The sequence below is a fragment of the Erythrolamprus reginae genome, chromosome 6, assembly GCF_031021105.1.
Source record: "Erythrolamprus reginae isolate rEryReg1 chromosome 6, rEryReg1.hap1, whole genome shotgun sequence".
In the NCBI taxonomy this organism is placed as follows: Eukaryota; Metazoa; Chordata; class Lepidosauria; order Squamata; family Dipsadidae; genus Erythrolamprus; species Erythrolamprus reginae.
Genome location: NC_091955.1, coordinates 59,924,679 through 60,068,857, shown reverse-complemented (window position 1 = coordinate 60,068,857; position 144,179 = coordinate 59,924,679). Strand labels below are relative to the sequence as shown.

Genomic DNA, 144,179 nt, shown 5'->3' with positions numbered 1-144,179 from the left:
TGTAGACCGTGTTGTTATTAACCATTTCCACAATAGCAACACCAAGATTGCATCTAATTCCAAAAGAAATGCAAAATCCTAGACCACTCATCATAGCAATAATATAGCGTTTAGGTAATCCACAGCAATAGCAATCAAATAAAGGTGTTTTGGTTGTTGCTTGCACAGGTCTTCCTTCTTCATTCAGCTCTATAGCATCTCTTTCACAGTTGGTTCCATCAATTTTTCTAAAGCCATGCGAAACAGAGGCAAGGTGTGTTCAGTGAAAAATATACTTTCGGAAGTTATTGATATGCACTTAAAATAACTAAACAATAAAGTGCTTTTATTACATTCCCATATTAACTATTCCTAATAAATTATGTTTAAATAACATGGAAAGAAAGAAGGAACCAGAGGGTTAATAAAGGACTCATTTGCAATCTGATGCTCTAAATTACTGAAAGTGTAATTCATTATTTCTGGATGGCCCATAGAAGATTGTGGAAAGCCAATATAGTGATAGCACTTTTTAACAGAGCCAGCATATTGCCCCCACAATCCGTGTTCTCATTATCCTTATAGAATAAAAGGCAATATAGAATCTAGCAAATCTATTATTTGGAAATACATGTTTGGTTTTCAGCTGTCTTAGGAACTTAGAATAGAATAGAATAGAATAGAATTTTTATTGGCCAAGTGTGATTGGACACACAAGGAATTTGTCTTGGTGCAGATGCTCTCAGCGTACATAAAATAAAATATACATTTGTCAAGAATCATGAGGTACAACACTTAATGATTGTCATAGGAGTCAAATAAGCAATGAAGAAGCAATATTAATAAAAATCTTAGGATATAAGCAACAAGTTACAGTCATACAGTCAACATGGGAGGAAATGGGTGAAAGGAATGATGAGAAAAACTAGTAGAATAGAAGTGCAGATTTAGTAGAATGTCTGACAGTGTTGAGGGAATTATTTGTTTAGTAGAGTGATGGCGTTCGGGGGGGAAAACTGTTCTTCTTAAATATAACTTTGATAAGGATTGTATTCTCTGTAACTTTCTTTATGTTAGTTAGATTTGGCTATTTTTAAACTGAAAATATGCTATATTGTCAGAAAACCTGACAGTTCTCAAATAGTTAAAATTCTAGAAAGAACTGTATTTCCTACATTAAGAATTACAGTAGTACTAGCATAGTGTTTCTCAACCTTGGCCATTGGAAGATATGTGGACTTCAACTCCCAGAATTCCCCAGCCAGCGTTACCTGCTGGGGAATTCTGGAAGTTGAAGTCCACATATCTTCCAATGGCCAAGGTTGAGAAACACTATACTAGAATGAAGGCAGAAAAATACTGAAAAATCTCCATTCCCATCCCACTCCTGAGGGAAGGATATTGCAAAATCCATTCTCACCCCACTCTGGGGCTGTTTCTCCAAACTACTCAATTGCGATATCACAGTGCAAACACCAGTTGTACTTGTGTTCTTACTTGTGTCCTTAGTCATGGGCTTTGTATAGAGATAACAGAAGTCAGATTAAACAGATTGTAGTGCCTGTTTCATACAGAGATTTTCTATTTTATGGAAAGAGTGTATTCCTTTAAAGCTTTTTATTACTAGTGAACAAAAACCTGTCAAAACATGTGAATTTGTATGCTGTTTTCTATTTATTCCAGGACAGTAAAATATATGAATCATTATATATTTTTACTTCTTTTACTTATATTACTTATGTTTAAAGTAAAATAAAATACAATACAACACCATCACCTTATTATTTTAATTCTTAAAATAATAAATATCACCTGAAACAATTATAAGTTTTTTATCGTCTTTACATCCAGAGAAATTGCTATAGGAGAACAAGTGGATATTCTTCCAAGCACAGTATTATATTCATGGTTATGTAATGTGAATCCACACAGCATCATAAATAAAATAACAGAATAACAGAGTTGGAAAGGACCTTGGAGGTCTTCTAGCCCAACCTCCTTCTCAAGCAGGAGACGGTATGTCATTTCCTACATGCCCAATCGCTTCTTAAAAGCCTCCAGTGATGGAGCACCCAAAACTTTTGCAGAGAAGCCATTCCACTGATTAATTGTTCTGTCAGGAAATTTCCTCTTATTTCTAGGTTGGTTCTCTCTCCTTGATTAATTTCTATCTTCTTTGTAGCAGCCCCTTAATTATTGGAACACAGTTATTAGGTAATCCCCTAGTCCTTCCCTTCATTAGACTATGTTTTGGCCTCCAATTGTTTCTGCACTCTTTCTAATTTCAACCTCTTTTTATATCCTAGCGACCATAACTGGGCGTAATATTCCAAATATGGTCTTACCATTAGAAACTTATCAGTACGCACATGACCTTGATTCTATCCCTCTGTTGTGCAGCCTAGGACTGTGTCAACCTTTTTGGCAGCTGGAGCACACTGCTGGCTCATATTTAAGTGATTGCTCACAGTTACTACTATTGAGCCAGGAACCAGATATTCTAGAACTACATTTCATTTTTCTTGCTTAAATGTGGAACCTTATTTTTTTCACCATTGAATTTCATTTTGTTTGATAGGGCCCAGTGTTCAAGTCTCTTGAAATCCTTTCAGATCCTGAGCCTATCTTCTGGAATTTTGGCTATTCCTGCCATTCCTGTTCCATCTGCAAATTTAATCTTCATCACACAAGGAAGTTCTCAGTTTTAGAGACCAAAAGTTCCAATTCTAATTGCCCTACTGGATATTTTTTCTACTGCTGTCTACTAGTCAATGTTTAAGTTCAATATGTCCTTTATGATACATTCAGTTCAAAAATAAAAGCATGAAGGGTTCAAAGAGGAAGGGTCAGAATAAAATAAGTAAATCCCAGTGTGTGTGTGTGTGTGTGTGTGTGTGTGTGTGTGTGTGTGTGTATTCATATATATATGAATGAAGGTCTTGGCATATTCGGGTTTCTTCCCATGTAGGATTCAGATATTTCTGGCGACATAAATCTGCACTTCTATTCTACTAGTTTTTCGCATCATTCCTATCATCCTTTTCCTCCCACATTTAGGACTGTATGAGTGTAACTTGTTGCTTGTATCCTAAGATTTTTATTAATATTGATTATTTCTTCATTGCTTATTTGACCCCTATGACAATCGTTAAGTGTTGTACCACATGATTCTTGACAAATGTATTTTTTCTTTTATGTACGCTGAGAGCATATGCACCAAGACAAATTCCTTGTGTGTCCAATCACGCTTGGCCAATAAAATTCTATTCTATTCTATTCTATTCTAATTCCTAATCCATCTGAAAAAGAGTGATGTGGAAAGGTAAAAGAATAGGCTGATAAGAACAAGAGAATATTTAAAACCTCTAAGGATATTCTTCAGATAAACAGAATCATTCTGGGGAAAAAACCCATGAGAAACGACATGGTTACTATTTCTTAATTTACATAGCAAAAAGGCTGCAAAACTGAATTTTGCTTAATTTAAAATTATATTAATTTTTTACTGAAACTCTGTCTCACTCAATTTGAAATATGAAGAGTCTTCTTTTAGAAATTCTTGCTGTCAAATAGTTCACTAGAAAATTTTATGTGATAGTGAATATTTTGCAATCTTTTTTTCTTTTTTAAATAAATGCCTTTCTTCTTCTTTTCAAAATCAGGTTTATGAGACAAAATTAAGTTTCCAAAGGTTCAGAAGGACTCTCAATATCTGGCTGGGATGACATACAGCATTGAGTATATTACTTTGACAGTTTCTGTTGATTGTTTCCTACTGTGATATAGAGATTTCTTCTCAACGTACCTGTCACATTATTTAACAGAGGCATAGAAATCACAGCTTCAACCCAGACAGCTTGCAATCTAGTCCATGTTCAAAAAAAGAAATGTTCTATATGTCTAATTTCAAGGTTCTTCTTGTGGGGATGCAGCTATGCCACATTCATTATTTAAAATTATTAGATCAAGTTTTAATTCTAGCAGTAAAATTAATCTGTTTAAATATAGTCCCAAAAGTAATTTTAGTAATTTAGGTCTGCATACACAGAGTTGAAGTTATGTTATTGGAATGCGATTCAAAAGGACATTTTATTTATAAAACTCCCACATATTTGAATATTTTTAATTTAAAAAGACAGCTACAGCTTGATCAATTTCTCATCAATATAGGGCAGTATCATTTATTTCATTTAATCATAATAATTATAAACCATTCCTACAATATAGTGCACTAACAAATAATATTGATATTTTGTAAATAATATTAAATAAATATTAGATGCATAGTTTTAAAATATTGCATGTCTGGTAGTTCATCACTCATTACAGAGTTTACTAAATATTTTTTGCAAAGGTAATCTTTGTGTTAGCTAGACCAATGCTTCTTATCGACTATATTTCTATTTTTACGTGCAAAAGTAAAAGAGTTCAGAGAAAAAGAAGCAAGATGAAGATTTTGGCAAGCTGTTTGGCATTACAGTATCAACATTGTAACAATCCACCAGGATTCAATGTAAATTGCAAAATGGATATACTCTATATGGAAAATAACTCACGTTTCCTATTTGAACGCAATTGAAATAGAATTTAGAAAATTATTCTGTGATAAAAAATCTTTCTATTTTTGGAAGAATGCCAAAAGGCTTGGGACTAATATATACACAACTGAAATTATTTGTTGATATTTGTAAATATATCTTCATTTAAATGAGACAATAACACTTAGAGATTGTTAATATTATCAATAACAGCAACGTAAAACTTCGGGGAAAATATCAGCATTGGGCTAATATGTAGGTGGGTTTTATATTTTCATGAATTGAAAATAATTTGTCCAGGAAAGGTAGAAAAACATTTATGCTTAGTGCTCAAATTAAAATTTAAAATGCTTCCCTCATTAAGCCTGCTTTGCCTCTTTGTGGCTTCACAATACGTCCATGTAGTTTTCTTGACCACATTACAGAAATGGTTTGCCATTACTTTCTTCTGGGAGAAGTGGTTATTGTTATGATTTCACAATATAAAAACTCTCATTCTGCTATTTTTCTGGAGATCTTTCACATAAACGGTTTAGCTTTTCGAAAATAGCCAAGTCAAATGAATGAATGAATGAATGTGTATATTACAGACAAAATAAGAGGATGAACTAGTTTGGTCCTGATAAAGAAAGCAAGCATGTATCTAAATAATTATTCTGGACAATACAAAAAAAACCCCATAGACAAGTTGTTTTCTGCAGTTAGTATCTGCAATTAGTACTATAACATAATTCTATGGATATTTATATAGAGAAATGCCTTTTTACCTTGAAAGATATTTAATTGTGGTTAAGGATATTTGATGGCAGTTTTGATTGTAGGGCAATTATATATACCAGTACATTGTAACAATAATTCATTACTCCTGTTCATGCTTTTGTAAAAGATTGAAAATGAACAGAAAATGTTTTGTATAGGACAGCACATCAGTGATAATGCTGCTTTCAGAAAACAAATAACATATAAACATGCCAATTAGACATTGTAGGCATTATTTTTTCCTTCTAAAAAGTTTACTGTTTGCTTAAAAGTTAGTTTCCATAGGAATGTAATAAAAGATTCTTTTTTAACATACAAGACTTATAACTTTTGCTATAACAATTTAACACAGTTCTTTTCTGAAATATATTATTTTATACTTTAAAATGTATTAGAATGATTAAGTAAAAAGTATATTTAAATTCTGACATAGAGTACAAAGATAAGCACATATTTGTGGATTAAAGTGTCGTTAATCACAATGAAGATGAAACACAATTGTTGTTCACACTCACAATAATCTAGCTAAAAATATTTCATGATTTTATTTGTACTAATTTAAAACTACAAAAATAATTTTGTTTTATCAATAACATTAAGGATAATGATTGTCCTTACTTTTAGCTAAGGTATATCCTTGTATATCCTGTTTTACTCATTTGTTCCTACATATTTAATTATGTATTTCACTTCATAATTTTACTATAATCTTCGTAGAAGTTATTAGTACATGAAATTGTTACCTTTGCAAGTGTCCTAGAGAGTCACTTACAGTATTCTTCACCTCTTCCTTTCCAGGCTTTAAAAGTCCCTCTTTTAATGACTTTAACACTTCAAAAGGCATCTTCTGTTCTTTCTTAGATAAATCCTTTTATGTAAAATAGACTTGTCATCATCATCAATTTTTTTTTCAATTCTAAGAGTCTCTTTTTTCCTGTTCTGTTCTTTTTTTCTTTCTTCTTCGAGGAGAGTGATCTGGCAAGTATATTAATCTTCCAAACAAAATAACCACACTGAAATTATCAGTAGATTCTCCCAAAGGTTGTCAATAATTCAGTGTGAATTGAAAATCTCTTTTGCATCTCTTGTTATTCTGCAGTCTTCAAAGGAATAGACCTGAAAGTAATACTGGTCCTGATGTTAAGCTTAGATGTCTGATTAAAGCACATTATAACATACTGCTCATCCTCTTTCTAGGCTTTCTTCACACATGTGCTCAGTGATGCTATAGTAACGAACACAATACTGTCTCTCTGGCCATTTGAGCTTCTCCCTAGCAAACTTTATTAAACATTTATGCATTCTCTCTCCCAATTTCAAACCATGGCTCTTGCTCCTATTTTGCTCTCAGTTTTCCTGCTGAACCCCAAATAACAATATTGTCTGATGCACAGAGAGACAGATAGACACACACACACACACACCTGATATCCCACTTGTGACTGATCTCGCTAATATCCCCCTAATACAGAATCATACTGTACAAATGGTATTGGATACAAATTAGGTCACACTGGAAGTTAGTGGAGAAGAAAGTAAGAAACTGATATTGAGTTACATCGAGATTTAAGTGCTTTCAAACTGAGTTGGCATAAACAGACTGTTCAATTCTCTCTCCTTTCTAAAACAACACAAACATACAGGCACACAGACACACACACACACACACAGATATCAGACCTTCTCATTTTATTTAAATAAGTGTAAGGATCTAATCATACCAGTTAACACATTCTTAATGAAATGTGACTTTTAGAATAGATATGTAGAAAATACAATGATTCAGATATTACAGTAATATTGTAGCAGAGGCTAAGCATTCTCTCTGCAGGAGTAATTATAGCTTATAGTTAGAATTTATATTTATTATTGTTGTGAAGTGGCAATTTGAAATGTATTACATATGGAGAAACTGAAAGCAGAAAATGAAGATATGTCAGGAAAAGTACTGACATGGTTAATAAACTAAATCTAGGACTCCATTTAATAAATTATTAGAAACTTTAAAGGAAGAGTATGATCCAGTAATACCATTGCAATCTCTTGTTTTCTTCTCCCAAACTATATTAGACCCGTCTGAACAGTTTAGTGTTTGAATGGGAGATCGCCATAGAAGCCCAGGCTGCAAATCTAAGCAAAGAAGAAGCCATCACACAAATCAATCTGTCCATCCATCTGGGTCAAGACATTGCACCAAAAGATGCAGTAAACAGTGACTTAATCCACCACTATGTAGTTTTGTCCTGATACAATTAACATGCAGGTTTGTATTGTGACACCATGGCACATAGTTTTTGGTTCCACACCGAAGGATTTAACATGTTCCTTATAACAAATTATAACAGACAATTGTAAAACTATTGCTGGAATACACTAAATTAGATACTTAAGAGTACAAGAAGTATGGAAAAAGGAATTGAAATGTCCAATCTCTAAAAACCAAGAGCAAACTATATGTGAATTAGTTAAACATTTGGATAGTATAGACAGTAGCAATTTACATTATCAGTTGCCTTTTTTCCTATTGTTATATAAATGTTAAGACTGATGTCACTAATATATCACTAATATAGGCACTAATTTAGGCAAGAAAAACAAAATGCACAGTTACAGTATATGTGGCAGTAGTAACTGTGAGAGGGATCTTGGAGTCCTAGTGGACAATCACTTAAATATGAACCAGCAGTGTGCTGCAGCTGCCAAAAAAGCCAACGCAGTTCTAAGGCTGCATAAACAGAGGGATAGAATCTAGACCACCTGAAACGTTAATACCACTTTATAATGCCTTGGTAAGGCCACACTTGGAATACTGCATTCAGTTTTGGTTGCCACGATGTAAAAAAGATATTGAGACTCTAGAAAGAGTGCACAGGAGCAAAGATGGTTGCCACAAAAAAGAGAGAGTCAAACCATTCTCCGAAGCACCTGAGGGTAGAACAAGAAGCAATGGATGGAAACTAATCAAGGAGAGAAGCAACTTAGAACTAAGGAGAAACAGTTAGAACAATTAATTAGTGGAATAACTTGCCTCCTGAAATTGTAAATGCTCCAACACTGTAAGTTTTTAAGAAGAGATCAACCATTTTTCTGAAGTGTAGGATTTCCTGCCTATGCAGGGGGTTGGACTAGTAGGCCTCCAAGGTCCCTTCCAATTCTATTATTCTATGCATATGCAATTAGTGTATGTTTAATATATACATTATAAGCTTTGGTGAGTGATTGCATTCCTATTTCTTTTCAAATAAAATAAAATATAAAATACAGTGATGCATAGGCATTAAAATATATATTATCATTAAATCCATGGTGTAAAAAACTAACTAAAATTGTAACTATATGATGATTTAAAAATTTCAGTTCTAGAGACTAAATAAATTTATTAGGATATAAAAAGAACTTTCTGACTACAAAAATTCTAATGCATTTGGTGTGTGATTTGTTAATAGTTTACTAAAATCTTTTGGAGAAAAATCTTTTGGAGAAAAAAAAACACACTCCTGACAATAGGAATAATAGGAGCATCTAATAAAAGAGGAAGTAGCAGGAAAAAAATCTACCTGTAGTAATCATCCTCTTGTATGAATTTAGCTTCAGTTTACTGAACTTTCAATCATAGGTGATTTAGAACTTCAAAACATAGGTGATATATATGTATGTTTGTATATACTGTACTGTATGTATGTATATATGTATGTATGTTATTACATCAGATTTATATAGCTGCCCATCTCACAAATGTGACTCTGGATAGCATTCAATAAAACAATCAATTAAAGCAATTAAAATAACAGTTAAAGATGTATATCAATAAAACTATAGGAGCATGGATGACTATCTTACACAGTGTAACCATCTCATAGACTTTCTATTTTCCTGAGATCTCCAAACCTGTCTGAAAAACCATGTTCTGAGCGATTTCCAAAATGCCTGTAGCATGTACCCTTACATTAAAAATGGTGCATGTACTAGATCAGACTATTATTAAAATACACACTAAAACTTTCTCCAAAAATGTATGCAGAGGGGGAAAATTACAATTAATTCAGTGTTTGAAAAAGGAATATTCAGCACTATAAAGGTAGCCTTCACTGGACCATTCTATAGATAGTATAGAGTTGTCAGTATTGGGAAAATAGGAGACAGGAAGGCTAGGTATATTTGCTGCCTTGAGCTGACCATTGGTTCTCCTCCTACCTCTCCGGTCGGTCGCAGTCGGTGTTAGTGGGGGGGTCAGAGGTCGACCTCAAGGTTACTCCCTTGTGGGGTGCCTCAGGGGTCGGTCCTCTCCCCCCTGCTATTCAATATCTACATGAAAGCACTGGGTGAGATCATCCAGAGGCATGGGGTGAAGTATCATCAGTACGCAGATGATACCCAGTTGTACATCTCCACCCCATGTCCAGTCAATGAAGCAGTGGAAGTGATGGGCCGGTGTCTGGAGGCTGTTGGGGTCTGGATGGGTGTCAACAGACTCAAACTCAACCCAGATAAGACGGAGTGGCTGTGGGTTCTGCCTCCCAAGGACAATTCCATCTGTCTATCCATAACCTTGGGGGGGAATTATTGACCCCCTCAGAGAGGGTCCGCAACTTGGGCGTCCTCCTCAATCCACAGCTCACATTAGAACAACATCTTTCAGCTGTGGCGAGGGAGACGTTTGCCCAGGTTCGCCTGGTGCACCAGTTGCGGCCCTATCTGGATCAGGACTCACTACTCACAGTCACTCATGCCCTCATCACCTCGAGATTCGACTACTGTAATGCTCTCTACTTGGGGCTACCTTTGAAAAGTGTTCGGAAACTTCAGATCGTGCAGAATGCAGCTGCGAGAGCAATCATGGGCTTCCCAAGGTATACCCATATTACACCAACACTCCGCAGCAGGTAGAGTGCTGTACTGCAGGCCACTGAAGCTGACTTGTAGATCTGAAGGTCAGCGGTTCAAATCTCATCACCGGCTCAAGGTTGACTCAGCCTTCCATCCTTCCGAGGTGGGTAAAATGAGGACCCGGATTGTGGGGGCAATATCCTGGCTCTGTTAAAAAGTGCTATTGCTAATATGTTGTAAGCCGCCCTGAGTCTAAGGAGAAGGGCGGCATAAAAAATTGAATAAATAAATAAATTGGTTGCCGAGCAATTTCCAGTCACAATTCAAAGTGTTGGTTTTGACCTATAAAGCCCTTCATGGCATCGGACCAGAATATCTCCGGGACCGCCTTCTGCCGCACGAATCCCAGCGACCGATTAGGTCCCACAGAGTTGGCCTTCTCCGGATCCCGTCGACTAAACAATGTTGTTTGGCGAGTCCTGGGGGAAGAGCCTTCTCTGTGGCGGCCCCAACCCTCTGGAACCAGCTCCCCCGAGATTAGAACTGCCTCCTTGCCTTTCGTAAACTCCTTAAAACCCACCTCTGCCGTCAGGCATGGGGGAACTGAGATAACTTCCCCAGGCCTATACTGTTTATGTATGGTATGTTGTGTGCATGTTTTTTAAATTATGGGATATGGGTTTTTAGTTTTAATTATTAGATTTGTATTATATATTGTTTCTATTACTGCTGTCAGCCGACCGGAGTCTACAGAAAGGGCGGCATACAAATTTAATTAATAATAATAATAATAATAATAATAATAATAATAATAATAATTCCCCTACCCTCTATCTGGATGAAACTATGAGAATAAGAACAATATTCAAACAAACAAGAACTTGTGACATAACACCCAAGGCTTAACAATTGTCATTAAGAAAGACAAAAAATATGTATAGTCAGCATTGCAGTACCTGGTGATAGAAAAATAGAAAAGAAAGAACTGGATAAAATCACAAAACACAAAGACCTGGCAAATTAAGAACAACAACTATGGTAATAAAAAAGATAGCACCAATGCTAATAGTTGTCTTGATTGCAATTCCAAAACACTTGAACCCCCTTTGACATTGAGAAAATCACCGTCAATTGCAAAAGGTAGCTTTACTTGGAATTGCTTACATATGCAATACCATTAAACAACATTAGTCTATCATAGTTCCATGGGAAGGACTTTTATCCATTTGACAGGTGGATAAAAATACCAAATTCAGTCCAACCATCTGACCTGTTGTGTGATCAACCATAATAAAAATAATGACACATTTTGTCTTAAGGAAAGGTAGTTATCAGTTTCTGTATATGTAGTATACAGCTCTTATTTTAGTTCAAAAAAAAATTCATACTCTGCAAGTAAATTCTCCTTTTAAAAGCAGAGTTTCTGTGGATTCTATTACATTCTTTATTTTACTTTAATCAAAAGCTATTTCTGAAACCTGCAACATATATTGAAATGAACCTAGAATCTTTAAAAAGCCAAAGCTCAGCTGATGTTTTTTTAAAGCAGTATTAACCTAGTAAATTCTGCATTTTCTGTGGTACAAGTTTGACGTCACATGGCAACAAAAAATATTTTCACATTTTAACCATCGCCCTCAATATAAATGCTGCTGCTAAATTTATTAACTTTCTTTGACACTGCAGATTTCAGAACCTAGGCAGCATCAGTGGTGTTGTAGACAATTTTTCCAATAGTTTCTAAAACCTGAATCCTTTTGAATTAGTGTCACTCAGCCCTTGGATTTATATTACCACCTTCTGGATTTTTTAAAATTTGCAGTCTCTGGATACTGATACACTATGGCTACCCAAATGCAAGGTATATTCTGATATTTGTTTATCTTGCATAAACAATTATTATTCTATAATAAAGAGAATTATTTCATTGCATTTGTCAATAAAAATATGTTATAATTTTTAATGGTTTAACAGTTTAATAAAAACTCTCTTTGAAGTGGGTTTATGAGTAAAACATATCCATCCATCCATCCATTTCTCTCTCCCTTTCCCTCTCCCTTCCCTCTGATCTATCTCTATCTATTTTTCAAAATCATGGCATAGTCTTCTCTGGCAGAGGGTGAATTAGAATATGTGTTTTATTACTCTTAGTCCATTAATTTTAACTGAACCACTGATTCTGTGCTTGTATGAGTATATTACATTGTTATGTTACATATAAGTTGCAATATTATGATATTACACATATTAATATATATGTTATATATTAATGTATACTCTATACAGAAAATGTAGATCAGGAGTTATTACTCTTTTGCTTGCTGGCAGAAGAATAAACATTTTTAGTAGGTTGCTGTTTACTAAGTGAATTCCACTAGTTGCTGAGACGGGTTAAGAAGAATTTAGTTGAGTTTGTTTATTTATTGTATTTATGCACTACCCAACACATAAAAAGGTAACTCTGAGCAGTATACAATCAAATATTATGAACAATATTTATAAAAATACTGTAAAATGAAAACATAACTATTTATTAAAATACAAACAAAAGATAGGGAGTGCATATATATTATACCCAATTCATTAAATCCCCTTTTCTGTCAAACTTATTAAGCTTGGTGAAAAAAAATCAAGTTTTAAGGGACTTCTAAAAGGACATCAAGGAAGGGAAACTGTCATATCTTGGGAGCAAACGATGCCCCATAGGGGGAGGGCTATAGCAGAAAATGCCTGTCTCCTGAGCCTTGCCAAACATTGTTCCTTAGCAGATGGGACCTAGAATATGCCTCTTTTAAGATGGGTGGGAATAATCAGGAAGAGACAATTATCAAAGTTGGCCCCATGTCATAAAGGATTTTAAAGTTCAAAACCAGCATTGTGAATCGGATCTGAAAGCAATTGGCAGCCAATGCAGCTTGCAGAGCTGAGGCATAATGCATGCCATTCCAGGCCACTCATTGGTTGTGTTTCTATTTTTTTCTTAACTGTCCAGTTTATAATAAATAATAATATTCTTCCTGATAGGAAGAAAACAGAAGGGATTATTCGGAGCATTGCTGAAGAGCCACTACAATAAAAGAGATTCCAGGCTGTTTACACAATATAAATAAAGAATAAAATACTCAAAGTAAGAATAAAGCAAATACAAAAAGAGGAGAAAAACAAAAAGCATATAAAAAGAAATAAAACAAAAGTAGAGACTGCAACATTCACATCAGGGGAAAGCCATCAAGAGCTTCCAAAGGCCAACAAGGAGGGAATCAATCTGATCCACATGGGGAGCCTGTTCCATGGAGAGTTGGCCTTGCTACAAAAAAACAGGATCTTGCCACAAAACTTTCAACATTTCCAGTAAATTGGCAATATATGATAGGGCTAATAAAAAAAATGAAAATCGGTGAGACAGTTACACCTCCCAGACAATCAAGTTTATTATAAAAGGCAACTTGACCCAATCATTTCAGATATTTAAAGGAGTTCCTCTGGGATGTCCAATGTTGCCCCTGCTCTTCATTTTAATGTTGGAAACACCACTAAACAAAATCTGGAATAACCCTGAAATTAAAGGAACTAAAGTTAGGAATGAGGAGTATAAACTATAGGCATTCACCAAGTCTTCAGAGAGGGGCGGCATACAAATCTAATAAATTATTATTATTATTATTAATTGGTATTCTTCCAGGAAGAACCTATGGAATCTGGACAGGAAATAATTAAAGATAGAGAAGAATATGGAGAGGCGGCAGGATTGAAAATTAATCAGCAGCAAACCAAATTTCTAACAAAAATATGACAACAAAACAAAAAGATGAATTTAAAAGAATATTAGGCCTGCAAACAACTAAAAAAAAAATATTGGGGTATAAAAATAACAAATAATTGCTCATCTATTAAAAAAGATAATAATGATAAATTAGCAAACCAAACAAAATTGGAATTAGAGAAATGGAAGAAACTACAATTATCATTATTAGGATGTACTGTATTGTAGCAATTAAGATGAGTATTCTATCAAAATTTCTGCATTTGTTCCAAATGATTCCTATTAAATTAGATATGAAATTTTTCAATGATATGAATAAAAATATAACTAAATTTATCTGGCAAAATTAAAAAAAACCAAGAATTAAATTAACCAGTTTTCTGGATAACAAGAGGAGAGGCGGCCTCCCTGACTGGAAAATATACTACAAAACAGCATCCCTGACATGGGATCTCATGATCTCCAGATCTCCCATGATCTCCAGATGGGATGGCATGCTTATATGTGGAACGATGGAATTAAATTATAATCAAATTTCAATCAACATTTAATTAGAAATTCTTTTCTAAAAATATGATACAAAATCAAAAAGAAAAATTATCTGAAAATTCCTAGATGGTTCTCAATCATGGAAGCCATAATGTATCCAAATTTAATAGATACAATCAAAACATGAAACCAAAATCTGATATACTAGACCCATCAGGAAAATTAAAAAGTAGAGAACAATTGGCAGAACAAAATATAAAAATTAATTGGGGCCCCTACTTACAAATAAAATCAAGATACAAAAAGGATATTGAAGGAACAAGTATAGACACTAATATACAGCAACTAGATAAAATTCTGACAGGCCCAGAAGAAAAATAATATCGAAATTATATAAATACCTACTAGATTTTGATAAAATGGAAGAAATTGTCAAAGATCCTGTGATAGCCTGGGCCAAAAACGTAGGACATAATATATATCTGGCTGATTGGGAGAGGACCTGGAATACAAACTATAAAATAACAAAATCCATAGCATAAGAAGAAAATTATTATAAAATGTTTTATAGATGGCATTTAGCTCCATCAAGTTTGATTTAAAAATATTCAAACTCTAATTCAGCTTGCTGGAAATGTAAAAAAGAGTTAGGCACCTTCTGGTGGACACGCCAGAAGCGAAGGGTTACTGGAAAAAAGTTCATAAATGGTTGCAAGAAATCATGGAAAGAGTAATGGAATTTACTCTTGTAAATTACTCTTGAATTCTTCTTGTTGGGAATGAGAAAAAATTACCCCCAAAACATACAATACCTAACAATATACATTATAATGACAGCGAGAATAGCATACGCTCAATATTGGAATAATAATTACATTATACCGGAAAAATGTAATAATGGACAAAATCTATAAGTGTGCTGAAATGAATAGGCTGACCATTGAATTCAAAGGACAAAATAATTCGGAATATCACGAAATATGGACTATATGGTAAAACTGGACTAAGAAAAAAAGAAAGGACTGTGAAACAATGTGACACGAATGATGAAAATATGGAACTTTGTAAATACATGAAATACTGTATATTATCAAGTAGTAATAATCTATGAAAACGGGTGTGGATCTGTGTTAAAATATTGTGATGTTTAAAAATGAAAAACAATAAAAAAAAATTAACTGGCATCACAAACAGCTGGCTATGAAATAAAATTTATTTTCTATTTATTAATTTAATTTACTAACAAGGTTCATATGTTGTTTTCAATTAGAACTTCAAAGCCAATTGTGTAAATTTATTTTCCATCTAATCACGATCCATTCTCATTTGAAAAACCAAATATATGGAAAAAACACAAAACCTTTATTCCAATAAAGCAGTATCATTGACTATTTGAAAACTACAGTTATTCATTCACAGTACAAAATGGTAGGAATTTCTTATAACCATCACTGTACATTTTACATATTTTAAGTGTCAACAGTTTTAAAATTTGATATCAATATATTTGTTTCAAAGAACAGCAAAGGCTCAATAAATCAAAATAGAATTTCATGTTCCAATATTTATCTTATACAAACCACAATGACACTAGAGTAATATCACTTTACACATGAAAATTTGAGCGCTGTACATTTTAAAACATAGAAATTAATGCTTAAATAAAGGCTGAACAGTTAACCATCAAATAATTTCAGTCCCAAGTCCTCTTTCTCGCTCTCTATATAAACACACATATAAGGAACTTGTATATTTTTAAGAAGTTGATTGAAATCCAAGAATGTTTAGGAGTAACCCTAGACTAATAATTCCTATCTATTATATGTAATGGTTTTCAGTTCAGGATAACAAATCACACAATGAAAGAATCTTTATATATTACACAAACAAAAGCTTAATATTTGTAGGATTGCTAAATGTGTTTTGAAAATTATTTTTTAAAAATCTTGTACTGCACAAATTCATCAATATTTAGAAAATATACACAAAGTCAAATTGGAAGTATGTCATTGGAGTATTATTTTATTGTAGTTATCTACCTTTTGTTGGTTACAATAGACTGATGTAGCTATAACATGAATAAGCAATATTTTTTATATGGATCATCCCTATGGACAACAATAAGCCTGTTGTCACATATCACTGTATAGAAATCAAATATCAGAAGCCTTTATTAAAGTATATATGTTATTTAGAAGATTTATTTCACTATAGTAAGATCAAAATATTGGGTGTACTTTAAAAGAAGCTTGTTTACCCAACTCAAATTCAGGTACATATTGTGTTTAAAATAAAACATAAGATTGCTACAGAAGGAAGAAAAAAATTGAATTTTATAATTTTAAGTTCAGAAAAACATGAGAATTGAAATGTTTACTTAAATATTTTATCTGTTACTCTCTTAAATTTTGTTACTCTTTAATTTTTCTGAGCAAGTTTGGCATCCATTAGATGAATCCTCTTCTTTTGCAGAAGATGACATTTCACCTAGACAGTTCATACACACTTCACCTGGATTATTAACTAGGCAGACTTTTGTCCTCAAACTTTTTATGGTTGTGGCTGAGTGGCCTATTTTATTAATAAATTTTAGCTCATGCCCATGCCAGTAGATAGAACTTTATCTTATTAATGGGATCAGAGTTAAAGTTGGTGTTATCTAAAGATATTTTCCTTCCAAACTTCTGAAACCATTTTTAAAACCACGTTTTTTGCATTTTAAAAAAAATGAGATGAAACAAATCACTTTATTTTATTCTGGTTAATGAAATCATTTTGAAAAATTCATGTAGTATTTTCTGTAGAAAAATGCTTCTCAATTTTAAATGGCTTTTTAAATTCCATGCTTGTGTTAATATTCATTAAAGGCTGACAACATAATATCACTGATATAATTCAAGCATCCTCTTAAGACGGTGGCAGTTTATTTGTTTGACTCACTGTAAAAGAAAAAAGTAATCTGCTATAAATACAGCTGCATCTATTCACAGGCCAAAATATCTTCTTAAAAATTACCATAATAAATCAAGAGTTTTGTATCTAAATTAGTTTTAAATGTACACTCATAGAAGAGACTGAACAAATATTCTTTTTTCAGCAAATCAGTGTCGTATGAAAACTAGGTATAGTATTTGGTTAAACAGTTACTATGATATTGGCCATGTATAAAAATGTTTCAAGAAATTTTATACAACTGAGGCATGAAGGCTCCTTCTCCCACTTCTAGGCTATCTTCCATGAACAGTCTTACTGAAATTTCTACTGTATAAAAGAACAGTAAAATGCTTGTATCATTAGTTACTATGAAAGTTTTGAGGTGAAGTTAAACAAACATTTTCTATAGCTATCTTAAGAAATTCAAATTACATTATAAAAGCTATACTGGTATTTTACATTTTTTGTAAAAGTTTTTCATATATTACAGGAAACTTGCATCTTCAATATATTTACTTTGTCTTTTTAAAAACAGTTTTAATATTTGGGAAATCCATGTAAGCCATAAATAAGAAATTCAAAGAAACCTGGAATTATACAAAGAACTGCATATGCAGCATTCATAATTTTTACATACCACAACAAAATATTGCCTGTACATAAATAACACAAGTAATTTTTTTTGGTGATAAATAATATTATCACTGGTCCAAAGATGGAAAATAAAAGTACTAAGACAGAAAAATTAAGCAAATCATCAAAACATGTTTAACACCATTACTGTTTATAACTGAAAATATAATTTAAGAAAATACAATTCACATTCACAGCGTAAGCACCTTTGGTTTCTTAAGCAGCAAATGGAAACAGTTTAATCAATGGAAGGTACTGAAAATAAAATATTCGCTTTCTTTCCAACAAAAAGGTTTCACATCTTCTCAATATAATTTGCTACATTCCAAGGAATTATATATCATAGATCACCAATGTTCAGGGAAAGAAATAATATAGGGGTAAAAAACTTCCCTTTTTCCCTAAAAGGCAGAATTTACTATTTGTGTTTACTGAAAGAAAGCTTTTACACTGAGAACTAAATTCAGATGAAAGTTGATTGTTTTCTCCAAGTTGATATTAAAAGTTTGCTCTATATATTCTGACAGCGCCTCAATGAGAAAAAGAAACTCCACATTTCAGTAAATAACATTGTCTTATTTAAAACTCATCTACTTAAATCTGAAGAAACATAAAGGCTTCTGCCAATGGCAATCAAATCTGATTCCCTAATAAATATTTATCAGAAGATGTACTGCTTGCATTTTAAGTAGCCAGTAAAATTATCAGTTTTGTTGCTCAATTGACTTTTGTCCATCAATATGCAACATTATTTTAATGATGGGATGTTAAGTATAATAAGCATGATAAAATTAACTAAATTTTTTAGATAACTTTTAAAAAGTTTATGCCAAAACTGTAAGTGCTCTGGTTGGGCAGCCATTGCTTATAAAGAGGTAAATCAGAACATCCATAGTTTGCAGCATTTTTCAAAACCGCTATTCTACAAATATTTTCAAAACGTTCTCTATTGGGGAAGAATGCTGTGGGATAAATAATTGTTGTTTTGTACACCAATCTTAGCTCTCACATCTCCCCAGAAATGTCATATTAATACATTCAACTGCAAGTCATCTTTATTTCTAACTAGATATCTTTTCAAATTCAGACAGAGCAAAATTCAAAACACAAGATCTGGCACATACTTCAGATGCATATGTTGGACTCTGGATTGCTGATAAATAATTTGATTGTATTTAGACAAATATACAGTAATTAGGATATCAAAAGAAAATATAACAATTGGTCTGCTCTGCTGTACAACAGGTGATGTAGTTATAGAGTTATTGGATAACATCGACTGGCAATTCCAGTGAAACTAGCAGTACTGAAGAAAGTCTGGCTTATGTAACAATTTCTATGCCAACTCCAGAAGGCTGAAATTCCACATTACTACCTAGTCCATCTCACCTAGCGCACCCATTTTCAGGCCTCGTACATTTGGAACAACCCAGTTTGCAACTGGGAGTAATTTTTCTGACCATATTTATCAGTAGAAGATAGCAAGAACAACCAGCACATAAATACCTAAAGTTGGTAGATATGCAGTCTTTATTTATTAATCGTAACTCTGGGTGCTCAGATTGATACAACCTGATTTAAAAACAATCAAATTAGGGCCAGAGGCTTGTAAATACTTAAGAAAAGTAAAACAGATAGACAAATGAAATATATTACTGTGGAAATATTTTTCTCATGTTCATTTCATTGTATCAAAATTACCCAAACCAGCTTTTTAACATGCATAAAACAATGTTAATCATCTTGCTCACAATTACATTATCCAAAGAGGTCATTTAAGTCCTTGCTAGCTGAGCTGCTGTTTACCATGTTGTTCGTTGGTTGTGTAAAGTTCTGAGGGTTAAAGAAAGGATTTCCCTGTAAGCCAAAGCCAGTCTGTCCCATTACATTCATTTGTGTTCCCAAAGGACAACTGTTGGTACCCTGAGGAGGTGCAAATTGATTAAGCCATTGGTTTGTTTTTTGTTGTGACAACTGATTCATACTAACTTTGGGTTTTTGAGGCCCAAATAAGCTATCTAAAGCAGACAGATCAGATGCCCTGCTTTGCTGCACAGCTGGCGATGTAGTGTTCAAAGGGGCATAAGATGGAATGTTTGCTGTTGGCAACATATTCATGTTAGCCATCCCAGTGACACCTGTATTACCAAAGAAATTCTGGGTTGTGGTACCAATGCCAAATCCAGAGGGCTGAAACCCCATATTAGCATTTAGTCCATTTCTCTTAGTGTTTTCAACAGATGATGAAAATCCCATTCCAATACCCACTGAAGAAAAGCTACTCGAAGAAGGAACTTTAGGTTTGCTGATGGGTTGAGTGGTCAAAGAAGCTATGTTATCTCTCAGAGTATCAGTCAAGTCCTTTGTCTAAAAATAGAACACAAGACAATTCAAATTATTTTACAGCAGCATCAATTGTTATCAGTTACATAATAAAGAACAGCAAAATGATTTTATTTTAAAAATTATAGACACAAGTCTTGACTTATGACTATAATTGAGCCTGCAATTTCGATGGTAAGTTGTGATGGTCATAAAGCAGGTAACATGTCCGCACCCTATTTTACAATTGCAGTGGTCTTTAGGAGAACATGGAAGTAACAAAGCAAACACATTGTTATGGAACATTTTGTGTGCCCAAACCAAGAGATAAAGACTGGTTTCTGTCAAAAACATCATAAATTGCAGTCAAATAATCCTTGGAAGCTGCAAATGAACATAAATGCTGGCTGGTTACTGTTGTGGTTAGCTCTGGCCCAGCTCCTGCCCCAAGGAATGTGCAGGTGGATGTGGGGGAAACATCCACATGCCGCAGGCCTGTTTTGCTCCCGATGGAATCTGCCGACGAAGCCTCCTCTGACCAAGGAAGCGTGAGTGACAGGGAAGAGGGGAGTTTGGCAGACAGCCCTGGAGGAGATCAATCATCTGTATCATCCCTGGATTCTTGAACAAGAATTAATGACACATGCACGCATGCGTAGAGTGATGCATAGGAGATAACAACTGAAGGATTATTACAAGAGAAAATGAGGCCACCTGTGGTTGGGTGGGGCTGCTGTAATTAGTGCTACAGATAAAAGTGCAGCTTGGTGTTTTAGCCTCATGGCAGTTTATCTGATTCATTGTTTCATCAAGATCGTAGTTTTTGTGCTGTTCAAGATTGTGTGGGGACTCTCTGGACTTTAGAATTGGACTCAATTTCCCAGTTATTGGGTGAGCAATTGAATTGCATTTAACCTGTGCCTTGTGTGTACCAGAAAATCCCTTTGACATTTAAAAAGGGAGCTGTTTCTGTTTTTATGTTTATAAAAACTTTTGGGTTTTCCTTTTATCGTGTGGTGGGTGTCTTCCTGGACTAATTACCCTGTAATTACGGGTGGTTGAAACACGCCGGCAGAACAGTTACCAAGCATCCAAAATTTGCTCACATGATCATGGGGGGATGAGCAAACATTATAACTACGAACCCAGTTATAGGCAGCTTTTTCAGGGTTTGTGGTAAATTTGTCTACTCATTAAGCGACTGGTCATATGTCAAAGTCTGCATATATTGTGCAACACACAAAGGCAAATTTACAACATCAGCGTGTATAGTTTCTCTAAGTAAATATTTAGATGATATTGCATTCCAACTGAATAAAATACCCCATTCTCTGTTCTAGCATATATTCTTGATCTAATGTTTTAAATATGCTATATTTGCACAATACTTTGCTTTTACTATGTGCCTCTTAAACACAGTCTAAATAACGGTGTACAATGTAATGTAGCCTTATAGCTACAACAAATGAATTATTATTGAGAATCTACGCTAAGGGCTCCTCCTTCACTGTCTGTAAAGAAGGCTAGCATTTATAACTTTTGTTGAGAAAAGATCATTTTGCCAAATGTTTACATTAAGATTAGATTGACAACAAAGAAAGACTTTACGATCTATCTCTACTTTTAGGGAAGTTTGCTGGTATTAGGTAAAATCACTTTCTGAGATGTTTAAACATAGCTGATGAATTAGCTTTCTTTAATTTCTAATAAAATTTTACTGCTTCTTCATTTTCACTTATTGGCAGTCCAATATATTTATGAAATCAATCAATCAATCAGTCAATGAACCCATACCTGTTTCACTGGTGCAATAATTGCATGAGGCTGGGGTTTAAGCGGTTGTTGGTTTTTCAATTTTTGTGCTTGTTCCTGATCCTTTGCCAACTTCTGCTTTTCTTCAAGTGTAAGTGACGCCTTCAAAAAACATATTTGTTAATGCATAGTCTGAACCAACTACAGCTAGCTAGCTTTACAAAATCATTATGAAGGCCAAAATCAGTGAAGAGTGGGGGCCTGTGGGTGGGCAAAGCTTCGGCAACATTTGGTGTGTAAGACACACAATTTTCACCCACTTTTAGGGGGGAACTACATCTTATACTCTAAAAAGTATGATAAGTCTAAGTGCTATTGCTTTATAGATAAAAAACAGCACTGTAAACCATATTTGAAAACCTATTGGTAACTGCAATAATTGAGCAACTGGCAGTCTACTACAATAGCATTCTCATTTGCTACTATCCTAACTGGCATAGCTGCAGTTTTTATCCTATACCAGTTTCCAATTTGTTTTCAAAGGAGGACCCATGTAGTCCAACAGCAGATTAATAAAGGCTAAAACATGTTTTCTGTTGCCAGTTTTTTAATTCAGGTAGGTCGACGATTGCTGTTTCCTATAAAGTGATCATCCATGGTTGATGACAGATCTTTTTTTTTTAAACTAAGAGTCTGCCATTTAGTTATTGTGTTTAAAAAAGAGGAGTGGAGATAAGACTTCCAGATATATGTTAAATTGAAAATTATATTATTCATAGCAATTTGTCATTTGTGTAATGATTTATACAAGATTAAATATTAGAATAAATGTAAGTGCCTCATCCAGATTGCTTCAGGTGCAATGGATTTGTCTACAATTTTAGGGAAATCTCCAGACAATTTTGTCACCTGTATCTGAAATCATTTAAATAGAGGCAGATTAAGTGAAGGTTTTATTATTTACAACATCTCTTCTATGCTTATTCTTTACAATATCGGACTGCTTGATCTTCCTGGCCTAATCTTATATCTCATTAAATATATGTAATTTATCTCATTATATCTTATATCTCATTAGTCTCATGCATCTGTAGCCCAGCCCATAGCCAAATTTTTCCCACAGCTGTTTCTCCCCTTTCCCCCAGGTTTGGCTTGATAACTAGTTTGCATTAAAACTATGAAGTCAACACCAAAAATGAAGAATTCTATCTTACCAATCCATCACATTGAAATCTACCATAGGTCATAGATTCAATATGTGTGTGCGGGCACACGTGCACGCACACACACACACATCCCTCATTATTAAAGCTTACCTTTCTTTGATTTGTCATCAATCCATTCTCTTTACAATCAGATCCACTAGTTAATATTCCTAGATTGCTAAATGTTTTCTCTACCTGTTTGAATTAAAATAAGATTTAAAAAAATATTTAAAAGAGTTACTTGAAGCCAGTACTATATTCATCTAATAAACACAGTGCCAGCTGGGTGCCTATGTTTCAATCACTCATTCTCATCCCAAGTGATCTCACAGGGTGTTATTGTAGGGAAAATAGGAAGAGGAAGGAATAATACAGGGTGCGTTCCAAAAGTAATGCAATTATTTTTTTAAAGTAATTTATTGAACAGGTTTGCACAAACAGTTAAAATTCTTCAAAGTACTGTCCTTGGGCCTCTACACATTTTTTCCAACAGCTCTGCCATGACCAGTACGCGCCGTGGAAGGTGTCTTTGGGGACCTCTCACAAGGTCTTCATCACGGCTGATTGGATCTCTTCTATGGACGAAAAACATGCCTTGCCACAATGCACAAGTCCGCAAGTTCCTGGCCAAACACCAGGTGCCAATGCTGCCGCCCCCCCATAGTCCTGACATCGCCCCAGCAAACTTCTTTTTGTTCCTAGCCCTGAAAGGAACCCATTTTTCATCCATAGAAGAGATCCAATCAGTCGTGACGCAGACCTTGCAAGAAGTTCCCAAACATGCCTTCCAGGGCGCGTACTGGTCATGGCAGTCACTGGAAAAAATGTGTAGAGGCCCAAGGACAGTACTTTGAAGAATTTTAAGTGTTTGTGCAATTCTGTTCAATAAATTACTTTTTTTAAAAAATTGCATTACTTTTGGAACGCACCCTGTATATATGTTTGCCACCTTGAATTACATACCCTGTTTCTCCCAAAATAAGACATCTCCTGATAATAAGCCCCATTGAGCTTTTGAGTGCATGGCAATAAGGCCAAGCGCTTATTTCGGGGTTCAAAAAAAATATAACACAGGGTTTTATTTTCAGCGAAACACACACACACACACATACATACATACATACATACATACATACATACATACATACATACATCTTACTTGATTGCCTGTACTGCTGACTTTTGATTCTTCAAGTGGTTTCATTTGATTAGTTATATCCAAAGATCTGTAAAAAAGGTAATTATAATTTAATAGTTTCAATCCCAAATACAACCCAGAAATACATTCTAAATGTTATCAATACAAATGAAAAATAATTTGCTTTGACTTTCTTTTTAAACATAACAACAAATAGTAATTATATTATTTTATAGAGGTCACATTAGCCTCTATATCACAGGTCCAAGCAAAACAGCATAAATTCACAGGTTAAAACAAAGTTATAAAATAGAATTAACAAAAAGACAACACAGGGTTACTGTTCAATAGACTACAGAGGATGGCTGGGGGGGGGAAATCAATATCCAACCCTCCTTAGCTCTTGTCTGCTATAGCAATTTAAAAATTCATTGAAGTTGACATAGTTTTTCTTTTCTATTTTGCATGCATGCTGGAACAATTAAAATGTCTCCGCCATCTCTCACTACCATCAGTAAGGTAACTATGAATGTGTATTATTTTTATCTTTCCTCTGCTTGAAGAATAATTTTGGGGGCACTTGGGAATGCTTCTTTTTGTCCCAATACCACATGTTTATACTCAAAACAATATCTTAAAAATAATAAAAATAACATTTTCACTATTGCTATTAAGTTACTTGCATTAATAAACTATAAAATATTACCCCATTTAAATTATATGAAATACATATAACAGAGCATAGATTCTTCCAATTTCTCATGTTTTTTGTCATTTAACTATATAACAGTATTGGATATAAATTTAAAACATATACCTAAAGTGTTCTCAAATTGTAAATCATTCAATTCATGTAGTATACTAGCTCATGAGTTATGCTGAAGTCATAACTCATACATAATGCAAATCTATATATTTGTGTGGCAAGGTTCATACATGAACTCAAATCAAATGAATATTATGGTTTAACATGTATTGTATCAGCATTGCAATTAATATCCGAGAAATAAATCAGAGTCCAAATCTTGGCCTTCTTTCAAGTTCCAATTTATTAACAGAACCTTGTTGGTTATGAACTGTAGTCAACCTGATAATTACTTTTCCTACAGTTCACCCAGATTAAGGTTCATCACACGGACCATTCCGGTTCTCTCAATGTCCACGATCATCCCCTTTACTTCAGGCTGGTGCTGAACAAAAGATGACATTGAATCTCTGGAAATAATTTGTTGTGACTAGTATTTTTCCCTCTCATGCAACCATCTCTCCCCAATTCCCACAGTACTATTCTACTTGTGGCAGGCCAAAGTTTCTAACTCAAAACAATGACCTCATCCTGACACTAGTCCAGCCATTATTGAGTGTGGTTTGGTGTAGAATACTAAATTCCTACCCAAGATTATGGAAGATAAAGTTCATAGTCTGCTTATATGTAAAATCTATTCCAAACTGTTCAACTGTGAAGATGAATGGCAGTTAACTAACTTTATAGGACTGTGAAGAAGTTAAGAAAAGCATCATAAAATTCTTTGCAGTAGAATATTAATATCTAACCTATTAGTATAAACTAATATACTAATAAAACGTATCAGGAAAGACTTAATGAACTCAATCTGTATAGTCTGGAGGACAGAAGGAAAAGGGGGGACATGATCGAAACATTTAAACATATTAAAGGGTTAAATAAGGTCCAGGAGGGAAGTGTTTTTAATAGGAAAGTGAACACAAGAACAAGGGGACACAATCTGAAGTTAGTTGGGGGAAAGATCAAAAGCAACATGAGAAAATATTATTTTACTGAAAGAGTAGTAGATCCTTGGAACAAACTTCCAGCAGACGTGGTAGATAAATCCACAGTAACTGAATTTAAACATGCCTGGGATAAACATATATCCATCCTAAGATAAAATACAGAAAATAGTATAAGGGCAGACTAGATGGACCACGAGGTCTTTTTCTGCCGTCAGACTTCTATGTTTCTATGTTTCTAATAGTGTTTATCTAGTTTTTTTAGATAGAAAAACTCAAGAGAACCAAAAAAATCACCTAAAAAAGCAAAACAATAACATGAATTCATTGTGATAGCATGATGTTTCAACATACTTACTTTTGTTGTTCCTGCATAACATGGATTTGCTCAAGTTTGGTCTTGTGTTCAGCTTCCAATTTATTTAACATCTCTTTTATGACTGAAATAAAGGAATTAAACTAGAAAAGAAATATATTTAACGTGAAGAAATATGAAAAACACCAGTCTTCTAATATAGAATATGCACCAAGAGAAATGTAACAAATTAAAATGGGCACCACAAAATCATTGTGAGGAACACAGTGTGACATTCAGCAATCATATGCACACTCAGTTAGAAGACATGCTGAATCCAATGACATATACTTACTGCAAAGTATATGTAATATAAGAACACATGCCTTGTGTGCTTTTTATATTTTTATATTTTTCATTAAATTTATAAGGATTGTAGTGATGTTAATAGTGTGTTTGACTAGTGAAATAAATGAATCTGTATTTTTATAGAAAGGTGCTGCTATGTTGTTGGTTGAGAACCTGAATATGGTGGGGGGAAAAGTATAGGAATGAAAACTAATGTACCATAGAATGCTTCTTAAAAACGGGGAAATGGATAAAAGAGAAATATTAGGATATGCAAATGCTGGTAGAAAAAAATACTGCAAGGAATGAATGTTTATAAAGGAAGTTACCATTTCTGCATATAAGCCTTTACTTCTGTCCACTTTGTTATATGGAACTGAAGCTGGAAGAAAGAATGAGGATCAAATTGCAAAACAAAAGAGAAAGGAAACAAGAAAGTAATGGTTGGATGGAATTGATAAGAATTTCAAAAAGAACTGAAAAAATTCAAGAAAAAAGTAACATACTAATAATTGAGGTACGGATGTCATAAAAACAAGAATGGTTTGCAAGGACAGAACTGTATAGATTAAAGCAGTGATGGCGAACCTTTTTGGCCCCAAGTGCACAAACTAGAACACGCATGCGTGTGCATGCAACTGTGTGGAAACCCGAAGACCACCTGGCCGGCATGCGTATGCCTGTATTTGGGGCAGTTTTCAGGCTGTTTTTCAGGCCATTTTTTGGCCTGAAAACAGCTTGGAAAAAAGCCCATAAGATGACCTGAAAACGGCAGCTGGCGATGGCACGTGTGCCCACAGAGAGGGCTCTGTGTGCCATTTCTGGCACACGTGCCATAGGTTCCCCATCATGGGACTAGAGTCATCACAAATGTTGGTACTAACTACTATCCAACCTGCTCCTTTTTTTCTACTATCATCTTCCTTCAATTTCTTTTCTTTACTATTTCTTTCCCCCCCTTCACTTTGCAAAACATTGCTTATCCTAAAAGGGAATACACTTGCATATATGTGTACACAACAGTGCAGTATTAAGGTCTAAAATAGTACCATCTTAAAATAATACAAATTAAGTTGCCTTGTGAACTGTCCCCAAAGTACACCAAAATTATTTTCTGTACCTAACATGATCTAATATTGTTGTTATGAGCCGCTCCAAGTCTTTGGAGAGGGGCGGCATACAAATCTAATAAATTATTATTATTATTATTATTATTATTATTATTATTATTATTATCTATGAATGTAAATGTTTTACATTTATTTTCCAAATAATTTAAATACAATGATACTCAATGTTTTTTTCCGTCAGTCTATGTCTATGTATGGTCTAAAGCAGCTCTTTTAACATTCCCTAGACCAGATTCTCAATTATTTTCTGTTATGCCCCCCCCCCATGAGGAACTAAACATTTCGCACACATACCCCAACTCTCCAATCTGGCCCCCAATGGAATGTTAATGTTTATTATATTTTACTTATTACAAGCTGCAAACTATTGGCCCGGAAAAGGCTGCACTACCCACTTACCAGGGAGTGAGTCCCACAGAACTCAGTGGAACTTATTTTTGATTAGGGGAATCAATTGAGAGGGACCACACATATTCCATTGGGTCACACATGCCCCTCTGGTATCACTCTGCGCTCCCCCAGGGGGTGGCATCCCACTATTTGAGAAACATTGCCCTAGACAGTTGCCCCTTCCAAAACCTTCAGGCAAATAAATGTAATGCTATTACTCAATAATGGCATAAAAATGTTAAGTACATTTTGGCCCTGAAACATTATTAGTGATTTAAATATTAGGGCATGGAAATGGAAGTCTGCAGAAACTGATATATTTCTCTTCAGGTTTTCCATAAAAAGAGGATTTAAGTAAGGATAGGGATGGAGGCAAAGGCTTGTTGTTTTATGATTAATAGTTCTAGTTTCTTGATCAGAATAGATGATTTTTGTCAGTGATCACAACTTTGGAGGATATAAAGCAATATTAATGCTCTTTATAAGCTTTCTTTCACATGTTTGGAAAATGCTGGATATCTAATCAGATGACTGTACTTTCTGTAATATTGTAGCCAATTGAGCAAAAGAGAAACAAAGAACTAATTAAATGTTTTATTAATTAAAACACCTAAATCCTCACACTATTTTTATGAAATTGTCCAGGTTTACTTGCTAGCAATATACTTTTCATTCAAATCACCAGCCCCTTTCCGGTTTGCAGCCTTCTTATTTATAAACACCATTGAATTTATATTTCCTTAGTGAGGTCAAAATATATCCACAGGCATGTGGATGCAGGGGAGGGAACAATGAATACCATCCCATGATGAAGCCACTACAACTTAAGACATGGGTGTCAAACGTGCATCGTCACAGTGGCATCATGTGGCATATTAGGACTTTCCCCCCCTTCACTAAACCACGTGTGGGTGTGGCCAGCGTGATGCATCTGGCCTGTGGGCTGCGAGTTTGACAGTCCTGACTTAAGGCAACACTGATGTCACCTCTTTGGCAAAATTGTACTTCATTGTAAAGACTATACATATTACCTATGCTGAAAGTTATTTTTATAATTTTATAATTTTATAATTATAATTTATAATTTAGGGGGCACAATCTGAGGTAAGTTGGGGGAAAGATCAGAAGCAACATGAGAAAATATGATTTTACTGAAAGAGTAGTAGATGCTTGGAACAAACTTCCAGCAGACGAGGTTGGTAAATCCACAATAACTGAATTTAAACATGCCTGGGATAAACATATATCCATCCTAAAAGAAAATACAGGAAATAGTATACGGGCAGACTAAATGGACCACGAGATATTTTTCTGCTGTCAATCTTTGATGTTTCTATGTTTCTATTTCCAACACCATCACCAACTCAAAAAACCAGAACAACTCAACTGGTTCAAGCTAAGTGTGATCTTTTCTTTAAAGAAGGCTCCAAATTAGAAAGTCTGCTCCTCCATCAAAAGAAATCATGGGATGAAATCAAAAGCATTTCAGTTCCCCTGACTTTTGAAGAATTGCATTCAAAATAGCTTTAATGCAACATAATGAAATATGAAATGAATATCTCATTTGTGATCCAAGTTTGGATTCTTTATGAACGGTATTACATTTTTACAGTGAAAACATATGATTAATCATCTTACCTGATTTAGATTAAGATTGTTCTCAATGCTAAGAGGAATCAGATGTGGGAGCACCTTTCCTGCAAGTTGTTCTTTTGTAATTCCCAGCTTTTTGTGACCAAATGTACATTTGTAAATGCCTGTTATGAAACATTAATAGTTTAGCTATTTATCTTGTTATAATGAATCACAATCATTATATTTTATTTTGAGCACAAGACTAGTTTCAATTAAATAATGGAAACTTTCATTGCAATAATTATCTATATCAATTATATATATGCATACAAACATACCGATAAACTCCCCAGTTTGTCTACATACTTCAAAAGACTAGAAATGGATACATAACATAAAGAACTATTTTAAAAAAAAAAGAATGAGGGAATACCTATTATTTATCTGTAGTTATTTACAAAATCAAGTAATACTGTAGTGAATATGACAAGAATAGAAATTTGGCACGCTTCCAAATTAATCACATTATCTTTAAGTTGTTAATAATTTCCCAAGAGGGTGACTCACTTGCTACAATTAACTAGGTAAAGATGAATATTCTGACACTTTTAATTTCTCAGGTTGTGAGTGTCATATTTACTTTCAGCAACCATGATCTCCTCTAGACAACTGTCTGCCTCTTTGAGAATGAAGATAATTTATGTTTCTAAAGGAGGGGAAATCTATTTTTAAAAATCTCTAAACGTATTCTGCTAGTGTGCTATTAAGAAACAGAAGCTACATGTAATTATTGAAGTCAAGACAAGGAAGACCAAGGAAAATCTCTGCTAGAGCTGTTTCCAAGCTGATTAAGATCTAGAAAATGGAATTCACGGATTACTATTTTAAAAAATGAAAAGTTTGGTTAATTCTAGAATAGCTGACTAGAAATGTTGCTTACATAACAAAGATCTATGTGTTCAAATAGATTTGCTAAAATTGGGAGTTCCTATTTGGTGCTGGCATTAAGTAGATTTAGATTATTCCAGGGGCTTTGAATTGTTTCAGTGTATTGTAAAATTGCCAGTATCAGAAATGACACTGGAGCCCAACTTGCTAATTCTTCTAAGCAAGAGACTGGTCTCTTAAATTATCACTAAAGTTGAGTTCTGAAATACAGTATTTGGCCATATCTCTGAGACAGAATGTAGAGAAGTGTCTTTTGGAATAGCAAAGACTACAAAGTACTAGAATCCTATGGGGTTTTATAGTCAGTGAAGAAAATGAAGCTGGTAACAATGAATCATAAAGAACTTACAGAAAAGTAAGACAAAGACTTTGACATGTACTTTGTAATTCCCAGACTGGTATGTTACTGAAAATTTGCAAGGAAATAATCTATTGTGTATAGCAAGACCTTCCTGAACCAATGAAAGTCTTCAATAAAGAGTGAAAAATCTTCCAGAAAGAAGAAATAGAAGGCTGGCTAGAGGGAATTTTGAAAGTTTTTCTGACTGCCGAATGAAATATTACAAAAAGAGCAAAAAATGGTAGCAAACAAAATCAGAAGGATCTTTTTATTAAAAGAAATAACCTTTACTGGCTGCAGCTGAATTCATCAGATGATTTTATGCACTGATTCAGGTAGGATTTAAAAGTAGGGGGTGGTGGGATAGACTGATTATGCTAATGCAGGCTAAAAGTGAGACAGATACCCAGATAATTTTGAATCTGTAAACAACTACACATAAACATGATTGTGTTTACATCTGCAGCAAGATTTCATGCTTAATTTTGTACAACACAGAGACTGGTGTTAGGTTCTGTTCATTTAGGGATTCACTGAAACTGAAACTTGAACAGGACTGTCAAAACTGTTGCATGCAATTATAAATATATAAACATGTTTTGTATTTCTTTTAATTTGAGGGGATAGGGAAACAAGATGTTGAAGTTGATCATTTTTTCAACAAGATAAAATCAGAGTATCCAGGGGGGAAGCATTTTGAAATTCCCTGATATTTCCCTGACATTTCCCTGTAGCCTGCGATCTAGTTAAGGCTTGGTCGTAGATGACATCATACCAAAGGGCTAAACTGTGGAGAAATATCGGTAGCTGAGGAAGCAAGTTGTTGTCACAGTTATGCTCATTTTTGCTTGACTCTTCCAGGTAGCGCGATCCGTTTTTTAAAAAATGATTTCCCCCTGACTTTTAAACATTTTAATACAGCCCCCCCCCCCCCCGATTTATTCCAATTTTTTTCCACAAATTCCCTGATGATTCCCTGATATTTCCCGATCAACTAATTTCCCTGATAATTCCCTGATTCCCAAGTTTGCTGGACATCCTGAAAATAATATGTTCTTGGGTAGTTAATGTATGTTGATACAGTATTTGAATTTAAAAGAAAATTTTGGGAAACTAAACAAGTTATGCACCTCTGAGCCATATTATAAACATATTGTTTTTTGAATCGGTACACTGAAAGTACTGTAGAAGAATTACAGTACACAACACACACACACAAAAAGTTGTATTACCTAAGATTCCCATAAGGACTGCAGGTTCTTTGGAAGGAATTTGTTGCAAAAAAGGCAGAATATCATCAAGAACAAACCATTTATCCAAATATTCCAAAATTTTTCCCAAGCAGACTAAGGAATTTACACGCACCTAACAAAAAAATTAACAAATCCTCTGAACTTTTATGAATAAAGGAGATTTAGAATGAAATTTCATAAACAAGTTATTTAATAAGGCAAAACCTATGTGCACATTGAATGCAATTCCTATATATCCTTTCCAGACTTAAACAATGTGGGTTTACGTACAGAAAGGAAGGGAAAACCTATTCTTACATGGAAAGCTTCAAAAACAGTATAATTTTAACAATTTGTTGCATGAAAAATATAGTAAAAATTTTGTTTTGTTTTTTAAACTCAGATAGTCTACCTATTACCTAATATGAAGTAGGCAAATTCATTTGTTAATTAAATTATCTTATTGTGGGACTGTTCAGGGAGGTTACAAAAATAAAAAGGAATAAATGGAAAAGAGTATAAACAAACCAGAAGTAAAATAACAGAATAAATAAATAATGAAAAAATAAGAATACATCAATATAACAAAAAAAAATGGATGGGGTGGAGAGCAAAGAACAAGGGAGAGAAATGGAGAATGCCATCAAACCAGCAGTCATTTCAACACCACTACCATCAACAACAACAATAATAATGCTTATTTATAAAATGCATATGCTATACAGACTCTTAATGGCTCAAGATGACTTACAAAAATATTAATCTGTCCTAAATTAGATTTAAATCCAAAATGAAGTGGATCATAACAATTAGTTTCATTTAACAACTACCGTAGCTGTAAAGCTGCTGTTTTGCTCATCAGTTTGCCTAAATATACCATCTGATATCAACTGATAGTTGTTAAAATTAGTCCAAATATATAATAGTTTGAATGATCATTGATAGGATAGATCTTTGGAAATTTTTAGAAGCCAAGGCAGGAAGAAATTCAATATGCAGGTAATGGTGTGAACAAATATAAAAACAATATCCACTTTCCTCAAGAGGCTAATTATGAAACCGACTCAGATAAATGTTATTAAATGGTACAGGAGGCACATTAAAGTACAGCTTCAAGTGACATCCGAAGAAACATGAATTTAAGTAATTTTGTTTTTAATTTAAGTAATTTTGAACTATCATAATAAAGCTTGGACAGATTCTCATGCAGCCAAAAGTACTAAAGAGCAAGTCACCCAATAATTTTAAACAATTCCCTTGGATGATTTCCTGCAGTTAGAGTTAGGGATAAGACCAATGCCTCTGCTCCCTCGGTGCTACAAAATAAAGTGTATATGGATGCTTCATTGTATTCAGAATAATAGAGTTGGAAAGGATCTGGGAGATCTTCTAGTCCAAATCCCTGCTCAAGCAGGAGAGCTATATCATTTTAATGCCTTGCTATTTCATCACTTGTCACCTTTGTTATTAGTATATAAATGAGGTAGCAGTTACTAAAAAGTCAGTGGACTAAGCACTTGGGAAATGTCCAAGTCTCAACCAGTCCACTAAAAGATGTTCAATTAGTACAATGGTATTCATAAATCTCTGGGATGATTTAATCTAATTTGATTCCAACAGCAGGAGGAAGAAATATGTTGTCATAGATTAGTAGTACTGTAATCAGGAAGTAAAATACGATCTAGATATCAGCTTTTCACCCAATCAGCTTTTAATTGTAAGTATTTAGAGCAGCAGATGAATGAAATAGAAAAATGAGAGAAATGGATGTAAATTTGATAATATAATAATCAACTAAAGGATAAGATTAAAGATAAATGGGAAAATTTAATTTATGATTAAGCCATAATCTTTTCGTTAAAAGGCATAGGACTCTACAGTTCAAATTTTGTAGGAAGTAACCATGTTCTGATAATTAATTACTTTAGACCTGAAAAATGTTTATGTAAAAATAAATTTTAATTTAGTCATTGGACTAGCTACATTGACAATTTCAGCAATCCTTAAATTGCTAAATTTTGCTTAATATTTTATACAGAATTTCCTCATATGTAGATATTTAATACAATTTGAGAAACTCTCAACATCTGTTTAATACATATCTGTACATAGTTGGAGCCAATTCCAATATGTGAACATTCAGTGAGAATTGAAAAGTTAAAATAATACAATATGGTTATGTGAAAAGTCCCTATGGTATTAGAAATTCTATACAATTGAGATCCTTTGCATAGAGAATCTAAAAAATGAAATTCTTTTTTAGAGGCATAGATTTTGGAAATAGGGGGCATGATGAGGTAAGGGTAAGACTAAGTGGTAAGCTCCTATTTCACTCTTTAAATATTAGCTACCGGTATATACAATCAAAATATTTTTTGCTAAAAATACAACCCCCACCTCCACTAGAGATCAAGTAATATTGTTTTTTTTTTAAAGCAAAATACAAAACAATTATAAAGAAGTCTGTATTAAAACTTACAGCAAGAGATGAAGTTTGTAAACATACATTTTTAATTCTTGGTATCAATGAATTTTTCATTGACGGATAGTCTATAAGGTTGGCAAATGTAGGAATTATATTTAAACAGAGTTCCTGCAAATAAAAAGACCACAATTGTCAAATAAAAATTGGATAAGATTAGAGTTAACTTTTTGAAAAAGTAATTTTCAAGCCATTGTTTTTAATTTCTGTTCACACTAAATGATTAATATTTTAAGATAAAATGTATACTTAGGTCAAAGGCAGGATGAAGGATGGAGTGTGGGAAGCACAGGTGTGTAAAACATTTTGAAGTTGGATCACTCTCACCTTACCCGAATCACAAAGTTAGTTTGGAACAAGAAGTTCTATTCATTCATGAAATAAGCTGATAGTGAAATAGAACTCGCCATTCCAAATGTGAATGTTCAGAATAGTTTTGCTTTTAAGCCAAATGCTTCCAGTAAAGTTGGAACAGGATGCCCTGACTTTGGAATGCTTTTGTGAAACTAGAACAGACAGCATTTGAAAGTCAGAATGATACATTTAGGATCAGAACTTTTTAACCTTGAAACATTTTACACATTTCTAGAGAAAGGAATATTTATTTGTTCTCATTCCTTTTGACCTGAAAAATGATCAGTTCATATAATAAATGTTGTAAGAAAAAGTGATATTCCAAAATTAAAGAAATGCAAACATTAAACATTCTGCTTCATACTGCTTTTTAAATATTTTATTGCTTTGTAACTTATTCTAAAGACTGATAGAAACAAATAAAAAGAAATAAAGATAGGATAACAGCATTTTTCAAAGATCCCAAATACATTTCAATTATATATACAAAATATATGGTTCTCAGACCTGTATTTGAATTGATGGTGCTTCTAAGGCTCTATAAACCATTGGCAGAACACTATTCTTTATTTCGTCTGGAGGTGTTTTGGTTAGCAGTAGATCCATTTTTTGAAGAAATATGAAGAGAATCTGTTTATGAAATGTAAATTTTAAAAATTACTTTCACTTATTTTGTTAATCACACTAATATTTCAGAATAACTTTCACTGTAACATTTGGTACCAATCTGTATTCGTATGTATGTATGTATGTATGTATGTATGTATGTATGAATAATCAAATATAGTCACTTACCATGTTGCTAGCCTGGAAGCATGGAAAACAAGAGCACCAATTTTAAAATAGAAAGGATCAGTACATACTTATTGGAATGTGTAGCAGAATGCAGTAAATGTACAAAATGCAAAATACTAGACTTCAAAACTAAGTCTGCTCATCTGGCATAAATCTATTCCAGGGAATTCCATCTAGGACTCTGAAATAAACTATGGCTGGAACTCTATAGACTGAATACATTTTATGAAAGTATAACAGCTCTATCGTTCCTTTTCAGCATGTCAGTGTAATCTGACTTTAAGGCACACATTTTTGTCAATATTTAATGAGAAATACAAAGTGCTCAATAATAGGAAACAAGAATAACATATAAGATACAAATGTACCTGGACTGGTTCCTGTTGTCTAAAGACAGGGCTGAGGTCAGGTAGAATTAGTTTAATGTATTCTTCTTTGGTACATTCCTCCGCAATGAGCAGAACATTAGGCAGAACAAAAGGTACCATGTCTGGATTTACAAATTCAGATGTTAAGCAAGGCAAAATTCTTTGCACTACAACACGCTGAAAGAAAATAGATACCTTACTTTTCAAAGATACAGTAAGATTTATATGATTAAGCTTAAATATTACAAATAAAAATGCAGTATTTTCGAAAATAATTTTATAACTGGTGCATCCTATAACCCGCTTTTGGTAAAACAAGTGAAATCGGCAACATTTATCAATCCCGAAAGGAAGTCAATACAATTCACATTTCATTTACAATATACAGCATCGTGCAGGCATTTCTTATGATATTTGGATGTTGCTAACCTTAGGTAGTTTTGGTAAAACTTTTGGCAGCCCTTTGAAAAACTGTGACTTTTGAAGATTATCCCTTTGGAATAAAGAATCAAAGTACTGTAATGTCATAGCCCCAACATCATCGAAGAATGGTATCTAAAAAAAGATAAGGAAGGAATATTTAATGATAAATATCTTATATATTTGGCTTATCAAAAGTACAATAGCATTCCATTTTAATTAAGGTTAACAGGTTATTTTATGAATAGTCTTGAATGTCTGGGAGTAGGACAGTATACAATTTAATAATGAATAAATTAAATTAAATTAAAATTAAAAAATAAAGATAAAAATCGAACATCAAATAGACATTTTTTTTAATGTATTCCGTAAGTATCACTTATTTTCTAGGCAACTACAAATAGTCTCTAAAAAGGTATTTTGCCAAAAAAAAATCAGGAAATTACTGAGCACTGGCTCTGCTAATAAGAGAAATGTAATCACTTACATTCTAATATCCCATAAACCAGAGTGTTCTAACAGAACAGTTTAAAACTCTATATTCATTTTTTAGATTTTAGATTTTATACTGCTTCACAGTGCTTTACAGTCTTCTCTAAGCGGTTTACAGAGAGTAAGCATATTTCCCCCAACAATCTGGGTCGTTTTACCAACCTTGGAAGGCTGAGTCAACCTTGAGCCTACTGCCACTGTTATAACAATTGAAGACTAGCCTTATGTTCCGCAGTTATTTCTGTTTACTCACTTTAGTCATTTGGTCCGCATCTGGTCTGACTGCAGGAGTGACATTTAACAAGAGTTTCACGTGTTCACGGACATCGTCTGGGATGTTCTGAAGATTACTGGAGTTCAACCGACTGAGCTGTACAGAACACATGCAATCCATTATTCACAACAAAATATCCCTGCCTGTAATATGTGTTATATAAAAATCTTTTTGTTTAGAATTTCACCACATACAATATACACTTTCATGTCCACAAATCAAGTCTAATATCTGAAAGCAGCCATTATAAATCAATAGAGGTAGTCCTGGAAATACAACCATAATGGAGCCTGCCCTTTACTGCTGCATGTCAGTGACCTTTAAGCGAAATAGCCTCCCTTGTCTCTCTGATGCAGCTATAAACAAAGCTGAAGGTTATTAAATAGAGCACAAGGTGCCTCAGGTAGAGGAGGTTCTGGGAGGCCTAGGTAGGCATGGGATCATCTGCCCTTTACCTCCCATGGCTACCCAAACCTCCTGAGGCAACCCATATCAGCATACTTCCCACCCACCCAGCAAGGGAAATCAAGCTAGCTGGAACTTGAAACCTCCAGCTGCCTTTCCATCCAGCAAGGATGGGGAGATCAGGCTGATGAGTGTTTGCAATCTCCAACATGCAAAGGGAGATCAATCCATCCAGACCTTGCAAACCTCAATTGAACAAGGGGAGATGCCACCCAAGGACGTGCAGGACTCTTGCTTGCTCAGCAGTGTCCAACTTACCTTTTTGTTTTTTGCCTCTTCAGAAAGAGATGCCTGGCCCAGTATAGCATCAGTTTTCTATAACCCCAGACTCGGGGCAAACTCATGCCATTTTGCAACAGGTCCTATTCTCACAATACTGTAGTTTTGTTTTAAGGAGGCTCCACTTTTTAAAGAGACTCTATTTATTTGTGGAGCTTCCTTAAAGAGTTGCAAGAATAACACCTGCTTTGCCAGGAGGCTACGTCTGTAAGGAAGCTGATCTGGGTGCCTCTCTCAGAAACTGCAAAAAACGGAAAGGTGAGTATTGCTGGGCTGTAAAGCATGCTGAGTCGTGAAAGTTCTTGAGTGGGAAGGAAGCTGTCGAGCACAGAACAGCCGATCTCCTCTTGCTTGTTCACTGAGAAGATTGCTAGTGACAGCTTCCAAACTCCAGTTGACTTGCATCCACTTACAGTCAGCCTGATTTCCCCTGGGTGCATGAGTAGCTGCAGGGATCCAGCAGGGTGGATGAATGCTGCACCATCCCTGCACTCAGCCTTAAGGGCAAATGACTGCACGGGGTGCTGCAGCAATCGTAACTTTGAAACCAGGTTATAAGTAACTTTTGGAGAGTCTGTTGTACATGTAAGGTTGCTAAACAACCAGTCATAAGTTGAGGACTACCTGTATTTGAAAATACATGTTAATAGATTTAAATGTACCTGATCCAGCTGTCTGCTGAAGCTTTTATATATATCTTGCTTGTTGACTTCAAAAATTGGCTTCCCATTATTAAATATAGCATATATAACTGCCCCTAGAGAATACATGTCACTAGCTGTTTCACAGCTTACTGAAAGGATGTATTCTGGGGCCAAATACTGAGGATTTGGAAGACACAAAGTTGGTAAATTTGGATCCCATTCTTTAGAAGAGAATTTGGGCTGCAATAAGAAGTGTAATGAAGTCATATATTTTGAAACAATAAAATGTATTACTCTAGCCAAGTAATATTAACTTTCAAAAATACTATATTACGTGAAAAAAGCAAAAAAATTCTTCATAATATATATATTATCTTACTTAAATTTAGGGTTGTTAGATACCTAATGGTTGAGAGAGAATAAGCTTCAACCACGGCAAGATCAAGTTGCTGTGGGTTTTAAGCAGAGGTGGGCTCCAACCTACCTCACTGTCGGCTCCTTCCCACACCTAATGGACACGCATGCACATATGCACAGTAACAAAAAATCTCCCCCCCAAACCAACAACAAAGCCAAAAAATAAATGCCGACCGCATGCACAATGCTGGAACTCAGCTTCTGCGCATGGTCAGAAAGGATTCTTTTAAAAATAGATGGTGTCACCCAGGGACTGGCACCAACTGATCCAGTTCGGTGATGTCATCCTAATATCACCAGCGGGTTGCTACTGATTCGAGTGAACCGGTCCAAACCTGGAGCAACCTACCCCTGGTTTTAAGGCCCCCTTACTCTGGGGGTTTGCTATCCTTGACTCTGTATATTGGGGAATCCTCTTGGACTCTTAGGTCCTGCTTGAAGAACAGGTGACAGCCATGGCCAGTGGGGCATTTGTACAGATTTGCCTTATACATCAATTGTGGGCATTTCTAGATTATAGTGACTCATGCCTTACTCACTAATGTTGACTCATGCCTTACTCACTTCCCAACTGGATTATTGAATGCATTTTATATGCCCTTGGAAAATACTTAGAAGCTGCAACTGGTTCAGGATTTGGTGGTGCAGGTAGTGTTAGGTATTTCCTGTTATGACTATAATACCAGTGTTCTATGAGCTGCCCTAGCAAAAGATTGCCTTTATCTATAAATTATCTCCACGGCATATGAGAGGAAACCTGTAGGACTGTCATCTTCTCTCTCTTTTTTTTTTGACTCATCAGACAGATAGATTTGCTCCATGTCCTATCAAACAATACCATCTTGCAATAGTGGTGAATATAGAAACATAGAAGACTGATGGCAGAAAAAGACCTCATGGTCCATCTAGTCTGCCCTTATACTATTTCTTGTATTTTTATCTTAGGATGGATATATGTTTATCCCAGGCATGTCAGAAATCACTACCCCTGTCTGTCATCACCCAATCCTCTTAGCCTTTCATCAGCCAATGAAAACCTGGCTGCTTCCCCAGGCATTTTGGATAGATGAATTGTTACTACTGATTGTGACTGAGGCTATTGTTTATAAATAATATAAAATAAATGAATAAATAACTAGCCTGTCCTTCATAACTTCCTCAAAAATCCATAAAATCTTATTTTGTACTAAAAGGTACAGATGACAAATCTTATACAAAATTTCCATCTATGATAATATTATGTGTTTGTCCACCTGGTAAAGTCACATATTAACTCTTTGTAAACTTTAGAAACTTTAAAATCAGCTAAGTATTAGATTCTTATTTTTTTCAGCTGGGCTTCAGTTAAGAAAAATAACACATTAAACAATTTATTACCTCTTGTTCAGATGGATTTATTGATTGAATGCAGAAGTCAAATCCCATAATCTTCCATGCACCACTTTTATTCAAAATTATGTTTTCAGGAGTAAGGTTACCGTGTACCATTTTCACGCCACTGTGTAGAAATGACAAGCCTTCTGAAACCTGTTGGATAGGACAAGTTATATTCTTGTGATAATGTCTTTCCCCCCCCAGTTTTCTGGAACTTACTTATTATGATGGATTATATATTTGCTTGCAACCACTATCTCAATACTCCACACAATGTAACCAAGACATACTTGCTCATCCAATCAATTAGAATTAGGTCTTTAAGCCCTTCTTATTTGTGAGAAATTTGTGCACAATTTACACAATAACAACTATTCTAGAACACAGAGAGTAGGATGCAAATGACCAAGATATCTGAACAAGAAAATTTTTTAACAATCGAAAGCGTCTGAGGACTGAAATGTTTAATTATCTAAAATGTGTGAATTCACTTGCAGATTATTTTACAACATGCAAGGAATTGATGTACAAATGTATTATAATTTTTATTGTAAACAGTACTTCTATTGTTTTCTTTCTGTAGAAGGAAAATAATATGAACTAAGTGCCTCCTTTATATATGGAATACATTAAGGTGTTCAAAAATAGACCACAGCATGCAAAATGTCGCAAGATCCATTTCTTCAAATATGTTTACTTTCATATCTTTAGTCATGAATAGTCTTCCTGCCTTCAGGTCTGGTAAAATTAGAATACGTCTGCTCATTTATAAACAAACATACACAATTGTGAATGGATTACAATTATGATTTATCATAATTGATGTAAGTTATAAGTCAATGTATACCTGAAGTAAGCCATATTTCGTTTCCACATCATACAAGTTATATTCTTTGATGTCAGATGGTATGGGTGAAGGAAGATTCTCCCAGTTACCCAGTATATTAGCCAAACTTGCACTAACTGGTTCTGTACAAAATGCTAGACAATCTCTAAAAAAACAAAAACAAACACAAAAAAAAAACCAAGGATAGTATTACTAAACACTCCAAGCATTCAATTTTTAAAAAAAGATAAAGGTAGTTTATAGGTTGCATAGCAAACTGGCATCTGGAAAATTCACAGGACACCACAAGTGAATACAAGTATATTTCAATTAAAAATCCTAACAGTACGTGCCAAAATCCCAACTACAAAAATCACTATTATTTTGCAAGAATCAATACCAGTTAAAATCCTTTAAAGGTTCTCAGAATTTCTGGAAGAAGAAAATGAAATGAAACTTCTGAATATTTTAAATAGATTCATTTGATTTTTTTTCTTATAAGACTCACATTCAGAATGCAAACTGAATTCAATGCATGAATTTCATCACCCATTATATCCAGGGTATAAAATATTTGAAAAGTATTTACAATATGAGTATAAATTGTAAACCCTTGCTTTATTTAGAAATCAGGTTTTTACAATTCTGTACTCTATACTGTACTGCACTTTGGTCATCAGTTTTTAAAACTCATTGGAATCCAATTATTAGATTGTTTTGATTTTGAATCTATTGTTACTTTAGTGTCAGAAATTTTTACCGGGATTCTTCTAGTGGATGCTGCACTGTTAGCAGTCGAGGATGTCGAAGTCTTGTCAACTGCTGAACTCCGCGTTTTAAGCAATCAATAATTTGATCCTTCTCAAATTTCTGATATTTATCCATAAGTTTTTTATCAAATACAAAGACTGCCACTTCCTAAACATAAGGTATACAAAGGTAGTTAATGAACCATTTATATTTTATGTGTATCTTACTAAAGAAAACTACTTTACTTTAAAATAATTCTTCTTGATGCCTTTTAATTGAAAACAAGTCATATCACCATTATAAGAGAATTGCCATCTTGTACAGGTGGTCTTCGACTTAATGTTTGAATATTACTTAGTATGTGGGGAAAAAAAATTTAAAGGTAAAGTTAGAACCACAAAATAATTACTAATTAAAAATTATATGTAACACGAAGCAGTGTTCCCTCTAATTTTTTGGGGGGTGGGCGGAAAAGTATAGTGTCTGAGCGGCAGTCCCTTCGGGACTAGGCGGCACAGAAATATTAATTAAATAAATAAACAAACAAACAAACAAACAAAAAACCCACCCTGTTTTGCCTCAGAGAATTTCAAAATAAAATACTGTACTGTGTGTCTGTAACAGTGAGCTCATAATAGGGCAACTCTATCAATATCAAAATGCCACTTAAATAGTTGAGCTAGTTTCAAACTAGATTTTGATTTTCTTTCTCTCTTCCTTACTCCCATTCTTTTTCTTTCTCTTTTCCTTCCTCTCTGTTTCTCTCTCTTCCTCTCTTCCTCTCTCTCTCCTTCCCTCTCACTCTTTCCCTCTCGGCTTCTGGGCAGGTTTGGAAAACTCTGAGTTGATGATGATTTTTAAGTGAGCGATTGCTCACTGCTCAGCTTAGAGGGAACTATGACACGAAGTATCTTATTTATAAATCTATCAAACTCATACATAATCACTCTCACCTACCAATATTTCTGACAACAACCCTAATTTGGACTGGAATTTCTATCACCAGTCATTAGGTGATCATTTTGATAATGTGATCAAGGCGGTGTGGCAACAACTGGAATTATCACAGGATTAATGCAATAACCCCACCACACTAAAGTAAAGATATATTCAAGTTGTTTTATCGATATCTGAATACTCAATAACAATATAAGCGCACATTTGAGATAGATTAGTATAGACTTCACATATCTACTTACAGATTGAAAGCTAAGAAGTTATAGTATGTATTTAATTCTCTTTAGTTTTCTTGTAACTTTTAAATATTGAGACATTTTAGAAACCTAAACAGGAACATATATGAGCATCACTTCCACAAATATAATAATGTTGAGCATAATCAACATCTTTTATTCAGTGATTATAAGCTACATACTCTCTTTCGATTGTGATTATATGGATTTTGTTCTCAAAACCTTACCTGTTTTGTTGACTTTTTAAAGCCATTAAAAATTTTCCAAGCAAGTTTGTTGCCACCACTAGCAATGTGGCGACCAACATCAAATTCCCTGGTTACAGGATTTCCCATGACTGCACTTGTGACATCTGCAGTCACTTTTGTAACAGTGCTCTTCAATTTATTTAGCATCAACTCCATTGTTATGTTCTGCAGTTTTTTTACCTATAAAGTAAATAATTATTAAAATTGGAACTAGAATGCTACTACTTGGATATCAATATTGACTTGTGATGAGTGGCAAACAATTTTAATAAATAAGTAAATTTGATAAATGAATAAATATACATTCTCAAGAAATCAATTAACTGCATTTCTTTTAATAAGGTGTGTACATGGAACTGAAACAACGTTGTTTGCTGTTGTAGCTAATATACAGTGGGACACTGATGGGAATTTTTCACACTCTTAATTCTGCTACATCTCACAGCAGCTAAATACAGGACCATTTTATTATTTGGGTCACTTGGGGGAGTTGATTAAAGGCACTATTTGGCAGTGGTTCTGTTCCTTGTTGAGGGGCAAACTTATATGGTATTAGTGGACAAAACTGAATCTTTGAATAGTGTGGTATGATGTACCTCAGGGTACAGTTTCTCTATTTCTTTTAAACACCTACATAAAGCTGCACTGAGGTCATTGTTTGGGGATTTTATGTTATGATGATGATGAATCTCAATCCTAAACCACATCGGTCAAGATACAGTCTTGACCGAGTACATTCAGGCAGTATATGTGAATCCTACAAGATACACCAGTCCAAGAAACAGATGCCACATAGACCTAAAACTACTTTCATTGAGATTACCGGTAACTACTGCAACATAATTTTGCAAGTGTGAATATGGTTGTCCTCCTCCTCCTTCTTAATGTATGAATTAAGATGGTGCCTATCTAAGACGGTTTTTTCTACTCCTCCTCCTTCATCTGGCTTTCTGCAAAGTTTATCAGATTGTTCCTTTAGTAATAAATCTTCTTCGGTCAACATTTTCTTTAATGTATGACTGAATGAAGTTGAACAGATTCACACTTAATGCTAAGAAAATGAAACAGTTACAGAATTTTCTATATTCATGATTGTTCCATTTACTGCTCTCAAAGATGTGGTAATGTTGCCAAAGAGCAGACATGCAATCTGGGGGTTCTCCTTGACATATGATTCCTGAAAGGACAGGTGGGGCTGTGATTAGAAAGCCTGGTTATCTGACAACATTCACCTGATGATTGATATTTTGATATACTGTAGTAGAAATTGGAATGTTATATTAGTTTTGAAAAAATATTTGATATTTTTCATATTACTTTTATGGCCTAAAAGGATGTTTCTACTATAACACAGGCAATGAGGGCTGGTCCTTTGCTGTTTCCAGGGCAGCCCCGCGGGCCAGATCTAAACAGCCCATGGGCCGAATCTAGCCCCTGGCCCGTGAGTTTGACACCCCTGCTCTAGATTATTAGTTTAAGGACAAAATTATTACCCATGTTTCGCCCCCCTTTTAGATTTTCTTTCTTGGCAGCATAACCACTCTTTCCCCCATCTCTGCTTTTTTAATGTTTGTGCTGTACCTTTTTGTTATTTTACTATCTATGTGTGTGTGGGTTTTTAGATCCTTTGGGCAGTTCTGGTTGGACTATCAGCTGTGACTTTTCCAGAGGAAAAGACAATGAAGATGCCAGGCTAATTTTTTTCTTTCCAAACAGGTTACCCAAAAACTGCTTTATGTGTGACTTAGGGAGATGACATATCTGTGAAAATAACTTGAATTTACCCTTTTAAACTGAGAAGAGAACAACCAAAATATAAATTTGTAACAAGGTGTTTAATTATCCCTAATCACACATAAATGCATATGATTTCAGCTCATCATAACAGCAAAAGCAAATTTGGGAATAATTGCCCTGCTTTTTTAAGCCTGGAAGTAAGTATTTCAACTCCATTACTTTCAATGTAAAGTTTGCTAAATATACTTTTGACTGGAACATCAGTAGCATTTCGGATATATGTTAAGGGCAGCAATTTCTATTTAACTGCTCCCATAGCTCACAAGAAATTACTTTCAGTGAGTTGTCAGAAAAAAAGGTTCATAAGACCCAGGACACATTAAAAAGAGTAAAAAATTTAATTTTCTGTGAAGCAGTACTCTTCAAAACAGGGCAATCCCATTAAGTGTTTTGGCTGAGATTTCCCAAGCCAGTTTTCTCTCACAATAAGTGGCCAATTAAAACATGAGATATACTCAGCCCATATTACTTTTATGCTCAGTTTGGTATTTCAATAAATGTGCTTTTAAATGTGCTGTAATATCATTTACATTGTTCATTAAAAAAAAGATTAATCAACTCTGGGATCACTTTGGAGAAGGGTTGCATACAAATCAAATCAATCAATCAATCAATCAATCAATCAAAATAAAAGTGCTTCTATTCTTTTTTTAAACGTTGGTATTTTTTGAGATGTCAGACCGGGTTAATGTTTTAAATGGAGGAAAATGCAGTTTTACTGATTTCAACCTATGACAGAAACATTTTTGAGAAAAAGCATCATTAAAGATCTTAATGAGAAAAATCGATGAATTAACTCTGGGATCACTTCAGAGCAAAAGCGTTTCTATTCTTTTCTTTTTTTAAAAAAAAAAACGTTGGTATTTTTTGAGATGTCAGAATAGCAGCCCATTCTTTTCGGATTAAGTGAAACGCCTAAAACAGAGAGGAGATATTCACCGTGTAAGCAGGAGGAGGTTGAAGCAGCCCTTTCTCTTAACCGGAAGAGCCTGTTAGTTAAGAAGCTTGTTTTTATTACTCGTTTTTTTCTCCCGCCACGTCGCTCTCCCCGACAGATCGAGAAAAAAACACCACAGCAGAAAACACGGCGGAGAGGAATAACGTCACCCGACTCCCCTGTCCCTGCCTGCCTAGTATTTACACCCTTCGGGCCCTCCATGCGATATACGGAGGGCCCTTTCCCCGCTCCGAGATTTTTAAAGGCCACTCTTCGGCACCGGAGAGCCGAAGGCCGCCCTCAACCCGGCTCACCTCTCCCTGAAGAAACGGTCCAGGCCCACCGTGGGGCGTGGTTGACCCAAAAGCGCAGACCAGGCTCCTCGGCTACGCCATGGCGACCACCACAGCCGCCCAAACCTGACCCGGCTGCTCCTTCCCCTTTCTTTCTTTCTTTTTTCTCAGCTGCTTCCGTCGCCTGCCTCTCCGGTTGTCACTGCGAGAGAAACAGGGCCGGAAGTTGTGCCGGAGGAAGCTCCGCCCACCGCTTGCGCTGCCAACGGTAGTTTCGGTGTCGCTTGATTGTCTGTGGAAGCGGTGGGCTTTTGGAGGGAGGTGCACGTTCCGTCCGCCGGGCGAGCGTTCCTCAGGAGTGCCTCAGCTGAAGCTTTCGAAGACGCTGCAACTTCCCTTTCGGTTTTGGGCTCTTCTCTCAACGGGAAGGCTGACTTCACCTATGCACCAGACACAAATTTCTTCTGTGGCCAATCACACTTGGCCAATAAAGAATTCTATGGATCTTGTAATATAGGGCTGGAGTCTCCAAGCTTGGAAACTTTAAGCCTAGTGGACTTCAACTCCCAGAATTCCCCAACTGGCTAGGGAATTCTGGGAGTTGAAGTCAGTGAAGGGCTGCAAAAAAATTTACACTGGATGTGGCTTATTTTGTGGGAGTGGCATGCTGGCCATGTGACCAGGTGAGAGTATACAGTATTAGTATATTGCATGAGGAGTGATACACGTAATCCTCAATTTAGAATAGTTCATTTTATGACCAGTTACAACGGCACTGAAAAAAATGAGTGATGATCATTTTCACATTTGCAGCATCCTTGTGGTCACATGATCAAAACTCAGGTGCTTGGCAACTGGTTCAAATTTATGACCCTTGCAGTGTCCTGGGATTATGTGATTGCCTTTTGCAACTTTGTAACAAGCAAGATCAATCGGGAAGCCAGATTCACTTAAGAACCAGGTTAGGTTCATTTAACTGTTGCAAGAAATGTCGTAAAATGGGGTGAAACTCCTTAACTCTCTCACTTAGCAATATAAATTTTGTGCTCAATTGTTGTAAGTTGAGGACTACCAGTACTTCATTGAATAAACAGCAATGTATGAATTGTGAGTATACAAACGAACTGGGAAAGCAAATTATATATTATTAATTCATTACACACATTACGTTTACATACTGCATACATGATGAAATTACATAAATGCATACACAGTTATCACTACTTGTATTGGCTGCTCCCACTTGTTGAAGAAATTGCTGATTCTGAACATCAGTATGAGAACTGAATACTATAAATAGAATTATGAGAAAATCCAGGTTTTGTGGATCATACGTGGAGCATAAACATCTTGGCATTTAAAAGACTTGATGGTTGCTTCTCAATATAATATTTTGCCTTAGTATTTCTGAGGAGACTGCTTATTTTAGCATGTACTGTAACAAAGATTACTGTGTTGTCCTAGTGGTGACATTGTCAACAAACAAGGATACCATAGACCCAACAGTACTTTTTTCAACCACAGCTGAATTACTGAATGCTATCAAATGCTAAAAGTTCTGAAGAAGGTAATGCTCTAGATAAATTATTCCTGTTTCTCATGTGCCTGCCTGAATGCTGGAAGAGATCACATGATCAATTTCATTTTAGATCTAATTAATTCCCTATCAGCTGTAAAATCTTGCTCCAAAAGATAACTTTGAAGATAAGAAGTCATCGAATATAGTTGGATAGAAAGACAGCATGTTACCATTTCTTTTGAGGCTAGTAACATTTTACCCTGAGAAAATTTTATCTCCTGACTCCAACTATATGCATCCACAACTACCCAAAAGAGCCAGGTTATACATACGCATTCCTATTATAAGTAAAACGTATGTATGAAAGACAGAATATTTGGTAGAGTACAACATAAAATATTGTTGGAACAAATGTCCAATTTGAAACACATCAGGCTTTGAAAATTTTATCAGATTTGGGAAAAAAAGAAAAAGAAAAAAGAAGGGAAAAAAAGAAAGAAAATTTTATCAGTCCCCATCGTAACTACTTTTCTATATTCAGATTTGAACTCACTTTGTAAAGGATTTGGAGAAATTACTACAAATTTATAGATCAGCAATGAGGGTTAGAACTGTAAGAAGACTACAAATTAAATTCTATAAGGCGATATTAATGGAGCTAGATACTTATAACCTTGAGAAAATGAAGCTCCAATGTATGTTATACCACTTTTCTATTAAACACCATAGAAGAGGATATGGATTTAAGTTACAAAGAGATTTCAACTGAAGGTTAGGAAAACCTTTCTCACAAGTAAAATCATTATTAGTACAGGGTACATGGTTGTTAGGGATTGCCATTGTAAACTGCATATTGTACACTTGTACCAAACTTGTACTTAAAAGAGTTAATGTGCACTCAAAGAGTTAACTTGTACTTGAAGAGTTAATATTCAAGGCTGTTTCGTCACTTCCTCATTGAAGCTATAAAAGCTCATTATTCTGCTCAGTCACTTTTCACTTTGCCTGAGAGGGGGAATTGTGTTTACGCTTCGTGCGTATCTTCTTGTATAAGCTTCATGCTTATTATCTATATTGTATTTTGCTTTGTGCTAATCTTGTAATTGCTCAGTGCTTATTATTCTTTATTGCTTCGTGCTTATTATGGATTGTTTATATTTTGTTTATATGTAAATAATACTTATTTAACTAAGTCTGTGTCTTGGCTTTATCACACATCCACGCTCTGTTAAAATTCTCTGCTCGGTGTTGTTGAAGGTTTCATAGCCTAGTTAAACCGAGACAAGCCAACAATCATGGTAGAGTCTGGAAAATTGAGTATAACTCTGGGATATTTTCTATTCCAACCTATAACTAGGACAGGAGTTCTCTTATCATTTCATACAAATGGCTCTCCAATCTTTGCCTTTTGTTAACATGAAGGCTAGACAGTCTGAGAAAATTGAACCGAATCCCTACATTAAGTGTAGGTCTAAACTCAATAACTTGAATGGCCCCTTCCAATTTTAATTCCTTGGGATATTTCTCTATTAAGAGATTTGACACTGCAGTTTGTTACCTTTGTCTTCAGCTTAGCAGCTGCTGCCCTTTTCTTCCACCAGATCTAATAAAAAGGACTACTGGAGAAAATTATCCATTTATTAAATTGATCAAGATTAAATATTTTTTTAAAAAATGAACTAGCTTTCTTACATTTGAGTTATACATACCGTAATTATTTTTCAAGAATCTAAAATTAAGGTTTCATATATACATTAAAGTTTCATATGTACTGTACATTTAAAAATTTGTAAGTCATCTTTGCCAAAAAATGTTCTGATATATTAAAACTTCCTTTAATGAATTGTTTCAGTTATTTTCATTAGAATTCATATATTTACCATGAATTCAGTGATCAGCAATAACAATATATACACATATTTGTATACTTGTAGACAAATAAGTACACACACATATATAATCAGTTCATCAATATTGGTTATTCTAGGACACAGCACCAGCTTATGACATATTGTTACTACAATGGATAATCTATACAACACTTATATGGAAATAATCTATTTAAATATCAAATTTTTCTTCACATATACTATGCCCGTTTTCTTCATAGTCTTCTCTTGTTACTACCATATCTTCAAAATCATCATTTTCAGAAATTAACTTTCCACCTTCCCAGGAATAAGAAATAGGACTGAAAATAAATAAAATAGCCATTTAAAAAGCAAGCTATATAAAATTATGAATCAATATTAGTTTATGTTAACCATACTAGGAAACATTGCATGTACAATGAATATTCTGAAGACCAAGGCGATTATGATTAGTTTACTTGTATTCCACAGGGGAAATGAATGGAATGATTACAAGTTATACCTACACATGTGAGCAGAAAATCAGAACAAGCATATAAAATTGTGTACATTGATAGGATATTTATTAAATGGATGGAGAAGTTTTAACTTATGTATTTACTTAGAAATGTCATGAACAAGACAAAGTTTGTTGTGAGGGATGAATCTTTGTTGGAAGAAACAAAAATGTATGTATGTGTGCTTTTTCCAATTTCCTATACATATAGAAGTAAGAGTGGGGTATACCAGGAAAATCATAAACTTTCAATGGCATGAGAATGGTTTATTTTAAAAGTCTCAAGTATAAATGAATACAAAGTGAGTCATCAATATGAAATGAATAGGTTGGGGGCCCTTGGTTTATATTCGAAACATCAATGAAGATGTCACAATCCAAGAAAATAAAACTCTTGCCACAGGATGTAAGAACTGCCTTCTCTTAGTTTTCAGTAGTGATGGGCGAACCGAACTCACACAATTCGGGTCCGTACCAAATTTTACGGTGTTCGATATCCCGAACCTGAAGTTTTAAAAAAATCTGTACCAAAGTTCGGGTTCGGTTCGGGCAACATGGCGGACCAATGGACAGCCTTCTTACCTGAAGCCATGCAGTCTCCGGACATCAAGGTAAATGAAAGGCTGGGATTTGGACATGTGTCCTGCTGACCACTCGTTGGCCAGCAGTATGCAAGGCTTGCATTGGTCCCCAAGGACACCTGACCTTCCTCTATAAAAGGCAGCACCTTGCTGTCCAGCCCCATTGTAAGAGATACCAGCTAGCGAGGGAAAGTCTGTGTTACTTATACTGAGAGGGAGAGATAGATTAGCTTTCACTTTGTTTCTGCTACAAAGAAAGAGAGACCTCAAAGACTCTTCGTACAAGTTGAAGAGACAAGAAAACTTTGGTGAGCAATGCATCCAGCCAGGGCAGGGCAGGGCAGGGCTGAAGAAGAAAAAAAAAGGGAGGCAGGGGGCCAGTTGCTCTCTGCTACACTTCCACTTTTACATTTTTAAAACTTTTTTCCTTTCATTCATTTTGTGTACAAATGCATTTTAGGGCAAAACAATATTACTTTGGGGGTATTTTGGGGGTTATTTTATCTATACTATACTTCTACTGTCAAATTTTTAAACCATTTTCCCCATTCATTCTTTTTGTGTACAAATGCATTTTAGGGCACAACAATATTACTTTGGGGGTATTTTGGGGGTTATTTTATCTATCCTATACTTCCACTGTCAAATTTTTAAACAATTTTTTCCCATTCATTCATTTTTATTTTGTGGGCGGCAAGACTGCCACCCAGTAAGCCAAAAAAAAAAAGGTTGCTGAGTCTGAACAATCCTGCTGTTCCTGTCTGAAGAAAAGGTCTCCAGTGCAGTCTGGGGTCCTTCTAGTATTAGAAAACAATACCTGCTTCCAGGGCGAAAGCTATTTCCTGTATCCAGAAGGAGGGGGACTTGTCCAATGTGCAGATTGGTTGGGTGGAAAAAGTTCATGTAGGAGTGTTAAATTGAGCCATTTCAATAATTACAAAGTGCAATGGCTAACATGTTGAAGGCCGCCCTGACTCTTTTGAGAATCACGCAATAATAATCAAATAAATAAATAAATAAATACATAAAAAGGGGTGGACGGACACTTTTGTCTCACTACTGACCGCTGGCACTCGTACTTTTGGGTCCACCTCTGGGCCACTTTCTTTCAATTTCTTTTTGTGCATTTCCTTTTTTTTCTATATATAACAAAAGCCACTAGAGCTCTGTCAATTTATTTTTTGGTAAAACAAGGGCCAATTCCTATCTCTGCATCTCTTCTATCTAATCTGAAGCCTCAGAAGTGTTCAGAAATGTTCAAATTAGTATACTAGCAAAAAAAGTATTCAAAAAAACCATTCTAGTAGCTAGAACCAACCTTTTTTACTCTGGGTCACATATGACCCGGAGGACTACAAGTGTTCAAAACATTTTTTCTCATTTCATTATGTTCAGAAATGTTCAAATTAGTATGCCAATGCCAAAGATGGTCAAAAAATTCTGATTTGGCAGGCTATTCTATCTATAAATTGAAAAAAGTGCACACAGCCATGGGGGGAGGCCCTTTTATGAGCAAAATAAACAACTAAGCATCAATTTTTCCATTTCAATGTTCATATCATTGTGTTCAGAAATGTTCAAATTAGTATTTCAATGCCAAAGATGGTCAAAAAAGTAAGAGTTTGCAGCCTAATCTAGATGAAAATGAACAAAATTTCTGAAAAATGGGGGAGGGGTTTTCTGAGCAAAATAAACAAATAAGCATTAATTTTTTTCATTTCAATTTTCATATCATTGTGTTCAGAAATGTTCAAATTAGTATACTAGTGAAAAAAGTATTCAAAAAGACCATTCCAGTAGCTAGAACCAACCTTTTATACTCCGGGTGTAAAAGGACCCAGAGGGTAATATTGGTAACTTTTCTTGCCCAGCAAAAACTATACACACACACACACCCAAAAAACCCCCAACCACCCTTAGAAAGAACCCCTCAAATGAGAAAAAGTCATGGAATTTCAAGTTTCAGATATGCAGGGAAAATTTTTTACAGGGTCTCAAACTTCAATTCGGGTCCTTTTAGACCTGAGGGGAATACCAGGGTTAACTGTGGGACAGATGGCAGATAGATGGATGGGTGGGGTGGGTATGTGGATGGGTAAGGTAGGTAGGTAGGTAGGTAGGTAGGTAGGTAGGTAGGTAGGTAGATAGATAGATAGATAGATAGATAGATAGATAGATAGATAGATAGATAGACAGATAGAATAAGAAGAATTAAATAAATAAGTTGTGCAAAAGGGGAAGACTGGGAGAACCATGGGTAGACAAAACAGATGAGAGCTTGAAAAAGACGTGAGAAATTTTAGGAAGAAAAGGTGATATTTAAATATTATATGGATAGTGTGGAAGTAAGAATGACTTGTAAGGACAGGAAGGCATATAGAAATGTAAGGAATAATTTTAGTCTTTCTTTTCTATGATATTCTAATGTTTTCCCCATTGGTGGCATAACTCCTAAAGAAATAATATGGTGTATGTGTGTGTGTATACAGTACATACATATAGCCAAAAATGCCATAAAGAACCAGAATACATTAATTCCTAAATTAATATTAGAAATTTTAATATAAAAATTGAAAAATCATATTTTAAAAGTAATAAACTCTTTTTTTAAATTGAAGACTACTTACTTCTGTGGTAGAACAACTGAAACTTCATAATCTGTCGGAGTGAGGCATCGAACCTCAGAATAAATACGATCTCTAAAGCCAGGGAACAGAGAATTCCCACCAGTTAAAACAACATTCTTGAAGAAATGAGGCTGCATTTCTGTGGACAAATCAGATTAAGATAATTTAATACTCTGAATTAATTTGTTTGGTAAAAGATAAGGCAATTGCCAGTTTAAATTTGCCTGAGGTAGGAAAAAAAATCAGATTTGTCTTTTTCAAAAAATAGTAATAATTGGGAATACTGCTGATATTATGGAGTTCTGTAAGTGTAACAGGAACAAATAAGGTTGTCCTGCTTAACCTGAGCATAACTAATGCATACACCTGTCATTCTCTTAATAACAACCACCTGAAGGCACTTCTACCATCATCTTAATATTTATGTATTTTACAAACATAATTGCTTATTTCCACAAAAGGCTAAAGCTTTTATTTCACAATACTTGATATCTTCAATTTACTTTTGTTCAGCATTCTTGATAGTACAGAGGTTATTACAGCAGTTTTACAATAGCATATTAATACAAACAGTGGTTTCCTATGTAATGTGTCATTACATTTCAACTAGATATTTAATCGTTTTTAATGTTTTTATTAAATTTGATACCAGAGAAATCAGGACAGGAATTCTTGTATACCAGAACCTACATTTATAGAGTAAAATATATTGGCTTCTAAATTTATCTACTGCAAATTTCATAGATGTAGCATCTATGCAGGTAATCTTAGGGTTACAATGACAATTGAACTTGTCGCTATGCAATGCAGTCAAAAAGTGTGATGTCGTTAAACCACTGGCTTAAACCAGTGACGGCAAATCTTTTTGGCACCACGTGCCCAAACCAGAATGCATATAGCTACAAGCTTGTGTGCATGTGCCAGAGCACCAGAAACTCAAAGACCAGCTGATCTTCGGGTTTCCAGCGTGCATGGTCTTTGTGCACAGTGGGGTACTGGAAACCCAAATCCTAGGTGAGTGATGCACATGTGCAGTGGCCAGCTGGTCGTTGGGTTTCCGGCACTGCAGCACGTGCAAAGACCAGCTGGTCGGTGCACATGTATGTGCTGGAAACCAGAAGAGCAGCTGTGCAACTGCGTGCATGCCCAGAGAGGACTCTGTGTGTCACCTCTGGCATGGGTGCCATAGGTTCCCCATCATGGGCTTAAACCACTGACGTTGTTAAGTGAGGACTGAAGATCATTAAGTGAGAACCTCCTTGAACTTCCTGCCAGTTTCCAATAAGCAAAGTCAATAGGGAAGTTAGCAGAAAGTTGCAAGTCCCAGGGGGTTCACAAATAGGCTGATAAGACAGATAAATGGTTACAGCTGGATAGGGGAAAATGGATGGGTGGCTGTCCTGCAGTCTGAGGGATGACTGCTGCCTAGTGGAGGAATGTGCACAAATGTCTGTTGGAGATGGCATGAACATAGTGGGGGCTGGGTGTGGCTGCAACGAAGTGTGTGAGGATGTATGAGTGACTACCAAGGCACAGCACAAATATGGCAAGGCCAGGGGTGGCTGCTGTTGGATGAGTTGGCAACCATTGTTGAGTGTGGTTCTGCAAGTGGGAAAGTGTGAGTGGGGTGGTGGTGTTGGTGGTGGTTGATAGAAGTGTGTTCAGGTACCCCAGTAAAGTTCCTCAGGAGAAAAAGCCACTGGAATGTGAATGACTTGCAATTTTCCCTGCAAGCTTCCCCATTGATTTGAGTGTGGGAACCCGATAGGGAAGGTCACAAATGACAATCGCATGTTGTGGGATGTTGCAACTGTTGTTGGGTGAGCTGGTTACCAAGCATCCAGTTCTTGATTGCATGATCATAGGGTTCCTGGGACAGTCAGAATCTTGAGGACCAGTTCAAAATATTACTTTTTGTTGCCATTGTAACTTCAAATGGCCACTGAACGAGTGATCATTGATTGAGAACTATATATAATTACTGCAAATGTCAATATTAAAATAGTTGTAGACAATGAAGCAATTGCCCTTAAAACTCTAAGATACTTAAGCAAAATAAAATGTTTTGTTTGCAATATATTTCACAGATGGATCCTTGAGAATGTAACACTATTTTAATAAATGTACCTTCTGGCAAATTCTGAATTGAATAAACAATGGCTTCAGGAATTCCCATTTCTTGAATGCCAATATCTGAAGGATGGAGGAGTATTTCTGGAACTGCAAATCGCTCGTTTGTAAGACGAAGTATTTGTTCACCAGTTTTGTACTTTCCACTTAACACCATTTCTTCTCTTGGCTACACCAAACAATTATAAAACATATAGTGGTAAAGTCTGCATTTTTCATTAACTACTATATTTAATACGTAAACACAACATACGGTAAGTTGACAAATGTTTGTCATTTATTTGCACACACTGAAAACTTTAAATACAGTTATAGTGATTTTATTACCTTACAAAATCCCTTTTTTATTGTGCTGAAGTCTGGTAAAACATAGTCCAACATCACTGTATTTTCTTCTTTCAACCTGGAACCAAATTTATTGAGAATGCATTAAATAATTTCTGTTTCTCAAAACAATTTATTCCACAGCAATTTTTTTTATTTTAATATAATGTATAGTAACTTGAATACTCTAGAAGAATGAAAAGGGCTTTTAAAATGACTATTAGGTAAACGCTGGAGGTAGGAAAAATGTGTATCACATCCTTGATTTTGAATAACAGTATTTCTTATATTTAAAATATTTAATGTCACCTTTATGGGCAAAAATGTCTATTTAAAGTGGATTAGAAAATGGCATATCTCTTCTTCCATGGATCAGATCACAAACTGAAATCCTAATCAAAGGTCTCAAAGATCATTGTCTCTCCTTCCAGATTTGTATGATGGGGCACAGAAGATAAAATATTCTATGCATTCTCAAAAGAATATATTTTTAATTACAAAAATGTCAGCCTAATAAGGTAATATTTTTAATAAGATCAAGCCCAATAAATTTCTAAACTTTAACAAAATAAACAACACTTAACCAATATATTTAAAAAGACCATACTTGGCAATTTCCATATCCTTGAAAAAGTCTTGTGAAACATAACATACATCTTCTTTCACTTGATTAATCACATGAGTTTCGTCCATAACATGGAGCTGCCTAGAAAAGGTACAAGAATTTTTAAAAGAAGTTATTTATTCTGTTTGCTTTGCCAGTTTATCATAAGCATTGAAGGGAATTTACTAAACTATGTATTCCATAGTCCATTACACAATTATGGAAAATAACATTTAATGTTCTACAGATTTAGGTATGCTACTAAATTTAATGGTAAATTAAGGAATTAAAATCACAATAATTACAGTAAGTTCCGGTTAAAGATTTAGATTGACATTTCTATTCCAAGACTAGTACAATGAGTTCATAAACAGATAATCAGAAAGCTTGAAACAGTTTTAGAAGTCACCTATTCCAATCTACTGTTCAGTACTGTGTCTTCTTTCTTATAATTTTAGCTATGGGTTTTGGTTTTGTCTTAGAAACAAGAGAAAATAAGTCCCGCATTTCTTTTTATGGAAGATCTTCATATATTTGAAGACTGCTATCTTTTTGGAAGAGTAAATATAACCAGATAATTTAATTCTTTCTTGGGCTTGCTTTTCATACTCCCCCCTGAATTTACTTTGCCACTGTCCATTTTTTACCTGTAGTGACTACATCTGAATACAGTTTTTAAATAGGGCTTGATTTGTGCAGAATAGAAGAATTACTGTCATGATCTGGACTTTTCTCTCATTTAATGTACAAGCCACCCTTATTAACAAAAACAATTGACACTGGCAACTTGGTTGTTAAGTGATCACTAAGTACTGTGCTAATGATTTTACTTCAGCTTTCCTTTACTTTATAAACCTGTGAAAGTCATAGTGTTGAGGATTGGTCATAGTTATTTTTTATCACCCTTGTAACCAGAATGGTAGCTACATGAGGCAGTTGCTTAATGAGGACTATCTATACTTTAAGACAGCATTTGCCTTTTTAGTAACTGCAACAGAAGAGAATCTTTATCACATGTATTAGGGCAAAGACAAGTCTCCTTCAACCTATATTTGTGCTATACATTTTTTACTACCAAGATGCAGAACTTTACACTTGTCCCTATTGATATGAATCTTAGTAATTTTAGTGTACTTCTCAAGATTTTCTAGATTTTTGGATATTGTCATTCAGTCAATTCAATCTAACACCAGAATCACTTAGCCCATATTTTACCATTTTATTAAAGAGAGTATCTTGAGGCATTCGATCAAAGTTTTGTTGAGGTCTAGATACATACAGTATGTAGCAATTCTCCCCCAAATAAGCTTAATCTAGCATGATTTTTTGGGATGATGGTGTTCATCAGGATACTTTTGCAGAGACAAAATAAATGCTTTACCTGTAAGATATTATTTCCTTTAAATGATTGGTTAAGAGTTTTCCTCCAACATTAATTCTGGAAATTAAAAACAAAGCTTGAAATTTTCATATATTTTTAAAACAAAATTTCTTTTTTTATGAATGCTTAAATGTTTTACCTTATTATCGCTTCTTTCTTCTTTTTACTTCTACAGTAAGGCACAATGTGTGTAAAGGAATAGCCACTGTCCACAATAATACAACACAATTCTGATGGGTTATCTCGGAAGTATCTATGTGCACTAAGAGCTCCAGCTGAAACAGAATATGCCATATTATAGCTATTTTTATTAGCAGACTGACAGTTTTAGTGCAGTTACTAAAAAGGCAAATGCTATGTTAAGGTATAGATAATCCTCATTTAATTTTATTGAAGCAATGTCAGGATGAAGAACACATTATATTTTCTGGACAAATGTACAGTATCACTCACCATTTACTCTGAGAACTGCTTGGAATTGGTATTCTTCAAATAATATTTCATTCATAGACTCTTGAATTGAGCTAAAGTTGAAATAAGGTTCTGTGATGATTATATTAGTATCAATAAAATCTACCTGTAAAGGAAAACATTTCAAGTTTTAAAATAAAACTTCAGACTTAACTTTCTGATATTAATTCAAAATCTGCATTAAAGCTATATTTTATTAAATTGACCCACATAGTCCCACTGTTAACTGTTCTGAGCAAGTTTTAGAATGTATAATAGAATCCTCCCAAAATCCTTGAATAAAATGAAAGAATAACCCATTTTAAATATATTTTCCATAGTAAATTAATATAATCTATCAATTGGCAGTTCAGTTTTAAAATTCAAGAATACTCACAATGACCAATTGCATGTTTGGACACAGCATATTTGATGCTTTAAAACTGAATGGTATGCACAGATTATAGAAATCAAACTTATTTTCAATCATTATTGTAGCAAATGTTTTAAATACCATGATCTACAGGTGAAACTTGAAAAATTAGAATATTGAGCAAAAGTTCATTCAGTAATGCAACTTAAAAGGTAAATTCTAATATATGTGACTCATTACATGCAAGGCAAGATAGTTCAAGACGTGATTTGTCATAATTATGATGATTATGGGTAGAGCTCAAATCTCCCATCTCAGAAAATTAGAATATTATATGTGATCAATAAAATATGCGAGTATCACATGTCTGTAAATGCCTTTTGCAGCTGTCTTACTTCTAATGTATATTCAAGATAAACGAAAATGCAAGTTACCTGATACATTTCTTTTCCAAAAAGATAATTCCATACTTGTCTCTGAACATCCCAATTAACCAAGTATCCCTATTTTTAAAAAAGAAAAAATATGACACTTGCATAATTCCAATTTTTCAACCAATATTTGTTGCCCATACAGCGGTACCTCTACCTAAGAACACCTCTACTTAATAACTTTTCTAGATAAGAACCGTGTGTTCAAGATTTTTTTGCCTCTTCTCAAGAACCGTTTTCTACTTAAGAACCCGAGCCCGGAAAAATTTCCCAGGAAATTTGAGACCGACACGAAGGCCCAGCTAGTTTCCTGCCATTCATCCTTTAACCCTGGCTATCTCGGGCATTTCTGGGCTGCGAGAGGAGCCTTTCGGTGGTCCTCCCGGAGCGTCTGGGTGCAGAAAGGCAAAAGGGGGCGCTTTGCCCCAGCCGGATCAACTCAGCTTCAGCCAACCCGAGGAGTCACCACAGTGAAGGAAAGCGCCAGCTACAAAGCGAGCGAACAAGAGGAGAGGGGAGCCCTTCAGCATGGGAAGGAAGAGGAAGCAGGTAGCAGCAGACGCCTTTCGGTCAAAGGAGCAGGAAGTGCCCCCCTCTCGCCCACCTGGGTTTTTCTCTCGGGCGCAGTGTATGGCAGGCAGCCTTGTGCTGGGTGTATGGGAGCATGCGCTCCTCCTCACCGCCTCAGAGTCCCTTAAAAAAAAAAACCTTATAGTTTTGGATTTTTTTGATTCCCCTCACCTTAGCTTCTTCCTTCGGCAGCAACTGTCCTCTTCCTCTCTTCCTCCTCCTCCCACCCAAATTCCAAGATTTTATTTCTTTCCTAATGGGTTTGCATGCATTATTTGCTTTTAGATTGATTCCTATGGGAAAAATTGCTTCTACTTACAAATGTTTCTACTTAAAAACCTGGTCATGGAACGAATTAAGTTCTTAAGTAGAGGTACCTCTGTATTGTGTTACTAAAAGTAATCAAAATGGAAATTCATTAAATTTTAATAAAAGTGTAACTGCTTTTCTTCTGTTCAGTTTAATATGCATGTAGGATGTTATAATTATTTTAAAAAACTAAATGGAAAACAAAAAAAAGTACATATATTGAGGCATATTTCTAGTTACCTTCTGAAAAGGGAGAATATAAAAAAGTCCAGATGGATCTTTAATTTCATCCAATTGGTTAGCTGTAAATGTTTTCAAACGAGCAGTCTTTGATCTGAATTGACAATTGGGAATGACACTGGGAAGGAGAAAAAAATGGATTCTTAAATACATATTTAAACAAGCTATCATCTGTAAGTGAACAAAGCAAATAACAAAATAATGTCAATATCAAAACAATTTTCAAAGGAAATGTTCTATTAAGTTAAATATTTTATTAGAGTTGGAACCAATGTCTGCAACCCAAAAGGGGCTAAAACTCAATAGTTTCATATTGTTAAATCAAATTCTCAATTCGATATTTTTAAAGATTTCTCAAATAAATTACGCATATTTTCTGCAAAAAAAGCCTCATTATTTTACTTGCAGAAAAGCCTTAAAACACAGATGAAACTTAACCCTGCTGTTCTGTTCGGGTCGTATGCGACCCAAAGCCAAGTTTGAGTCCCTGTAAAAAATTTTCCCTGCATATCTGAAACTTGAAATTTCATGACTTTTCATCATTTCAGGGGTTCTCTCTATGAGAATTTTTTTTGGGGGGTGGGGGGCTTAGTTTTTGCTGGGCAAAAAAAGTTACAAATCTTCTGTTCCCGGGTCACCCTGACCGGGACTGAAAACTCTTCATTTGCAGTGCTTATGTTTGGTCTTTTTGAAAGCTTTTTTCACTTGGAAAGTAGTCTGAACATTTCTGCACACAATGATATGAAAATTGAAATGAAAAAAGTAAATCTTATTGGTTTATTTTGCGGATATAATGCACGCCCCCCCCATTTTTGTGAACTTTTTTTCAATTTATGGATAGTTTTGCTTGCAAAATGCATTCTATTTTACTAAAGTTGGTGTGGGATTGGTAGCTTGAACATTTCTGAATATAAGAAAAATATAAAGGAACTGAAAAAAATGATTCTTATTGGTTTTTTAATATCAGAAATAAGGCCTCCCCCCCCCCCTCGGCTGCTTGCAACCATTTTCACTTTTTATTTTTTTATGCTCCAAATCCGAAATATTCTTTAAAATCTTAGGCATTAATTTACTCAATTTAACAATGCTGATCATCAAAAAATATTTTTGGGGTGGTGGCTAATTGTTTTCTGGGCAAAAAAAAATCATAACTTCGAGTCTGTTTCTGTTCGTATATGACCGGACCAAAAATAATTTTTTTAGGTACTTGAATTTGATCTTTTTGAAAACCTTTTCAACTGGGAAACTAGTTTGAACATTTATGAACATAATGATATGAAAATTGAACTGGAAAAATTGAGACTTATATTTTTATTTTGATCAAAAAGCCCCTCCCCCCATCCTTTTTTAATTTCGTGTCAATTTCTATTTTTTAAGGCTACAAATCCCTAAGGAATTTCCCCCCAAAAGGTTTGATATACTAAATTGAACATTTCTGAATATAAGAAAAATATAAATGAACTGAAAAAAATGGTTCTTATTGGTTTATTTTTGCCACAAAAGGGCCACCCCCCACCCCCGACCTTGCTATGTGCCATTATTGTCACTGTTTATACATATTTGTCTAGAAATATTTGGAATATCCTTTTGAAAATCAACCACATTGTAGCCAGAGAACTAATTTTATGAAACAAATCCATTTTACTAAAAAAAAGTATGTAAGTTTGAAATTAACAGCATAATTTTTATATAACCCCAGAGATTAGAACTGCCCCCACCCTCCTTGCCTTTCGTAAACAACTTAAAACCCACCTCTGCCGCCAGGCATGGGGGAATTGAGATCCTCTTTCCCCCTAGGCCTTTACAATTCTATGCATGGTATGTATGTATGTATGTTTGGTTTTTATATTAATTGATTTTTAATCATCAATACCAAATTACTATTGTACACTGTTTTATTGTCGCTGTTAGCCGCCCCGAGTCTCTGGAGAGGGGCGGCATACAAATCCAATAAATAAATAAATAAATAAATAAATTGAAATAATTGAACACGGGGGGAGGCATACATTTATGTGCAAAATAAACCAATATGCATCAATTTTTCCAGTTCAATTTTCATATCATTATGTTCAGCAATGTTCAAGCTACCAATCCCACACCAACTTTAGTAAAATAGAATGTATTTTGCTAGCAAAACTATCCATAAAGTGAAGACTATTTAAAAAAAACGGGGGGGCGTGCATTTCATCAACAAAATAAACCAATATGCATCAGTTTTTCCAGTTCAATTTTCATATCATTATGTTCAGAAATGTTCAAGCTACCAATCCCATACCAACTTTAGTAAAATAGAATGTATTTTGCAGGCATAATTATCAATAAACCTAAAGAAAATTCACAAAAACGGGGGGGGGAGGCATATTTATGTGCAAAATAAACCAATAAGGATTAATTTCTTCAGTTCAATTTTCATATCATTGTGTGCAGAAATGTTCAGACTACTTTCCAAGTGAAAAAAGTATTCAAATTGACCAAACATAAGCACTGCAAATGAAGAGTTTTCGGTCTGGGTCAGGGTGACCCGGGAACAGAAGATTTGTTACTTTTCTTAAACAGAACAGCAGGAGACTCAGGATTTCAAATATACTGCTCAAAAAAATAAAGGGAACACTTAAAAAACAGAATATAACTCCAAGTAAATCAAACTTTTGTGAAATCAAACTGTCCACTTAGGAAGCAACACTGATTGACAATCAGTTTCACTTTGTTGTCAGCACATTCAACTGTGTACAGAACAAAGTATTCAATGAGAATATTTCATTCATTCAGATCTAGGATGTGTTATTTGAGTGTGCCCTTTATTTTTTTGAGCGGTGTATTATTAACGCTTATTTTGAGCTCTTACACACAGACAATTCTCCTGAATCTGGAGGATTATTTCCTGTGCATCAGAAGGCTGCAAATATGAAGTATGCTATGAAGTGTATTTGCAAAAAAGATCGTGATCCACCTATAAATAGATATCCGATCCAAATTCCCCTTGGTGGAAAACATTTCATAACGAACAACACAGTTCAATAGTTTTAAAAAACCCGAGCATTTGTTAAGAAAGGCACAGTTTGGGGATGTTTCTCTCCATTCACGGTAACAATACATCCCGGTCCATTCCTATATGAAACATGTAAAAAACTCCATAGATTAGTTGTTAATTGTCCTAAAACGATGTCTCTGAACACAGGCTTCCATTTTGTCCATAACTCTTTCGAGCGGGGGGGGGGGGAAACCCTCACCTGACATTGGCGTGACTGTACCCGATCTTGGCATTATAAGCGCCGTTATCCAACACGAGCGTCGCCATTTTTTCCCATGCCTAGGTCCCTCGACTCCGCCCCATTGCCTAGAAATCAACCCCTGCCCGAAATCTCCGCAGCAGGCGAAGAAATTCCTTTTCCCTGGTTGTAGGCTACTATTGCAATATGTTCCTACGAACGGGAAAAGACCCATATAGATACGAAAATCGCCAAAAAGCTGAGATACGTTAATATAAAGATTATTATTATAATTTATAGTCCTTCCGGGTTCGTTGTTTTGGTTCCGGAGTGGAGGTGAAACTAGTCTATTTAAACAAGACGCGGTAATATATAAAGCAGTTCTTCGGTCTTTACAACGTATGACTTTCTAGGAGTACTGTTTTGTATAATAATAATAATAATAATAATAATAATAATAATAATAATAATAATAATAATAATAATAATAATAATAATAATAATAATAATAATAATAATAATAATAATAATAATAATAATAATAGACTCCGAACAAAATTTAAACTGGACTCAATCCTATCTTTACAGTAACATCAATGCTTTATAGGTTGGCAAAGTTTGATTTTTTTCCCCCAGCTTCCCAATTCTGAGTAGGTATATATTTTATTACACAGAAAGGCTGGCATGGTCAATTATTTGTGGCATGATTTTGACAGGTTTATTTTTCCCAAAAGTTAAAATAGATTCCTTCATTACTTTTAGTAAAAGTAACTCAAATTTGCCACTGGATGTTTGTTGGCATTTATAAACAGCTAAAAATAACCTATATAATGAAGTGTTTCACTCTATATTTGTGTATTTATAGAATAGAATTGTATTGGCCAAGTGTGATTGGACGCACAATTCAAAGGGTTGGTTATGACCTATAAAGCCCTTCATGGCACCAGACCAGAATATCTCTGGGACCACCTTCTGCCGCACGAATCCCAGCGACCGGTTCGGTCCCACAGAGTTGGCCTTCTCGGGGCCCGTCGACTAAACAATGTCATCTGGCGGGACCCAGGGGAAGAGCCTTCTCTGTGGCAGCTCCGACCCTCTGGAACCAGCTCCCCCCTGAGATTAGGATTGCCCCCACCCTCCTTGCCTTTCGCCAACTCCTTAAAACCCACCTCTGCCGTCAGGCATGGGGGAACTGAAACATCTCCCCCTTGCCCATGTTGTTTTGGTGTTAGATTGATTGTGTGCTTGTTTTTTAATATTCTGGGGTTGTTTTTTATGAATTTTTTAGCTTAACATTGTAATTGGATTGGTAGGTATTGGATTTGTTATTATGTATTGTTTTTACCTTGTTGTGAGCCGCCCCGAGTTTGCGGAGAGGGACGGCATATAAATCCAATAAATCTAATCTAATCTAATCTAATTTGTATTGGTGCATATGGCCTCAGTGTGCATAAAAGAAAAGTTTGTCAAGAATCATAAGATTCAACACTTAATAATAGTCTGGGTACAAATAAGCAATCAAATCATATTAGGAACCAGTCAATATAAATTGTAAGGATATAAGCAACAAAGTTACAGTCATACAGTCATTAGTGGAAGGAGATGGGTGATGGGAAGGATGAAAAGATTAACAGTAGTGCAGACAGTAAATAGTTGACAGTGTTGAGGGAATTATTTGTTTATCAGAGTGATGGCATTTGTAAAAAACTGTTCTTGTGTGTAGTTTTAAGTCTCCCAAAACATTGCAGAACTAGAAGCAGTTCTGGTGAATTGCTAGAATTGATCTGGCCTCAAAATACCCAAGGTTTTTTGACCATAATATCTCAAGACATTTTTGGTTTGAAGAATATTTATTATTATTCAAATATATTTATTGCTATACAGTGATCTCTCGGTTAGCGCGGGGGTTACGTTCCAAGACCTCCCGCGCTAACCGATTTCCGCGTTATACTGGATGCGGAAGTAAAAACCACCATCTGCGCATGTGCGCCATTTTTTTCATGGCCGCACATGCGCAGATGGTGGAGTTTGCGTGTGGGCGGCGGGGAAGACCAAGGGAAGTTTCCTTCAGCCGCCCAACAGCTGATCTGCTCCGCAGCGCGGAAGCAGCGAGGAGCCGAAGATGGGGTAAAGGCAAAGGGGAAACCCCATCTTCGGCTCCTCGCTGCTGCCGCGCTGCGGAGCGGATCAGGTGTTGGGCGGCTGAAGGAACCTTCCCTTGGTCTTCCTGCCACCCAGGCAAAGGGGAAACTCCAAGATCGCTTGCCGCTTGCCGCTTTGCAGCTTGGAGCCTTGCTTCGCCTCCTTCGCTGCAATAGGCAAGCGGCAAGCGGCAAGCGATCTTGAGAAAGAGAGAGAAAGGAGGGCGACTTGCCAGTCCACGCCCCCCTGGATGAACAGCCTCGCATGGCCCCAGCGCCGGGCTCCGCTGTTGCCTCCGCCCCCATTCGGCTCTGCAGCTGAGAGGCCTTCCCGGCAGAGCCCTCCCCAACAGCTCCCGCTGCCAGCGCAAAAAAGAAAAGAAAAAGAAATCCCCAAAAGAGGCAGGCACAAAGCGGGGGCACAAGGGGAGCTGCCCGGCAGAGGTTGCTTTTTTTCTTCTCGTGGGCAAGTGGAGGGGGGGAGAGAGAAGGGAGGAAGAGAGTGTGAGAGAGGAAGAAAGAGAGAGAGAAATGATAGAAAAAAGGGGAGAAAAAAGAGAAATGAGAAAATTGAAGTAGACCCAGAGACAGGGTTTGGAGCAATCGGTACTTTTATTCAGCTCAGAGAATAAGTGACAGCTCAGCAAGGTAAAGTGACAATTCAGCGAGTACCGACTGACTCTGGCTGGAGAAACCGCTCCTTTTATATATTTGCGGTTCCCGCCAAAGCCAGAGCCGGCCGCGTCTGAGCCAATCAGGAGCGACTTCCTGCTTGGGCTCAGACAGCGCTGAAAGAGGAACAAACTATTTACAGAGTTACAAGGTAGCCATTACAGGATACAACACCCCTCCCCTCATAGTTGGACACATCCATCAAGAAAGCCATGTGACAAAGTCGTCCAATCGATGGGGCCTCTGAGGAGCTCGCGCTGACCTGCGCAGTTCAATTTCTCCTTCGCCACCGACTGTGGAGGATGGCTCGCCGCTGTTCTCCCGGTGTTGCGGACTTGGCCTGGCGGGCCCAACGAAGGCTTCGGAGGACGAGGATGGTTCGGCGTCGCTGGATGGTTCCCCCTGGCCCGATAAGTCTCTTTGCGTGTCTCTTATTTCGGGCAATGTACTAAAGTCTGTTGAAGGGGGAGAGTCCATGTCAGCGGTTTGTGGCAATTGATTTTCTGTTCGCTTCCGAATGTGGTCTATGTGTCGTTTCCACAAACGACCATCCTCTAGTTTAACAACATAGGTCTTAGGTGCATTTTGCTTAACAATAATTCCCTTCATCCAGTTTACATTTCCATCAAAACTTTTTACATATACATTTTGTCCCAAATACATTTCTCTTTCAGGTTTTGTACACATTTGGTTATTATTAACACAGAACCTTGGGTTTAACCTGTCTAGTGGTGACCTCAACTTCCTTCCCATCAATAACTCTGCAGGGCTTACATGTGTGTGCGAGTTAGGGGTAATGTGTTGGGTGAGTAAGAATTGGTCCAAGTTCTGTTGCACATCCCCAGGGCCTGATCTGCGCAATGCCTCCTTTGCCACCCGTACGTAACGTTCTGCCAATCCGTTAGCCCAGGGCGAATAAGGCGAGATGAGGGCATGCCTGACCCCTAGGCCATCTAGGAACAATTCGAATTGCCTGGCTGTTAGCTGTGGCCCATTGTCAGACACTAAGAGATCTGGGCAACCATGGGATGCAAACAGTCTGCTCAATACCTTGATAGTGGCACTTGTGGTTATGTTGTTCATTGCTATTATTTCCAACCATTTGGAGAAAGCATCAACCACTATTAAAAAATACTGAGACCCCACTGGGCCAGCAAAATCAATGTGGATTCTAGACCAAGGACCAGCAGGCTGTTCCCACTCAGCCGGAGTTGTTTTGGGGGGACTGGGTCGTGACTCTTGGCACGGATCACACTTTGAAACCCAATTTTCAATATCAGCATCCAGCCCTGGCCACCATAAATGCCCCCTTGCCAGGCTCTTCATCCTGACAATCCCAGGATGACCCACATGTAACATTTTGAGTACCTTTCCCCTTAGGCTTTTGGGAATGATCACTCTATCCCCCCACAGTAAACAACCTTTTACATACGATAATTCAAGTCTTTTGTTTTTAAAATCACACAATTCAGGTTTCACAACATCATTTTGCCATCCCTTTAGAACACAGTTCACCACTTGTTTAAGGATTTGATCTTGCTGCGTGTGTGCAGCTACCTCTTTTGCTGTGGTTAGTGGGTTTTCCTCGAGTTCTATCATTAACACATCTGTGGAAGGAACAGGGTCTTCCACTAAGTCTGCTATGGGGCATCTGCTTAGGCCGTCTGCATGATTGATTTCCTTCCCCCCCTTGTGGGTGAGCTCATACTGATACCCTGAGAGGAAAAGAGCCCATCTGATTAGTCTTGGAGACATGAAAGGTGGAGTGGGCTTGTTGGGGGCTAGCAGGCCTAGTAAGGGTTTGTGGTCAGTGACTAGCTCAAAGCTTCTTCCAAAAATGTAATTGTGAAACTTCTTTACCCCTGCCACTAATGCTAGAGCCTCCTTGTCTAACTGGCTATAATTCCTTTCTGTGCTGGTCATGGTTCTAGAAAAAAATGCTATTGGGGCCTCTGTCTTATTAGGTAGAACGTGAGCTAGGACTCCTCCTATGCCGTACGGCGAAGCGTCGCACGTGAGCCTAATGGGTAGTGAAGCACTATATTGGACTACTACACTTTTAGAGGTTAATAAATTTTTTATTTGAGAAAAAGCTTCACGTTCAGTTTTCCCCCATGTCCAGCGGGCTTCCTTCTGGAGTAAACGATGGAGAGGCTCTGCTACTGTTGCCTTCTGCTTTAAAAAAACGGAATAAAAATTAAGGAGGCCCAAAAATGCCTGCAACTCATTCTTATCTCGTGGCTCTGGGGCTTCTCTAATTGCTCTCAGCTTCTCTGTTGTGGGGTGGATACCTTCCTTATCTATTTTATATCCTAGGAATTCTATACTGTTGGTTCCCCAGACACATTTATCAGGCTTGATTCTTAAACCTTTGTCCTGTAACCTCTTAAGTACTTCCCTTATTCTTTTGTTTACTTGTTCCTGGTTTTCCCCTGCAATTAAGATGTCATCAAAGTATGGAATGGCCCCATTTACCCCTGACAATAGGCGTTCCATAATGCTCTGGAATATTCCTGGGGCTATGCTTACCCCAAACTGTAACCTCGTGCATTTGAAAGCCCCCCTGTGCGTTACAATTGTTTGAGCGTTTGCTGTTTGTTCATCGACCGGAAGTTGCTGGTAAGCTTGCGCCAGGTCGATCTTTGCGAACCTTTTCCCCTCCCCCAGGGAGTGTAGCAGTTGTTGCACAACCGGGATGGGGTAGGGGTGGTGTTGGAGTGCCTTGTTTAGGGTCGATTTGTAATCAGCGCAAACTCTTAAAGAGCCATCTGGCTTCAGAGGGGTAACTATGGGAGTTTCCCATGGCCCCTGCTCCACAGGGACCAAAATACCTTGGCTAATGAGTTTGTCCAGCTGTATGTCTAGTTTGGGGAGGAGCGGCAGGGGGACCCTGCGAGGTTTTAGCCTGATCGGTGGGACCTTGGGGTCAATAGAGAAAGATATAGGGGGCCCCTTATACAATCCCAGTGTGGGGCTGAACACTTCAGGGAACTCTTTCACAAAGTTAGGCATATCATAACAGTTTACATTACACACACCCGAAATCTCGATCCCCAGTGGTTCCATCCATGCTAAACCCAGAAGAGAGTGCTTGGCCCCTGTTACAATAAGCATGGGAAGGGTACATTTAACATTCTTGAATGCGATAGGTACATTTGCTGTTCCCAAGACCGAGATTACTCCCCCCTGAAAGTCTCTAATCACCAAAGAGGTTTGATTTAGGTCAGCCTTAGATACATTAGGCATATACAGTTTAAATTTTTCCCAGGGCATGATGGTATATCTAGAGCCCGTATCCAGCTCCATTGAGCAAGGTTGGTTATTGAGTAGCAGTGATATAACAATTTTAGCCCCCTTTTTGGTTGCCGTGTTATTCACGGAAAATTGAGAGTTACCTCTATAGTAGTCGCGGTTAGCGGTTGAGTAGTTCCTTTGACCCGCGTTGCGGAATGGTCTCCTTTCTCGCGCTTGGGGGGTCTGGTTTTGAGGTCGCTGGTATTGCGGTGTGGCAAATGTGTCCTCTGGCGCTGTTGCTCTGCATGCGATGGCGATGTGGCCTCTCCGGTTGCAACGGCGGCATGTAGCGTCTCGGAAGGGGCATCGATGGCGCTGGTGATTTCCCCGGCAGCCCGCGCAGGGGGCTGGGTGAGTAGCTCTCAGGTGTCTCGGCTGGTCTTGCACCAGGAGGCAGTTGTCTCCGCTGGAACTTTGTTGGCTGGGGTTGTCTGTTTCCACGGCGCTGGGAGACGCGGAGTCGATTTTTGCAATGATTTCCCGCCTTCCGTGCTCTTTCAATTCTCTCGCCGCCGCGTCGGCTGCTTCTGCGGTTTGCGCCAGTTTAATTACGGTTTGTAGAGTCGGCTCTTCTTCGATGAGGAGTTTATTTCTCACCGTGTTGCTTTTCATGCCGAAAACCAGGGCGTCGGTGAGGCGAGCTTCCGGGTCTTTAAACTTGCATTGAGCAAGTACCGTTCGCAGCCGCGTTGTAAACTGGCTGATCGACTCGGTTTCCCTCTGAACCATCATGTGGAATTGATGCCGAAAAACCATGGCTGGTTTGGTCGGCTTGAAGTGGCTCGCCAGTTTTTGTTGTAGGACGTCCCACGCTGTGGCTCTTGCTTGTTCTGGTTCGGTGAGAGTTTGGGCTAGTCTGCGGATTTCTGCGCCGCAGTAGTTAAGGAAAATAGCCCGTCTGCGATCGGCTTCGGCGTCCTGCATTCCCGCCGCCTCGAGGAAGATCTCGAAGGTGGCCATGTACTCGTCCCATGTCGATTTCTCGGGATCGAAGAGTTCCGGAGCCTGGCCGATCTGGATTTTGTCCATGTTGCACGCGAAGTTTCTTCCGTCTGTTCGTCGCCAGTGAAGTAGACCCAGAGACAGGGTTTGGAGCAATCGGTACTTTTATTCAGCTCAGAGAATAAGTGACAGCTCAGCAAGGTAAAGTGACAATTCAGCGAGTACCGACTGACTCTGGCTGGAGAAACCGCTCCTTTTATATATTTGCGGTTCCCGCCAAAGCCAGAGCCGGCCGCGTCTGAGCCAATCAGGAGCGACTTCCTGCTTGGGCTCAGACAGCGCTGAAAGAGGAACAAACTATTTACAGAGTTACAAGGTAGCCATTACAGGATACAACAAAAATGATTGAAGCATAGTGACAGGAAAGAAAGAGAAAGAGACAGAGAAGTGACTCTTGGTGATGACGTATGACGTCATCGGGTGGGAAAAACCGTGGTATAGCAAAAAAACCGTGGAGTATTTTTTAATTAATATTTTTTGAAAAACCGCGTTGCAGCGTTTCGCATTAATCGAGACCGTGCTAATCGAGGGATCACTGTATAGTATCCTGAATCATTCCTCAGAATAGCATTTTCTAGACTAGAGAAAGTTTTACCTGAAAGAAACAAAGTATTCCAAACTTCTCCAAATATTTGATTATTTTATTGATTTATTTTGATATTCATTTATAAAATTTATTTATTTATAAAATTTATTTATTTATAAAATATATTTATTTATAAAATTTACTGGCCTCCTGTCTTACCTCAAGGTAACTCTGGGCAACTTGAAATAAAAGATAAAAATTGTATAAACTAAAGCATAAATAATACAAAAGCAAACATTGCAGCCCAATGAAAAATGGGGAAGGTGGGAGCAGGATGAGGGTGGGTGAGATCTGTTGTTAATCTATGCTCCCCCATTAGAGCCCTTACTTTGTGGTGGCAAGATGTCCCAGAGGGCAGGTGCAGCGACAGAAAGCCTTTCTCCTGGACTCCATTAGCCAGAATAATTGGGTCAAAAGGGCCCGCAACATGCCTTCCCTGTCAGCACAGGTGAGGCTTGTCAATCCCAGTAGGGTTGTAGGATGAGACATTCTCTCAAGTGACCAAGACCCATGACATGAAAGGCTTTGAAGACAATTACCAACATCTAGAAATGTAAACTGGCAGCCAATGCAACTCATGGAGCACTAGTGTTACATGGGACATTATTTGGGCCCCAAAAACTGCCCACGCTGTTGCACTTTGCCTCAGCTGTAGCATTACAACAGTCCAATTGTGAGATGAGTAGGGCCTGAATGACATTGTTCATTACTACTTCAAGTCAACTAATGTATTGAATCAATAAAGCAAAAGAAAACCTATTTCTTAAATATTATTGCTTTTTCTCCATTACATCTTTCCTGGGAGTGATAGCTTACACTCGCAACAATAACTGTTTACCAGACTGTTCCAAGAATGGCAACCTGCTTGCAGGACTAGGATTTCACAACTCAGATGCAGCATCTTCACATGATGGGAGCGATGCAATCCTTGTCATAGACATAATTGACACAGCTCATCCTCACCATAGAAAAAAAGGGTCAGTCTTTTATTCAAAATGGGTAGGAAAATTCAGAAAAGAACAGAAGGAAGAAGCTATGAATAGGTTTTTTAAAAACCCTGAATGACAACTAGAGGGTAGCAAAGAAATATGCAAACTGTCTTTTGTATTCTGCTATACTGTAACTCCTAAAGTTCTCTTCCAGGAAAAAAAAACCTATAATGAACAAAGCAAATTGTTCAGTTCTCATCATTGATAAATGATTAATGTCATTTTGGATGACAGGCATATTTAGATGAGAATCCTCTAAATTATTGTTTGTTTTCAGTATTTAAAAAGTGCTGACTCAAGACTCTCAGCAACTTACAAAACATTGAGCCAGTGGTGGGTTGCTCCCGATTTGGACCAGCTCTAATCTAATCTTGTTTTTGGCTTCTGTGCATGCGCAACTTGGTTTTTGGTACTGCGCATGCCAAGCATGCACACACAATGTGCATGTGGCACGGGGAAGCAAAGTGGCAGTGAGGTAAGTTAGAACTCACCATTTAGTTCATTGTTAAGTGCAGTGTGGAAGACCCCATTGAAGGAAGTAAAAAAAAAAACATTCTGAATTTGATGTCTAGAGTTTATATTCCAATGTGATATACATCCTGCACATTATTTATGGTATCTTTTTAATATACTATTTAAAATATACAACTTTTTCCCACTCTTACTAATTTCAGTTTTGTTAAGCAGATATTTTTATAGTTAAACTAAAATATCTGTGAACTAAACATTGGGTATGAAATGTCGTATATTACCTTAAGTGGATGGTAAGAGAGCCAGTTTAGTGTAACTAGGATACCATGCATTCTAGTTCCATCTTACGTAACTAGCTGGATGACTTTGGGCCAGATATTTATGTTACTTTCATAAGTGATTCCGACTGGATGGCTCACAATATACTATTGTTCACCCTTCCTAACTATACTATCTTATAAACATTTTATTTTATATTTATTTGTAAAATAAAAAATACTTATTCTTTCCTGAAATTATAGCAACACCTTTGTAAAAAGTGTATGTATAGGACTAACTTTATTCAATTCTACTAATTTGTAGAATTCAATTCTACTGGTGTGTGTGTGTGTGTGTGTGTGTTTTCCCTTCTGTCGAATCACCCTGCTATACCCCAATATGGGTGGAAGCATACTGTTTCCTTTTTGCCTCTCGGCCCGGTCAGTTAAATTTTTATAGCCGACAAACCATATTCTATATGTGTAACATATTTTTTGCTGATTATCAGTGGTGGAGCTCATTAATAAGAACAATGAGTCTGCTAAAAGAAATGAAGTACAAGGGCTGTCATTGTGGTGTAAAGAAAATAATCTTACACTTAACATCAGAAAAACTGAAGAATGATATTGACTTCAGGAGGAAGAAAGATGTACATTGACCATTGCACATAAATGGTGAGGAGGTGGAGAGGGTAGTTTCAAATTTCTGGGCACTTATATCTCAGAGGACCTCTCACGGACTATGAATGTCAACATGCTTGTGAAGAAGGCACAGAAGAGGCTGTACTTCCTGAGAATGCTCAGGAAGATAAATCTCAGCATCTACTGCTGTCCAGTGTTCCCTCTAATTTTTTTTGGGGGTGGGCGGAAAAGTATAGTGTCTGAGCGGCAGTCCATTCGGGACTGGGCGGCACAGAATTAATAAATAAACAAACAAACAAACAAATAAAAAACCCACCCTGTTTTGCCTCAGAGAATTTCAAAATAAAATACTGTACTGTGTGTCTATAACAGTGAGCTCATAATAGGGCAACTCTATCAATATCAAAATGCCACTTAAATAGTTGAGCTAGTTTCAAACTAGATTTTGATTTTCTTTCTCTCTTCCTTACTCCCATTCTTTTTCTTTCTCTTTTCCTTCCTCTCTTTTTTCTGTTTCTCTCTCTTCCTCTCTCTCTCCTTCCCTCTCACTCTTTCCCTCTCGGCTTCTGGGCAGGTTTGGAAAACTCTGAGTTGATTATGATTTTTAAGTGAGCGATTGCTCACTCCTCAGCTTAGAGGGAACTATGCTGCTGTCCTACTGTTGCAGCACCATTGAAAGTGTCCTGACATATGGCATTCTGGCGCGGTATAGGAGCAGCTCTGTAGTGGATAAAAAAGCTCTGCAGAGAATTGTGAAAACTATCCAGAATATCATTGGGCTCCAGCTACCAGCTCTGGATGATATCTTCCCATCTCGCTGTTCTAGGAAGATGCATAACATTCTCAGAGACTGTTCTCATCCTGCTTACAATCTGTTTGGACTGTTGCCTTCTGGCAGAAAATACAGAACAATTAAAACTTGGACAACATGTTATAGTTTTTATCCCAGAGCTATACTCGCACTTAACAATGAATTAAAGGGTTACCATCAGTGAACTGTTGGACAGTATTACTTGGTCTGTTGTGTAGATGTTTGGATGGTTCAGGGTGGGAAATTTGTGGTGGGTAGAGCATGTTTTTTGGGATTGTTATGCATGTTGAGACTGGTCTTTAGACGTCATGTGAATTTCGTTTTATGGGTATTCTGTGTATATACAGTACATACAATGACAATAAAGTATTTTATATATATATTCACGCACATGATATATTACTATACATGTTATATACACATTATATATACATATAATATAATATAGTCCTGAATTTGTTAAATATGCATTTAAATCCCACATTTCAAACATTTCCAGTGCAAATTTTATTTATCAAGTCAGTTTCATGGCAGAATCAGTAATCAGTAAATTGAATATGTTCTTAAAGGTCAGTGAAGGCATCAGAAATATATTTGCCACATCTTATTAGAATGCAAATTATTTGTATTTCTGTAATAGAAGTGTTCTGTGTTTGGAATAAGATTAGTTTAAAAACAAATTTTCTAGGCTTAGGATGCCATAAAGAACATCTTTGTATCTGTTGAAAAGGTAGCCAAGTTTAACTGTAAAATTTATATAGTCCTTGATTTATGACAATTGAGCCCAAAATCTCAGTTAAGTGAGTTTTGCCCATTTTATGACATTTCTTGCCACAGTTGTTAAATGAATCACAGCACTTGATAAGTTAGTAACCGGGTTGTTAAGTGAATCTAGTTCCTGATTGAGTTTGCCAAAAGGGTGCAAGAGGTGCAAGACCTCACCTACAAAAAGATATTGACAAAATTGAACGGGTCCAAAGACGGGCTACAAGAATGGTGGAAGGTCTGAAGTATAAAACGTATCAGGAAAGACTTAATGAACTCAATCTGTATAGTCTGGAAGACAGAAGGAAAAGGGGGGACATGATCGAAACATTTAAATATGTTAAAGGGTTAAATAGGGTTCAGGAGGGAAGTGTTTTTAACAGGAAAGTGAACACAAGAACAAGGGGACACAATCTGAAGTTAGTTGGGGGAAAGATCAAAGGCAACATGAGAAAGTATTATTTTACTGAAAGAGTAGTAGATCCTTGGAACAAACTTCCAGCAGACGTGGTTGGTAAATCCACAGTAACCGAATTTAAACATGCCTGGGATAAACATATATCCATTGTAAGATAAAATACAGGAAATAGTAAAAGGGCAGACTAGATGGACCATGGGGTCTTTTTCTGCCGTCAGTCTTCTATGTTTCTATGTTTCTATGACCTTGGGACATAGTAATGGTCATATAAGTATGAACCCAGTTGCCAAGCAACTGAATTTTGAACAGCTGTTCGTGAGGAATGCTATAAAGCTTGTAACTGTAAAAACTGGTCATTTCATTTTTTTCGCCAGGGCTTTTGTACTCTGAACGGTCACTACACTAAATGTTGCAAGTCGAAAACTATCTGTATTGAACGATCCACGTAATGATAAGTGTACACCCGATATTTTCAGTATTTTTGCTGACTGAGTACTTATATAGAGAAGCAACTCGAAGGCCTATACGTATGCAATTTTGAACAGGATGGACCGGGATTGCACCGCTCGCGCCGCAAAGCTTGTGAATGCATTCAAGCCACCGCAAGAAAGGCGCGCAAGAGACAGCTCCTCACCCCCGGCTCGAAGCCAGGAGCGGCGGGCGAGAAACGGGCGGCGCGTCCACCGTCTCCCTCCTCCCTTTGTCCCCGCCCCATTAAGCTCAGCCTGTCAGCTGGCTCTACTGCAATCTAAGGTGGCGGCGGGGCCGGGGAGAGCGCGAGCGGAAAGCGGCTGCGCTGCTTCTCTCGGGTATGGAGGAGTCCCGCGCGGGGATGGGCTAAGCCACCACCTCCCTTTGCTTTCTCTGAAGAAGCGGGCGGACGAGCTGAGGAAACCATGGCGGGCATTATCAAAAAGCAGATCCTCAAGCACCTTTCCAGGTCGGTACCCTGGGCGCTTTTCCTCAGAAGGGGCAGATTTCGGTGTTCTCTCTCACCCTCCCCCCGCTCCTCAGTGTTAGGCAGGACGGCTCGGCAACGGAAGAAGCGGAAGGGGAGCATCCATTTTCTTCAGTCGCGGGGTTCAAAGTCCTAGGAAACGTCTGAAGGGGGGCGCGGAGGGGGGGGGCGTTCTTCGCTCATTTCTCGGCGGCTTTGGCAATGCTGGGAAATACAACGCGGGGGCGAGAGCAATGGCGCTTGGTACCAGGCAGCTAAGGAAGTAATGGGGAGGGGGAGGATGCCTTTCCATAAAAGTAGACACCCCCCCGGGGGAGCTTTTCTTGCCGCACTCCAGAAGGCCTTCGCGGCTCGTTCTACCGGTGCAGAGAGGAGGTCGAGAGAAAAGCTTGGCTTGCCCAAGTTAGGTATCCATCCGTTACCTGCCAGGGCGAGGGGGCGTCACAATTTTTGAGCAGCTTGTCTCTTGAAACGCTGTGGGTCCAGGAAAGTGCACGGGGGTAGAAGGGTGGGTGGATCGTAAATTATACTTGACACGTTGTCTGAGGGAGGAGCGAGCGGCGACTTAGCTGATGTCACCGTGGATATTGTCTCTTAAGAGGTGCCGAGGATTATGTGGAGATGACCGCTAGATATACCCTGCTTGGAAATGCTACGGGTTGTGATTCAGCACTGCGCTCCCTCCCTGCTCCCTTAGGAGTAGCTGAAAGGAGAATTGCTGAGCATTTAAAAAAAAAATATAAATCTTGTTTCTTCATTGCTTATTTGACCCCTATGACAATTATTAAGTGTTGTGCTTAATGTTGACAAATCTATATTTTCTTTTATGTACACTGAGAGCATATGCACCAAGACAAATTCCTTGTGTGTCCAATCACACTTGGCCAATAAAGAATTCTGTTCTGTTCTACTCACTAGGCATTTGAAGCGATTATATTAGATTTATGTGCCGCCCATCTCAGTGTAGGAGTTAACTGAGCAAGATCTCTTTACAGTATTATAATAATAGCATAAGGTTCAGAGGTAGGCGTTGTAGTGAGTGAGGTAATTTGATGGTGCTTTTTGAAATGCTGGGAAGGGAGGGATATGATTATATCTATTTTTGCAAAACTGAAATTTATTAACAAGAACTAAGTATTTTTTACCTTTGCTCAATCAATTTGTACTCTTGGTTTGGTTTTTAACAATACTTTCCTGACTGAAGTAGTTGCCAGTTATGAATATGCTGTGGGTGTAGAATAGAAATCCTGTATATCCGCTGAAAAATAAACCTCATGGAATCAAGAGGGAGAAAACTGAAGAATGGGGTGGGTGGGTTAGAGTTAGGGTTAGAATAGGAAGAATGATCTATTTTACTGACAAGAGTGAAACTGTGTATATTAATAGCCAGTCAGTGTTTTGATGGGTTCATATAAACTAAGTACAGTATCTGGAGAAAATAATAAAGTACTTCCCCATTTTCCCAAATGCATCAGCTTTTTGATAAAGCAAAGTGAAATATCAATAAAATTATATAAACGATAATGGTCATTATTTCCTAAGTATGCGTGCCTTTGTTAGACTGAAGCAAGATGAAGTGATTCCAAGATGATCAAATGTCTTTTTCTCATGAATTATGAGTTTGGCTTGGTGTATTGTATACCTAAAGACTCAAAGCAAAAATAAATGCATTGCCCTTATTAAATTGTTTTCAACTCAAACTTTTAAAATGAGATTCTTTTAAAACTAATCCAAAACAACAATATTTTAAGAAGCATTTTTAATAAAAAGAAAACACGGAATTTGAAATAATTATATGTAATTATGAAGAAACTTATTTTTACTGCATTTTAAGACAAAACTGTTTGAAATATCTGGCTTCTGTTTCAAATATCTGGCTTCTGTTTCAAATATTCTTTTATGTGGTGCACTTCATTTTCTTTGTCATTTTGAATTGTCTTAGATTAGATCATATGAATTAGGGGAGAATTATGCATGATCCAAGGAACTGGATGTGATGATTTTTGTTCATTCTGTTTTTTTCCTGTGAACAATTATTTGAATAATAAAATGAACACTATTGTACTGTAATGTGTTATGTTGCTTTACTAGCATGCAGGTTATATGATGACCCTTAATAAAAAGTAGTATCTGTTCTTATGCTAAAGATTTTGCAGATAATAATAATAATAATAATAATAATAATAATTATTATTATTATTATTAATTAGATTTGTATGCTGCCCCTCTCCGAAGACTCGGAGCGGATACTCTTGTGTCATGATTTCCGTAGTGAAATTAGGCAGTCCCAAAAATAGTGTGACTACTAACCTTTAGATTTCAAGGCAGTTATGGGAATTGTCATAAATTTACTTGACTCACAAGGTCAAAATGTCAGTTCCCCACACAACACAACTCTTTCAGTCTAACTATTGCTATCTTCAAAATCTCTTGATATTCAAGAATGATATCTAACCAGACATTTAAATTCTCAGGCAAGCCTTATTTTCCCCTTTTTCACACTCTGATCCTCTTGTGCAGAATTCTATAGTTTATGTGGCATTTAATTTTAAAATATGGAATTATTTTCATCCTTTTCATCAATAGGCTCTCCTTAAAAGTGTAGCAGTACAAATATGCATCTGCTCAAATATAACAAAGCCATTCTATTTAAATTATTGTAATCCATGTCATCTACTTAGAATCACACACATATAAATTGACATAAAGATTTGCATGACAGCCCCAGTTAAAGGAAAAGAGAAGCATGCTCTTAAGTGACTGAATATAACTAAACTATTACTGAATTTCCCAAATTACTGTTGTGCAACTGTTCAAAATAGAAAAACGAAGAACTGAAAGGACTGATATAAAGATCTATGGAAGATGTTTGTTTTTGATAATATAAGACGAATATTTTAAACACTTTTTGAAAGCATCTCTCATTCAATGATTAAGAATTTTTTCTACTTAGATGTTGACAAAAGATCTGATAACATTTAATTCAGAAGGTGTTTTTTGTTCAAATAACCCACTTGATTTACTGTAGTTTATTTTCTTTTGCCCAATACAGCATGCAAACATATGCTGTTCCTGACTAAGTAGCATTATGCAAAAGGTAGACAATGAGTGATAAGTAGTAAGCAGAATAAATTAAATGTCAGAATTAAAAGAAAAGGAAATTTAATTTAATATAGTTTCATACAACACTGTTCACCATACCAGTTTATACTTATACTTAAGTTTTTACCATTCCTTCACTCATTCATGCACTTTTTTGTTCATTAAACTTCTTAATTTGCTCATCTTAAAAATCACATCAGTTCCATTCAAACATGAGCTGTGATGGCACATATGGCTAGAATTCAGTATTGCAGCTAATTCTGCTGACTGATGTCTTCCAGCAGTTCAGCAATTTATTTTTCACTAGCTCAAGGTTGACTCAACCTTCCATACCTTTAAGGTCAGTAAAATGAAGACCCAGATTATTGGGGGCAATATACTGACTCTGTAACAATAACAGTAGCTGTTGGATTTATATACCGCTGCACAGTGCTTTACAGCCCTCTCTAAGCGGTTTTACAGAGTCAGCATATTGCCCCCAGCAGTCTCTGTCCTCATTTTACCAACCTTGGAAGGATGAGTCAACCTTAAGCCAGTGAGATTTAAACTGCCAAACAGCTGACAGCTGGCAGTCAGCAGAAGTAGCCTGTAGTACTGCATTCTAACCTCTGCACCACCATGACTCAGTAAACTGCTTAGAGGGGGCTGTAAAGCACTATGAAGTAGTATATAAATCTAAGTGCTATTTCTATGTCTTCAGCTTTCTATCCATCTTTTTCAGATGTTTGTTTTATGATCTGATCTTCATTCATTGTTTGTAATAAAATAATAAAAAACAAAGGATTTTCCATGTGCAACAAAAAATAATATTGAATTAGTGGAAATGGTTTTGAAATATACAGTATATCTGTTTAAAACGATAAAGTAAATGTTTAGTAGTAATATTTTCAATACTTTTTCAGAGCACTTATTTATAGTATTCATTTGTTTGTTTGTTTACATGAATTTTCAGTTCTGTAAATTATTTAGGGAAGTAACTTTAGTGTCTGTTTATTTTTAGGTTCACCAAAAATCTGTCACCTGATAAAATCAACTTGAGCACATTGAAAGGTGAAGGTCAGGTAACCAATATAGAGCTTGATGAAGAAGTACTTCAGAATATGCTAGACCTTCCTACTTGGCTTGCAATCAACAAAGTATTTTGTAATAAAGCTTCTATTAGGGTGAGTAAATTACTATTCCAGTAAAGGAATCTAGACAATTTTTATTCATGTTGCTGTAAAAATACTTTGAATCCAGTATTTGAAAAGGTTTTAAATCTTTTTTAAGCTTGATAGGCTGTAATAAAGGAAACTGTTTTTGAAGCCTTCAATTTTGAGGTAAAGTCTAGGATTCTGTCAAAAGAATCAAACTATATTCTTTCTGCTTTTATCACATTTTTCTGTTTTTCTCTGGTAGCTTTTTATCTGCTGTTTCCTTTCTCTGTCACTCAATATATTCACCATAGACACCAAACATTTATAGAAGGAAGCAATTCAGGGACCGGAAAATGAACTGTGTAATAATAGATATATTATTGCATAGAATAAAATGAAAGCCATTTTGGCCTAGTGCAGGGCTCCCCAACCTCCCGGTCAATGTCCACCCAATGCCAACTATTGGATCGCAGCCCATTCAGAACTGGTGTTACAGTTTATTTAAAGAAAGAGCTATATCTCCTGATGGATTTTTGAATCCATTTACCCTCACAGGAATAATATTAATATCAGCAGGTATGAAATCCCAGAAATAATCTGAAGAGGATCCCCCCCCCTATTTTGTCTGTATATAATATGTTGCTCCCAGAGATCAGATTCCTTCCTTCCTTCCTTCCTTCCTTCCTTCCTTCCTTCCTTCCTTCCTTCCTTCCTTCCTTCCTTCCTCTTTTATCCTGAAAAATAATACAGATAATTTGATTTTGTTTTTATTGATGTAGATAAAATTATATGTTTCTTTTACCTCATTTCCTTTCTTTTCTGGAGGGAAACATCACTGCTTAATATATTTTCTCTTGTATTTGTTTCCCATTACAGATACCATGGACAAAATTGAAAACACATCCAATTTGTTTGGTGAGTTTTGAAAACAGCCACTTCCTTGTGATTTTTAAAGATATATATAAATCTTATCATTTTATGGAAGTCACAAAAAAGTTGAAATAATTTTTGGGTTACAATAGCACTCATGACCATTCATTCAGCAACTCTTCAAAATTAATAGTGGTGCTGAATAAATGGTGGTTATGACTGGTCCTCACAGATCTGATTTTCTCAGCACCCTCACCATTTGTGACCTTCCCGATCAGCCTCCCCAGAAAGTTAATGTGGAAGCTAATAGGGAAGGTTGTAAGTCAATGAGGTTAGTATCCCCAACTCACCCACCCTTACCCCACTCTCTCATTTCATGCTACACTGGCCACTTGTGCACAGTTATGCACTTTCCCTGAACCTTGCCATGCCTCTCTTTCATCCTCATACGTGTACCCTTTCGTACCCATGTGTACTTCCTCAGATCTTGCTATACCTTGCTTGCATACACATACATACACACAAACACACACACATAAAGAGAGAGAGAGAGAGAACGTTACCTTGTTTCTCTCGCAACTTTACTCACCATCATGCACCCATGTGCGCTGTCCAGTCTTCCTTGCATCTTGCTCACATCTTCTGCATGCTTGCATATTCCCGTGCCTTTCCACATCTCCCTCATACCTTTGCACACCTTCCATAAGCCTTGTTATATTGTCCCTGTAGCAAGTGATAGTTATTCAATTACTGTTGTCAGCGTTCCAAATAGCACCTGAGAAATAAATCAAGTCCCAGTCCAATTCTCTCAATCAGAGCTCGATTTATTAACAGAATCATGTTGGTTACGCAATAGCCATTCCGATTCTGAATACTTCCCTGAATCCCACCTAGGTTAAGGTTCATCTTACATCCCCCACACCCACAAGTTCATCACAAGAGCCAGTCCTTGTTCAGGGGTTTATCAACTTCCTCTTCTCTTCAGTTAAGGCAGAACAAACGGTGATCTTGGCTCGGAGAAAGGAATCTTTGGTTGTGTCTAATAATTTTCCCACTGACTACTCACTACCCCTCCCATACCCCTTGTGCTGTGTCAGGCTGAAATCTCTAAATCCACATGAAGGCTTTGGCCTGACAACTGTTGTAAATTGAGGACTGCCTGTATAATTACACTAAGAAAGTAATTGTGGTCAAAATAGCTGAATAGCAGCAGTATTGATAGTCTTCAACATACAATCACAATTGGGACTGGAATTTCTGTCATTAAGTAATATGGTTGTAAAATGCAACTACATTGCTTAGTGATAATAATGCACTTGAAGTTGCCACTATTAACTGCCACAGTATTAGATGGAGAAACTTCCTGCTGGAATTCCACAACCAATTCAGTGGGGAAGTTGGCAAAAAATTGCAAATCCCAGGTATTTTACAAGCAGGCTGACAAGCAGGGAAGTGGCTGCTGTTGAGTGGGAGGGGAAATGCAACAAGTTGCATTTGGGTGTAAGATTAGCACAGCAAGGTTCAGGAAAGGCACATAGGGATTTAAGGGTGTTTGTGATGGTGTGAGGGAGGGTAATATAGTGTGCACAAAGAATATGCAAGTGTCAGGTTTGGCATGAGAACAGAGAGGTTTGGGGAGGGTGTGCAGGCTGAGAAGACTTACACAGCAATTTGTAGCCTTCCCTACTGGTTTCTCCACTGACTTTGCATGTGGGAGGCCAGATAAATTTTACATGAAGTTTCTCCTTTAGGATTTAAAATCACTTATTAATGCATGCAGTAGCTAAATTTTCTGTTGCTGAGATGAAAGTAAAATATAATTGGTTAAAGGCATTAATAAATGGTTGTTTTAAATACTACTTTTGGTTTGATACATGTTCACTTATAAATTGTTAGAGTGTGTGTGTGTGTGTGTGTGTGTGTGTGTGTGTGTATCTCCTCTAACAATTTATAAGTTAACATATATCAAGCCAAAAGCATGCCTACATATAATATATATATGTAATTTTATACTTATTAATGTTTTAGATTTATCATCTAGATAAGAAACATATTGATGTAGAAGAGTAAATGTTCTTCTATGTGATTTATTTTGGTAGATGTTATTTGTTTCGCTCTGTTTTCATTTTAAATTTTGCTGATCATTAACTGAATAAATATTATTGATTTAATTTGACTTTGCTTGTGGCAAACTAGTAGGGAAGGCCACAAATGGCAATTACATGATTATAGGGCACTGCATCCAATCATAAGTGTGAACTGGTTGCCAAATGTCAAGATCATCATTATGAGGGTATTAGAATGTCTGTAACTCCAGACACTGGTTATAACCATTATTTGCTCAAAAATTATAAAAGTACAGTGATACCTTGTCTTATGAACCTAATTGGTTCCAGGACGAGGTTCGTAAGGTGAAAAGTTTGTAAGACGAAACAATGTTTCCCATAGGAATCAATGGAAAAGCGATTAATGTGTGCAAGCCCAAAATTCACCCCTTTTGCCAGCCGAAGCCCCTGTTTTTGCGCTGCTGGGATTCCCCTGCAGCATGGCAAAAATGCAGAAGTCCGGAGGTGGTGTTTCCCATGGAGGGGAGCCTCAGAGGAATCCCAGCAGCGCAAAAACGGGTGCTTCGCTGGCAATGGAAGGTCCGGAGGTGGGGTTTCCCAACGACGGGAGCCTTCACCTGGCAACGGAAGTCTGGAGGTGGGGCATCCCAGGAACGGCAGCGGGTTCGTAAGGTGAAAATAGTTTGGAAGAAGAGGCAAAAAAATCTTAAACCCCAGGTTTGTATCTCAAAAAGTTCGTATGACGAGGGGTTGATAAGACGAGGTATCACTGTATATCTTTGCATTTGGAAATTTCTCCTTTTAGCTTGCTTCTCATTCACCTCTGGTATTTGATAATATTTGAGTTCTTCAATTTTAAGACAGGAAGTTGAGCCTAAATTTTTTGGGAGGGTTTCCTTTTAAACTGTAGTCTGATAAATTGCTAGATATTGCTTATTGCAATATTCTTTCTTAAAAATTAGAGTAACTTAATGTAGTCTTACCACAGTATAGCTACCAAAGTGATGAAGAGTTTGTATTAGTAGTCTTAAAGTGTATGTTATAACAGACTCTCAATGATTATATGTTGAATTAGGCTTCATTTAAGACAAACAATACAACACTATTTTGGTTCATAGACATTACCATTTTAATGTATTTATTTATTGGATTTGTATGCCGCCCCTCTCCAGAGACTCGGGGCGGCTAACAGCGACAATAAAACAGTGTACAATAGTAATTTGGTATTGATGATTAAAAATCAATTAATATAAAAACCAAACATACATACATACATACCATGCATAGAATTGTAAAGGCCTAGGGGGAAAGAGGATCTCAATTCCCCCATGCCTGGCGGCAGAGGTGGGTTTTAAGTTGTTTACGAAAGGCAAGGAGGGTGGGGGCAGTTCTAATCTCTGGGGGGAGTTGGTTCCAGAGGGCCGGGGCCGCCACAGAGAAGGCTCTTCCCCTGGGTCCCGCCAGGCGACATTGCTTAGTTGACGGGACCCGGAGAAGATCCACTCTGTGGGACCTAACTGGTCGCTGGGATTCGTGCAGCAGAAGGCGGTCCCTGAGGTAATCTGGTCCGGAGCCATGAAGGGCTTTATAGGTCATAACCAACACTTTGAATTGTGACCGGAAACTGATCGGCAACCAATGCAGATTGCGGAGTGTTGGTGTGACATGGGCATATTTGGGAAAGCCCATGATTGCTCTCGCAGCTGCATTCTGCACGATCTGAAGTTTCCGAACATTTTTCAAAGGTAGCCCCATGTAGAGAGCGTTACAGTAGTCAAGCCTCGAGGTGATGAGGGCATGAGTGACCGTGAGCAGTGACTCCCGGTCCAAGTAGGGTCGCAACTGGTGCACCAGGCGAACCTGGGCAAACGTCCCCCTCGCCACAGCTGAAAGATGTTTCTCTAATGTGAGCTGTGGATCGAGGAGGACGCCCAAGTTGCGAACCTTCTCTGAGGGGGCCAGTGATTCTCCCCCCAGGGTAATGGACGGACAAATGGAGTTGTCCTTGGGAGGTAAGATCCACAGCCACTCCGTCTTGTCTGGGTTGAGTTTGAGCTTGTTGACACTCATCCAGGCCCTAACATCCTCCAGGCACCGGCCCATCACTTCCACTGCTTCGTTGGCTGGACATGGGGTGGAGATGTATAACTGGGTATCATCGGCGTATTGATGATACCTCACCCCATGCCCTTGGATGATCTCACCCAGCGGTTTCATGTAGATATTGAATAGCAGGGGGGAGAGGACTGACCCCTGAGGCACCCCACATATCTTTTATGTATTTTTAGAAGCCAAACTTTGTACCTGATATTGTTATCAGAAATAAATTATTACAAGTGGTAATATAACAGGATCCAGAGAACCATTGTGTGTTTCCATTCTGTATAGCATTGGATGCATACCGTGTTTCCCCGATAGTAAGACCCCCCCGATTGTAAGACATATGGGGGGTTTCAGGGGGGTCGGCTAATATAAGTCATACCCCGAAAGTAAGACATATGTCTTACTTTCGGGGAAACACGGTACTAAAAGCGAGGGAGGCGTCCGCTACTCCCGCCGCCGCCTTTGCTCTCCCTGCCGCACCTGGGGCTGCCTGCTCTCCCCGCCGCGCCGAAGCCGCCTTTGGTCTCCCCGCCGCGCCTGGGGCTGCCTGCTCTCCCCGCCGCGCCGAAGCCGCCTTTGGTCTCCCCGCCGCGCCTGGGGCTGCCTGCTCTCCCCGCCGCGCCGAAGCCGCCTTTGCTCTCCCTGCCGCGCCTGGGGCTGCCTGCTCTCCCCGCCGCGCCGAAGCCGCCTTTGGTCTCCCCGCCGCGCCTGGGGCTGCCTGCCTGCCTGCTGCCGTAGCCGGGCTGGGCGCGGGGCATCCTCGGCATTGGGCAGCAGGCAGGCAGGCAGCCCCAGGCGCGGCGGGGAGACCAAAGGCGGCTTCGGCCCGGGCGAAGCCTCTTCTCCTCCAGGCAGCCGCGCCTGTCGCGCAACGCCGCCTAACGCCGCCCGCCCGGAGGAGAAGAGGCCTCGCCCGGGCCGAAGCCGCCTTTGCTCTCCCCGCCGCGCCTGGGGCTGCCTGCCTGCCTGCTGCCCAATGCCGAGGATGCCCCGCGCCCAGCCCGGCTACGGCAGCAGGCAGGCAGGCAGCCCCAGCCGCGGCGGGGAGAGCAAAGGCGGCTTCGGCCCGGGCGAGGCCTCTTCTCCTCCAGGCAGCCGCGCCTGCCGCGCAACGCCGCCCGCCCGGAGGAGAAGAGGCCTCGCCCGAGCCGAAGCCGCCTTTGCTCTCCCCGCCGCGCCTGGGGCTGCCTGCCTGCCTGCTGCCCAATGCCGAGGATGCCCCGCGCCCAGCCCGGCTACGGCAGCAGGCAGGCAGGCAGCCCCAGGCGCGGCAGGGAGAGCAAAGGCGGCTTCGGCCCGGGCGAGGCCTCTTCTCCTCCAGGCAGCCGCGCCTGCCGCGCAACGCCGCCCGCCCGGAGGAGAAGAGGCCTCGCCCGGGCCGAAGCCGCCTTTGCTCTCCCCGCCGCGCCTGGGGCTGCCTGCCTGCCTGCTGCCGTAGCCGGGCTGGGCGCGGGGCATCCTCGGTGTTGGGCAGCAGCGGGAGGAGCCGCAGCCTCCGGAGCCGGCCAGCCGGGCGCCCCCAGGACGCGCATCGCGGACCGGCCCCGCCGCGGCGCAGGAGGGATGGAGGCCAGGCCCGACGCCGCGCAACGCCGCCCGCCCGGAGAAGAAGAGGCCTCGCCCGGGCCGAAGCCCGAAGACGAGCCGGCCCCGGGTGCCCGGGACAATGTAAGACATACCCCCAAAGTAAGACACAGTGGGGCTTTTGGGGGTAAAAAGATAGTAAGACACTGCCTTACTATCGGGGAAACACGGTAGATGACATGCATGGAATGCAGTTTGAAACATATTTCAACTGTGATTATTCAGCATCACTTTAACAGATTTAATTTAATTGAAGTTAGTTTGCATACAATTATTAAAAACCTAGAAAATTACTACTAGAGATGGGCATAATATTTGCATGTTCATGATAATCAAGTTGAACAATTACTGTAATTAGGTTTCTTTCTTTAAAATCTATAAAGTACAGTATTACATTTTTTTTGACAACCTGCAATATTTAGAGTTTTATGATATAAACTTTACCCAGCCATTATGCATAAAGTAAATTGATGAAAAAATAAAAACAATTGAATTATTATTTTTTCCTGTGTTTCTCAGTCATTAGATAAAGTAATAATGGAAATGAGTACATGTGACGAACCCCGTGCACCTAATGGACCATCACCTATAGCAACTGCATCAGGACAAAGGTAAATTATTATTAACTATTTAAGTGATTAAGGTGGAATGTATATCATATGTATGAGAAACAAACTGGTTATAATTTAAACATTACAATAGCATTTGGTCATTAAAATAGAAAAAAATGATTATACCTTTGAAAAAGTCTGCATCAAAATTAACTAAGAAAAGATCAAAAACCAGATACACATGCAATTTTAAGGGTTCTAGATGTGATTGCTACACATGAAGAAATCTCTAGGGTGAAAATATTATTGCCCTTTGAGAATAGTAAATATTTTTACTAGCTATCAGACCATAAACCAATTTGTATGGAATGACTGAAAGGACTGAGTATGGTTAGTTTGTGAAAGAGAAGCCTGGGGAGATGGGGGATATGATAGCTGCCTAAAAATAACTATAAGACTATTCCATGCAAGAGAAGGTAGATTTATTCTCTGAAATAGAGTCATACCTCGGTATTTAACTGCTTTAAAACTCATAGAATTTGGTAGTCAACTCATTTTGATGCAAAAATTTTGTCCCAGTACTTGTCATTTGTTTGGTACTTGATGCACAATCTAGAACTTGTTGCTGCTGACTGCCTTGATAGTTGCTACCCTTTCCAGAGGAAAAAAAGGGTTGCATGTTAACTCACGTGGTTTGTTTGGTACTCATAGTTTTTATTACTTATCACACTTCCTGAAATCAGTTAATGATGAGTACCAAGGTACCACTGTAGAGAGGAATAAAACCAAACTAAGACTGGAATTGAAAGACTACGTTCGAATATTATGAAGAATTTCCTTATATTAAGATCTTAATGGGTGGAATAATCTGCTCAAATCAGGAGTAGTAGTGCTCTGCAGATCTAAGGAGGAAAAGTGCTGCTAATATATATATTATTGTTGGAGGTTTTCAAATGGGAACTTGATGGTAAACTATCAGAGATAATTTAGATCATTCTAAGCAATGGCTGTGGTTTATTTAGAATTCTGGTACAGGTAATCCTCAATTTACAACAATTCATTAAGTGACAGTTCAAAGTTACAACAGCACTGAAGAAAATGACACAATCATTGCAGCATCCCCATGGTCACATGATCAAAATTCTAGCACTTTGCAACTAACTTACATTTATAACAGTTGCAGAGTCCTGGGGTCTCCTTTTGCAGCCTTCTGACAAGCAAAATCAATGGGGAAGTCACATTCACTTAACAATTCTGTTATCAACTTAGCAACTGCATTGATTAATTTAACAGCTGTGGCAAGCAAAAGCAAAATTGGGCAAAGTTCACTATACAAATGTTTCACTTAGCAACAGAAATGTTGGGCTCAATTGTGGTTGTAAGTGGAGGACTACCTGTGTTTGAAATCCACACATCTAAAGGTTGGGAAAATTGGGAAACAATGTTCTATAGGACTGCTAAACTGAGCAAGGAGTTAAACTGAATGAACTTTAAGCTCTTTTCCAATTCATACATGGCTTCTTGATTACTTTGATCAATATAAAATGTCTGCCACCAACTTTGGCAGTGGTTATGTCTTCTGTTATTTGAGCTTCTTATGTTGCTCTAAGGTATATAATCTTATTGATCCAGGAAATCAAAAATATAAACTGCCTTTATATAGCAAGCAATGAAAACCCTTGTACGTTCTGTAGCATAATATTTCCATTAAACACAACAAAATGCAATTCACTATTTTAGTTATTGGACATCTTTGAACTGGATTCGTTAGCAATGTTGAATTTGTTCTGGATTTTGTGAAGATATGAACTCTTATCTCACCAGTACATATAGTGTCTTTATTTTGATCATTGCTAAATGTTTCATTCATATACACTAAAGTCTAATTTAAATCCCTGCATTTTATTTTGGCAGTGAATATGGTTTTGCTGAGAAAGTTGTAGAAGGCATATCTGTTTCTGTCAACTCAATTATAATCCGAATTGGAGCAAAAGCTTTTAATGCTTCATTTGAACTTTCTCAGTTGAGAATATATAGTGTAAATGCAAAGTGGGAACATGCTGATCTAAGATTTACTCGATTACAAGAATCACAGCGTGGAGAGGTAAATCTTGTTTTTCTTTTTTCTCTTTTGTACAATGAGACTTTATTTTTCACTTATCTATTTCACACATAAAATAATAATTGCAGCAGAATCCACTTTCTTTCTTTGGTATTATATAAATACTAGCATTTAAATAATGTTTTTATAGTTTTGTTTAGTAGCTATATGCTATCATAGTTGATTTCTGGGATTTTAAAAGATTTGCCAGTTAACCTATAACCCAGGTACAGTATTCCTGGTAACCTCCCTTAAAGCCCTTCTTAGCTTGTGAGTTTAACCAAGACTGATCAGCATTTTATATGGTTATTTTGATATTAAAATTATTTTTATTTTAATTAACCATTATTAAATGGTTAGTGGCTAATCATTTTAAGTCACTTGCTACCATTTATACATGAGCATAGCTTTGAATCATACACTTGCTACTAATTCAGTTATTTCACAACATTTGCAATTTGTGGAAAAAAAACTTCTCATGTGGTTACAGTATAATTATCATGCCGTTCAAATTCCTGATTCAAGAGAGGAGTATCATTTCTTGGTTTAAAAAATATTATGCTTGTGAAAGCCTTTAATGGGCCTTGGCAAGTATGTATGAAACAAAATAAGTTGTGAAGGAAATCTCACTGTCATAGAAATCAGGACTATAGAGCATCTAAATGTCTACATATAGTATCCTCCATGGCTGGCATTTAGGGAATTCAAAATTGGATATTTAGATATCTAAATTGGTATTCTGGAGAAAATGGTAAACATGAAGAATGAATCTGTTGCATTAAATCCAGGAGCCCAAACATTTGGAGTCGTTTAGATTTGGAGCAGATTAGAGATACTCCTGGAAAGTCATTGTGGTGGTAAAGCCATTCATCTAAGAAAAATGCAGTCCTCCACAAGAAACTTTGGACACAAGGCCTGGACACAGTATTCCCAATAAACTTTGACTAGAACAGAATAGAATGAATTATTACTTCCCATGAGCTGTGGAGTTGTTGGTATTCTTTGAGCTCTCCAATGACCAGTGATGGCGAACCTATAACATGGGTGCCACAGTTGGCACATTGAGCCATATCTGTTAACATTCAAGCTGTTACCCTAGCTGAGCTCCAATGTGTATGTATGTGCCAGCCACTGATTTTCTGGTGGGGCATTTTTGGCTTCCAAAGAGTCTCTGGAGGATGTGGGAGGGCATTTTTGCCTCTGGAGCCTGGGGAGGGTGAAAAACAGGCCTACCAGGCCGACCAGTGTTGGGAAATGTTTTAGGCTTCTAGAGGGCCTCTGGGCGGGGGAGGCCATTTTCGCCATCCCCAGGCATTGAATTATGGGTTTCAGCACTCATGTATGTGCGATACCACACGCGCACACACTTTCAGCACCCGAGGGGAAAAAGATTTGCCATCACTGACCTAGAGACTTTGTTTTGCATAGTTCATTCAATATTTCCTTTCAAGCTCAAATGAAGCCAATTATGAACATCTTTGGGTACAATTATTCAGCTCATTGTGAGTTCATGTATCAGTGGTACCTTTTAGCCCATATTTTATCACTTATTAAGGAGAAAATGTTGAATGATTACATTTAAGGCTTTGCTAAGGTCTGGGTATACTAAATCTCTGTTATTCCTGTGATCTACTAAGCTAATACAGTAATTCTGTCAAAGGAGATATGGTTAATCCGGCATGATTTGTTTGTGACAAACACATGCTGGTTCCTCCTAAATTCCTCCTAAATGCAGCTTACCTGCTTACAAATAGTCTGCTCAACAAGTTATTCAAGGATGTCTCCTACTATAAATATCAAACTGAGAGATCCGTAGTTTCCTACATCCTTTTCCTTCACATTTAGTGATGACATCTGTTTGGGTTTTTTCTTTCAGTTTTCCGGGATTCAGTTCTACAGGAATTCTCAAAGATTAATGAGAATAATTCTATGATTTCTTCTGCTAGTGTGAAGGAATATAGGGCTGACCTTGAGGATAGGGAAGAAATAAGCCAGCTGTTTGGGAGGGGGGAGGACTTTAAAAAAAATTACACAGTCCAGGAAAAAGGAAAGCTGAGAAAGAAACATCCATCCATCCATCCATCCAATTTCTATAGCCTATCCAACTCAACCAATGACTCGTGGCAGTTCTTATTTTGTTTGCTAAAGATAGCAAAGCGAGAAATATGCACAGGCTTTAACATTTTTATTATTCTATAGTATAATGAAAAGCATTCCTGGTGTGACTGTGTCATGATCTTATTTATTTGAAGGGCTGTCAGTTAGTCCTTTCAGCATCATACAGTGTAATCTACCTAACACTGGAGACTTGAATCTATTTAAATTAAATTAAGTTGCCATTTACCATATTTTGACATATGGATAAACAGTGAGTTTGCATGCTTGCAGATTATATTATCTTAATGAAATTAAAAGTGACTATGAAGAGCTTTGAGTCTGCGGACAGGGGCGGCATACAAATCCAATAAATAATAATAATAATAATAATAATAATAATAATAATAATAATAATAATAATTTCTTTAAACCTTAATACGCATAAAATGATACATTTTGGTGCAAGTTTTATGTATTGATGGAATTGTCTAAAACTAAGCAAGAATTAAATTTAGATTACATTTAGTGAAAATGGTGACTCTACAATTCTGAAACAGTCAAAAAGGTATTAGGAATTTGTGTGAAAAAGATTAAAAGAAAAACTGCCAATAAGATTACCAACGTGCCTACCTTCCCTGTCCTAATGTCCCCCTTTACTTGTATCCATTTCATGTATTAATAACCATGTTTATGCCTATATCTATTTAAAACATGCTTGACAAAATAAATAAATATGTATGTATGTATGTATGTATGTATATACGTATGTATGTATGTATGTATGTATAACATTTTTTTGCTGATAATGAAAAAGAAGGAGATATGTATGTGTGTATCAAGATTAGCTAATGAAATTGTTTGGAAGGAGATCTCTAAAGATTAAAGAAAATATTTCTTCACTTGATATATAATTAACTTGTGAAACTCATTACCACTAAGATGGTTTTAAAAACTGGTTGGACAAGTCTCATTGTTGAACCAAATTTGATGTTGAGTGATAAAATGCTTCCAGTTATAAGAATATTATAAGAATATTATAATTCATGCTCACTAATTTCAAAAATTACAAACATAGTTTACTTAGGTATGATTTAAATAGAAAAAATGGTGTAGATGATTACTTTATCTTGCTTTCTCATATGTATATGGGAATGATTAATTTATGTTCAAAGGTATCACACACAGTTTCAAATAGCTCTCCTCAGCCAAAGCCCGGTGTTAACGCTTGAGAGCGGGCACGGGGCTCTTGGCGTCAGCAGCCACCACGGCGCTGTTGTTGTTGTCGCGGCAGCTGCTGCTCCGGGAATGGCATCTCCTCGGCCATCTTGGAGCAGGAGCGAATGCTCCCTCCCCTTCCTCCTGTTTCTCCCCCCCCCTCCACCCACTGTCAGTGGCTTTCTACAGAGGAACAAGGTGCCGGGAAAATTTGGAAGGCGCAAGGAAGGAAACTCAGCTTCTGGTCTCGGAACTTTTTGCTCTTTGCGCCCTCAGCAAAAAGTTGCGAGACCAGAAGTTGAGCTTTCTTCTTTGCACCTTCCAAATTTTTCCCGCCACCGACAGGGAAAGGCTAAGAGGAGAAGAGGTTTGAGACCTCGGTGCCAGAATTTAAAATTTGTGCGCCGAGCTCTCAAATCTTCTGCGCTATAGCGCATAGCGCAGGCTGGAGGGAACACTGCCCAAAGCCACTCAGTCTTGTCGGGATTGAACTGGAGTCTGTTAACTCCCACCCAGACCCTCACAGCCTCCAAGCACCAGTATATCACTTCTACTGTTTCACTGAATTGACATGGGGTGCAAATGTATAGCTGAGTGTCATCAGTGTACTGCTGGAACCTCACCCCATGCTGTTGGATGATCTCACCCAATGTTAAATAGTAGGGGGGGAGAGGACTGACCCCTGAGGCACCCCCTACTGAGATCGACTGGAGAGGTAAGAGGAGAACCACCGTAATACAGTGCTTCTCACTCCCAATCCCTCCAGTCGATGCAGAAGGATACCATGGTCAATGGTATTGAAAGCCGCTGAGAGATCAAGGAGCACCAAGGTAGAGGAATGTCCTCTATCTTCTTCCAAATTTGAGTTTTTAAAATGTCCTCTATTCTCTATTAAATTTGAGTTTTTAATCTTAATGAATGAAAATTAACGAATTTAAACTGAATTCAAGTTGTCACTCTTATGGAATGAAAAACAGAAGCAACTATGTCTGCTTTATACATACACAAACACACACACTTAGATAAACTATTTAATGTTTAATTAATTTATGTATGTTTTATTATAGGTATTGACATTTAAAGAAATCAACTGGCAGATGATCAGAATAGAAGCAGATGCAATCCAAAGCTCTCAGCATGAAATCATGAGTGCTCCAGTTCGTCTGATTACTAACCAGTCCAAAATTAGAATCATACTTAAAAGAAGGGTAATTCTCAAACTGAGTTTATTATTTTATTCAAATAAAAATAATGTTAACAATTAACATAAATAATGTTAATTTGATTTATGAGAATTTTAATAGCATTGGATAAAATGTTATGTACTAATACAATACATTAGTTAGAAGGGACCCAACAAGTCATATTTTGGTCAATGTAGAAATCTGGACATTCTGCAGCAGATTTCCAGTTTCCTATTATCATAGTAACTCTTCTCTGAAAACTTCACTATTTTTCCTCTTTTAAGGTACATATATAAAACTGAATAAAGTACTCCAATGACAGTCATTCTAGTGCAGAGTACAGTGCAACTGTTACTTCCTGGATCTGTATGCTATGCTATGTTTATATAGCACACAATTATATTGGCCTTTTTAACTACTTAACTCTGCTGCTTCCCCATGCTTAACTGGTGGTTCCCTTTGACCCTTTTTCATGTATGAAAAGCTGTAAATTCTCTGGATTGTCTTCTCCACATTTATCCACCTTGTTCACAAGGATATTTTGAAAAACTTGGTGAAACCCTTTGCTTGTTGCTGTAAAGGACATTTTTACTTACATTTTAGTCTAGAAGTAGACTGAAAAAAATATCCTTTTCTCATAATGAATATTGGGGAGAAAAGCAGTGAGAATCTTGCTTCTTTTTTCATTTCCAAGGTTCTGTTTGGTAGTCCCCATCCCTCTATTCAGATACTATGTGGGATATCTGATCTACCCTCAATCAAGTGTCTTTTTGAAGCACCATGACCATTGATATTTATTTACTTAGGTAATTCATATGGACACCCATCTCATAGAATGGCATGATCCATGATGCAAAAGGTAAACAATATATTCCGATTCTAACATCCTGTCTATAACAGCATTCGCTTAACCTGACTGCACACCTTGGGAAATAGCCAAGTTTTCAGAGCCTTACAAAAACCTAAAATTTAAGTAAAAATGTCCTTTACAGCAACAAGTCAGATCCATCTGGCTCTTTGGGGGATGCTGTCCCATAAGGCAGCCTTAATTTTCCTTTTGTAAGCATACCTTTTCATGAAATGGAAGAAATTCGCTCAGTTAACTTGTTCAAAAGCTGGCTTTATTATAAAGGAGAGATAATCAAGGGTAAAAAAAAGTCTGGATTGTGAATGTGGCAGTACCTGGCATACAGAGAGAAGAGAAAGAAGTAGAGAAGATAACAAAATACAAAGACCTGCAGACAGAAATAAAACAAATGTGGCAAAAAAACAAAAGGCAGTACTAATAATCATATGTGCCTTGGGTGCAATTCCCAGACAACTTGAGCACCACTTAAACACTATCAGATTGACCATCAGTAAATAGCAGAAGACAGCTTTATTCAGAACAGTTTGCATCCTATGATGATACCTTTAACACCATCAAGCATCCACATCTGCCTATCCCAGGTCCTTGGGAAGGACTCAATAGGCAGACAAAAAAAAAATTTCTGATTTTTTAAAAAAAATTCTCCACAAACATAGAAACATAGAAGATTGACGGCAGAAAAAGACCTCATGATCCATCTAGTCTGCCCTTATACTATTTCCTGTATTTTATCTTAGGATGGATATATGTTTATCCCAGGCATGTTTAAATTCAGTTACTGTGGATTTACCAACAACGTCTGCTGGAAGTTTGTTCCAAGCATCTACTATTCTTTCAATAAAATATTTTCCTCACATTGCTTCTAATCTTTCCCCCAACTAACCTCAGATTGTGCCCTCTTGTCTTCACTTTCCTATTTAAAAATATTTCTCTCTTGAACCTTATTTAACCCTTTAACATATTTAAATGTTTCGATCATGTCCCCCCTTTCCTTTCTGTCCTCCAGACTATACAGATTGAGTTCATTAAGTCTTTCCTGATAAGTTTTATGCTTAAGACCTTCCACCATTTTTGTATCCCATCATTGGACCCGTTCAATTTTATCAGTATCTTTTTGTAGGTGAGGTCTCCAGAACTGAACACAGTATTCCAAATATGGTCTCACCAGTGCTCTATACAGCGGGTTCACAATCTCCCTCTTCCTGCTTGTTATACCTCTAGCTATGCAGCCAAGCATTCTACTTGCTTTCCCTACCGCCTGACTGCACTGTTCACCCAATTTGAGACTGTTAGAAATCACTACCCCTAAATCCTTCTCTTCTGCAGTTTTTGCTAGCACAGAACTGCAAATACAATACTCAAATTGAGGATTCCTTTTGCCCCAGTGCATTATTTTATATTTGGAAACATTAAACTGCAGTTTTCATTGCTTTGACCACATCTAGAAAAGCTAAACCATTTTCCATATTACAGACACCTCCAGGAATATCAACCCTATTGCACACTTTAGAGTCATCGGCTAATAGACAAACCTTCCCTACTAAACCTTCCCCTATGTCACTCACAAAGATATTAAATAGAATAGGACCCAGAACAGACCCTTGTAGCACACCGCTTGTAACCTGTCTCTGCTCAGAATACTCACCATTAACAACAACCCTCTGATATATACGCTTCAGCCAAACTGCAAATCCACTGAACTATCCAGGGATTAAGTCCAATCTTCGCTAACTTATCTATCAGCTCTTTATGTGGAACCGTATCAAAGGCTTTGCTAAAGTCCAGGTAGGCAGCATCCACGGCACCACCTTCATCCAACACTTTTGTGACATAGTCCAAGAAATCAATGAGATTAGTCTGACATGATTTGCCCTCAGTAAAGCCATGCTGGTTTGGATCCAATAGGTTATTGGGTTTTAGGTGCTGATTTATCCTCTTTTTGAGTAGAGTCTCCATCATTTTAATTATAGCTGATGTCAAGCTAACTGGGCTCTAGTTATAGTGTCTTCTCTACTGCCCTTCTTGTGGATAGGCACAACACTGGCCATTCTCAAATCATCATGAACATCTGTTAAAAGGGTTTAGTTAAACAAATGAGTCAGGGAAGTAGCAATCACATATCTGATTTCTTTAAGAACTCTGGGGTGGATGCCAGCTGGACCCATTGCCTTATTTGTCTTTAATCGTTCAAGTTCTTCTAAGACATAAGCTGCTGAGATCACTGGAGCTGAATCCCTACAGCTGGAAGCAATGCTATATATTGCATATGCCATAGTATTATATTGTAAGCTGCCTTCTGAGAAAACTGAACAGAAGTAGCTATTCAAATGGTCAGCAACCTACTTATTCCCATCAATGTACATATTATCTCCAGAACTAAGCTTTGTGATGCTGCAGTTTTTCTTCTTTCCATCACTAATATATCTGAAAAAGGTTTTGTCACCCTTCTTCACAGATTTGGCAATTTCTTCCTCTTTTGAAGCTTTAGCAGCATATATTATCTGTTTCGCCTCCTTCTGTCTCATTTTATACACCTCTCTGTCAGCTATATTTCCAGACTCTTTATACCTCCTATAGGCAGACTTTTTTTCATTGACTATAGCCCTTACATCATTACTAAACCGTTTTCTTCCTTTTACCTTTAGTTATTTGCCTTACATACAGTCCAGTGGCTTTTAAGATGGCCTTTTTAATACAGTTTACTGGGTGCTCGCTCCTGCCATTTTATCCCTGCCCTTTAATTCATTATTTAAATATTTCTCATTTTATTGAAATTTGTTTTTCTGAAATCCAATACTTTGGTTGTAGTGTAGGATTGCTCACAATCAGTTTTTACATCAAACCACAAACATAGGTGATCACTGCAACCTACGGTAAGTTTTCTCCCACCTTAACCTCTGAAACCCAGTTCCCATTTGTAAAAACTAAATCTAGAATATTCTCCCCTCTAGTTGGTGTCTTAACCAGCTGTGTCAGAGCTGCTCCTCTAAGGGCCTCTACTATATTCTTAATTTTGCACTAGGGATATTCCAGTTAACATCAGGCATGATGAAATCACCCATAATCACAATATCTCCCTTTACTGCCATTTGGGTAATTTCATCCACCATCTTGTTGTCATAATCCTCAGATTTTCCTAGAGGCCTATAGAACACCCCAAATCTAATGACAGAACCCTTTTTAGTTTGCATGCAAACCCAGAGAGTCTCCAGCTCTTTACATGTATTTTGAATTAGTGTTGCGTTTAGACTTTCCTTAACAGAAATGGCTAATCCACCTCCCCTTCTCTCTACTCTATCCTTCCTATACAATGTATATCCTGGTATGGATATTTCCCATTCATTAGAATCCTTAAACCATGTCTCAGTTATGGTAACCAAATCCAAATTATCTCTTGATATTATGGTCATTAACTCACAGAGCCTGTTGCTCAAGCTTTGAGCATTTGTGCACATTACCCGAAGAACATTATTATCATTATTTGTTTGTCCCTTATCCTCAACAACTGCATCTATTTCATTTACAGTTCCCTTTTCATAAATTTCAACAAACTGATTTATCCTCGTTGTCCGGGGATCATCCACATCGGTTACATCTCTGTCCCCTTTACTTAGTTTAAATGCCTGTCCAAAAAAGTTCTGAACTCTATCCATACATCAATATGTACGCAATGTACACATATCTTGAGATAATCAGTGATATAGAAATTTTGGTTATAATGTTAGCACAATGGGGAACATTTGGATTAAAAGGCTGATATTCACATTGGATTATAATCTTACAAGAGTTTGTGTAAGTGATGTGGTGGTTATATTTGATGCCAGATAAACAAAAATGTATAAGGAAGTTTCAAACATTTGTTGGAAATGCAACTATAAGGAGGATACTTTTTATCATATGTTGTGGACATGTGACATGTTGTAGGCTTTCTAATACAATAATAGATTTCTTATAGAGAGCTTTGAATTTTAACTTTGCTGTCCTTCTGGTGCCATATCCGTCATCAGACATTAGCAATCATGTTAGTGATCTTATTTTTATTAGCAGCAGCACGAAAAAGTGCTATTGAGTTTTTATCCAAATCAGTTCCTTAGATTTTGTTCTTCTGCCTATCAGTATTTAACTGGGGAGATATTTATATATGTTTTCATTTGTATTTTATATTAAGAAGGAAACCTTTTAATAAAATATATTAAAAAACAATATTTAAAATGGACCTTTTTTCCTTTGACAGTTAAAAGATTGCTATGTGGTGGCCTCCAAACTAATTTTAATACTGGATGATTTATTGTGGGTTTTGACCGATTCTCAATTGAAAGCTATGGTACAATATGCTAAATCTCTTAGTGAAGCAATAGAGAAATCAGCTGAACAGAGAAAAAGCCTTGCTTCTGAACCTATGCAGGTAAGCCGATCAGATATTTTATGTCTTAATATTATTGATACATATATTGATAAACTAACCTTAGCAATGTCTTATAAAGAAAATTAATACAAAATGTTTTATAGTAACACTTGCCACCCGCCAGACTTTCTAAAATGTTTCCTAGCATGTCCCCACTATGCTAGAAATGTAAAAAGGAACCAGGAACCTATTATCATACTTGGTGGACATGGTAGTGCAAAAAAATATTGGCAAAAAATTAGGAAATGCTTAGAACAAATTATCTCTCAAACTATCCACTTAAAACCAGAATTATTCCTTCTTGGAATTATTAGACAGGACTTCAAAAAGGATGATAAATACTTAATTCTCCGTATATCAACTGTGGCAAAAATTCTTTACGTCCAACCCTGGAAAAAAGAAACAATCCCATTTGCGCTTTATTTCATAATGAAAGTCCTGGAATGCTCAGAAATGACCAAACTAACCATGGAACTTCAAGACAGAGATGAATACATTCATTTTGGAAACCTTAATACTAGGTCGCATACCAAGGAAAGTCAACTGGATAGTTTGACATATTTGTTCTCAAAGTTGAATAGATATGCTTATTTCTACAACACTAAAATCATCAGGAATAAATTCAAATACATCTTAAAATCTGAGTTTTAAACTCAAAATGGTGATAATATACAATATGAAAAGTTATTTATGAGTTATCTTAACTGATGTTTATTTTCTGAATCTCATGTTTCTCTTAAATGTGATTTGTCTATATGTATGTCTAGTTTTCTTTTGTTCTTTTATTCTTCTGTTCTTTTCTTTCTTTTCTTTGTTGTATTTTTGTATTTTTAAATGTATATATCCAATAAAGATTATTTTTTTTAAAAAAAATATTATTGATACAAATTTGTATCAATACAAATTTGTTTAATTTTATTTGATTTAATTAAATTTATTAAATGTGGGCACCTGACTCCAGTCAACACTAAACAGCTCAAAATACAACTACAATACAATATTGATACAATTTGTATCAATAGTATGTGCTTCTATGGGGTTTCAAACATTAGTTTTGTCCCCCCAAAAATTGGTAGCATCAATTTGAATTATTTAAGAAATAACGTAACAAGAGTTAAAATATTTTTTTTAGTTTGCTGTGTAATATTCCTCTAAGGCAGAAGAAACAATTGTTATGAAAGTTTATTATTAGAATAGACAGTTTAATAACTAGTATATCATAGTGGACAAAGTTAGAATTAAATCAGTTTTGCATATTTTAGTATTATTTTCTGCTTTGAATCTCTTCATAACTTAATTACACTCGATGGCAAAGACTTATTGGCCACACTGCCATCTTGTTATTACTCATATTGTTCTTAATTTATTTTGTATTCATTATTCATATTGTATTTTATTGTAGTTGTATTTTGAGCTGTCTAGTGTTGACTGGAGTCAGGTGCCCAAATTTAATAAATTTAATTAAATCAAATCAAATTAAATAAATTCTACATTTTGAATACTACTTTGAAAAAACATCTGTTTCACAAGGTCTTGAATTTAAACTACTACATTTCAGCAGTGTCATTCTTGTTGTTCAATTTAGTAGTAATAATTTGCCAAATAACTTTGAAGATTAAAGTATAATTTATATATTATTTGAAAGTATTATTTAATATAAAAGCATGTTTTAACATTATGGTGTTTCAGTGAAGTCTATGTTGTGCTTAAATTGTTTCAGAGTTCCGTGTCAGCATACAATTCTCAAGAGATGAAAACCCAACAATCTTCAGCAGCTTCTGATCAAAATGATGCAATTGTAAGACTATTCAGTGAATTTGATGTTAAGGAAACATCTTACCATCTAGCAATTTCTCATTTGGATCTTCATATCTGTGATGATATTTACACCAAGGAAAAGGGTAAGAGTTTTATTTATTATCTTTATAATTGACCAAAATTGTATGACTCTGTTAAATTACTATATGTCGTTGTTGTAAAGTCGTGACCAAGCTATAGTGACCCCATGGACAACCCTCCTCCAGGCCTTCCTTCAGTAACTCCATCCGTCCCCTACTTCTTTTGCCCTCAATCTTTCCCAGCATTAGGCTATCCTCCAGTGACTCCTGTCTTCTCATTTGGTGGCCAAAGTAAGTTTCATCTTCAGGATCTGGACTTCTGAAGAGCACTGAGAGTTAATCTCCCCTAGGACTGACTGGTTTGATCACCTTGCAGTCCAACACCATAGTTTAAAGGCCTCAATTCTTTGGCGCTCAACCTTTCTTATGGTCCAACTTTCACAGCCATACATTGCAACTGGGAAAACCAAAGTCTTGAATATATGCACTTTTATCGCTAGGGTGATGTATCTGCTTTTTAATATGCTGTCTAGATTTGCCATAGCTTTCCTCGCCATGAGCAAGCGTTTTTTAATTTCTTGGTTGCAATCTCAATCTGTGGTAATCTTGGAATCCAGGAAAATAAAATTTGTCATTACTTCCATTTCTTTCCATCTATTTGCCAGGAATTGAGAGGGATGGATATCATGATCTTAGTTTTCTTAATGTTCAGTTTCAAGCCAACTTTTGCACTCTCCTTCTTCACCTGCATCAAGAGGCTCTGTAGTTCCTCTTCACTTTCTGCCATTAGAATGGTATCATCTGCATATATGAGGTTGTTGATATTTCTCCCAGCAATCTTAATTCTAATTTTTGATTTATCTAGCCCTGCCTTTCTCATGATGTGCTCTGCATATAAGTTAACTAGGCAGGGCAATAGTATACAACCTTGACGGACTTCTTTCCCAATTTTGAACCAATACAAGTGTCCAGTTCTCACTGTTGCTTCTTGACCCGCATATAGTTTCTCGAGAAACAAATAAGATGGTCTGGTACTGCCATCTCTTTAAGAACTTGCTACAATTTGTTGTGATCCAAACAATCAAAGACTTTATCATAGTCAATAAAACAGAAATAGATGTTTTTCTGAAACTCCCTAGCTTTCGCCATGATCCAGCGTATGTTGGCAATTTGATCTCTAGTTCCTCTGCCTGTACTTCTGGTAGTTCTCTATTCACATACTTCTGGAGCCTAGCTTGTAGTATATAAATTGCTATATATTTTCAGTTTATTTTGCTTGTACATTTTTAGCTCTATGCTTTAGTTCTTAAATAGCAATTGCTGCATAGTAGCATCTTATTTGTTTATTAATCAAACTTAGATTTCTGTCGTCTTTCTGAAGACAACTCCGAACTACCGAACTAGAGTACAACGAATGGATAAAACCGCATATGAAACTTCCAAAATAAAAATCACTTTAAAACTAAATATTATAAAAACAAAGAACCAAGCCTAGGCAAAGAGAAGATAAAAATAGTCATGGAGCTATTTAAACATGTCTTTGTTTAAAAATCACTCTCATCTTTACAGTTGTATTAAGCTCCAGATGAATAAGTGTATTCATCTGGCTCATGGGGCCATTTGTTCAACCTCCCATCTATATGCAGCCTTATCACCATCTCAAATGAGGCCAGTGACCGTTGAATCATCTGCAAACTTCATAACTTTAACAGAAGGCTCCCTTGAGATTCAATCATTGGTATAGAGAGAAAAGAGCAATGGAGAGAGCACACAGCCCTGAGGGATGCTTGTGCTCATTGCTTGTAGGTTCCTGTCTGATACCTGCAGCATACCTTTTGTAGCAGATCTAACGGGTTTGGCTGATATAATTGGTAAGAAGCATTTCCTCAGATAGTCCATTCCATGCCATAAAGATCTTTAAAGGTCAAAGGTAGCACCTAGAATAGAAATCATAACATGCTATTCACATAATTGTCCCCATCGCTGCATTTTCTATCAACTGAAACTTTTGGATACTCTTCGCCTAATTACTCTGCTATTTTTCTATAATAATGTATGTAATAAGATATAAAAGGGATTGAAAATGTTAACTAGTTATGGAGTTTAAACTATTTGCCCAATTTAGCAATAAATAATGTGCCATTATTTATATTACGTGTTTATATACCATATATATTTCTAAATGTATATTTGTAGCTAGTTTACTTTTAGAATTCTATATAGTACAAATAACTGCAGGATTCAATTTAAAGATGAAAAAGAAACGATGCAGATATTTCATAAATGCTTCTGAAGTAGGTTGTGTCACTTAACAATTATAGCTAAGTAGTTTACTATTGCAAAAATTGAAAGGAAGAGATGCATATTCAAGGGAACCATTGATCCTGTTGCTGGCAATTCTGAAAATGCTGTTTTTTGTATTTTTCATAAATTAATAATTATAGTTCTAAGAAGTACAGTTCTTAGATAACAGTAAGACAACTTCAACAACAATACATTTCCCCTCACAATGCTTTGTGGATATAGGCTAATGGGGCTAGTACTGTAGAAATTGGGTATTTCCCTATTAATGATACTCAGGCTGTTCTTAATGGATTGTGTGTTATACCTTGTGTTATACGTTCAGATTTGCTCTGAGAGTTGTGGAACTCAAATTTTCTTAAATATAAGGATTTTTCACAATTCTGGAATAGTTAAACAAAATAAAAGGCTACAATAGAAATTTACATAATCTTGTTTTGCTATTATTTTCCTAAATACAGTGCAGCAGATTTGAGAGCCACCAAGAAGAGAAGCATGTTGCTTCAAATAAACCACAATACTTTCCTTCCAGGTGAAATAAATATGAACCATAACATATAATATTATGAAATTGTATTATTTTACAGATGCAAACAGGCGTATTTCAGGAGGTGCTATGCAGCTGTCCTTTAGTCAGTTAACTATAGACTACTATCCATTTCACAAAGCAGGTAAAAGTTGAATTCTGTTTTTTGGTTGCAAAACTCTTGATCACCACTTAATTTTTCCACAGTAAATCTTACATATAATATGTTATTGACCAAAGTGAGTTGAGAATGCTTCAGATATGAAACTCTGCATGATAGGTTATATTGTATGTTATCCCAATTCAAAAAGATACTTAAATGTTTGGAAATAATTATTTATAATGTTCTGAGAATTTCAGTTATTCTTAGCAGCTCTTAAAAACAGTCTTTCCCAATCTGTTGGCATCCAGATGTCTTCAGTCAATATACCCATCATCCCCAGCAGCAACTCCAAGGTATCCAAGCTGGAAAGGATTTAAAAAGAATAATAAAAATCAGTAGATTTGAAAATAATTCCTGTGAAGAAAAGCTTTGATGTTTGGGCCTTTCTTGTTAAACAAGGGCAATTATGATGGAGTAGTGATAATTGTGGTCATTACGGTGGTGTATAACATTATATATAGAACGGAGAAAATTCTACAGAGGATTTTTCCTCTCTAAACACTAGAGTTTAAAGTTATCCAATAGGGATATAAGGATAGGGACAAAGTTATCCAGCAAGGAAGTCATTAAAAAAGTATTTCTTTATACAATATGCATAGGTAGTACAGTGGTACCTCAAGATACGAACCCCTCGTCTTACGAACAATTCGTGATACGAACCCGGGGTTCAGAAAAAATTTGCCTCTTCTTACGAACTTTTTTCAAGTTACGAACGCCAAACCCGAACTTCCGGGTTCGGCATTGGGAGGCTCCTGGGAAGCCCCCGGGCTGTTTTAAAAGGTGACCGCCGGGCTGGGGGGCTTCCCAGCAACCTCCCGAATCCCGAACTTTTGCCGAACTTCCAGGTTCGGGGTTCGGGGGGGTGCTGGGAAGCCCCCCAGCCCGGCGGTCACCTTTTAAAACAGCCGGGCGGCTTCTCAGGAGCCTCCCAACGCCGAACGCGGAAGTTCGGGTTTGGCGTTTGGCTTCCGGAGGCTCCTGGGAAGCCCCCCGGCTGTTTTAAAAGGTCACAGCCAGGCTGGGGCGCTTGCCAGCAGCCCCGACTCCCTGCCGCTCGCCCATGGCCGGCAGAAGATCGCTCTTCCCCGGCTTCCGCGCGAGGCATCAGGTCAGCATTCTGTGGGGCGGGCGGCGGGGAAGCCGGCGGCTGTGGCAGCTGCTGCAGGAGGCTTTCCCCCTCCTCGTCCGCCGCCCGCCCGCCCAGAATGCTGACCTGATGCCTCGCGGGGAAGCCGGGCAAGAGCGATCTTCTGCCGGCCATGGGCGAGCTACAATAAGCTTCCACGCCCTCGCCCGTGCCTGGCGGGAGGTGAAGAGTGCTTTGCCCAGTGCAAAGTTGACAGCAAGCAGCTCCGCAGTCCCCAAAGGAGGCTTAACCCCGCCCCTCTGTCCCACCCCTCGCCCGTATCCGGCATAACTTCCTCCTGCCTATCCCCGCTCTTCTGCCGGCCACGGGCGAGGGGTGGGACAGAGGGGTGGGGTTAAGCCTCCTTTCGGGACTGCGGAGCTGCTTGCTGTCAACTTTGCACTGGGCAAAGCACTCTTCAGCTCCCGCCAGGCACGGGCGAAAGGCGAGGAAGCCTATTGTAGCAGCTGCCACAGCGGAGACATTTGGGGTTTTGGCTGGGGGGGGGGAGGGGAAGGCAGGAGGTCCGGCCCTTCATTTGCCCTCCCAGCAAAAGACAAAGCCGCACAGCTCCGCATCGCCGAAGGAGGCTTAACCCCACCCCTCTGTCCCACCCCTCGGCCGTGGCCGGCAGAAGAGCGGGGATAGGCAGGAGGAAGTTATGCCGGATACGGCCGAGGGGTGGGACAGAGTGGTGGGGTTAAGCCTCCTTCGGCGATGCGGAGCTGCGCGGCTTTGCCTTTTGCTGGGAGGGCAAATGAAGGGCCGGACCTCCTGCCTTCCCCTCCCTCCCCAGCCAAAACCCCAAATGTCTCCGCTGTGGCAGCTGCAACAATAGGCTTCCTCGCCTTTCGCCTGTTTCAGCTTTCCATCCATCCACGTCACTTCGCCGCTAAATCGTATGGCAGCAAACAATCTTTGGGGTTTTCGCTGGGGGGAGAAGTAGGACCTTCCTAACTTCCTCCCCCCCCAGCGAAAACCCCAAAGATTGTTTGCTGCCACACGATTTAGCGGCGAAGTGACGTGAAGGGATGGAAAGCTGAAACCGGGCTGTTTCAGCTTTCCATCCATCCACGTCACTTTGCTGCTAAATCGTATGGCAGCAAACAATCTTTGGGGTTTTCGCTGGGGGGAGAAGTAGGACCTTCCTAACTTCCTCCCCCCCCCAGCGAAAACCCCAAAGATTGTTTGCTGCCACACGATTTAGCGGCGAAGTGACGTGAAGGGATGGAAAGCTGAAACCGGGCTGTTTAAGCTTTCCATCCATCCACGTCACTTTGCTGCTAAATCGTATGGCAGCAAACAATCTTTGGGGTTTTCGCTGGGGGGAGAAGTAGGACCTTCCTAACTTCCTCCCCCCCCAGCGAAAACCCCAAAGATTGTTTGCTGCCACACGATTTAGCGGCGAAGTGACGTGAAGGGATGGAAAGCTGAAACCGGGCTGTTTAAGCTTTCCATCCATCCACGTCACTTTGCTGCTAAATCGTATGGCAGCAAACAATCTTTGGGGTTTTCGCTGGGGGGAGAAGTAGGACCTTCCTAACTTCCTCCCCCCCCCAGCGAAAACCCCAAAGATTGTTTGCTGCCACACGATTTAGCGGCGAAGTGACGTGAAGGGATGGAAAGCTGAAACCGGGCTGTTTAAGCTTTCCATCCATCCACGTCACTTTGCTGCTAAATCGTATGGCAGCAAACAATCTTTGGGGTTTTCGCTGGGGGGAGAAGTAGGACCTTCCTAACTTCCTCCCCCCCCCCAGCGAAAACCCCAAAGATTGTTTGCTGCCACACGATTTAGCGGCGAAGTGACGTGAAGGGATGGAAAGCTGAAACCGGGCTGTTTAAGCTTTCCATCCATCCACGTCACTTTGCTGCTAAATCGTATGGCAGCAAACAATCTTTGGGGTTTTCGCTGGGGGGAGAAGTAGGACCTTCCTAACTTCCTCCCCCCCCCAGCGAAAACCCCAAAGATTGTTTGCTGCCACACGATTTAGCGGCGAAGTGACGTGAAGGGATGGAAAGCTGAAACCGGGCTGTTTAAGCTTTCCATCCATCCACGTCACTTTGCTGCTAAATCGTATGGCAGCAAACAATCTTTGGGGTTTTCGCTGGGGGGAGAAGTAGGACCTTCCTAACTTCCTCCCCCCCCCCAGCGAAAACCCCAAAGATTGTTTGCTGCCACACGATTTAGCGGCGAAGTGACGTGAAGGGATGGAAAGCTGAAACCGGGCTGTTTAAGCTTTCCATCCATCCACGTCACTTTGCTGCTAAATCGTATGGCAGCAAACAATCTTTGGGGTTTTCGCTGGGGGGAGAAGTAGGACCTTCCTAACTTCCTCCCCCCCCCAGCGAAAACCCCAAAGATTGTTTGCTGCCACACGATTTAGCGGCGAAGTGACGTGAAGGGATGGAAAGCTGAAACCGGGCTGTTTCAGCTTTCCATCCATCCACGTCACTTTGCTGCTAAATCGTATGGCAGCAAACAATCTTTGGGGTTTTCGCTGGGGGGAGAAGTAGGACCTTCCTAACTTCCTCCCCCCCCCCCAGCGAAAACCCCAAAGATTGTTTGCTGCCACACGATTTAGCGGCGAAGTGACGTGAAGGGATGGAAAGCTGAAACCGGGCTGTTTCAGCTTTCCATCCATCCACGTCACTTTGCTGCTAAATCGTATGGCAGCAAACAATCTTTGGGGTTTTCGCTGGGGGGAGAGGTAGGACCTTCCTAACTTCCTCCCCCCCCAGCGAAAACCCCAAAGAGAGAGGCATTCGCTTTCCTCCCGCCGGCCCCTCAATCGGGCCGGTAGGGAACAGAATGGAACCAGCCCAGAAGCAATAGACGCAGGATCGGGCCGGCAGCAGGCGCAGGGCGAGGCAGCAGGTCTGCATCCTGGGCAGGCGGGCGGGCGGCGGGCGAGGAGGCGCGGCCGAGCGGCGACAGCGGCGGTTCTCCTCACTTCGGAGAGCTTCCTGGGCATGAAAACGCGCGAATCCAACAAGAACGAAAGCCAGGAAGCTCTCCCTGGCGGAGACCGCCGGCCCCTCAATCGGGCCGCCGTGACGGGGACCACTGGCCTGCCTAGCGGGCTGGGAGGGAGGTGGAATACGGGAGGAGGAGGAAGAGGAGGAGGAGGGAGGAAGGAGAGAGAGAGAGAGGGAAGCCGCCCGGCTGTTTTTAAAGGTGACAGCCGGGCGGCAGCGTTTTTTTGCGGTTGTTTTTTTTTTGTTGCACGGATTAATTGACTTTACATTGTTTCCTATGGGAAACAATGTTTCGTCTTACGAACCTTTCGTGTTACGAACCTTTCCCTGGAACCAATTAAGTTCGTATCTTGAGGTTCCACTGTACTTGATTTATGACCACAGTTGGGACCAGAATCTCGGTTGCCGTTGAGCAAAGCGATCATTAAGTGAGATGTCACATGACTGCTTCACTCAACAGCCACAATCCCAGCAATGATAGCTAAGTGACAAAGGCTGACAAATACTGGATTAGATGGATCTTTGAAATGATACAGTAAGGCTTTTCTTAAATTCATTACATCTTTACGGCCGTAATGTTGATATTAAGCTATTACAAACTGGAATCTAAACAACTAATTTAAATAGTTTCAAATATTTTAAAATACATCAAATAATTATGAATAAAATATTATAAATGGATTTAAGTAGGTACTTAAAGTCCTTTTCATTTTTACTAAATATGTGCAATTGTAGATGAAAGCTGCAGCCATTGGATGCATTACAGTGATGCTACAAAAACCAGAAGTGAATGGGCAGAAGAACTGCTGCAAGAGTTCAAAGGAAATGTTGAATTGCTTAAGCAGGCTGTGAAGGATCACAAATTAGGTTCTCCAGTTAAATCCCCATTCCAGGAGTCTCCACAGCATACCCAGATAGGTATTTAAGATTTTTCATTTACTTTTACAATCTGTTTGTGGCTATAGGTCCTATTATTATTTTTATTATTATTTATTAGATTTGTATGCCGCCCCTCTCTGTAGACTCGGGGATTTGATTTGATTACAAACAAAAATACATTTGCTTTGAATAAATTTGGCTGTCTTTCCTTATATTTTGGTAATATTTATTCATAATATATTGTAGTTTATTGTAAATATAAAATTAATTTGGGATATTGATGCTTATAAATATTTATTAATGTATTAGGTTACCAATCCTATATGAACTGTACAATTAATGAGTCACTTTATACCGTTTCTTTCATTGCTTTCTCTTATTAAAAATTTAGTTTATTGTTATTATTTTTACATTACCCTGCAACATGAATAGAGGAGATTTTAGAAGGTAGATGACATTGTATGTGCTTTTAAGCTTTTTGTTTCTTGTAGGCAAGGATCAAATGCCAAAAGGAATTTCTAAGACTTTTGTGTCATCACAGCAGCCAAAGGAAAAATTGATGTCTAGCCCAGTGGTAGTTAGACTTGCAGATGTCAATTTTTATCAGGTACATTTTAATAATGATTGCTATAACAAATTAATATTGCTCTTCTTTTATGTCCCAAGTTATGAGGTTCTTAATACAAGTGTTGACTTTCAGTTGAAGTGACACAGATTTTGCCAAACTAATTAAAGTGATAAAGGGATATTTTCTTATGTGAAACTATTTCTGTTGGTTCTTAGTCTTATAATTGGCACAAAAAATATTTGATCAGACATTCTATGGACATTCTGTCATCTGCCATCACTTTTGCCTTTCCAATTTATAACCTAATATAACCAATCATAACCTAGTTTTTTTAGTTTTTTCGCCCTTTGCAGTTTAACTGTAGAGTTGCCCATTTCTTAAGTTTGATTTAGACTTGCCCACTCATGTTCATACGCATTGATGCATACCTATATTGGGAAAGGGTTGATGGTAAGTATAGTTTGCAAATGATTGCAGGTAAACCGATGTACACACCATCCAAATCTCAACTATATATTGTATGGAGATGCATGTCTGCATCCTGACTGGCTGATCCAGCATCCTATTGGGAGGCAGGCAGAAGGCAAGGCACACTCAAATAACAAAATAGTGGGTTTAAATGGAAATGCAACAGCTAGGTAACCATCTCTAAATGACAGATGCATATATTCCCTGATGAGAGTGTAGCGAAAGTCTTCTCCAGGCTTCATACAATGCTCAGCATCTCCTTTGATGATTTCTGAGGTCAAGAGAGATTTTTTTTAAAAAAAAAATATTATGATTGACTATCTTATTATTATTTATATTCTTAACCTATGATGGTGAACCTTTGGCTTGTGTGCCACAAGTGGCACACTGAGCCCTCTCTATAGACATACGAGCCGTTGACCAGTTCAGCTCCACTGCGCATGTGCAAATGCCTACAGCCAAGCCAACCAGCTGATTTTCGGGTCAGACAAGCTCATGCTTTCTCCTCACTTTCTGGCACGTGCCTTCCCAGATCTCTGGAGATTCCACCTCAGCACTGTTTGGGTACTGTTTGGGTCATGCATGTATGCACAGTGGATCGCATATGCATATGCTGTGGGAAGGATGTGTGGAAGGAGTATTACATTATGTGTATGGGCACTCGTGCAGTTTTGCCACCCTAGGGAAAAAAGGTTCGCCATCACTGTTTTAAGCCACCTTTAGAACTTTGATGAATATACATACCACTCCATATCTGGTGATAATAAAAAAACAATTTTTTACCATAGGTTTTTTTTGTATGATGAAAAGTATCAAAGTTTATGCACAAAAGAAGTATATTTTGGATTATCTTGTTTGAAGAGGCAACAGGTTAATTTTTCTGTTGCACTATATATAAAGATTATTAAACCACCCATCTTGGGATATAATGATCTGCTTCCAGAGGATATATCTGCTATAGGATTTAACTTTCTGAGATGAAATTTCTGTGTCTGATTTCAGAGGGAAAAAAACCTTTAAAACGTTGTTCTAGGTAAACAGGACTGCAACTTAGTCATTTCTTAAACTGATTCATGCTTAATGATTATATAATATTTGTAAATATAGTATTAACATTTCAGATGTTAATATAAATATTTTTTTTCTTTCTAGCTAATGCTTTAAATGGTTTCTAGAATATTCATATTTATTTCAGACAATTTAATTTATTTTTCTTATTTGATTTGATTAAATATATAAAATGTATGACAACAGTAATTTTAACACATGCTAACTTATAGTAAATATAGTACACATACAAATTATTAACATCAATTTTAAGATATATTTTCTAGCATAATAACAAAATGTTTAAACTCTCGTTTTAACATCATTGGAACAAAACGTAGTTATACAACTGTTTAAAAATAAGAAATATTTGAAATATTACAGCATATTAAAAATGACATTTCCTGGTATGCTGTGTACGAATTCAGTACCATGCACCAAGTGTCATAAATGGCCACAAAAATGACATATTTTTTGGGAGGGTTTTTTTTGGAGGGGGCAGTAATGAGTTCTAACCGGTATGGGCCACTCTATAGAGTGATAGCGAAAATGGAGCTGTGCGCACAGCTTCATGTAACAGGTGTCCACGTGCACATCTCATTTTTGCCAATTTTTGGCATTTTTTGCTTCCACACAAATGCAGAAGCAAACAAATCACCAAAAATCAGCAAAATCTCCTGTGCGAGAGCTTCCTCGCATGAGATTTGGCTTCATTCGCAGAAGCCGAATATCACGCTGGCGCCTGCACCAGTCTCCTGGAGCGCAGCGGGAGTGCTGGCAACGGGGAACCCTTACCTGGAAGGAGGTGTTATTAAAATGAAAATATCTTCCCTAATAACTGTAAAAAGTGATAGTGAGAAGTTGATCACACTTGTACTTCCCAAAACCTAAATGCTGATTTTCTTATTTTCAGGTCTCTACAGCGGACCAGTGTCGCCGTTCTCCTAAAACTCTTATTTCTTGCAATAAAAAATCTCTGTATCTCCCACAAGAAATGCCAGCCATTCATATTGAATTCACTGAATACTACTATCCAGATGGCAAAGACTTTCCTAGTAAATTGTTTTCTTATCTTTTCCCCTTTGTTAAAATATTGTAACTGTTTTGAAAGAAGAGTGGATCCTCAGTTTAATGGATTCATATTTAACGGTCTGCAGAGACAGTGAACCATGTTCCTATTTGGAAATCTCCTTCAAATAATGGCAATCCCGTTGAATCCATAGTAGTCTGAATTTTGTCATATTTTTTGCAGAAATACAACATAACATAGATTGTGTTATTTTAAATAACTACTTTGGTATGTAAAATATGCAGGTATTACTGTAATGTATTTGTTAATTACTTTTAAATTAACAGACATTTGGGAATAATGGATACTCCCACCTCCCACTCCAACCAATAAAATGTAGTTTCTCCTATATTTAGGGCAGATACATTTGGGGGGTGGGGGTGGGAATAACTTTGCAAAACAAAAATATTTTTTTAAAAAATATGTAGTACTGTATTAGATTAATTGAATTTTTATGCTTTGCTATGCCTAATCCAAGCATTTTAGAATTAGAATTGCTACTTACATAGAATGTGCCAATATTTTTTTTCCAATGACATTATAATATACAGGTTCTATCCCAGTAATGGCAAATCTTTTTCCCTTGGGTGCCGAAAGTGTGTGCAAATTCCCTGTTGCGCGTGCACAAGTGTCCTCACACAATGCAATGCCCCCTCACATGTCCCACCTCCTGCACATGTACGCATGGCCCCACCATGCATGCACATGCAACCACCACTACCCTGGTTTGGCCTCGCATCCCAAAACAGCGGTGGAAAAAGCCTCTTTCCCCAAACGGAAATGGGAGGGCGGGGTAAGTCTCTTTCCCCAAACGGAGCTGGGAAGGGGAAAAGGTTTCTTTCCCCAAACAGAGCTGGGAGAGCAGGGTAAGTCTCTTTCCCAAACGAAGCTGGGAAGGGGGAAAAGATTCTTTCCCCAAATGGAGCTGGGAGGGCGGGGTAAGTCTCTTTCCCAAACGAAGCTGGGAAGGGGGAAGAGTTTCTTTCCCCAAATGGAGCTGGGAGGGCGGGGTAAGTCTCTTTCCCCAAACGGAGCTGGGAAGGGGGAAAAGATTCTTTCCCCAAATGGAGCTGGGAGGGCGGGGTAAGTCTCTTTCCCCAAACGAAGCTGGGAAGGGGGAAAAGTTTCTTTCCCCAAATGGAGCTGGGAGGGCGGGGTAAGTCTCTTTCCCAAACGAAGCTGGGAAGGGGGAAAAGTTTCTTTCCCCAAATGGAGCTGGGAGGGCGGGGTAAGTCTCTTTCCCCAAACGGAGCTGGGAAGGGGAAAAGGTTTCTTTCCCCAAACAGAGCTGGGAGAGCGGGGTAAGTCTCTTTCCCAAACGAAGCTGGGAAGGGGGAAAAGTTTCTTTCCCCAAATGGAGCTGGGAGGGCGGGGTAAGTCTCTTTCCCAAACGAAGCTGGGAAGGGGGAAAAGTTTCTTTCCCCAAATGGAGCTGGGAGGGCGGGGTAAGTCTCTTTCCCCAAACGGAGCTGGGAAGGGGAAAAGGTTTCTTTCCCCAAACAGAGCTGGGAGAGCGGGGTAAGTCTCTTTCCCAAACGAAGCTGGGAAGGGGGAAAAGATTCTTTCCCCAAATGGAGCTGGGAGGGCGGGGTAAGTCTCTTTCCCCAAACGGAGCTGGGAAGGGGAAAAAGATTCTTTCCCCAAATGGAGCTGGGAGGGCGGGGTAAGTCTCTTTCCCCAAACGAAGCTGGGAAGGGGAAAAGGTTTCTTTCCCCAAACAGAGCTGGGAGAGCGGGGTAAGTCTCTTTCCCAAACGAAGCTGGGAAGGGGGAAAAGATTCTTTCCCCAAATGGAGCTGGGAGGGCGGGGTAAGTCTCTTTCCCCAAACGGAGCTGGGAAGGGGAAAAAGATTCTTTCCCCAAATGGAGCTGGGAGGGCGGGGTAAGTCTCTTTCCCCAAACGAAGCTGGGAAGGGGGAAAAGATTCTTTCCCCAAACAGAGCTGGGAGAGCGGGGTAAGTCTCTTTCCCAAACGGAGCTGGGAAGGGGGAAAAGATTCTTTCCCCAAATGGAGCTGGGAGGGCGGGGTAAGTCTCTTTCCCCAAACGAAGCTGGGAAGGGGGAAAAGTTTCTTTCCCCAAATGGAGCTGGGAGGGCGGGGTAAGTCTCTTTCCCAAACGAAGCTGGGAAGGGGGAAAAGATTCTTTCCCCAAATGGAGCTGGGAGGGCGGGGTAAGTCTCTTTCCCCAAACGGAGCTGGGAAGGGGAAAAAGATTCTTTCCCCAAATGGAGCTGGGAGGGCGGGGTAAGTCTCTTTCCCCAAACGAAGCTGGGAAGGGGAAAAGGTTTCTTTCCCCAAACAGAGCTGGGAGAGCGGGGTAAGTCTGTTTCCCAAACGAAGCTGGGAAGGGGGAAAAGATTCTTTCCCCAAATGGAGCTGGGAGGGCGGGGTAAGTCTCTTTCCCCAAACGGAGCTGGGAAGGGGAAAAAGATTCTTTCCCCAAATGGAGCTGGGAGGGCGGGGTAAGTCTCTTTCCCCAAACGAAGCTGGGAAGGGGGAAAAGATTCTTTCCCCAAACAGAGCTGGGAGAGCGGGGTAAGTCTCTTTCCCAAACGGAGCTGGGAAGGGGGAAAAGATTCTTTCCCCAAATGGAGCTGGGAGGGCGGGGTAAGTCTCTTTCCCAAACGAAGCTGGGAAGGGGGAAAAGTTTCTTTCCCCAAATGGAGCTGGGAGGGCGGGGTAAGTCTCTTTCCCCAAACGGAGCTGGGAAGGGGAAAAAGCTGCTTTCCACAAATGGAGCTGGGAGGGGCGAAAACCCTTGTGTGCCCATACAGTGCTGGGGTAGAATCCCCAGAGATCTGGGAAGGCATGGGCCACAGAAAGTGAGGAGAAAGCATGAGCTTGTTTGACCTGAAAATCAGGTGACAGTTCGGAGGCACTGGCATATGTGCAGTAGAGCTGAGCTGATCAATGGCTCGTGTGCCTGCAGAGAGGGCTCCTTGTGCCACTTGTGGCATGTGTGCCATAGGTTCTCCGTCATATCCATTGTAACCTCAGAAGAGAAGGGAAGTTGGAGGATTACATCATAAAACAGGTTTGACAGGTTGAGTCTTCGGAGAGGGGCGGCATACAAATCCAAATAATAAATAATAAATAAATAAATAATAAACCTTTCAGAAGCAAAGTTTAAGACTATTTACTTAGCACCTCGTATAACACATTTATCTAAAACAAGATTCTCCAACCCACAATTGGATGGTAGTGGTCCACAGCATGTTGGGAACTGGGCTGCATAAGCCATGTGTGAGCATACGAAGCTCCATTTGCGCATGCATGGGAATAGGTTGTGTGTGTATTGCCATCCACAGCTAGTCCTTGAAGCCAGAAAGATTGGGAAACACTGGTTTAAAATATTTTATGTATGATTAAAAATTCAATCTCTTCTTTAAAACTTTTATTGCCCAATGAAAAATTATCTATGCCTGGTAATAGGAAGGATGCTTTCATTGTAGAAAAATCCTTATGAGATTGTGATGGGGAAATAATAATCCTTCTTTGTCCAAAGATGCAGCCCTTTTTACCACATTGATCAAAATTCTTAAAGGTTGACACAGAAAACTGAACTGTTTAGTTTTTATTTTTTCTATTGTATATTTACATTGTATATTTACATTGATTTTTGAAATAGTTGCAGATGCATATTCGGGTTTCTTCCCGTGTAGGATTTAGAGATTTCTGGCGACGTTTCGACGAGGTCCCCCTAATAGTATTAAATACCATGTAAAATCTGCCCAGCCACATATATTGGACAAACTAATAGGAGAGTAAATGCACGTTTTGCAGACCAAATACAACCACCACCCAAAAGCCAAACTACAGCAGTGCTCCCAACTGTTGCAGCCCTCTCTGACTTGCACACAAAGCAAACCGACAAACACCATAAACACATGACCAGACCGCAATGTCGCAGCCAAACAAAAAATTGTTACAATCCGACACACATTACAAAACAGCTAAGTAGCCTGCAAGCTCCAACTACTCAGGCTATCACCCCCCCATCCAGAAATATAAACTAATCAGCATATATCAATTACATCAACGACCCCAGGTGTTACCCCACTGACTCACCAGGAGGTTTCTACACAGCTTGCAGCTGCTGAGCCATCAAACTACACCCACCCACCAATATTTATAGAGGAAAGGCAGCTCAGGTCTCGCTGTGTTTGCCCTAGAACAAGGACGGAAGCACCAGCCTGAAGATGACGAGTGGGACCTCGTCGAAACGTCGCCAGAAATCTCTAAATCCTACATAGGAAGAAATCCGAATATGCCAAGACCTTCATACCTGTACCCGTGAAAATCTACGAAAACAAACAAATATATATATATATGCAGATGTTTATCAAGTAGACATCTGTAACAGGCATTTAAAGCAGAAGAAATTATCTAAGTGGTGGTTAGATAATCACTAGAATTTTCCCCTTCGTGGTTGCTGCCTTAGTGTTTGCTTATTATTCATATCATAAAGAACAGTAAGTATTTAGGTGATAGCTCATTGTTGTAAAAGCAGATTAGGCTGCAGAAAAAAGGATTAGCCTTAAGCTTTGCAGAAAAAAAGACTGTCTTCCTGAATATAATAAAGTTAGGATATGCTCAACATCACAAGATTTTTAACATCATTAAAGCAGATGGTAGAATAATTATAAAGGAACTGAAACTTGAATTGGAATGGAATATCCTAAAAGGGTAATAACTATATAAAATCTATGTATTGAAATTTTTTGTTGTAAATTTCACTCGTGTTTGATTTTTTTTTCCAAATCTCATTTCTACTATGGTAGTTATCAAAATATTATTGGAGTGTAACATCTAGTGCCAGATTAAGAAAACCACTGCCATATTAATAACAGCATTGTTTTCCTTCATGCCAATCTTCTTCAAGCATCTAGCTTGTTATAGCCATAGTAACTCTGCTTTTAAAACATTTTAATATAATAATTTTGTTTTCATTTCCTTTAGTTCCAAATGCAAATTTGTATATTCAGCTAAATGCACTACAGTTCACTTTGGATGAGAGAAGTATTCTTTGGCTAAATCAATTTGTATTGGATATGAAACAGAGTCTCAGTCAGTTTATGGCCATGTACAAGTTAAATGACAATTCAAAATCAGAAGAACATGTTGATGTTCGAGTTGATGGATTAATGATTAAGGTAAAGTTTGCAAAAGCATAACACAATATTGCTAAGTGTTTCTTTCCTATATAAAATGATGCATGACAACATTGTTTTGAAACTCTTTGAAACTGCTAAGTAACATTAAAAAAAAAAATCAAAATACTCGTGCAAACAAAAATTATTTAACTAGTACTTTAAAAATGCAGTGAGACTAGAACTCATGTTTACATTCCATAATTGGAGACTACAAAAAAGTACTTGTTGCTATGCAATGTATCCAAGCTATTTTTTTAAAAAAAAACTTTCTGACCATACTAAACATCAACTATTTAAGACCACTCAGGGTTTTAAAGATAGGCAGCTCCAACTTCTTTAGACTTAGGCCAGATCCATGGTTTCTGTTTGCTCCGTAATCATTCATCTTATCCTGAGTACAAGAACAATCCTCCACCTAGTCCAAGCCTACTGCAAATACACTCCCAACTTCTGTTTTGAAAAGAACTTCAAAAGCATTGTTCAAAAGAAGAAACATGGGAAAGAAACCATTCATGTATGTAACATCTGAGAAACAAATCAACAGGGACTAGTAAGAAAATGGCAATATTTAAAAAGAGGAGGCAGGAACTTGTAACACCAGTAACACAGGAGCCAGGTAGCAAGGACTGCCTTCCCTATTTATAGCCAGGCAACAAGGATTGCTTTCCCTTGTTGGATGGAAAGAGCAGGATAGTGGCATGATCAATCAGATACTGTGATAACACCATACCTCTCCTCTCTAGACTGTGATTTTTAAATCCTGTTTTCAGGAACAGGTGGGAGAAGCATGAGAGATAAACTGTATAGGTTTCTAGGTAGAATTGCACCTAAAGGAAATGAGTACCCAGAATGAATATATTATTCCATTTGACTACATTATTCGCATTTTAGTCTGAACTAGCTGTAACTCACACATTATTTATTTATTTATTTGTTTATTTATTTGTTTTTTATTTATTTATTTATTTGTTTATTTATTTATTTGATTTTTATGCCGCCCTTCTCCTTAGACTCAGGGCGGCTTACAACATGTTAGCAATAGCACTTTTTTAAAAAAAACAGAGCTTGGCTATTGCCCCCACAATCTGGGTCCTCATTTTACCCACCTCGGAAGGATGGAAGGCTGAGTCAACCTTTACAATTTTTTAAAATATATATACACTACTTGTTAAAACTAATCTGGTCAGAAAGGTATTAGAGTATAAACTACCATAGCAAGCTTTTTTCCACAATGGCCCCTGCTCTATGGGAAATTCTCCCTTTGGAGATTAGAATGGTCCTAGTCCTGTTAGCCTTCAGTAAGGCCCTAAAAATCTGACTGTTCCAGTGCCTAGGATGTTGATTGTGTTCAGGCTCCATTTCCTGGCTGTCTTGTTAAGTGGCAAAGTACCCTAGCTACTAGGTATAGTTGATTTGGATGTTTCTACTGGTTTTTATTGTTTTAAAATGTTTTTAGTATTTTTATACATTTTTTGAACTTTAAGCCTCAAAGAGTCATTGACTGAGATAAGTAGCTATAGATATTCTATGAATAAATTAAAAAATTAATAAATTAGCTTGCCTATTTTATTAAGCCTCAAGGCATTTCTGCCTTTATTAGCTATATATCCTAATTCTTCCTCAGGAAATTGTTCTTTAATGTTGTGCAACAATACTCAATTAGCAAATTCACCTTTTCCTTTGTGTCATCAACTTGATAGTCAATTATCTCGTACTTTGTACTTAAGATCAAATCGAGTACCAGCGATTGCAGACTGCTATTTTCCTCATTCTCTTGTTCAACTGTTTCGGAGATTGTACAACCCACATTTTGGGGAGCTACATATATTAATAACTTTTATGTGTATTAATCAGATACTCCTTGGACAATTTACTTTTGTTTCTAACATTGAATAATATTTATTAAATGAATTCTGTTTGATTCTCATATACAGTTTTTTAACTAAGTTTACTTTTTATCGTTGCAGCTCATCATTCCTTCTGAAAAGAAGCAAAAACATAAAGATGATCCATATGCAATTTCCATTCAGAGTTCTGAAATGATTGCTACAAATGCTAGACATTCAGCAAACTGTAGACATTCTGATTTGGAAGCAGCATTCCAAAACTTCAAAGAATCTACATTCTTCAGTAGAACTTTCACAGAGTTTCCCAAATCTTCTGACTGTTTTAATCTTTTGCATCCCATTTTTCAAAGACATGCCCATGAACAAGATACAAAACTGCATGATATCTATAAAGGTATTATTACTCCTCAACTGAATAAATGTGCACTTAAAACGTCAGCTGCATCAGATGTTTGGGCAGTGCATTTTTCTCAATTTTGGGTGGACTATGAAGGAATGAAGAGTGGGAAAGGACGGCCGATAAGCTTTGTGGATTCATTCCCACTTACACTTTGGATTTGTCAACCTATGAGATGTGAACAGTCACACAAAGAGCCTTTTTGCAGTCAGGACTCTATCAACATTCTGAAAAATGAGTCTTGTGACCTTGCTAATCGCCTGCAGCATAAAAAGCGTCTGAAAGAATATTATAGTACTGAGATGGAAGCCTTCCCCAGTGGTACTGAAAATTTGTGCTCCACTAAAAGCACTTCAGGATCTCAGTCCTCATATGTTGGAGACATTCATGTTTTAATTAATATTCAAAAACATGTAAGCATGCAGATAAATCATTACCAATATCTTTTCTTACTTTACCTACAAGAATCCCTTGCATTACTCCTGGACAACTTGAGGAAGGATATAGAGACTATGACAGGGAATCCAGCAAAAGTGGCAAATGTCTGTATTGGGATCTTGTTGAAAAGTGCTGACATAGCTTTGTTGCTTCATCCACTAGCGCAAGGAAGCATATGCAACCCTCCTATTTTAGAACAAGGAGATTCAGGGGCATCAGATCTCTTACCCATGGAAAACAGAGAAGCTTATGAATCAGAAAACAAGCTAGTTTCTACTTCTACTACACAGATGAACAATCTAGATATTAATGTTGTAACCAACTGTAGGACTCTGAATACTAATCTTAATCTTCTGATAGAACCAGTTATAAAATCAAATAGCGACATGGATTTGCCAAGCGAAAGTTCATTTTTGAATGATGCAGCAGAAAAACCTTGGAGGAAAATGAATGAAGAAAGCAATAGTGGGCTTGTCAGTCATAGTAATTCAGAAGAAATTTGTGAGTCACTAAGTGACAGTGCCTTTCCTAGAGAATTGGCTGATATGTCAAATTGCAGAGAAGACCCTATTAAAATGGTGATGGGAATGGAAGACGAGAAAAGTGGTTTCTCAAATAACAAGAGTAAAGCAGAATGCTCAACTGAAACTGATTCTGAGGGACAGTCTGAAAAGTTTGAAAATGGCAAAGAAAAATTGAACACAGCAAAAATGCTTGCATTTCAGTCGTCATTAAGGTACAGAAATTCTATAAATTAACATGGTTTAGATATCCGGGACTTAAGGTCAGAGTTAAATTATAGGATTAAAGATGTTGTGAGTCTTTAGATTATTTGTTGATATTACGAAGCTGGAACTTGGCTGTCAAAATTTTAATGTGGGGTTGTTTTTTTCATTGCATCTTTTCTGTACTGTAGTCATAATTTATCATATTAATCTTTTAAACCCTGTTTTCCATACATTCTTTTTGGCAGCAGCTAACATACCTATAGGAATTCTCCATGTAGTTCTGAATACTAAATATTAGAACAATAATCGGTATACAGTTGGAGCTGGAGCTGGACAAAAGTCCCTTGTAGTTGAAATGAATCAGAAGGCCTCATTTTTTCATACTTATTGCATGTTACAAATTCATTTATAAAATGGTGATGATTATGAACATTGCATGGATTTCCTATAATACTTACTTTAAGAAATTTATGAAAAATGCAGTTGCCTGCAAGATAAAGAATTTTCTCTTTATTCAGGATCATTTGTCAGCTTAAAACAAAATCACAAATCTATCATCCTTTAATATGTACATAGACTGTTTGTGCTAACTAGTTAAAGGATTGTAATATGACTACTAAATGCCAGTGTGAAAATACTATTGGGTATAATTACTACTTGTGATTTCAGAATATATTTTCACAATATTTCCTTTAATTGCGCATTTTAAAGGATTTTATTTTAATTTGTAATTATTTCTACCTTAAGTAATGATTTCCTAATATCTTTATGTCAAAAAGTGGAAAGCCTAAGGAATCGTGCCAGTCCAATCTCCCTGCATTCTCTGTTTCTTATAAGAACATGAAGAAAAGTCCATCGCAAGCCTCTTTGGATACCATTTCTACTGACAGTATCTTCTTTGAGGAGCACTACTTGGAAAGTGATGGAAGTGACAGCCAAAGCTTTTTGGAAAAAGGTGTTCAAACTTTCTGACACACTTTTGAATATAAACAATATTATCTCTTTTCTTCACAAGTACAAGAATTAACTTTAGTTCATGTTTAAAAAAATATTTGATAGATTTCAGATGTATCCTTTTGGCCTACAGTACAATAAACAAGTTACCATAATTAGAAAATATGATATATTGATGGCTTTTTCATTTGTTTGATTGGTTTGATATATCACTAGAGTCTGAATTTAAGATTAATTTTCAATATTATTGCAAGCCTATAATTTGCCAAGTTATGGGTACTTGTTTATTTACTGTTACATTTTCAAAACTTAAAAACTTTAGAGAAGTATTAGATAAAATGCAAGAAGGAATTCAAACAATTAGGTTTCTTTGTAGCTTTAGAGCAGGAATCTGCATTCTATTTTGGTTAAACATTTTTCTGAATCTTCCTGTCTATTTGCAGTCTCTCTGCCCATCAGCTAACTAGATGAGAATGTAATATCCTTTTTAGCTCTCCATCCCATCTTAAATGGCAAAAATTAATCAAATTAAATTATTTAAAATCAGTTTATTTTATGTAGTTTGATGTGCAACTAGATTATATTGAATGTTTGCATGGGAATATTCAATATTTATTCACAAAACATCTTTTTCCCCATAATGTGAATATGCCAGCTATCTTATCCAGTAAACCAGTGGAAAATATAACTGATGAAGGTACAGAGAATGAGAATTATGTTGAATCATCTCCAGATGTCCTCAGTGCCAGTTCAGAGTGTACTCAGGACGCTAGTGAAGAAATGGTAATGCTCCAAAAAATAAAGAACACTTTTATATACCTAAACAATTAAATTACTTTTTTAATTGTAGAATTGGGGGGAGGGGGATTTAATGCATTAAATGATTTAATGTATTAGCACTATTTAAAAACAAACAAAAATGCAACACAATTTACTACTTTACTATTGTCATCAAAGTTAAATAAACTTCTAATTTGTACCTCAGACTCTACTAGTTACTGGTTCAGTAACAAAAAATAGAATAAAATGTTGCCTTGTTCAGCTATAATTTTCAGGAACTCACATCTGAAACCCTAAATCCCTAGAGAAAAGGAAGTGTAGGGGACAGCAGATTTAATTAGTTCACAAAGAGTCCCATGTCTTTTCTCCAGACAAGATGAATATCTTTGGTTGGTAGAAAGGCTATTTCAAAATATTGGCTTATATGGGGAGCCCTATTCTTCAAATAGTTACAGTGGTCCTTTAAAGTCTGTGAACCCTTCTTGATTTTCAATGTCCCAGCATAAATATGTCTAAAATGTCATCTGTTGTCTACACATGTTCTAAAACTAGACAAAGAGAATCCAACTAAAACAAAGGAATAAAATACATTACATGTATGTATGTATGTGTTGGTTGGTTGGTTGGTTGGTTGGTGAAAGATGATCCAAAGCTACATATTTGTGTGTGGCACAAGTATGTGAGCCATTGCTTTTAATAACTGATATGCCCTGCTGGAGCAACAGTAACTGCAATTAAACATTTCTGATCAACTTTTGATCAGTCCTACACATGGGCTTGGAGGAATTTTAGTTGATTCCTCCATATAGAAGAGCTTCAGTTTAAGGAAGTTGGTGGACTTAGTCTTGTGGATTACCTACTTCAGGTCCTTCGACAACAATATCTCTATAGGATTAGAGTCAGTCAGGACTCTGACTTGATTGTTTCAAAACATTAACCTTTTTCTACTTTAACTACCAAAAAACTTTGGTAGTAAGACTTGTATGTTTTGGGTCATTGTAAGATAGTCAGCAGGACTTTCTAGAAGTCTTATTTAAATTCTGGATTTCTATTACAGGTAATCATTGATTTATGACTACAATTGAATCCAATTTTTTTTGTTGCTAAGCAGGGCAGTTGTTAAGCAAGTTTTGCTCCATTTGATGACCTTTCTTGCCAATTTTTAGGTGAATGACTGCAATTAAGTTAGTACTGCAGTTGTAAAGTAAATCTGGCTTCCACATTGACTTCAGTTTCAGAAAATTTCAAAAAGTGATCACATAATCCCAGGGCATTTCCATTATCATAAATATGAGCCAGTTACCAATGGTCTGAACCGATCATATGGCCAGGGGGTTGCTGCAGTGGTCGTAAGTGAGGAAAATGGCCCTAAGTCACTTTTTCAGTTCTATCGTAACTTCAAATGGTCACAGATTGAAAGGTGGAAAGTCAAGATCTAACTACAAAAAATAGTTGCCTAGCCTAGCCTCTCTGTAAGGCTTTATTTTTTGCATCTGAAAACTTTCAGTTGCATTGATTCTGTTTGAGGTACTATATTGCCTGGAACAAATGTTTTTATAGGAGATCATTAGGATGTATTATACATCTATAAATAGATATATATTTGTGATTTGATGAATATATAATTAGCATATTTGATTTAGCAAAGCATCTTTTTGGTATCTTGTAAGTAGAAATATTAAAAATCCAAACAAATGTTCAACACAGACTATAGTGGTTGCTATTAGCAACTATAATACTTTTAACTTAGATCAGATATACAGTAAACAACTTTATTTAGCAGTGAACAGAACATTTTGAGATCAAAAGGTTTTGCCTAAAAAGCCCAAAAATTGTCTCAAGCTATTTCACCCATCCTGTAAAATGTTTGTTTCAAACTGGAAACATTTATGGAATGGTGGAAACAAAAATTGGTTTTTAACCCAAAATGAAGTAGTTAGAAACACTTTGAATGTGAAATATTTTGTACATCCCTGATTCACAGAGGGAGCAGCAAAAGTATTTGAAAAGAAAAAAACTTGTCTGAATCTTAATAGATTATTTGCTTTTTGTTTTGTTGACAGATGTCGGTGGTAGTTTTTAAAATATTTGGTATTAATGGTGAAATTGACATCAGAGGTGAAGACACAAAAGTATGCCTTCAGATAAATCATGTTTTATCAAATCAGTTGGGCAATATCAGTGTTCGACATTATCTCTGCAACCGAACAGCAGGTAAGAAATAACTCAAAAAGGCATTAACAGTATTTTCATTTAATAACAGTATCTTGAACAACTGGTCTTTTTCTTAAATGGATTATGAAAAATACATTATTTATTTATTATTAATTGGATTTCTATGCCGCCCCTCTCTGAAGATTATTGTGTTGGACACATATAGTTTAGAGGCCTATAAATATGTATATGTTCTTTTTAAAAAAAACTTTGAAAACTGACTAATGCTTTTAAAAAAAAACTTCAGAAGTTGAAACTAGCATTTATCTTGTGACAACACTGAAGAAATGACACTTAGCTACAATGTAGTTTGTATAACAGTGTAGATGTGCTGTCCCCTCAAAATAATGCAACACACAGCCGTTAATTTCTAAACCACTGGCAACAAAAGTGAGTACACCCCTAAGTGATAATGTCCAAATGGGGCCCAAAGTGTCAATATTTTGTGTGGTACAATTATTACCCAGTATTGCTTTAACCCTCTTGGGAATAGAATTCACTAGAGGTTCACAGGTTGTCGCTAGAATCCTCTTCCACTCCTCCATTGATGATGTCACAAAGCTGGTAGATGTTAAGAGACCTTGAGCACCTTCACCTTCCATTTCAGGATGCCCCACAGATGCTCAATAGGGTTTAGGTCTGGAGACATGCTTGGCCAGTCCATCACTTTTACCCTCAGCTTATTTAGCAAGGCAGTGATCATATTTAAAGTGTGTTTGGTGTCGTTGTCACGTTAGACTACTGCCCTGCAGCCCAGTCTCCGAAGGGAGGAGATCATGCTCTGCTGTAGTATGTCACAGTACATGTTGGCATTTGTGATTCCCTCAATGAACTGTAGCTTCCCAGTGCTGGCAGCACTCACGCAGCCTCAGACTGTGACATTCCCACCACCATGCTTGACTGTTGGCAAGACACACTTGTCTTTGTACTCCTCACTGGTTACCGTCACACACACTTGACACCATCTGAACCAAATAAGTTTATCTCATCAGAACACAGGATATGGTTCCAGAATTCCACGTCCTTAGTCTACTTGTCGGCAACTAATCATTTGCGGGGTTTCTTGTGCATCGTTTTTAAAAGAGACTTCCTTCTGGGATGACAACCCTACAGACCAATTTAATGCAGCGTGCGGCTTATGGTCTGAGCACTGACAGGATCAACCCCCCTCCTTCAACTTCTGCATCAATACTGGCAGCACTCATACGTCTATTTCCCAAAGCCAAACTCTGGATATGATGCTGAGGACGGGCACTCAACTTCTTTGATTGACCATGGGGAGGAACTTCCAGTGACCAGTATGAGAGAGTGAGCGTGATAATACCAAATTTAACACACCTGCTCCCCTTTCACACCTGAGACCTTGTACCACTGAAAAGTTTCATGACAGCAGGGAGAGAAAATGGCTACTTGGGTCCAATTTGGACATTATCACTTAGAGCTGTACTCACTTTTGTTGCCAGCAGTTTAGACATTAATGGCTGTATGTTGTGTTATTTTGAGGGGACAGCACATTTACACTGTTATACAAGCTGTATGCTCACAATTTACATTGTAGCCATACAGTCTCATTTCATCAATGTTGTCATATGAAAAGATATACAGTACTTAAACATTTATAAAATGTGAGGGTGTATACTCACTTCTGTGACATATGGTATATATTATAGTTGATACTGTAAAACGAAAGTTATTTGTCATAATAGAACATGGGTGTCAAACTCGTGGCGTCACAATGCCATGATGTGACTGTTTTTGTAGAGCTGGGGTGGGCATGGCTTGTGTGTGATGCATCTGGCCTGCGGGCCACCTGTTTGACACCCCTATCTTAGAAAAAGGAAGAGAAGTTTCCCAAACAATAACAGATAGAGAGTGCCCTGTCTTCTCAAACCAGACAAGACGTGTTTCCTCTATGCTGAAAAATATGCAAGGAAATTGATAGCACTTTTATGGCCATTGATTGCCCCACCTCTCCCTCCCTCTTTCTCTACACACACACACAAACACACAAACACGGCCATTTGAAAGTACAGTACTTGCTGCGATTCTTATATTATAATCTTATATCTCTTGTTTGGATTTACTGCTTCAATCTAAACTGCAAAGAGTGAAGCTTGATGGTACTATTGTCAATACTTAATACTATTCAATAAATCTTAACATGAAGATATTCTGTGGAGTTTGTAATATCAGCATTGTGAGAAATGACTTTAAAAAAATAAAAATGCATGAAAGTGTGAGAGGAAGAGCATGGTGTACCTTATTGATCTTTTGAATTTTTATAGGGGTTAACTATTTCTATTTATAATGTAAAATTATGGAGGCAACCACTTATCAAAATTTAGATCCTTTTATTTGGACTGCTTTTATATCATACTAAAAATAGGCTGTATAAGATATTCATTTAACTATCTATAAAGTTTAAACCTATAACCTAATTCCTTATTTAATTTTATAATAGGTTCAGATCCTAAATGTGTATCTGGGCCAATTAAACCAACTCCCGAAGTAAAACTAAGATGGGAAAGTGGACCCTGTGCTTTAATACATTCGTTGCAATCTGAAAAAACTGGGTTTCTACAATGTCATGTAGAAGATTTTACTGCTGACTTCCTAACATCTTCACTTATGAACATTCAGCGTTTTTTGGAAGAAGAAATACTTGCAGAAGTGATGCCTATGAATGTAAAAATTTGTAATACAAAAATCAACATAAAAGTAAGTCATTTTTAGTGAGCTTGATATTGTATTTTTTCAGAGTTTATATTCACTATGTGAATAGGCTAACTTTAATAGAAACTATTTCTTTTTAAAAATTACTTAATAATTTCCATAAGTGAAGCCAATATGTGTATATTTTTAAAAAGTATTGTTGGATATAAACTGGCTTTTTATAGGGCTTTCTCAAATTTGTATTGAACAGTACAGGGAGATTGTGATCCCGCTGTAGGAGATTGTGATCCCGCTGTATAGATTAGATTAGATTTAGATTTTTAGATTTGTATGTCACCCCTCTCCAAAGACTCGGAGCGCTGATGATACCGTATTTGGAATACTGTGTTCAGTTCTGGAGAACTCACCTACAAAAAGATATTGATAAAATGGACCGGGTCCAAAGATGGGCTACAAAAATCGTGGAAGGTCTTAAGCATAAAACTTATCAGGAATGAACTTAATGAACTCAATCTGTATAGTCTGGAGAACAGATGGGAAAGGGGGGATGTGATCGAAACATTTAAATATATTAAAGGGTTAAATAAGGTTCCGGAGGGAAGTGTTTTTAATAGGAATGTGAACACAAGAACAAGGGGGCACAATCTGAGGTTAGTTGGGGAAAGATCAGAAGCAACGTGAGAAAATATTTTATTGAAAGATTAGTAGATGCTTGGAACAAACATCCAGCAGGCGTGGTTGGTAAATCCACAGTAACTGAATTTAAACATGCCTGGGATGAACATATATCCACCCTAAGACAAAATACAGGAAATAGTATAAGGGCAGACTAAATGGACCATGAGGTCTTTTTTCTGCCGTCAATCTTCTATGTTTCTAGTATATGGAGTATACTTTTTCTAGATATATAGTACAATGATGATTCAGTTATGAAAAGGTTTTTTTCATCTGAGTGAATATTCCAAATAATGAACAATATCAGAACTTGATATTTGTTGTTTTTGAACATATGTATAAATGTCTAAAAAACCCCAAAGGAAATGATCAGTTGTTTATGAAGTAATAATCTTAGTTATTGAAACTGTCAGGTTGTCAGCATATATAGCAGTTTCCAGATCCTGCTTACAACTCCTATGCACTCTACATACACACGTCAAAAGTGTAGAGTATTTGAAATTGTGTAAAATGAAACAGGTAGGCAATTAAATGGTCCAAGGTCAGGACTGACATATGTGCATAGTAAATGATCTGAACAGTTGCTAGTTGCTATCCAAGTGTATTTTAAGGTATCAATATTTAAAACTGAAGCAGCTTAAGAGTTACATAATACTTATTAAGATCATGTAAAGACTTGTCTGCCCTATTGTGAATCTATCCAGCTGTTAATATCTGCATGATAAGCTTTGTTGAAGAAGTTTCCATTATAAATGGCCCATCTTGATCCATCTTTTTGGCTGGATCAAGGTCCTTTCTCCTGCACTACTTCAAGGTTATGGAAGACACTTCATTAAGAGTTAGGTTTACTCCCATTCTAAGTTTCAAAAATATGTAATTACACATCAGTCTTGGCAGGTATTAAATTGTTTATTAATATTATTATTCATTTTAATATGATTTTTGTTAACATTTTTATACTGTTCAATTTTTCAAAATGTTGAGTACTCATTAGATTAGAAAACAGGGTATTAGCTCAAGACTGATTGGATGAACAAATTAATACATTTTCTTTTAGCTGGAATTTTTCTTGTACATCTGTTCTGTTTTTACCCTTTAAAGAGAAGCGAAGGTAATATTGAGACATATAAAATATATAATGATAAATGTACAGTAGACATATAAAATAAACTTGCAAAAATGAAGATAGAAAAAAGCAAACTGGATTGCAAAACAAATCATGGAAATGCTCAAAAAGAAAAGAAAAGCCAAAGCAAAGAAAGACTGAAATCTCAGGAAGGAACTTAACAAAGAGTTTCGCAGAGCTGTGAGAAGAGACATGAAGGAGTAATATAAGATCTGTAAAGACACTGAAAATAAAAACATAGATGGAATTTTAAAAAAAAGTCTTTTAAAAGATCTCGGAACCCAGGAGCCCTCTGAAAAATGATAGGGAAATTTTTTGTCTGCCAACAAACAGCTGATTTCACTGCCAAAGCCAACCGACAGAAACTCCTCCCGATTTGAGCGGGGATATGAGGAATGACCCAGGATGATTCTCATATGACTATATACTTACCTGTGAAGAAGAATACTGATGGTTGCCATTTATAGTAAGAATAGCTAGAAAGTCAGGTGTCTTATCTTCTCCTCTCCTGTTCATTTTTATAGTGAACAGTTTCATTTTAACATCACTTTTTTAATTTCTTTTTTTAATTTACATTTTAATTGTTAATTATCTGCTTGAATGCTGAATTATCCTAAATTCCCTTACTGTATTATAATTATTATTGGGGAGGGTGGGTGTGGAGTTACAAAACACTTTTACTCAATAGCATGAAGAAATGTCTAGTTTAATGAAAATAAGGACCAGGGGAGACATGATAGAAGTGTTCCAATATCTCGGGGGTTGCCACAAAGCAGAGGGAGTCAACCTATTCTCCAAAGCACCTGAGGGTAGAACAAGAAGCAATGGATGGAAATTAATCAAGGAGAGAAGCAACTTAGAACTAAGGAAAAATTACCTGATAGTTAGAACAATTAACCAATGAAACAGCTTGCCTCCAGAAATTGTGAATATTCTAACACTAGAAGTTAAGAAGGTGTTTTAAGAAGATGTTGGATAACCATTTGTCTAAAGTAGCGTAGGGTTTCCTGCCTAAGCAGGGTGTTGGACTAGAAGACCTCCAAGGTTCCTTCCAACTCTGTTGTTGTTACGTCTATTTTTCTTGGTAATGAAAGTGATCTAATTTGATCCACATTTACATTGGACTCTTATATTAAGGATTTTGGTAATTTAACAGTTTTGAAAAGAACTCTGCTGGGTTTTTTAATATTTGCTTGTATCCTTGGTCTTTTCTCAGTTTCTCTTACATGGAACATTTATATCTTGTCTTTGACAGGCATTGCCTGGTTTTGTTGTGAAAGTCCAGTTACAGTTACAATATACTAAATATACAATAAAAATGAAAGTAATAAGAAATTAAGGATTTGAACATTATACATTTTCTACAATGCCTATAAAAGAGATACAAAAGAAAGGCATATACCAGATCAAGTTAATGTTAAGGTGTTCTGATGTATTTAATTTAGACTGGTTTATTACTCTTCAAATGTAGCCATTTAACCTAATCCAGTAGTCACCCGCAATAGCTAGCTAGATAATAGCTACTGTAGCTAGCTAGACAAACAGGTATAGATGTATCTATAGTAGATATATTTACTGTATAGGCTGTAGAAGTATTATTTATCCTTCTTACCTTCTTTACTTCCTCTTTTATTGGCGAAATATTTATTCTGCTGCTTGCATGTACAGAGTGCTTCTGTACATATAAATTCCATGTATATCTAATCACACTTTTAATGTTCTTAAATGATTACAAGTTCTTACTTATTTTGTCACCTGAAATTTACTTTATTGCCCAAAAATACTTCTGCATGCAGAATTTAGACTTAGCACATGTTAATAGTTTTTATATGTTTTGTATCTTCTAGGATGATAGTCCTCGTGATAGTTTGTCTGCTCCTGAATCAGTCCCAATAACTCTGTATATTGATCTGCTTATGATAGAGAGGAAAGATGATGGCTCATTTCACATTACAGGTAGAAATTCTCTTGCCTTCCCCATATTTAATACTGGCAAAATTCAATGTAAATGTTCTTAAAAATTGATTAAAACCTACAAGATTTTTCTAAATATTAACATTTTCATAGTAGTAATAGATAGCAAGAGGTGAGGGAAGCAAACATAGCCATTTTTAAAGTTTCAAATTAAGTTCTATAAGTTCTGTCCATTTGTGATTCATTTTATATTTTTGGCTATTGTTTAAAAGATATATAGTGAGAGTCAATCATTAAATATTTTAAAGTATTAAAATATACAGGAAGTCCTCGACTTAAGAACAGAAACCCAAAATTACTGTTACTAATTTCTGAAGATCACAAAAGATAATCACATGAGCCCAACTTTTGTCACTGCCATAAACATGAACCGGTTGCTAAGCATCCCTATCTATAGAGATAATACTCACTTATATCTACATAATTAGAAGCAGAATTTCCATTGCATTTTTAAATAAAATTTTATTACATTTTTTTGTTCCTTGTCCCCCAAATATACATATACATAATCTATTTTACATAATTTCTCTATTTTTAATTTCAGCCATAATATTTTCCTTACATATTTTTTTATCTTAACTTATATTCTTCTTGTTGTGGTTGGCTCTGGGCCAGCTCCTGCAACGGGGAATTTGGATATTGGCTTAGGAGAATCCTCAGGTTCCCAGAGACTTGTCTTGCTGCCATCAGCTTCGGACAGTGAGGATTCCTTGCCAAGGTTAGACGCTGGGGAAGAAGAAGAATCATCAGATAGAGAGGTGGATGCAGCCAGCCCATTAATTAATGGCCCCATTAGTGGGTCATTGGACTTGGAGGATCGGTGGATAGATGCCAGAATGCGTAGACTCATGGCTAGAAGGGACCAACTGCATAGGTATCATCGGAGATAAGGGAGATCACCTGTGGCTGGGGCAATTAGGCTAATGGGGCTGCTGATAAATTCCCAGCATTGCAGAGTGCGTGTGGGAGATCATCCGTTTGGAGAAGGAGACATTGTGTTTGCATTCTGTTCCTGGTTTTTCACAAACTCTTGGGGATATTTCACAGCTAAGTAAAAACATGTGAACTGACTGGAAGAGGTCTGGCTATGACGCTTCCACAGCAGCTCTTATCTACTTTGCTTGTTTTCGTTCTCACAACTTTCAAGGACTATTAACTGTAATTTGCTCAGTTTAGAGTGTGTGCACAGCTTTATTTTGGATAAACAGCTTTTCTGTTTACTTTACAACAGCGTGTATGTTTGGATTTACATTTCTGACTTAATTGGGGCTCATAACGTGAAGCCCGGCATAACACTTCTTAATACATAAACAATATTACTAATCACCCTAAATTCCTAATCTCTTAAAATAACATCAAATTTTCTATCCCACCGCATGGCAACTTCATCTCATAATTTAATTAACTTAATTTAAATTGCCTTTAAAATTAAACCAAATGACCCTTTCACATTCCACTTGCTATTCTATTTTACTATAAACAATATACATCATCCTCTTCAAATCTTACATAAAACTCTTTTAACTATCCACAATTAATATTTCAAATTTCCCACCCTACTTTTTTTGCTGATCTGTTTTACCATAAATAATATACATAATCATATAGCTTAATTTAAGTTGTCTTTAACATTAAATGAAATTATCCTTTCACATTCCATCTGCTGTTCTATTTTACTATCAACAACATAAATCATCATCTTCATATCTTACATAAAAACCTTTTAACTTGATTAACTATCTACAATTAATAATATTTCAAATTTCCCTTCCATCTTTTACTGCTGATCGTTTTGCTATAAACAATACATATTGTTGTATTCAAATCTAACACAAATACCCTTAAACTTGATAACTATCCACAATTTAATTTAATTAATTTGACTTGCATGCCGCCCAATCCCAATGGTACTCAGGGCGACATACAACAGTAAATAGTACATACAATAAACAAAGTCAAATATTAGTAAAAGAACAGTAAAACACATAATAAATCCTAATGAACTGTCCAATCACATACATACAGAATCAGTTACAGATTAGACATGATAAGATGTTGTATTCACAGTCCCCAAGCTTGCCGGCAAAGCCAGGTCTTCACAGTCTTTCAGAAGGACAGAAGGGTGGGAGCAGTAGTTGGTTCCATAAGGGCGGGGCAGCCACAAAGAAGGTCTTATTGTTTTATTTACAACTTCTAATGCATCCAATCCAGTCCAATTCCAAAATTTATTGTCTTCCGCAGCCGTAGAAAAACAAAGCCAAACAGTATAGGAAAATCAAAAAACTCATTAAAAGCGTTTCTCAGCATTTCCAAGTTATCTTCTTACAGTCAAGGTCAAATTTCACAGCTGCACTTTGTTTCTTAGTTTCCATAAAGTATTGTAGTATTTTCTTCTCTCTAGCAGATGGCTCTCTCTATCCAGAACACACTCAAACCAGCTGGTTGTCAAAGCTGTCAAAAAACACCTTTAAGTCCACACAAAAAAATGCTTTCTCCTGGATTTCTTCCTTTTATTTTTTATGTTTGTCCAATTAGAATAGAATAATATTCAATTCTTTATTGGCCAAGTGTGATTGGACACACAAGGAATTTGTCATTGGTGCATATTCTCTCAGTGTACATGAAAGATACATTTGTCAAGAATCAAGAGATACAATATTTAATGATCATCATATGCAGCAGTGGACTACGAGCTGGAACACTAAATTGCGCTCGCCACTGCAGCTCGTAAGTGCTTGCAGGGCCAGCGCGATTTTGCTTCTGTACCTGTGCAGGTAGCAAAATCGTGCACGCAGCCGCAGGTGCATCCGTGTTTCGGCATGCGCGGAAGCAAAAATAAACTTGCCGAAACAAGGACACACCTGCGGCTCTGTGCGCAATTTTACTACCTGCACAGGTGCAGAAGCAAAATCGTGCTGGCCCCACTAACACTTATGAGCAGCGGTGGCGAGCGCAATTTAGAGTTGCGGCTCGTAGCCCACCGCTGGTCATACAGTACACATAAGCAATCAGGAAACGATTGCAATTATAACAAGTTAAATCGTTTTTGGGCTTTAGTAGTTTAGCCTCCCCTTTCTTTCTTTTCTCTATGCAGTCCCCTAATGCTAACTAGCTGCTATTTACAACTCGGGAAATTCTTTTAAAATCCAAATTCAAAATTGCTTTTTCCCTGTGAGTTGGCCACTCTCTCACCTACATATAAACTTAGCCTGGTTACCCCAGCTTTGTAGCAGTCATTTAAAATAACTGCCACCAGTTTAGAGAGCTGTCTCTGACCGATTGAGGACTTTGCCTGCTCTTCTTGGTCGTCAGAGACACCTCTCTTTCTTCATTGTCCCTACAGGAAGGTTCCGGTCCAAAGACCCTTCCCCGACAACGGTTTGTCAGACTGGATTTTTGCAGAGTTCATTGGAGTCTGCTATTTTCCAGTCTGTCTCATCACAACAATTCCGGTTTGTCCCAATTTCCATTGCTAAGTGAAGCAGTTATTAGACAAAGGATCAGGTGACTATGCTGCAGTTCCAGTTGTCCAGTTGCAGTCACTGGGTGAGCACTTCATGTTTCTCCAGTCCTGAGTCCAGTATGAACAGCTAGCTCTATCCCACTACCTCTTCCCTAACCAGACCTGGCAAGCTCCCTTTGGCAAACAAAGTTCTGCACTTGGTGAGTATGTCCTGGAGCTGTGCCTCATTCAGTGCCTGGATTATGGCCACAGTGGGAGGAAGAAGACAGCAGAGGTCAACTGGAGATGAGGGGCAATACAGGTAGCTTATGGCAGAGTGCAGGGCAGCACAAAGGGTAGAGAAAAAGTACATGCTGCAGTCACAAATGTGGACTGGTTGCCAAACAGCTAAATTTTGATCCCCTGCAATTCACATAATTTTGAGAACTATTAGTAACTACCATTCATTCACTTACTGTATAAATCTTAGTATATTATTATATTGTTTGGCATAACACTTGTACAGTATTAATTAAAATTGACATTTTATTACTTAGATAAATTTATCTAAGTGATAAAATTCTTTATCTAAGAATATATTTTATTTTTGCTTTCTGTCGGTATTAATTACAATTTAGAATTTTAGTCCTGCAAGCATAACATTTCTTCACTTTTTCATACAAATTTAAAACTGTCAGGGAAAAATGGTTGCGGATTACATTAAAGTATTTGTTATATAATAAAGATTTTGATCTTGAGTTAGCTAGTTAGTATGGAAACCTCCACTGTATAATTGCTTCATTCAAACACAAACACACACACATACCATGTTAATAAAAAGAAAAAAGTACAAGCAAAAACCAATTTAACAAGAAAAATGCAAATAAGGTATTTAAAATAAGGACTATTGTGTTTCTAATTTCCCCTATTTTGTATATCTGCTATTTTAACAAATTTATTATTTTAAGACCCTTTAGAAGCCAGACTGAAATCAATTATATTTTACATGCAGTTTGATATATTGTATCTATGGGAACCATTCTTGCTTAAATTTGGTTAAACCTCTATTATGTGCATATACTGAATCTGTTAAAGTTTTAGATGTACTACACAAGATCAGATTCAGAGCCTGATTCAAAATAAATGTATGGTGACATGTTTTTTCCTTGTAAGTAGAAGTTAGATTTCTCATTCTCATTATCTCCCTCTTATTTCCCTATTTTGAAAAATAGAAGCTTTTTTTGCGGACCACTGAAGTGTCAGAATACTCATAAACTCTTATTAGATAGCTTACAAATAATTGTAAATACCTAACTGGGGAATTTCAATTTGGTTCTATTAATTTCAGACCTAATTGTGTTTTATCTTGAAAACCCAATAAATCCAGGTGAAACAGACAAATTGATCCATTTGTCAAATGAATATACATCATTAAGACACATTTGTGCTTTTTTGAGAATATATTCAAATAAAATGCTCTAGGAATAATGTTCAGAAGTTTAAAATCATTTCAATGTAAAATATCTAGGTGATTCATCTGTTTAAATCTATGAGAAGTAACAGTCCATTTAGATTTCCTGTATCAGTGATGGCGAACCTTTTTTCTTCGGGTGCTGAAAGAGCATGGGCGCGTGCTATTGTGTATGCGCAAGTGCACACACCCATAATTCAAGGTCTGGGAAGGGGAAAACAGCTTCCCCCGTCCCCCAGAGACCCTCTGAAGGCTGGAAATAGCCTGCTTCCGAACTTCTGGTGGGCCCAGTAAGCTAGTGTTTTGCCCTTCTCAGGCTCCAAAGACTTCCCTGGAGCCAGGGGAGGGTAAAAATGTCCTCCCCCATCCCCCCAGAAGCTCTCTGGGTGGAAACATTTCTTTCCTTTTAAAATACTTTGAATAATATGTTTTGAAAAGTTAGTTTGATCCCAACTCTTACTACTTGGATTGATATTATGTTAATGTTACATGCATTTAACAACAATAATGGTAAGAGAGTATTGAAAGTATTTTGTAGCCTATTTTTATCAATTTCTGCTTGATATAGTTCATATTGATGTGATGCATTTTACTGAGTTATTGATATTAGTATCTTTGTATAAGCTTAATATTCTGATTTGTCTTAACAGATCACCAAAAAGTTAGTAATGATTCACCAAAGACACAAAGCAAAATAGGCAGTCAGGATGCTGAAGCTGGTATGCATAAGAAGAAACAGAGTCAGTCCCGGTCCACACAAACATCTCCAGAAATTAACACTCCCCAAGAATGTATGCCTTTACCCATAATAATCAAGGAACAGGTAATGAAAAATCTATATTTTTTCCTCCCTCCCTCCCTCCTTCCTTCCTTTTGTAAAATTGGTTTTATAATGGCAGTTAAATATTTTATATTGTAAAGGACAGCAGATTTGATTTTCCTCAAGTATTTTACAGAATGATGTGGAGTGTAAGGTTATAAATAATAAACAAAAAACTGTCTTGTTACATAAGATGATGCCCTATTTATTGAAACAAGAGGGTTCATAAGTTATAGCAATCAGAGCAGTCTCAATATGAAACACCTTGATAGAAATGTGTCCAGATAATCAGATGACAAGTATACTTTAATTATATGCATAATTGTAAATTATGTACACTTTAAGGAAATTATATAATGAATTTAAGTTAAATAAATAAAATAAATAATTAAATAATGAATGTAAGTTAAAAACTTTAATGAATATCAATTTATAGTTGGAAATTGACAAACATACTGTAGTCCGTTCATAATTGAAAATTGTTTACATTGTATTATTATTGCTGTTAGCCGCCCTGAGTCTGCGGAGAGGGGTGGCATACAAATCTGATTAATAAATAAATAAATAAATAAATAAATAAATAAATAAAATTACTAATACATAATTTAAATATCTGAGAAAATACTATATATAAATAAAGATGGATATAATTTTAATATGTCAGGTGAAATAAAATGCTTTTTAAAATGCATTTACAGAGATTGTAAAAAAATTAAATTAATATGTAACTAAATGATGAACCATGGCTCAAAGCAAAACAGTAGATTTATAATATATAAACTCAGCCATAGTATTTTTTGCAGTAGAATACCCCCCCCCACACACACACACAGTACTAAGCTTAGTTCTGTATGTTTTTGTGTTAACTAAAGTAATAACATAAAGAGTGGTCAGGTAACAGTTCCTGCTGAACAGGTTTATGCCAATGAAGGGCTCCCTGTCACCGGTGCTCCCAGTGCGCTCCTGGTGACAGTCATGGGCATGTGCAGAAGCAAAAAATGCAAAAGAATTGGCAAAATCTTGCACACACAAGTGTCCTCGCAAAAGATTTCGCTTCCTGCGCATGCGCAGAAGCCAAATCCTGTGGGGGTGCATGCGTTGGGGATGTGGAGATGCATGCCCATCTCCAGTTTTCCTACTGGGGTGGTGTACCGGACCGTCTATGCTGCAGCTCACTACTAGTTCATGCATATACAGTATACCAATCCTGTAAAAAGTGTTGAGCTGAAGCTTAAATGGCTTCTGGCAAATCTATTCTATGCTTCACAAGCATGCTGATGTGGCTTTTTTTACATATCCTACAAGTGGTTTTTATTAATGTGTGTTCTGTTGTTAAATTAGTGAGGACAGATGATAGTTTACATCCAGTTATAAGTAATGCTAAAGGCCAGATTTGTTTTGCAGAATAGTAGTCTTAAACTTGTAGTAGTGTTGAACTTGTCATGCATATCTACCAGGGGTGGGTTCCTCCTGATTTGCCCAAACTGGTAACAGCCAAGGCGATAGGTGCTGTTTGTTATTCTTCTTCATGCTGTAAAAAGCAACCATTGCCTGAAAGATGTAGCACTGTGACTAAAATAAGAGGCATACCCGTCCCAGCATCTAGCACTGGAGATGGCCACTTCAGCAATTGTTGGAGTATGGAGTCTCTTTCTTTCGTGTTTCTCCTTCATGCCAAAAAAAAAAAGGAAAAAAAAGCCTGCTCTAATCTGGAGCCAAATATCATTTGAAGCAATGCTGTCAGCCTGGAGCATTTCATTTCAGTGTTTGACTGGGCGATGAATTGAACCTCCACCCCTAAATCAGATGCAGCGTAGATTGTTTTATTTAAGGTTTTTTTAAGTGACATGAATTGTTCTCCTACAACTCCCTGCCCACCCTGTTGTGCAACATGCTCTCTGCCCTAAGAAAGCACAAGCCTCTCTGCAGAGCCGCTGAAGTGGCTGAACTGCTCCTAGCATTTTCTTCACTGCCCACAACTGACTGCTTTCTGTGATTCTGTGTCTTCCAAGGGCAGCTCAGCACAAGCCTCCAGGTCAGCTTAGAAAGGAGGGGAACTAGCAGGAGCAGTTTCTGGATACAAAGACATTGCGCAGCCCGGATGGTGCATATCTGGCCCACTACTCACCTCATTGCGCGGTAGCAACAGCAGGAGGAAGAGTTGCTGTCCCTGCCTCCATCGCCGTTATCTAAGCACAGGAGGGTATCCGCTATGCTATCCGCCACATATGGGAGAGAAATGAGAGAAAGGATCACCTCTCTCTATGATTTCTACCCTTCATTAGAGATCTAATAGAGTTGGGGGGTACTATCTGGTTCCTGTTGCTTCAGCAACACAACTAGTAGAACTCAGAAAGCAGCATTTGTTTATTTAAGAAAGTTGGGAAGAGAGAAAGAGAAGTGAGGGAGGAGGAAGGAAGGAGAGAAAGAGGAAGAAGGAAGGAAGGGGAAGGAAGGAAGGAAGGGAAAAAAAGGAAGAAGGAAAGGTAAAATCAGAGGAGGGGGAGGGAAGGAAGGAAGGTGAAAGGAGTGAAAAGGAAGGTAAAATCAGAGGAGGGGAAGGAAGGAAGGTAAAAGGGGGGGAAGAAGGAAGGAATAACGATGTGAAGAGGATACCTATGACTGGGTGGTGATGTTGGGTTGGTCATGCCCATCCAGATTTTGTGGCTCTCAGAGGTTTTTTTTGTATAGAAAATGGGTCCAAATGCCTCTTTGAGTGTTTAAGGTTGCTGACCCCTGACCTAAACTAACAAAAAAAACCCACCAAATCATTTAATGTGCCTCTTGCATCATTTTTATTACCTCCATGATATTAACCATTCAATTGTCCAAAACTTCTAAATCCTTTGCTGGCATAGTCTTCGGAGAGGGGCGGCATATAAATCGAATAAATAATAATAATAATAATAATAATAATAATAATAATAATAATAATAATAATAATAATATGCCTTATAACAGAGGTAGCAGATCACATGAAGATAAATATGAATAAATGTATCAATCAGTAGGGCTTATATAGGGTATTATGAAAGAGAAAGAGACAAAGTAAGCCACCCAGTCAAGTGATCAGCCAGCTACACCTGCCCAGTCACATGACCAGGAAGCCACACCCACAAAATAAGCCATGCCCACAGAATCAACAGCAAAAAAAATTGGAACCAACCCGATTTCTATATTTGATCAACCTAGAGAATGAGAGGTTTTTTTTAAAAAAATGGCATCAAAATGCTCTACGTGTATTGCAAAGCACTGAAAAGAAAACCAAAAAGAAACAAAAACAAATGAAAAACATAGAGTTCTTTGTATAAGTATACTTTATTTTTAAAATTGTTTATAAAATATTATAAAACTTATTTTGGCATTTTAAGATTAAAAGTATTTATTTATTTATTACAGCTTATAGAAGAAAATGAATGTCTAAAACAGGAATTAGCCAAAGCCAAGATGGCCCTTGCTGAAGCTCATTTGGAAAAAGATACCTTGCTTCACCATATTAAAAAAATGAATAATGAAAAATGTTAGCAGACTCTATACATTAATGTGAAAGAGGAAAGGACACATTTTATATTAATTTTTGTTTATGGAACTGAACTCAGAGCAACATTTCTGAAGAAAATGCACTTGTAAAAAGGAATAAGAAAAAATAGATTTTTTTTCTTTTTAAACTCTTTTTAAGTTGCAGTGATGTGAAGAACAATTGCTATTATACACCATTAACTTGTGAAATAACTGGTAAATGAATAAAATATTCCTTTGTCACTGATAGGATAACTTCATCTTCATTTGTGAAGATAAAAAATCTTTGTTACAGCAAAAGGACTGTTCGAGCGATATTAAATTTGCACTACACATAAAGTGATCCATTATGAAAATTTGTAATAGTCATGCAGAAATAGTTCAAGTGCCAACAGGATATTAGCACCATCAAATCTCAAAATGTATAACTACAGCATAGAAAAAGATAATATGATGATATATATTGGGAAAAATTGGAAATTGCACAATCAGTTGGACAACGATTTCTTATTAGCTCACAAAATAATAGGGTTGTTAGATCTGAGCTCTTTTTGAGGATCATTAGTCATTTTTTTGCTTTGACAATGAATCTCAGCCATTCTTAAACTTTTACATTTTTAACAGTTGAATGTTCTTTTGTAAATTAACATTGCTGTATATTATTAATATGCTTGAAAACAGTTATATAATTATTTGAATTTGTAACATTTTAACAAAATGTAAAATTGCATTTTATATCACAGATTATGTATAAAAATTAAACTTTAAATTTTCAGTTTTAAAATTGCTGTAAATAAGTAAAGTACGCCAACCTGTGCAAACAATTCTTAATTTTTTAAAATAACAACTAAGTCCCTGATGGAATACATATCAGGATGATAACAGTATATAGGTTATTCAGTGACCTTTCTCAGATCATTACTTGAAAACATTGTAAGGGGTATATATTTGCTATACTTGAACTGTAAAATAATTCAGGGAATGATTGATTTCTTTTTTCAAATAAAAATAAGAGACCAAACAATTAAAATCTGATGAGTTACCAAATTGGAAATTAAAAATAATAATTTGAACTGAAAATGTTTTAATAAAAGTTTATCTCATATTTACTAAATTAAAATAATTTACCTTTTCAAAAAGATGACAAATCAAGATGTCCAAGTTATGTAAACAATTATATATGCCTTATATATACCTTTATTTTAAAACATAGTAGTCTTAATTTTATGAAGGTTCAGCATATTTTTCATCTCCTATTCCTTTCAATTGAAATTATTTATCTTTATTTCTTCCGAAATATTATTTCACTATTTCTCATGTTATTAGTTTATCAGAAACCAAAGTTATATATCTCCAAATGTCCAAAATACTTGACTAATACATGCTTGTTAAATCCAATTGATTTAAATTGTAAGTTATTTTCCAGATTATTTTTGTATAGGTTATTTATGTACAGTCCATTTTAAAAGATTACACATACCTAACCACCATTTAACTTGGTATTAACATTCATATAGCTTCCTGCAGTTTTATTTCTAACTAGGCATATGTAAAATTATATTACAAAATAAATATATACAGGTAGTCCTTGGTCAATGATAACAATTGGGAGTAGAAATTCTAAGGCAGTCATATAGTGTGTGGTGACCGTACTGCTTGGAGATAGCAGTTCTCACACTTCCAGTTGCCAATGTTAAGCAAATTCCACAATGTCACATAGTTGTTATTTGTGACTTGACTGCTTCCCCAATCACTGTGCTTGTAAGAAGCCAGGAAAGAAGCTGGGTAACCAGATCAAGGCTGGATCTTTGAGGACTGATTGTAAGTACCATTTATTCATCATCATTGTAAAACGCATAAGCAGTGTAAGGTGGAAATTGCTTGAAATTCATACTTTTCTTATTTCATGCTTGCCATACTATGATATCATAGCAATGTTTTGGCCAAAAATAATAGAATGTGGTTTTGTTCTTGTTTGGATTCACTGAACAAATCCAATGCTGTAAGCCTCGCCAGGTAGACCATATAGAGAACACAACCAGATCAACTAATTTTACTTTACTGTAAAGCCACATGAACAGAAACTTATAAATCTGAAAGTACAATTCTCCCACTGTCACCTTTATAACCCAGGAACTTAGATTCCCTTCTGAGTTTCTTGCTCCGCTCACTTTGCAGCTGTGGACTATATTGTCTCTTATCTAGGAACATCTCTTCACCCAGTTTCCCAAGATCTTTTCCACAGAACATTAGAAGCTACTATTTTATACACTTTGCTGTTCTTTATAAGAAAAATATTTTTGAGTTAACAATTTTTAAAGCACAGAATTGTCATTTTAAAGCAAATAATTTCATTTTTGATTTGGGTTTTTTAAAAATCAGTTATTGGTACTGTGAATAATAACCCTTCAAATACTAAAATTAAACATTGTATTAATAGATTCCTATGAATGAAGGCCTCTTACTTCATGTTTCCCAATTGGTATGGAAGAAGAGGATTGGACTTTGCATGATCATATCATGTTTTTGTTATTTATTACAACATGCATTTTTTCAGGTTTTTGTACATGCCTGAAAAAGAAATGGCGCTGCTGAAATGAATCACATAATTAAAGCAGTATGTATTTGATGAGATTATTTATGTGGCTGCATCTTTTTTCAACTTGTGTGAAAACCTAAAAAAGAGAAAGGTGTGTTAATAAATTGCACAGTGGTCTGAAGCGCATTCCATAAATTATTTTGAACTATACTCATTTCTAAAGTTGAGGCAACTTGAACAAAATTTTATTGTATTTGGAAAATGAATTTAATTTTAATTTAATTTAATGAAGTTAATTTTAATAAAATATG

At 37.2% G+C, this 144,179-nt stretch overlaps 4 protein-coding genes across 6 annotated transcripts in view; 1 reads left to right on the top strand and 3 right to left on the bottom strand.

Moving 5' to 3' along the window:
- The window catches only part of SLC17A8 (solute carrier family 17 member 8), a 27,409-nt gene extending 21,289 nt beyond the window's left edge, over window positions 1-6,120 (bottom strand). Inside the window, exons 1-2 of the mRNA XM_070754787.1 lie at window positions 6,020-6,120; window positions 1-227 (exon numbers count right to left, since the gene is read on the bottom strand). The exon at window positions 1-227 is cut by the window's left edge and continues 23 nt beyond it. Of these exons, the coding sequence (XP_070610888.1) occupies window positions 1-227; window positions 6,020-6,120 (328 nt within the window). The remainder of the gene's footprint in view (window positions 228-6,019) is intronic.
- A 9,576-nt stretch (window positions 6,121-15,696) lies between these two features.
- Window positions 15,697-47,182, bottom strand: SCYL2 (SCY1 like pseudokinase 2). The gene is made up of 18 exons (XM_070755914.1): window positions 46,776-47,182; window positions 43,707-43,907; window positions 42,297-42,454; window positions 41,558-41,702; window positions 40,714-40,863; window positions 38,938-39,159; window positions 37,511-37,627; window positions 36,775-36,900; window positions 36,346-36,522; window positions 35,690-35,812; window positions 34,826-34,939; window positions 32,347-32,479; window positions 29,890-30,008; window positions 26,447-26,547; window positions 24,361-24,427; window positions 23,313-23,396; window positions 22,039-22,158; window positions 15,697-20,289 (listed from the first exon to the last, which is right to left on the bottom strand). The coding sequence occupies exons 2-18, from the start codon at window positions 43,881-43,883 to the stop codon at window positions 19,681-19,683; spliced, it is 2,742 nt and encodes a 913-aa protein (XP_070612015.1). The 5' UTR covers window positions 43,884-43,907; window positions 46,776-47,182; the 3' UTR covers window positions 15,697-19,680.
- Window positions 47,183-49,897: 2,715 nt separating this feature from the next.
- ACTR6 (actin related protein 6) lies at window positions 49,898-77,416 on the bottom strand. Of its 2 annotated transcripts, none has more exons than XM_070755913.1 (11): window positions 77,298-77,416; window positions 60,661-60,778; window positions 59,545-59,613; window positions 58,741-58,864; window positions 58,427-58,562; window positions 58,288-58,344; window positions 56,910-57,008; window positions 56,306-56,381; window positions 55,976-56,147; window positions 53,849-53,987; window positions 49,898-50,464 (listed from the first exon to the last, which is right to left on the bottom strand). In XM_070755913.1, the coding sequence occupies exons 3-11, from the start codon at window positions 59,551-59,553 to the stop codon at window positions 50,335-50,337; spliced, it is 942 nt and encodes a 313-aa protein (XP_070612014.1). In that variant the 5' UTR covers window positions 59,554-59,613; window positions 60,661-60,778; window positions 77,298-77,416; the 3' UTR covers window positions 49,898-50,334. The 2 variants fall into 2 exon arrangements, with proteins under 2 accessions (XP_070612014.1, XP_070612013.1); XM_070755912.1 differs by lacking the exon at window positions 77,298-77,416 and adding an exon at window positions 63,891-64,196.
- Window positions 76,443-143,961, top strand: BLTP3B (bridge-like lipid transfer protein family member 3B). 2 transcript variants are annotated; one of them, XM_070755910.1, is made up of 21 exons: window positions 76,443-76,857; window positions 80,978-81,140; window positions 81,990-82,028; window positions 88,256-88,347; window positions 90,202-90,391; window positions 94,768-94,908; window positions 99,987-100,157; window positions 101,878-102,058; window positions 104,884-104,967; window positions 109,823-110,005; window positions 110,458-110,573; window positions 112,963-113,104; window positions 118,078-118,271; window positions 120,239-121,689; window positions 122,461-122,636; window positions 123,291-123,418; window positions 125,479-125,629; window positions 128,091-128,347; window positions 131,951-132,059; window positions 137,641-137,813; window positions 141,210-143,961. In XM_070755910.1, the coding sequence occupies exons 1-21, from the start codon at window positions 76,814-76,816 to the stop codon at window positions 141,333-141,335; spliced, it is 4,311 nt and encodes a 1,436-aa protein (XP_070612011.1). In that variant the 5' UTR covers window positions 76,443-76,813; the 3' UTR covers window positions 141,336-143,961. The 2 variants fall into 2 exon arrangements, with proteins under 2 accessions (XP_070612011.1, XP_070612012.1); XM_070755911.1 differs by lacking the exons at window positions 76,443-76,857; window positions 80,978-81,140; window positions 81,990-82,028; ... (1 more) ...; window positions 90,202-90,391; window positions 94,768-94,908 and adding an exon at window positions 95,691-95,743.
- The last annotated feature ends 218 nt before the right edge of the window (window positions 143,962-144,179 follow it).

What these genes read in the sequence shown, in the direction of transcription:
- SCYL2 (XM_070755914.1), bottom strand. Translation starts at nt 43,883, where the DNA reads ATGGAGTTGATGCTAAATAAATTGAAGAGCACTGTTACAAAAGTGACT. An exon ending in TCAGCAGACAGCTGGATCAG is followed by an intron (nt 37,628 to 38,937) that starts GTACATTTAAAT and finishes TGTTCTGTACAG; the next exon opens with CTCAGTCGGTTGAACTCCAG. An exon ending in TGATGACAAATCAAAGAAAG is followed by an intron (nt 22,159 to 23,312) that starts GTAAGCTTTAAT and finishes TGTTTTTTGAAG; the next exon opens with GCGTCACTTACACTTGAAGA.
- ACTR6 (XM_070755912.1), bottom strand. Translation starts at nt 63,958, where the DNA reads ATGGCGACGCTCGTGTTGGATAACGGCGCTTATAATGCCAAGATCGGG. An exon ending in TTGGAAAAGAAATGTATCAG is followed by an intron (nt 58,865 to 59,544) that starts GTAACTTGCATT and finishes TTTCCTTTACAG; the next exon opens with GTAGATTTTATTGATACTAA. An exon ending in TAAAAAAGGGATTTTGTAAG is followed by an intron (nt 56,148 to 56,305) that starts GTAATAAAATCA and finishes TGTTTGGTGTAG; the next exon opens with CCAAGAGAAGAAATGGTGTT.
- BLTP3B (XM_070755910.1), top strand. Translation starts at nt 76,814, where the DNA reads ATGGCGGGCATTATCAAAAAGCAGATCCTCAAGCACCTTTCCAG. An exon ending in AAACACATCCAATTTGTTTG is followed by an intron (nt 82,029 to 88,255) that starts GTGAGTTTTGAA and finishes TGTGTTTCTCAG; the next exon opens with TCATTAGATAAAGTAATAAT. An exon ending in TTGCTTCTGAACCTATGCAG is followed by an intron (nt 100,158 to 101,877) that starts GTAAGCCGATCA and finishes AAATTGTTTCAG; the next exon opens with AGTTCCGTGTCAGCATACAA.